The sequence below is a fragment of the Ovis aries genome, chromosome 22 (assembly GCF_016772045.2).
Source record: "Ovis aries strain OAR_USU_Benz2616 breed Rambouillet chromosome 22, ARS-UI_Ramb_v3.0, whole genome shotgun sequence".
Lineage (NCBI taxonomy): Eukaryota > Metazoa > Chordata > Mammalia > Artiodactyla > Bovidae > Ovis > Ovis aries.
In genome coordinates this window covers 12,192,216-12,319,483 of record NC_056075.1, presented here as the reverse complement: position 1 = coordinate 12,319,483, position 127,268 = coordinate 12,192,216, and the positions used below count along the sequence as shown (strand labels likewise).

Here is a 127,268-nt window from a genome sequence, read left to right as displayed (position 1 = left end):
CCACCAGATGGCAGGGTTCTTTCTAGGATGAGAGGTTAGCTCCATCACTGGTTCAGCCAAAAGCTGGTTAGACAAGAGAGGGGCGTAATTAAAATAAGAAGAAATGTACAATCAAATTCCACACAATTGATATTTCCACATTTTTGAACTCGTGTAAGTGAACTCTTCTTAAATATTGATCAATGATCCGAGAACATAAAACTGTGAAACTGTAGTTGACATCAGATGACATCATGTGGTTGGATGGCATCACCGACTCAATGGGCATGAATTTGAGCAAACGCTGCAAGACACTGGAGGACAGAGAAGCCTGGCGTGCTGTAGTCCATGGGGTCACAAAGAGTTGGACATGGCTTAACAACTCAACAACAACAATAATAGTTAACATCAGTGCTTTTTCAAACGATCTGTGATGAAGGGCCTGGTTACTGCCCTCCCCACCCACCCACCCAGTTGTTCTAGGACCCATTCCTGTTTCCTCCTGCATGACCAATAGACAAATCTGGCCTCAAAAGTTTGGTCTAACATCTGAATTGCTCTGTACTCGACTGAATAAGAAGAGTCCAATAGCTAGGGACTTGGGTATACAGATAAGGCCTAATGGGTGTGAAAGTTTCTAAACAGTTCTAATTTCTGTGCTAACTTATCACAGATAGTACACAGACAATCTCTAGCCTGAGGCCACATCTTGACTTGTATTCGTCTCATGACTTTTCCCCTTGGTCTCAGAAGGGAATTTTAAGAGGGATCTGCCCCATGTTATCGTTGTTCAGTCGCTAAGTCATGTCCGATTCTTTGCCACACCATGGACTGCAGCACACCAGGATCCCCTGTCCTTCACTATCTCTTGAAAGTGAAAGTGTAAGTTGCTCAATCCTGTCTGACTCTTTGAGACTCCATGGACTGTAGCCCACCAGGCTCCTCTGTCCATGGAATTCTCTAGGCAAGAATACTGGAGTGGGTTGCCATTTCCTCCTCCAGGGGATCTTCCCAACTCAAGGATGGAACTCAAGTCTCCTGCACAGCAGGCAGACTCAAATTCATGTTCATTGAGTGACTGATGCTATCTAACCATCTCATCCTCTGCTGCCCTCTTCTTTTGCCTTCAATCCTGTCCCTAGAATTGCTTGTAGCAGTAAGCAGTTCTCCTTTTGGCTATGTTTGGTGAAGAAGAAATCTTTTGCTTTCCCAACACTTGATATATCCTGCTACTGCTGCTGCTAAGTCACTTCAGTCGTGTCCAACTCTGTGCGACCCCAGAGACGGCAGCCCACCAGGCTCACCCCATCCCTGGGATTCTCCAGGCAAGAATACTGGAGTGGGTTGCCATTTCCTTCTCCAATGCATGAAAGAGAAAAGTGAAAGTGAAGTCGCTCAGTCATGTCCGACTCTTAGCGACCCCATGGACTGCAGCCTACCAGGCTCCTGCATCCATGGGATTTTCCATGCAAGAGTACTGGAGTGGGGTGCCATTGCCTTCTCCTGATATATCCCAAGTAAGAATAAAAATTTACTTCTGCAAAGAGAATGAAGTCATATAAAGCAAGCCCTTTGCTTTTCATCAGAAAATCTGGTGTTAATTTTATAGGATCTTCACCAGTTTTTACAGAAACTCAAGTCCCTGAGCCTGATACACAGTGAGGCTAAACAATACCAAAATGTTGGAGTTTAGAACAGAGAAGGCTTTATCAAGTGCCATCTGAGATGGGTGGCTTATGCTTAAAAACCACCAGCAACCCAAAAGTTTTCAGCAAAGCCCTTTTCTAGGAAAGGTGAGGGAGGCGCGTAGTTAGCTGTTGCAACTTCTTGGGGTCAGATCCTTTGTTCTTGAGGTCAGGTCATGGTGAGGTAATGATGTTCCTGTAAACTTCCACAAAATGAATGTTATTCTCCGTCCTGACAAGAAAGAGCAAGGTCCCAACCCACAACTTTCACCCTCTGAGGTTCAGGTCCTGGCTAAGAGGAAGCAGAGCTCAGCTGGAGGCGTCTTCAGAGCCAGGTTCCCAGATGCTGTCTAGCTGTCATCGTTGAGGGAGCCAGGTGCCCAGGACTCACCTGACCCTCAGGCTCCTCAGGCCACCCAAATGGCAGGGGCCAGGTCCCCCAGACTGGATCTTATGCAGAAGGCTGCTATTGGGTCACAGAGCTGGGGTGGGGGAGCAGTTCACTGCCGCTTAAGGCCTGGGTCTGGCCAGTGGGTGGCCTTGGGACAGGCTCTGGAGCCCTCCAGGACACTGCCCCATGCCTGTTTCCTGGGCCCCTCCAGTTCACCGGGCCTTGGGCCAGGAAGTGAGTTTGAGGGCCATGGGAAAAAAGCTGGGATCCACCTCTTACCTTTCTCTCTGCCTGACAGCCACCACTCTGCCTGACTGGAGTTGGCTGAGGGGGCTCACTAAGGGTCACTCTGACGGCTGCTTGTGGGCGGGGCCCACTGCAGTGCTGACCAATGGCTGAGCAGGACCCCTAATGATCCTCTGGTAACCTTTCCCTGGTAACAGGGTAGGGGGTAATGGCACACAGCAACGGCCGGAGTGCTAAGGGCTGCACTCAGTCATACTCTATCACACTATTGTAATAGAGTGCAGCCGAGTGCAGCCCTTGGCACACCGCCATTGCTGTGTGGCATTATCCCTGCACCCTGTTACCAGGGAAAGTTTACCACAGACCATTAGGGGTCCTGCTCAGCCATTGGTCAGCACGGCAGTGGGCCCCGCCCACAGCAACCAGCTATCAAGGAGTGCCCCTTAGTGGGCTCATTCAGCCAACTCCAGTCAGGCAGAGTGGTGGTTTTCAGGTGGAAAATCAGGTAAGAGGTGGATTCCCTGCCTTCTCCCCAGGCTCCTCCAGCTCACCCGGTCCCGGGCCAGTGAGTAAGCTGGGGAGCCCAGTGAACAGACTGGGGGTTCTGTCCTGTAGGACTCCAGAACCCTTATCATGGCCACCCACTGGCCTTGCCCAGGCTGTGAGGCAGCAGTGAACCTCTCCCCCAAGCACATCTCGGGGACCTGATAGCAGTTACTGACCATCTGCCTGGACTGCAGTCTGTGCGACCCTCTCTTCCCTCCCATTTAGGTAACCTGAGGAACCTGAGGGCCAGTTGGGTCCTGGGCATCTGGCTCCCTCAGCAGTGACAGCTAGGCAGGGAGCTGGCTCTGAGGGAGCTGCCAGCTGAGCTCTACCTCCTCTTAGCCAGGACCTTGACCTCAGAGGGAAAAAGTTGTGCCTTGAGACCTTGCCCTTTCTTGTCAGAACAGAGAGTAACATTCCTTTGGTGGAGATTTACAGAAACATCGTTACCTGGCCATGACCTGACCTCAAAAACAAAGGATCTGACCCAAGAAGTTTGCAGTGACTAACTACACCTCTGCTTCACCTTTCCTAGAAAAGGGCTTTGCCGAAAGGTTTCAGGGAATTTGGGGTTTTAAAGGCTTGAGCCTCCCATCCGCTTGCATGGCCCTGTAATAAAATTTCTCTGTTTCAAACTATGACATTTTGGTATTGTTTGGCCTCACTGTGTGTCAGGCACATGAGCTTACGTTTTGGTAATACTATGACCACAAGATCTAGATTGGTCAGAAATATGACCAATGTGTGGTGAAGGTGAATAAGATGACTCATTATTTGATGCCAGCATTAGACAACCGAGAACTTCTCTCTTTGAAAGTCATGGTGCTGTTGCTGTGAACTATACCCTTTAGAATTCATTCTTCATCTTCACCCTGGGCTTAGATAACAAGGAAGAAAAAAAGGGCAAGAAGGAAAATGAGCAGATGACAATCATTGATCACTTTACTGAGGGCAAGCCTATTTGCTAAGTAATTACCTATATATCTTATTTACTTTTAAAAACAGCTATGAGTTAGGTCCTGCTTTTTAGTAACATCTACATTTTATGTCTGAGTCATCTAAGACTTAGTTCATCATGGTAGACCTACATGTGGATCCCAGCATCTTCATCCTGGGCTTTGGTGCATTATCTCCCAGGCAAAGCTTGGCGTACTGTCTCCTGGGCAAAGCACGCAGAAGGAGAGCTGGAGGATGGGAAGGGAGGGGGGAGAGAAGAAGAAGGAAAGGGAAAGTGGAGGGCTGGAGAGAGAGGAAAGAAGAAGTAGGGAGGGAGAGGGTCGGGGAGGAAGGAGGTGGAAGAGGGGAGGAGGAATGGGAAGAAGAAAAAGAGAAGATGGCATTGGGAGGGGAGCAGAGAAGAGGGGCCAGAATTTGGCCTGGGGTGAGGTGGGTTGGTGTAGCTACAGCAGAAAGGATAGAAGACCTTGGAAACTTCGGACTGGAAAACAATAGTACTATATGATTACGTTTTTCCTATCTACAGTTTGATTTAATCCTCGCAACCAGCCAGGTATTGTTATTCCTATCATATCAAGGAGGAGTCCTGAACTCAAAAAGGATGACTCTTCAGTTATTTCCTCTTCCTTAGGCAGCTGTGAAAGAGAGAACTGGCTTTAGCATCCAAAGCAAACTTCCAGCCCATCTGGGTCTCCCTGCAGACCTCTTTCTTGGGCTGGCCCCTCAATGTCAGTGCATGCCCTGTTGGTCTCTGCCCTTGTACTCTTCTCACTTGGCTCACCCTTCCTGACTGAGCTCAGAAACACTCCTCCACCCACCCTGTCCTCTGTCAGCTTAGGGTGAGGTTGGGCAAGGCAAGAAAGCAATACTACAACATGACTTGTGCAGGTGTGTCCAGAACATCTGGCAGAGTCTTCTCTTCCAGACTGAGGGGGAGGTTTGAGAGATTTGGAGAGGACATACAGTTTACTAGAGGAGGTGATGCTTGAATTAAATTTTGACCCATGAAATTGAGGAACAAGACACAGAGGTCTGAGGTGTATCCAGAACTGGCATAAAGTAGGTGGTACTGAGTCAAAAGTTGCAAATTTAATAAAGCAACCCATGGCTTTGTGTTTATCTTCATAGCCACATCAACCCAATTGTAGCGCTGATGAAGGTGAAAGTCACTCAGTTGTGTCCGACTCTTCGAGACCCCATGGGCTGTATAGTCCAAGGAATTCTCCAGGCCAGAATACTGGAGTGGGTAGCCTTTCCCTTCTCCAGGGGATCTTCCCAACCCAGGGATTGAACCCAGGTCTCCTGCACTGCAGGCAGATTCTTTACCAGTTGAGCCACAAAGGAAGCCCAAGAATACTGGAGTGGGTAGCCTGTCCCTTCACCAGTGGATCTTTCTGACCCAGGAATCGAACCAGGGTCTCCTGCACTGCAGGTGGATTCTATACCAACTGAGCTATCAGGGAAGCCCTGTAGCACTACTGGATGTATTCAGTTACCTAAATACAGAAATTAACTGAACTATGCAATGGCACCCCACTCCAGTACTCTTGCCTGGAAAATCCCATGGATGGAGGAGCCTGGTAGGCTGCAGTTCATGGTGTCGCTAAGAGTTGGACACAACTGAGCGACTTCACTTTCACTTTCCACTTTCATGCACTGGAGAAGGAAATGGCAACCCATTCCAGTGTTCTTACCTGGAGAATCCCAGGGACAGGGAGCCTGGTGGGCTGCACTCTATGGGGTCACACAGAGTTGGACACGCCTGAAGTGACTTAGCAGCAGCAGCAGCATGCATATGGTAGACAGGTAGGGTACACTAGTAACTCAAATAGAAGCCCCTCTCTTGTTCCCAGTGATGGTGCTCCTGTGCAGATCAGAAAAAGATGCCCTTCCTCCAGGCAGATTCACATTTGCCCCTATTCACCGCATGGGTGGTAGGTTTGCTCAGTGAACCACCTGCCCAACTTTTCCTAGGGACCCTGGTAAAGCTTACAGTGTGTGTGTTCATTCTCTCCAGTCGTGTCCAGCTCTTTGTGACTCCTTAGACTATACCCCACCAGCCTCTTCTGTCCATCCATGAGATATTCCCAGCAAGGATACTAGAGGGGGTTGCCATTCCCGTCTCCCGAAGATCTTCCCAATCCAGGGATTGAACCCGTGTCTTCCATGTCTCCTGCATTGCGGGTGGATTCTTTACCGCTGATCCACCAGGGAAGGCCTTAGAAGCGTCAGTCCTATTGTTCAATTCAGGTCTTCAACAGACTGGAATGAAGTCCACCTACATTATGGAGGTTAATCTGTTTTACTCTGTCTACTGATTCAAGTGCTAATCTCATTCAGAAAAAACTCAAACACACAGCCAGAATGTTTGACACTGATCTGGGCACCCAGTGGCCCAGTCAAGTTGATAGAATCGTTGTAGGAATGATGCCTTGAAATCATCCCATAAGTGAAGAAAAACTGCTCAGGCAACTACATTTTTTTTTTTTTTTAACTGAAGACTAGTTTGCAAAGAATATTTATTGAAGGCACAAGAAAGAGCAGGTCCTAAACAGAAACTAGTATTCACAAACAATACAACTAAAAGTCTATTTTCAGTATGTTGGAAATATAGCTTAGAACTTTCAGGGTAAATTGCAAGAAAAAGCTAGGTTATTTCTGGCATATTCTATTACAGCTGATAAGTAAGTAGATGTATAAAAGCTATTGGTGTGGTTTGAGAATTTTGATATGACCAAACATCTTTTGAAAACGCTGCCCAAACAAGGGACATCATTAGGAAGTGGCTTATTTTTGTGTATGGAGAAAAATTTTGACCATTTTAAAGTAGATGTGTCAGAACTGGTAACCATGACTACAGATGGGACTCCTGCAGGGGTCAGTGTTAACATCAGACTCATGAAACATAAGCACAATGTGACAAGATTTTGTCAAGCCAGAATTTTAGCCAATTTATTGTCCTGTAGATCAGAACCACTTTGAGCTTTAAACTTAAAAACTACACAAGTAATAGCCATAGTAATTAACTATAACCCACACAATCTGTGTTCCAAAAAGCTGCAGCGCATATAGTGGATGCTGAGGAAATTTTGAACTGCTGAAAGAAATTTACTTTACTGATGCTGTCAAGGAAAAAAATCTCCGTCTTGGTTTACCAGTGGAGGCTGGGCCAGATGTGGTTCTTTTGGTCCATGCTATAACCCCTTTAAATACTCTTTCTCCCCACCTTTTGAAAAATCATATAAACTGATTTATGTATAGCAAAATTTTGTTTTGGGGAAACTCATCTGACTAGGAATAATTAAGCTCATTTTTGGCCTAGAAATTGGTTTCCAAATATGAAAATTATGGTCTAATCTCATAGTGCAGCACTAAATTGTGGAGCTGAAGACTGATCCAAAAAGGGTGCTCTGATTTAAACCTTGAAACTTTATGCTAATACTTCTTAATTTGCCCTCTTCAATTAATGTCACTAATGTAGTTTTAAATTACAAAAGGAAGTTTTGCTATTTAAACACTTACATAATAGCCTCAATTCTGCATCTTGGCCCGGAAAACCCAAAATATTTACTATCTGACATAAATTATGGAAAATGTCTGCTGAACCCTTTGATATTTTTTCAAATTATTTTATTCAAGTATGGTTGATTTACAACGTTGTGTTAATTTCTGCTGTGTAATAAAGTGATTCAGTTTTATATACATGCATTCCTTTCATATTCTTTTCACAAGATAGTGAATGTAGTTTCCTGTTCTGTCCAAGAGGACCTTGTTTTCATCTGATAAACAGTTTTTATTTATTTTTTTAAGTTTAAATTTATTTATTTTAATTGGAGGCTAATCACTTTATTTTTTTAAAATATTTATTTATTTATTTGGCTACACCAGGTCTTAGTTGCAGCATGTGGGATCTAGTTCCCTGACCAGGGATCGAACCTGGGCCCCCTGCATTGGGAGCTGAGAGTCTTAACCACAGGACCAGCAGGGAAATCCCATAATTACTTTACAATATTGTATTGCTTTTCCATACATCAACATGAATCTGCCACAGTTATACATGTGTTCCCCAGCCTGAACCCCCCTCCCTCCTCCCTCCCCGTACCATCCCTCTGGGTCGTCTCAGTGCACCAGCCCCAAGCATCCAGTATCATGCCTCGAACCTGGACTGGCTATTTGTTTCATATATGATATTATACATGTTTCAATGCCATTCTCCCAAATCATCCCACCCTCTCCCTCTCCCACAGAGTCCAAAAGACTGTTCTATACATCTGTGTCTTTTTTGCTGTCTCGCATACAGGGTTATCATTACCATCTTTCTAAATTCCATATATATGCGTTAGTGTACTGTATTGGTGTTTTTCTTTCTGGCTTACTTCACTCTGTATGATAGGCTCCAGTTTCATCCACCTCATTAGAACTGATTCAAATGTATTCTTTTTAATGGCTGAGTAATATTCCATTGTGTATATGTACCACAGCTTTATTCTTAACCATTCATCTGCTGATGGACATCTACATTGCTTTCATGTCCTGGCTATTATAAACAGTGCTGCGATGAACATTGGGGTACACGTGTCTCTTTCAATTCTGGTGTCCTCGGTGTGTATGCCCAACAGTGGGATTGCTGGGTCATAAGGCAGTTCTAGTTCCTGTTTTTTAAGGAATCTCCACACTGTTCTCCATAGTGGGTGTACTAGTTTGCATTCCCACCAACAGTGTAAGAAGGTTCCCTTTTCTCCACACCCTCTCCAGCATTTATTGCTTGTAGACTTTTGGATCGCAGCCATTCCGACTGGCGTGAAACGGTACCTCATTGTGGTTTTGATTTGCATTTCTCTGATAATGAGTGATGTTGAGCATCTTTTCATGTGTTTGTTAGCCATCTGTATGTCTTCTTTGGAGAAATGTCTATTTAGTTCTTTGGCCCATTTTTTGATTGGGTCATTTATTTTTCTGGAGTTGAGCTGCAGGAGTTGCTTGTATTTTTCTTTTTTTTTAGATTTTTAAGGACCCTCCATACTGTTCTCCATAGTGGCTGTACCAATTTACATTTGCACCAACAGCATATAAACGTTCCTTTCTCGCCACACCTTCTCCAGCATTGATTGTTTGGACACACATGATTTGTTGTGATTGACTCCCAACAAGTCTACCCTTGCTGTTTCCAATGCATTTTACATGACACATTATGGGCAAGTCTTCCATATAGTTATGAACACCTGTCAGCATTGCACCCCCTTGTCCTTCAGTCTACTGATGAAACTTCTGCTTGAACTGAAATGTTAGCTCTGTGAATTCTTTGGTTCCCGCAAGAACAGCTCTTTTCCTCTGGGCTCCATCCTTGTTTCATACCCATGAGGCTTTTCATGCTGCACTGTGTCTAGTCTGTCTCTCTCACCAGGTAGTGAACACCTGCAGAATAGAGAATTTGTCTTAATTATTCATCCTTAGCACTGAACACAATATACAGTTGGTACATGTTTATTGAATGACTGAAAGAATGGATCAAGGATAATTTTGCCTGGAAATGGGGACATGAACATGATGGAAATTTTCATTTCACATATTATTTTGAAGACTATAGAAGAATTGCTAAAATTATACAGAAGATTAGAAAATGTGGAATAAGGTGCATCCTATCAATTTTTAAAAGAAGGACTTTCCTATTTTTCTTTTCTGATTTTCTTTAAATATCACATGTCCCTCTAGCTTCTGCCCAATTCCCTGTTACTCTTTTGAATGAAACTACTACAAAAGTTGCCTGCCCTCCCAGTTGCCATTTTCTCTCTTCTCATGATGAACCCATTCTACTCCACTTTTATTCCAGCTATTCCACTGGACTAGTTCTTTCCTTACTTGGCATTCTGTCCAGTTCATCAGTTTATTTTCCTTGACACATCTTCTTCCTCTGACTTGGAGCATCCAGTCTCTTGTGGTTTCCCTCCTAACTCAAGGGTCTCTCCTCAGGTTTTGTTGGTCCTTCATCCTCTCCCTGACCTCAGGATGTTGGAGCAGCCATCCTAGGGTAAATTCATCAGGCTTCTTCTCTATCTACTCTTCTTCTTGAGAAATTATCTCCTGAACTTGTATCTTATTATCTGATATCTCTACCTGGATGTCCAACAGGATCTCCAGCTTACTGTGTCCTTTTTAAAAAAGAACTCCTAAAACAGTATCTGGGATTAGACAGTCGATAAATGTTGACTCAATCAATGAGTGAATATTCATATTATCTGTTTTTCTTTAAGTTAAGGAACTTAATTTTGCTTTTCATTAATCCTTCCGGTTTGGACCGTGGAAGCTGACGCTTTCCATTGAAGTTCCGTGTGGAATTTGTATGAGGAATGAATTCACCACTAGAGGGTGTGCACGTACCACTTATATTTCAAGATGGTCCTGGTAAGAAAAAGTTTGAGTAATTAGGAAAATAAATGAGCGTTTTTGGATTTATCTGTTCTCTGATTTTATTGAGCACCTAGTGTGTGGAGGGAATAAGGAAATGTCTTTATCTTTGGGGTGTTCTCACTTGGACAGAAAATCCAGTCACCTAAACATAAAAGCATAATGCAGCAGTGAGTGCTATAATAAAGATGTGAAAAAAAGTGCCATAAGAGGCTTCAGCGCTTGGAAAGGATGAGACTAGTCCCGGTGAGGGGGCCTGTCACAGAGAAGAGGACACTCTTATGTACCAGACTAACTGCTTCTATTCCAACTGGGCCTCCCAATATCTGCGTTGACAGTTGCTAGGATGTATGTTCTTTCTCTGTGCTACTGCTTTACAGCCTGACTGGTCCACAGGGTAGGATTTGATTATTTATATATACTAATCTTAGCACAATACCCATCTAAGCATTGTTTTCCTAGCCTTCTCTTGTCTAATTCTGGGGACAACACCCAGACATTAGTTCAGCTGAATAAGCCAATTGGATGTACAAGTAAGCAGCTGAGAAGCTTTGGGGATGTGCAAGAGTAACCCTGTAGGAAGACAGCTGCATTGGGCATTGGAAATTACTGGAGCCTCAGTCACCATGACGTTAGTATGCTTAACAACTAGTATGTTGCCAATGAATCCTATGGCACACAAAGCCTTATTTTTACTTGTGTTTCTTAAAGTAAATCTAGACTATCAGAGTATGCTGGCTTATGGGAAAATAAACTCTCCTAAGCTTATGTTCTCCAGATGGATATGTGTGGGTCTGCAAAGATGTGATTAAGCACACGCATTTAGATGAGCCAGATGAGTACCTACAGGAAGAAGATCTTATAAAAAGATGATAATTCCTATTGTAGGATGCGGCTGCTCTTCTGTCCTCCCCCAGAGCAGTTTTGAGAGCAGGAGATTGCCAGTTGGAAGCCTCAGAAAGCTGTCATTTCAGGTGCCCTCATTGACAATTTTAGGAAAATGCTGTTATAGGAGATGAGAGTCTAGACAAGGACTGGTACTTTTTAAAGTTAGCAGAGTTATATTTTTTTAATGCAAGAAATACAAGGGATAAAAACTAAAGACATGATTTGATTTAAATGCCAACACTTCTCTTATTATCTCTAAAATAACAGCCAGAGTAGGCTTGCAGGAGGAAAGGAAAGGCAGCAACACCCTGATATGGATTTTTAAACCCCAGGAAACCAAGGGCAAAAGAATCCATTTAGGTGAGTGTTAGGTATTTTAATGAACATTTTGTGAAGCTGTATCTTTAGCATTTTTTTTGTGAGAAAACTATGGAAAAGAATAAATGAGATTTTAGCATTTTTATTAAGATATGGTTATTTTTTAGTCAAGGTTAGAGGCAAACTGAAAGAATTCCAGGTTGCTCTGTCTGGATTTTGGAATGATACAATGATAGATGAAATTCAAACTCAACATAAGCGATGCTGCAGAGGCTGAGATTTTCAATAAATGTGTTTATGCATTGTGACAGCTTATAAATTAGAAACCTAGCAACTGTTAGGAAATACACTCAGCCATCACCAGGGATAATATAATAGAGGTGACTTCTCTATAAAAAGGGGAGTTTGGAGCTAATGCTATATTGAAAGTGGAAGAGGAAGTAAATTTGAAAGTACTATTTTACCGATTATTTGGTGCATTTATATGTCTACAATGAAAAAAACAAAAGCAAAAAACATCAGAAGCTGCTATGAAACCTAAGTGGGCTGGGTAAGGGCTGGCCAGAGTATAGGCGGCAAATTATACTGACTGTAGATTCAAATCTAGAATATTGCTTTTCAGATTCTTTGTGTAATTAATTAATATAGAATATTACTTAAGAGAGCCAAGATAGAAAGTAAGGTGACCCTGATTAGAGTTCCCAAGAAGGAAAAAGTAAGAAAAGCCAAAATGAGTTAAAATGAGTTAAAGTCAAAATGAGAAAAGCTGAGAACATCGTGTGAAATTTACCACATTAAGGAATTTTTATGAGGCCTTGAGACAATTCTAAACCACAAAACCAAAAACCTGATCCGTTTCATTGTAGTCACGAATGATCTTGGACAAGTCACTTGTCCCAGCCTCTACTTCCCTCTCTGCATTGAAGAGAATGATTTTTCAGCTGCCTTCCAACTGCAGACTACTTTTCTTTTGTCTGAAATTACGTTTAATACTAATTTACGTAAGGTTGAAGACAATTCTTCACCCATCCTCTTAACTATGAAACAGTGCTGCTCTGTGGTCTATATGTTACCTTCCACTCTTCCTCTGAATATACTGATCTGCCTACCCCAAACAGAGGAGAGCCCCATGACACATTCACAGTAGTGAAAGAGCTGTCAATATTGGCCCAAGATTTAGGGATTTAGTTTTTTCCACTTAAAAATATTTTTGTGAATGTTTAGAGGGAAGAATATGAACATAGTAATCAGAATAACCTGGGTTGGAAACCTATTACCAGCTGACTGAAATAGCAACTGTTCCCTTATCTGGAAAAACAGGACAAATGAAAACCCTTGAAGAATGAAGTGTTACCCAACCCAGCACTCACATCAATACATTCTGAGGTTTCTGTTCCCTTTCTTCTTATTTATGATACGCTAGGGCCTAACTGGAGAAGGCGATGGCACCCCACTCCAGTACTCTTGCCTGGAGAATCCCATGGACAGAGGAGCCTGGTGGGCTGCTGTCCATGGTGTTGCAAGGAGTTGGATATGACTGAACGACTTCCCTTTCATTTTTCACTTTCATGCACTGGAGAAGGAAATGGCAACCCACTCCAGTGCTCTTGCCTGGAGAATCCCAGGGACCGGGGAGCCTGGTGGGCTGCCGTCTATGGGGTCACACAGAGTCGGACACAACTGAAGTGACTTAGCAGTAGCAGTAGGGCCTAACTAGAAAACAGATTTGCTTATTTTTAAGGGTCTTTAAAGAAATCACTGCTAGCTTCCGATAAAATATTTGAACAAAATGGAATGAAATAAGTCTCACAAATAAAAAAACCAGCTCCACCCTGACTGGGTTTCAATACCAAGGGGATTTTAGGCAATAGGGATTAAATCAACATACATCTCCAGGATTCTTCTGCAGAACATTATAAGTGGTCATTTCCTATGTGCAAGATTTCCAGAACGCCGTGGAGAATTAGCCCTCATTTCAAAATATTAGGCTGTAAATACTTCAATATATTAGGCTCTGAAGTCTGAACATAGGCTATGAAGTCTGAATACAGCCAAGGTCTATATTCAGATGGAGAAGGCAATGGCACCCCACTCCAGTACTCTTGCCTGGAAAATCCCATGGGCGGAGGAGCCTGGAAGGGTGCAATCCATGGGGTCACGAAGAGTCGGACACGACTAAGTGACTTCACTTTCACTTTTCACTGTAATGCATTGGAGAAGGAAATGGCAACCCACTCCAATGTTCTTGCCTGGAGAATCCCAGCGACGCGGGAGCCTGGTGGGCTGCTGTCTTATGGGGTCGCACAGAGTCGGACACGACTGAAGAGACTCAGCAGCAGCAGCAGCAGCAGCAGCTATATTCAGAGGGGAAAGGCCGGTTTCTAGACGCCTGGGCGGGGGGCGGGGTTGTCACAATGGGTTTTTTAAAGCTCTTTGAAGGTCCTTTTCCAGAGCCTTCTCCAGAGCCCCTAGCTCCTCCTAGGTGCCAGGACCCTAAGACGTCCCTCGCTGTCCCTTTACTCCATCTGAGCTCTCACCCCCGCCCCATCCAGCTGCTTCTCTTTTTTCATCTTCGCTTTCTCCCATCAGTGGTCAAAATAAGAATAGGAAATTATCTGTTGCTTGGTATAGTGCTCAGAAAGGGTTTTGTTTTTTTTTTGGTCTTTTTAAAAATTAAGATTGAAAAAAAAAAAATTCCTCCCCAGATTCTTCATTTTGCAATGAGTCCGGACATCCGCTGGCTCCCTAGTCCTCCCCCACCAAACTATCTTTACTACTGCAAGGGGATTCGGGTCTGTCGGAGGGCTTGTGAGCCTCCAGCGGAAAGAAAGATGCCCCGGGCGAGGCGGCTCGGGATCCCGGGAGGCGCCAGGAGCACCACCCCGCCGCCCAGTGGGTGAGGGGAGGCGCGGGAGAGGCGGCGGCCCAGGCCCAGCGGGGGAAGCCCGTCCGGGATCCCGGGGCGCGCGGTCAGCGGCCGGACGCGGCGGCGGCGACGGGGACGCGGCGTGGCTGCCGCAGGGGAGCGGCGGCGGCGGCGGCGGCGGCGGCGGGCGCGAGGGGCGGGGCGCACTCCGCAACTTCTGCCGCTGCCTCCCGGGCGCTCTCGGCCGAGCGGCGCGGCGGCTGCGGGCTGCGGACTGCGGTGTGGCCGGCCGAGCCGGGCCCGCCGGCTTGCGAACCCGCGCGTCCCAGGCGTCCGTCGGGTGCTGGAGACGCGTCCTGCAAGTAGTCCCCGGGGCGGCCGCGCTCCCGTGCTGTCCGCTGCGGCTGCGGGACCGGGACGTGCGGAGCCGCGAGGCCGAGCCGGGGCGCCCCCCTGCGGTCGGCGCGGGCCTCATGGCTGGGCCGAGCGGAGCGGAACCGGCGAGGTGAAGCCCCCGGGCCGGCAGCCGCAGCGCTTGGCGGGGGGCGCCGGCTCCATGGGCAGCGGCGCACAGCGGCACGATGATGGACGTTAATAGCAGCGGCCGCCCGGACCTCTACGGGCACCTCCGCTCTTTCTTCCTGCCGGAGGTGGGGCGCGGGCTGCCCGACCTGAGCCCCGACGGCGCCGGCCCGGTCGCGGGCTCCTGGGCGCCGCACCTGCTGCACGGGGTCGTGGAGGTGACGGCTAGCCCCGGGCCCATCCGGGACGCGCCGCGGGACAATACCTCCGGCTGTTGGGAGCAGATCAACTACGGCCGAGCCGAGAAAGTTGTGATCGGCTCCATCCTGACGCTCATCACGCTGCTGACGATCGCCGGCAACTGCCTGGTGGTGATTTCGGTGTGCTTCGTCAAAAAGCTCCGGCAGCCCTCCAACTACCTGATCGTGTCCCTGGCGCTGGCCGACCTTTCGGTGGCCGTGGCGGTCATGCCCTTCGTCAGCGTCACCGACCTTATTGGGGGCGAGTGGATCTTTGGCCGTTTCTTCTGTAACGTCTTTATCGCCATGGACGTCATGTGCTGCACGGCCTCGATCATGACCCTGTGCGTGATCAGCATCGACAGGTAAGGGCCGGCAGCCCTGTGACGGGGTCCGGCAGGGGGTGTGCTGTCAGCTTAGCCCCGCGCGCTCGCCTTTCCTGGTCAGATAAACCAGACTTCACGGCGGGATGAAGGGCTGCGCTTAAACCATCAACCCCCACACGTCAACCTTACACCAACCAAACTACTTCAGTTACAGCTTAGCCTGTATATACCTTTAAAAGAAGAGCTTGAAATGCCCTGGTTTATTGCAGTGAGAATTTTAAGACCAAAGTTAGGAGTATTTTAAGCATTAGCAATTCCACCAGGGGGTCCCTTGGCTTGGTTTTCAGAAGGAAGAAATTTGATCCTCTCTGAGCCTAACAAACCCTTGCTGTGAGCCTGAAAGAATCAGTTCCTTAAGAAACCAGCAGGAGAAAAGCCACCTTGCTTCCCAGATTGTAGGCGCTACGTCCCAAGCCAATAAAAAGACCTAGGGTGGTCCCAGGATTGGGGAGTCTACATGTCTTAACGTTGCTGATTCTGAATCACTTTCTTTTGGAAGTCTGGTTTTGGTGTCTGGCAACGCTGTCTGTATCTACAGGCTTATTGGAGCTGTACTCCCTGTCTGAATGGTTGATTCTAGCATTTCATCATATCCCTTGGGAATCTTCTCTTGAGAACTCCCCCACTGGAGTAATTGAAACAGAGACTGACCATCTGTCAGGGATGCTGAGGAAAAAATCCCTGTCTTGGGTGTCAGATTGGAGTAGGAGAAAGGAATAGGAGACCTGCAAGGTTTCTTCAGACTCTAGCATTGTAAGATTCTGCGATGGAGCTAGCCTTCAGTGCTAGAGATATTGTGCAATTGACAATTTGGAGTATGGGTCTAATGCTCTTTGGAGACAAAATAACTCTTTGCTTCTCTTGAAACTGAAATGTTAAATCCTAATATTCACAGAATTTTGTTAGTGTTCTAAAATCGGCACAGGACTGGTATCCTGTTGTGTTTGATGATACAGAGAAACAGTTGCTTATTTTCTTAGTGGACCTACGGAACCTTTAAATGTGTAGACCTTCCAGCAAAGGAGAAATAATTGGTGCCTCCACATTTTAAAAAAATGTCTCAAAGGATAGTTAGCACAAAACTGAGATTTTCCTTCTTTTCCTCGCTGTAAACACGGCTGTTTTCTCTGTGTGTTTTGTATATATTTGATACGTTCTGCTGTTTTACTGCTTCACCAGGGTTTATAGTTACTGAACGAAGGGGATATTTTTTCAGGGAAAAAAGTGCATTTAGTTAAAGATATAGATTATTAAAAAAATTGATACTGCTATTTTGTGTATTATATTAGGAGTTTCTGATAGCAAATAAGGAATTATTTTTAAGAGTAGAACATGAACTGCCTACGTGAGAATATTAGCTCCAAACTTGACAGTTGAAGTTCTGAATTACTGTAGTTAAGCATGACCACAAATACACATTTATAGTCTGACTGCGGTAACAGGAACTAGGAGAGTGCACTCAATATACGTAGTAAGTATATGCTTGAATTATAAGTGTAAAAATCTGACTGTTCATCCAGCCAAAACTGTGCTTCTTGTATGAATGGAGCCCTTTTCAATGGAGCTTAATGTAATAAAAATAATTTCGACTGCAGGTAATGCATTTATAATCTTTTTTTTCAATTTCACAATTGATAAATCATAAACAAATAGCACAATGTGCTTATTGTTTCCTGGGGTCACCCTGAGATTCCTGTATGCAAGCTAAAGGCTTTCTTTACTCATGATGCATGTGCAACTTAGCAGCAGCAGGAACATCTCCAGTACAGAGACAGGTTAATCCTTCTTGGCAAGAGCTTCTAATTTCTTCTTCAACTATACATATTCTTATGAATGTCACAAGTTGTGTTAATATAGGGATGTAGAGTTTATCTCTTAGGGTTTTTTTTTTTTTTAATGAAAATTGCCCCATTGATGAATTCTGCTGAACAGTTGTTTTAGAGGATGCACATGTCATTTTTTGATAAAATGAGGAGTTTGTAACATTGGAAGACACAGATTGTTTTTCTTCCAAGAACAAACAGAACTAAAACTGAGGAAAAGGAAAATGCATTTGATAGCGATTGATTGATAAGGTACATTATTTCTATTTTTTCTTCAGTTCCCTTGTAGAATATGGGCAACAATATAAAAAGGTACTAAGAAAATATGAAAAGATTTAATCTTCATTCATTCATTCTTTCATGTACCTAATATTTGTTACACTGTGCTTCATGAAGCATAAGCAAAGATGAATAATAATATTCCTGTTTTTGATTTGGATACCTGTTGGACATTTAACCTTGCAAAATAGAACCTTAGATTTTTTTCTTAACCTTTCCCCACCATGTTGGGATGCTTTCCCAGCCTTTTCCAATGGAATTTCATGCCCCTTTTCATAAGCTTCAACACTCCAGTCTCCACCCTTTATAGGTAATGACCCATGATCATTGAAGAAGTAGCAGCCATTGAATGGAAACTCCTTTGTCTTTCTATCACCAAACAATTTTTCCTGATCTGTACCTTTACTTCCTTCTAGTTAAAAGCAAGAAGGCATTGTGTCCCAGCAGAGACCAGACCATCCCACCCCCTCTCACCTTCTGGAGGATTCAGCCCGTAACCCCTCATCTCTCCTTTGTCTTCCGTGTTGCCTCTCAATAGGGTCAGGCTTAAGCTTCCGTTTTTGAGAACTTCTTTTTGGCCTCATCCCTCCCTCCAGTCACTGCTTCACTTCACAGTGGGAAGGGGAGGGATTATTGCTAAGTTGTCTCTGATTCTTTGTGACCCCATGGACTGTAGCCCACCAGACTCTTTCTCCATGGGATTCTTCAGGCAAGAATACTGGAGTGGGCTGCCATTCCCTTTGCCGTGGGATCTTCCTTACCCAGGGATTGAATCCGGGTCTCCTGCCTTGCAGGCGGGGTCTTTACCGTCTGAGCCACCTGGGAAGCCCTTCACTTCACAGTTAAGCTGTTCAAAGAACTATGACCACAACCTGACTTTAGTTCCTTACTTCTCAGAGAGATGAGTCTGGTCCTCACCAGGTCTACTGTAATGTTTTAACTGGCCTTCCTGATTTCACTTCTCATCCATTGCCTATGAAAATGCTAGAATGATTTGTTTTTTAAACAGTGGTTTTAAGTGAGGTAACATTTACCTGTAGTGAAATGCACAGATATTAAATGTACATTTCGATGTGCTTTGACAAATGTTTTTACACATTTAACCAACACTCCAAATAATATATAGAATATTTTGTCATACTAGGAAGTTTCCTTGTGCCATCTTTAGAATGATCTTTTAAAAACAGAAATCAAATTATCTTTTATATATAGTTTAAAAACATGCAAAACAATTCTATATATTATTTAGGGGAACTTATATATAAGGAGTCAAAATATAAGATAGTGCAGAAGAATGGTGAGCACCAAATTTATGAGAGTAGTTATCTCTAGTTGGTTGGGGGTAATTAGGGAGTAACGTGTATTAATGATACTAGTCAAGCTATATTGTAATGGTGGATATAGTCTTGTTATCCTGTGTATAACTTTCTGGTTTTTTTTGGAAATACATATAGAAAAATGAACAATCCTAAATATGAAGCTTGATCCCTTTCCGTGAAGTGAATCCGTGAATGTAACTGGATCAAGAAGTGGAACATTACTAACCAGCCAGAGGCCCCTTCTTACTTGTTCCCAGGTTATATTACTTCCAAAGATAACAGTTATCCCAATTGTTAGCATCATAAACTAGTTTCTCTTGGTCAAAAGCTCACAAAATGGAGTAGTATACTGTGTACTTCTAAACCTGGCCTCTTTTGCTCACTCTAAACCTGTATATGTGATTCATCAATGGTTTTTAGTGTGTCGGTATTTTGTTCCTTTTTTTCCTGAGTGGTATTCCGTTTAATTTGATTATCAGTTCACCTGCAGATGCACATTTGAGTTGTTTTCAGTTTCTGCCTGTCACTAACCATGGATACTAGGAATTAGGTGTCTGCGTGCTCAGCCCGGTCTGAATCTTTACGGCCCCATGGACTGTAGCCTTTCAGGCTCCTCTGTCCATGGAATTTTCCAGGCAAGATTACTGGACTGGGTTGCCATTTCCTACTCCAGGGATCATTCCCAACCCACAGATCGAATCCCTGTCTCTTGCATCTCCTGCATTGACAAGTGGATTATTTACCACTAGCGCCACCTGGGAAGCCTTTCACTAACAGTGCTTCTATCAATATATAACGTATAAATCATTTTTGTGTACATATTTTTGTTTCTTTTGGGTAAATGTAATACTAGATAATAGGATACTTTATTGCATTTTAATTTTATATACCCTCTCACATCTTTCATTTTATAGACGCATTTTAATCTACAATACACATTTTAAAAATGTATTAGAATTTTTATTGTTACTTTAAACAATCACTATTCATTCTTACATATTGCTCTTTATTTTTTTTCCTACATGACCATGCCTTCATCCGGGATCATTTTCTTATGCCCATTAGACTTTTATTAGCATTTTTTCAAAGTGAGGGTTTACTGCTGACAGATCCTCTCAGTTTCTACTTATCTGAAAATATCTTTATTTTATTGTCATTTTGAATGATATTTTCTCTAAGTATGTCATTCTATTAACATATTGAAGGTTTTTTTCGAGCATTTAAAAAATCTTATTCCATTGTCTTCAGGCTTCCATCCTTTCTGTTGAAAAGTCAGTCATTAACCAACATTATTAATACTCTTTTGAAGCTATTGTGTTTTTTTTAACCTCTGGTTACTTTTAGGATTTTCTTTTTGCCTTTAGTTTTTATCCACCTTTTTATGATGTCCCTAGGTTTGGCATTATTGATTATTTTCTGTTGTATATTTACTGTCAACCCTGATGAGGTCCTTAGTAACTTTTGTGTTTGTGCGTTGCTATCTCTAACTTGGTTGTATCTCTTTAAGTACTTTGGTTGCCCCTTCTTTCTCTCTCCTCCTGTGTCTTCAAACTTACATAATTTAGGTCTTTTTCCTTTATCACACATGTATCTTACACTCTTCTCTCTTTTCCATTTTAGCTTTTCTTTGTGCTTCAGCTTTGAAGAATTTTGACCTACCTCCTTATTTATTAATCATCTCTTCTGCTATGTCTAATATGTTGCTCAGTAGTTTTAATTTTACAGTACTAGAAATTATTTTTGATCCTAGTTTTTGCATTTGATTCTTTTTACTGATTCTAACTCTGTGATGAAATTCATCGCCTTTTATGAATTTTCCCACCTTCTTATTATATTTCTGAATATATTAATCATAGTTAGACTCTTTTCCTACTAACTCGAATACCTGAATCACTTGTGGTTTCTTTGTCAGTGATCTGTGTTTTGTTCCCCTCTGGGTTTGTGCTTTGTGTCTTGGCATGTTTAATTAACTTTGATTGTATACTCAACATTTTGTATGGAAAATTGTGAATGTTGTATGTGATTTTATCTCCAGAGAAACAACTTCCAGGCACGCACATTGGGGGACTGATTATTATAATCCAGCTAGGGACTTAGCTGACCATAGGCATTGTTTGAGTTTTGATAAAGCTGTGTCTGCCACTTGCCGATGCCTCTTTCTAGGTTGTAGCCTTCTTGGAACTGCAGCTAAGAGCATAGGGTGTTCTCAGTGACTTCTACCCCTGGCTAGTCCAGAAGTCTTTTCTCTCCTCAGCAGTGCGAGACTATCAAAATTCTCGCTGAAAGTGTTTTGGGGAGCCTTCTCCTTGGCTTCTTAGCCTCCTGCCCTGCACAGCTTTAGAGCTGAGCAGATGTCTAGAGGGGAATACCAGCCAAATGCTGGGCTTAGTTTTCTGCTTCGTTTTTATTTGGATCTTGGCATCTCAAGGCTCTTAAGTTTTGTCTTTCTTTCCTCAAGAGATTGCTGAAATATCTTCTGGTATTTTAGCCTCTTAATAGCAACTGTGTTGAGGCTGTTTGCCTGGATCCTCAGCCCTTTACCCCTCCCCTGCTTTAGGCATATGTCCCAAGGGAAAGAATGACTGCAGAATTTTGGCTCATCTCTTTGCGGTTCCCTTATCGCTAGGATTTGTCCCCTCAATTTCTGGTTGTCTCAAAAACTCTGTTATGCCTTTAAGCAGGTGTGTGTATGTATTTGTGCTTTATCCAGCTATTCTAGTTGTTTTTAGCAGAAGCATAGTCTGAAGCATTAAGCAACTCCATTATAGGGAGAATTGGATGTGTGCCTGAAAGATTTTAAATATACAGATGTAGAAATACAGCCATGTAAATTTCCTGCTTAAAAACTTCATTGGCTTTTGATTTCACTAGGAATATAATTCAAAGTCTTTAGCATGCTTGCAGGGTCCCTGATTTGTTCCTTTCTTACCTCCAACAACACTTTGTACTGGATTTCACCTTGCTTTTCGTAGTATAATAATATTGGCCTTTTTCAGTTTCTCTATCATGCCCAATTCTTTCTGTGTCAGGCTTGTTCCATGCAGATCCACCAGCTAATATAGTTGCAATACTGTGATTTCATGTTGGGAGTTCTATTCCCTAATACATGTTTTTTGATCCCAATTTGGAAAGCTTAAACGTGCTTAACCCTCTAAAATGGCAGCAATGAAAATATCTGAAAAATACCAAATATTGGCAAGTATGTATAGCAGAGAGACCTTTGTACATTACTAGTGGGACTGTGAATTGGTGAACCACTTTGAAAATAGTTGGCATTATCAGGTAATATTAATAGGTATACCTTACGATTCTGTTATTGTAGCAGTAGGTATATGTCAGGGAGACTCTTGTCACCAAAAGTCTTGTACAAACTACTTATAATATGCACAAAGTTGAAACCCCTAAATTTGAAATGTATTCATATACAAATGTATCAATAGTAAAATGGATAAGCTGTGGAGCATTTACATAATAGAATACTATTCAGTAATGATTATCAAACTTGAGTGTCATCAGAACTATCTGGAGGGTTTATTAACACACAGGTTACTGGGGCCCATTCCAAGAGCTTCTGATTCAGTAAGTCTGGGGTGGAACCCAGTGATTTGCGTTTCAAACAAATTCTCAGATGATTCTGATGCTCTTGATTTTGAGACCTTACTTAGCAAACTGTTGCTATACAGCAATGAAAATTGCTGTAGTAAAAGGAATCTCACAAAGTAATTTAAGTGAATTTTTATTATAAAAATTTTGAAACTTAAAATGTAAGAGCTAAGAGTAGTATAAAGAGCCTAATCTATCCATCACAAAGTATTTAATGTTTACTTTGCAACCCCTTCCTCACAGTATTTTAACTCAAATTTTAGACACTGTGGCCTTTCACCCATGAATATAATGCTTTGAAACCACAACCATGATGCTGAGCAGAAGAAACAGTAAAAAGAACACATATACTGTAATTCCATTCATGTGAAAGTAGAAACAAGCAACATTGTTTGGAGATACAGAGAAATGGAAATACAAAGAAAAGGAAGGAAATATACATCATGAGAACAAGGGTCGTGATTAATTACTTCTAGGTGGGGAGAAACATGATGATCAGAGGGGCATGCTTGACTCTGATGCTGGGAGGGATTGGGGGCAGGAGGAGAAGGGGACAACAGAGGATGAGATGGCTGGACGGCATCACCGACTCGATGAACGTGAATCTGAGTGAACTCCGGGAGTTGGTGATGGACAGGGAGGCCTGGCGTGCTGCGATTCATGGGGTCGCAAAGGGTCAGACATGACTGAGGGACTGAACTGAACTGAACTGAATGTTTTATCTCGGAGAAGGCAGTGGCACCCCACTCCAGTACTCTTGCCTGGAAACTCCCATGGATGGAGGAGCCTGGTGGGCTGCAGTCCATGGGGTCATGAAGAGTCGGACACGACTAAGCGACTTCACTTTCACTTTTCACTTTCATGCATTGGAGAAGGAAATGGCAACCCACTCCAGCATTCTTGCCTGGAGAATCCCAAGGACAGAGGAGCCTGGTGGGCTGCCGTTTATGGAGTCGCACAGAGTCGGACACGACTGAAGCCACTTAGCAGCAGCAGCAGCAGCAGCAATGTTTTATCTCTTGCCTGTAGAGGTGTATACAGGCAAGGTATCTTGAGGGTTCTCTAAAAGTTACTATGAAAATATCCATGTATATTTTAGGCAACTTCCTACATCTATACTTTAAAGGGACAGAAGTATTTATTTGATGACATCTTGTGAGGTGTTTAGGATTCACATCAGATGTATGGTTAATCTGGGCAGATGCAGTCACTGTTTTCACGCAGTCAGCATCTGGTGGTTTTCAGCCTCATGTGTGAGGGCAGGGCTCGTCTTCGGATTGTCCGCAGTTACAGGAACTCCTCTGGCTAATTTGCAAGAGCCATAGTCTTGAATTCTGCCTGGTGTCTGGCTGAAGCCTTGCTCCTTCGCCAGGCGCCGTGACTCATTCGCCTCAGCGATCTGAGCTCTGCTCTTGGCCTTAATTCTGCTGCAGTCAGCAGTGCAGGCTGCCGTCTGGCTTCTCTGGATCCCCTTTCCCTTTGAAGGAAGTCATCCTTGATCATCTCTAAAATTAATTTTCAGCATGTATATATTCTTTAAGAGTTGACAGAATCTTTTTCTTTCTGTTGTTTTTCCCTCCATCTTGTCGACTGGATAGTGAGTACAGCGGCTAGAGGGACACCCAGGGCCACGCTCGAGAAGGAGGAGAACTGTGCTGGGAGGGTAGCGGGGGCCCTGAAGGGTTATGGACTCTACTGATTACATGTCCCTGACTTCTTGCTAGTGGTTGAACAGATATTGTTATGTTGTCTATCACAGCTTCTAAATCTTACTGCCCGTTTCCTATGCCGTGTGTGGATCCTTGACACGAATGTTCTTCCTAAAGCATCATTGTAAGGTGTCCCTGTGTCATTCTCCTTTGGGAATAATGACTACTGTCTTTAAAAATTCTTTTCCATTCTGCCTTGTCTTAGAATATTGGATATAGTTCCCTGTGCTGTGCAGTAGCCCCTTGTTGTTTATCCATTCTGTGTATAATAGTTTGCATCTGCTTATCCCAGACTCCCACTCCATCCCTCCCCAACTCTCCCTCCCCCTTGGCCACCCCAAGTCTGTTGTGAGCCTGTTTCTGTGCATAGATAAGTTAATTTGTGTCTTATTTTAGATTCCACATATAAGTAATATCTTATGGTGTGTGTCTTTCTCTTTCTGACTTACTTCACTTGGTATGGTAATCTCCAGACCCATCCATGTTGCTGCAGATGGCATTATTTTATTCTGTTTTATGGCCAGGTGGTAGCTCAGCTGGTAAAGAATCTGCCTGCAATGCAGGAGACCCCCATTTGATTCCTGGGTCAGGCAGTTCCCCTGGAGAAGGGATAGGCTACCCACTCCAGTAGTTTTGGGTTTCCCTGGTGGCTCAGATGAATGCGCCTGCAATGCTGGAGACCTGGGTTCGATCCCTGGATTGGGAACATCCCCTGGAGGAGGGCATGGCAACGCACTCCAGTATTCTTGCCTGGAGAATCCTCATGGACAGAGGAGCTGGTGGGCTACAGTCCATGGGGTCGCAAAGAGTTGAATATGACTGAGTCTACTAAGCACAACACGGCATTGTATTGTATCTGTGTACCATGTCTTCTTTATCCATTCATCTTGGAATGGACATTTAGGAACAAGGGCCTTCTGTGCTACATAAATTCATAGAGACTTTACACATAATATCTTATTTAATCTTCATAACACCTTTGTAAGGGTGTTTACGAGGCCTCTGCTGTCATTGAGGTCTGCTGGCCAAAGGTGGAGGAGACGGAGTATGAACATTTCAAATCCCATTTTGTAGATGAGGAAGCTGAGGAAACATACACACTGTATAGGGCAAGAACACCAACTGAATCAAAAGCCCTTATGTGTTCCTTTACTGCATTGTAGCCATTGCTTGCCGAACGAGGAGGATATTGTGAGTTTAGTATTCAAGGCCTTTTGTAATATGACCCCAGCCTCCTTTATAGCCTCAGTCTGACTTAACTCCATCATAGGTATCCTCTCTTTCAACAAGATGTCAGAATAATAGAACTAATGTTCTTAGCCCCTAAACTTGTTCCTCTTACAAGGTTCCCATCCCAGTAAATGGCAGTAGGCTGCACCCATTTTCTTTGCTAGACATTTAGGTATCACCTTTGAAACTTCCCATCCAACTGCTCACTGTCACCAGCCCATCACCAGATCCTACTGACTGTCCTTTCACTTTTCTTCTCCCTACTCCCAGGACCAGAAACTCAACCTAAGTCTCTGTCATCTTTAACTTGGACCCCTTGAAGTAGCCTCCCAGGACTCTCCCTGTATCTACTCTTGCCACACATTGATAACAAAGTGTGTAACCCTGGCTGTATGTTAGAATCATCAGGGCAATTAAAATATATCAGTGTTTGGAGCCCGTCTCTACAGATCCTGATGTGGAGTGGGCCTGGGCATCAGTGTGTTTGAAAATATCCCTCAGGTGATTCTAATGTGTATACAGCCAGAGGGAGAAGCCCTGAGTTAGGGTGATCTTATAAAAAGGTAGATGTGATTTTATCCATGGTTCCCAAAGTTACCTGCACATCAGAGTGGAATCTTGGAATCTTCCAAAAATTCCAAAACCCATACCGAGGCCATACACAAACCCAGCTGATGTACAACACTGGGGGCAAAACTTACGCATTATATTTTGGAAGCTTCCTAGGTTAGTCCAGTGTGCAGACAGGTTTGGGCACTACTGAATTATGCTGTTCTCCTCTTTAAACTCTTTAGTGGGTTCATGAGTTCCCCTGCTTTGGGGATAAGATGCTAAATTTTTAATATAATTGAAAAAGATTTTGTAATCTGATTTCTGAGTATCTTACTAGATTAGGGCTTGGCATTTTTTTTTTTTTTTCAGTAAAGGGCTAGATAGTAAATATTTTGGGCTTGTGTACCATATGGTCTCTGTTACAACTACCCAGCTCTGCTTCTGTAGCATCAAAGCAGCTGTAGACTGTATGTAAATGAGCAGGCATGGCTGTGTTCCAATAAAACTTTATTTATGGCTCCTGCAATTAGAATTTCATATGATTTTCAGAATGTTATTAAATATTATCCTTTTTATTTTTTCAACTATTAAAACATATGAAAGCATTCTTAGCTGATGGGGGCTGGTATACAAAAACAGGCGGGGACCAGATTTAATGCTGCTGGAGGTTGCTGACTTCTACCCAATATTTGGTTTGATTCAATTCAATTCTCTGTCTTATAGATCATCTCTCTCCTTCCCCCTGTCTCTCTTCCCCCCATATTCTGGCAACTCTGAGCTTCTTTTGCTTCCTTGATATTTTGCTGTTCAGGGACTTCACAAGTCTTTTTATTGCCTATTCCCCACCCCACACCCTGACACTCTTATGTGCCTCTTGGGTGAGTTAATTCTTATCACTCTTCAGACAGGTCCTTGACTAGATGTTATTGCCTCGTGGAAGCATTCTGAGAATCCCCAGACTATCTTAGTCTTATAACTCCCTGCAGTTTTTCTTCCTTGCACTCACCTTGGTCTGTAATTACCAGTTTTAAATTAACTGTAGTGGATTCATGATTTGTGGGATTGTCCATACAGCAGACATGTCAGGACCAAGGTCTCTCTTATTGGAGACTGTGCGCCCCGCCCCTAGCATAATACTTTGCACATAGTAGGTGTTCAGTTAATCCATATGGATTGACTGAGGGAGGAAGGAAGGAGGAGAGGGAAGGTGGGTACCTCTGATTCCCAAATGTCTGGCCTTGCCTTCTTATTCTCCAGCTTCTTATGAAATATTCCTCTTGGGGCAGTTTTTTTGAAAACCAAATTAGGGTTGGGAGATTGTGTGATGAAACAGAAGCAGTGTGGAGGCAATTGGACAGTCCTGAGGGGTCATGCCATTAAGGCATAGTAAACTGGTGAGTCACTTTCTGCTCTCCACGCATGTGCAGAACACTGACATAAACAAAGCCCTAGTGATGCAAAAAAAATTGAGCAGTTTAGAGCCCAGGAGTCAGCTTTTTATTATCACCATTGCTGAGCCATGAAGCAGGGTGAAAAGGCAGGCACAAGGAAACAAAAACCCCAGACTCTTTCTATTTCAATGAATAAAACATATTTTGACTGAGCTAATGCAACCCGGAGGGAAAGCTATAGGTGTCAGGCATGAAGGTGGTACCCAAGGCGGGGAGCACAATAACTGATGGCTATAGAATCATTTATTGAGCGCATACTATGTGCCAGACCCAGTGCCAAGAGCTTAATGTGGTACAACTCATTTCATTCCCATGACCACTCTGTGGACACTCTCATGCCCACTGTTCCTGCCGGATGAGGAAAGGGAAGCTGAGAGAGGTGAAGTAACTCACCCAAGAGCATATAGGAGGAAAGCAGTGAATCCCATTCGACTAGGGGTGAGTCCCCCTCTTTTGAGGCGCAGAGGGGTATTGGCTTTCTGAACATCATTTCTGAGCATGCCAAGTGATAGAAGGTATTTTCTCCTGCTGCTCAGACAGGGACAGTGACCAGGTGGGTTCTGGCACGTTTTCCTCTAGCATTGATCCAGGACATTCCCCCACTCCAGTGCATCCATTAGCTTTTGGGTTACAGTTAAGGTGAGGTCACTGTGGCGTATTATGGAATATTAAGATCTATTTTGTGGCTCAGATGGTAAAGAACCTGCCTGCAATGCAGGAGACCTGGGTTTTATCCCTAAATCAGGAAGATCCCCTGGAGAAGGGAATGGCAGCCCACTCCAATATTCTTTCCTGGAGAATCCCATGGACAGAAGAGCCTGGTGGACTATAGTCCATGGGGTCACAAAGAGTCAGACACTGTTGAAGCGACTAGCACTTTCCTTCAAAGATTTAAGTTGGAATCTGAGCAAGAGGCCCTAACAAACAGGCCAAGTATGTATGTGTGTGTGTGTAAAGGGGGAGGGTAAAAAAGGGGGTAGGTAAGTGGGGGTTGATATGGATGGAGAGAGAGAAGAAGAGAGGGAGGGGAGGTGACAGGTAGAGGGTACATGGGCAAGCAGGATAGAGGAGATGGTGGGGGTGATGTTTATTTACTAAGCAACTGATTCTATAGCCATCAGTTATTGTGCTCCCCGCCTTGAGTACCACCTTCATGCCTGTCACCTATGGCTTTCCCTCTGGGTTGCATTAACTCAGTCAAAATATGTTGTTGTTTGCCTACTGGGTATTTAAGTACTATCGGATACAAAGGTATATAAAGACACAGCCTCGTCCTCAAGAGGTTATCTAGTTGAGCATAAGTTATTTTTTTCACATACCAGAACATTTGTACCTTTAAAAAGTTAGGTTGTACATATTGCTTTTCAGTCAATCCCTGTGTGCTATGGTGAATCACATAGCTTCTGGTTGCAAACAATTGGGTGGTTTGAGCACTTCCATCGATAAAACCCCCAGCACTCTGTGGTCTGTTTTGAGCATCCTCTCTGTGCCTGAAGAATTCTTGTCAAGACTGCTGCAAAACGAGGGCTGTGAGGTCAGACCTACGTGCTCATGCTTCTGATGTTGCCTATTGAAGTACAGGATGCCAGCCCCTGGGGGCTGAGCAGCTGTGGGCCTTCGGGGGAGCATCCAGTGCATCTATTTGGGGAGCTTTATTTTTGCCTGTTTAGCCAGTTTGTATTCTCACTTTCATCCTGGCCTCTGTTCTGATTCAAATTCTGTATTTCTGGGCATTCTGATAATATTTCCCACTCTGTCAAAGGGAGGCAGCTGGAAAGTTTTCTTCCTTCCAAATGGTTCTTTTATCTGGAACGTCAGGCAGAACCATCCACCTCACGGGGGCTATCAATATTTATAGTCAGATATGCGGAGATTTAAATGGCATGCTTTAAGCCATCTATCATCAATCCGGCCCAGCTGCCTGAATATTTCAGAATTTTATTTTGGGGAAATGTATATTCTATACATTTGGTTTGAAGATGTCTCTGATAGTCTCAAGAGAAGTCTTTGCAGAATCTCCTATTTTGAAAAATAGATTGCCTCACAGTTTCATAGTTGACAGTTTTCTGAATACTGCAGGCTTCTACCACTCTGGCTTCCTTTCGGGGTCACAACGGGGATAGTCTTCTGATAGCAATTTCTTAACATGGAAAAATTGCCCTTTTTTTAAGTTAAGGGAATCCTAGGGGATTCATCTATTCATCTATTCTAATCTTCAGTATTTATTGATTACTTAGTCTTCATTGGTTACTCTTGTTTATCCTAAATAAAGCAGATGAGGCCTTTGCTGTCTTGAATTTTATATTTGAGTAATAATAAATAGATAAGGAACAGATAAACTAAAAAAAGCCTCATACACACATGCACACGGATTCATTAGTGATAAGTGCCAGATGAAAAATTAAAACAGAATGATGTTTTAGAGTGGGTCATCCTGAGGAGGCGGCATACACATTGAGGTGTAAAGTAATGTGATGGATCTGGCTGTGAGGTCAGGAGGCAGAACATTTTAGGCAAAGGCAGCAGCTGGTGCAAAGGCCCTGGGCCAGTGTGACTGGAGTAGAGTTCAAGGGAAAGCCCAGAAGGAGATGACAGTAGAGCAGTGGTCACAGTCGTATTGAGGCTTGGGACAGGTAAAGAGAGTGGATTTTATTCTAAATAAAGTAGAGCCTTGAAGAGTTTGAAATCTTGGGTGACATGATCTGCTTTATAGTCTTAATAGTTCCTTGTGGTTACTTTGTGGAGAATGAAATGGAGAGGAGTGAGAGAGAAAGTTGGAAGACCATTGGGAAAGCTTCTGTAATTGTTAAGATAAAAGAAGATTAGAAGAGCGAAGTTGGAGAAAAGTGGAAGGATTTGAGATACATCTGGGCTGTACATTGACAGGACTAACTGAGGGATCACTTTGCCAACAAAGGTCCTTGTAGTCAAAGCTATGATTTTTCCAGTAGTCATGTATAGATGTGAGAGTCTGACCATAAAGAAGGCTGAGTGCCGAAGAATCCATGCTTTTGAATGGTGGTGCTGGAGAAGACTCTTGAGAGTCCCTTGGACAGCAAAGAGATCATACCAGTCAATCCTAAAGGAAACCAATCCTGAATATTCATTGGAAGGACTGGAAGGACTGATGCTGAAGCTGAAGCTACAATACTTTGGCCACCTGCTGCAAAGAGATGGCTCATTGGAAAAGACCTTGATGCTGTGAAAGATTGAGAGCAGGAAGAGAAGAGGGCAACAGAGGATGAGATAGTCAGATGGCATCAATGGACATGGGTTTGAGCAAACTCCAGGAAATAGTGAAGGACAGAGAAGCCTGGCGTGCTGAGTCCATGGGGTTGCAAAGAGTTGGACATGAATAACCCAACAGACTGAGGGATTAGATGATAGAGAGGGATAAAGGATGACCTTGTGCTTTGGGCTCAAGCAGCTCAGTTGATGGTTATGCTGTTGGCCAAATAAGAGCATTGCAGAACTGGTGGTAAAAATCAAGAATTCTATTATTTATTTATTTGTTTCATTTTATATAGGTGTGATGCATGTTATTTTATTGATGTATAGTTGATTTACAATGTTGTATTAATTTCTGCTGTGCAGTAAAGTGATTTGGTTACACACACACACACACACACACACACACACGCGCGTGCTTCTTCATATTCTTTTCCATTATGCTTTATCACAGGATGTTAAATATAGTTCCCCATGCTGTACACAAGGACCGTGTTTATCCATTCTAAATACACTAGTTTGTATCTAGCTAACCCTAAACCCCTAGTCCTTCTCTCCTCCTACACTTGGCAGCCATAGGTCTCTTCTTCATGTCTGTTTCATAGCTAAGTTCATTTGTGCCATATTTTAGGTTACTCATGTAAGTGATGTCTTTTGGTGTTTGTCTTTCTGGCTTCACTTAGTGGGATAATCTCTAGGTCCATCCATGTTGCTGTGGGCGGCATTACTTCCTTCTTTTTCATGGCTGAGTATCATCCCATTGTCTGTGTGCACCACATCTTTACCCATTCACCTGCTGATGGACATTCAGGTTGTTCCCATGCCTTGGCTATTGTGAACAGTATTGTTTTTGTATTATAATTTTGTATTGTTTTATATTGTAATTTTGTATTATAATGTTTTTTTTTGTATTATAATTTTGCCCAGATATGTACCCTGGAGTGGGATTACTGGATCATATGGCAACTTTATTTTTAGTTTTTTTGAGGAATCTCTATATGTATGTTATCCATAGTAGGTGCACCAATTTACATTCCAAATCAGCAGGGAAGAGGGTTCGCGTTTCTCCACACCCTTTCCAGCATTTGTTATTTGTAGACTTTTTAATGATGGCCATTCTGACTGGTGTGAAGTGGTATGTCACTGTAGTTTTGATTTGCATTTCCAAGAGTTCTGTTTTGAGTGGTAAGTTTGGTATCAATAGACATTTGGATACAAGAGTCTAGGATTCCAGAGAGAAGTAGGACTGAAGATACAAATTTGGGCATCATTGGAAATGACGTATAAAGCCATAGGGTGGGGTCCAGCTGCTAGTTCTTAGGGAAGTAAAACATTTAGAGGTAAAGAGAAGAGAAAGAGCCAGCGCAGTTTAAGACATGGACGTGGTCAGTGAAATAGGAACATCTGGAGAGTGCCATCATGGAAATTAAGGGAAACATGTTTTGACAAAGATAGAATATCAATTGTGTCAAAAACAGTTGCAAGATAAGGCTAGGAAAATGGCCAGTCAATCGGGTGACCTTGAAGTCACTGGTGATCCTAAGAAGAGGGGCTTCAGTGAAAAAGTGGTATGGAAGCCCATAGGGAGCAGAGTGAAGAGAGATTGAGAAGAAGGAAGTAGAGGCAATGACTAGAATCAGCTCTTTGAAGAAGGTTAGCTTTTAGTCAGGAAACCTACATTTCAACTCTGTATCTGCTACAGTGACCCTTATGATAATTATTTGTGTGCATGTCTTAAATTCTGTTTTTCTCAGTGCTTACAGAGTTTCTGGCACACAGTGGGTGCTTAGTCATATTAATTGAATGAATGGATCAATGGATTTAATGAATATCCTACTAGAGTAGAAACACTTTAGGCTCGAGACTGTGTCTGATTCATCTTCTGCAGGCTCACGTACACTAGTGGGAATGCAAAAATAGCCTTGAGTGAATAAATGAGTCTGCTAAACTTGGGAGGAGAGTAGGGGAGCTTGGGTTAGGAAAGGTCAGCGATGCTGGTTGGTTAGACCAGGATTTCCATAGGACTGGGGAAGGGGCAGAGTCAGAAGCCACATTCCATTTCTGTAACTCCTAACTGTGACCTTGCCAACAGAGGTCTTAACTGTGACCTTGCCAAGAAAGATCCATCTAGTCAAAGCTCTGGTTTTTCCAGTCGTCATGTATGGATGTGAGAGTTGGACTATGAGAAAGCTGAGCACTGAAGAACTGATGCTTTTGAACTGTGGTGCTGGAGAAGACTCTTGAGATTCCCTTGGACAGCAAGGAGATCCAACCAGTTCATTCTAAAGGAAATCAGTCCTGAATATTCATTGGAAGGACTGATGTTGAAGCTGAAAGTCCAATACTTTGGCCACCTGATGCAAAGAACTGACTTGTTGGAAAAGACCCTGATGCTGGGAAAGATTGAAGGCAGGAGGAGAAGGGGACGACAAAGGATTCAATGGTTACATGGCATCACCAACTCAATGGCCATAAGTTAGAGCAAGCTTTAGGAGTTGGTACTGGATAGGGAGGCCTGGCGTGCTGCAGTCCATGGGGTCACAGAGAGTCAGACACGACTGAACAACTGAAGTGAATTGAACTGTGAGTTGCTAGACCTTATTTCTAAACCTGATTTCTCATGTATGATAGAAATATCTCCATGGAGTTAATGTGAGGTATAAATGAGATTATATACATGAAGGTTTAGCCAAGGGCTTGACTTACATAAAATACCCACTGATTGAGAGCAGTTATTATTATTAATATTAGTAATGTTAATATTAATCATATTAATGTGCTAGAGAATTGAGTTCTATGAGCCACTCAGGGCAGCTCTCTGAGATTGGAGAGTTGTTTGAATGGGAAGGTTCACTGCTGACTTTTCTGACTCTCCTCTTTCATCCTAAAATGAAAAAGTAAATCAACTTCCAGAATAGCCTATATGGGATCTTGATGAGGCTTCAGGGAATGCCAGCCTGCCTGCGCACCTGTCCAAGGATGACGGAAATTGGGGCCAAAGTCAGTTCCATGATTTAGTTCAGGTGCTGCTTGAGGCAAGTCAGGGACTTGAATTCAGTCATGCTAAGTTGTGCTCAGTGGGTCATCAGGAAGGATAATAACTGGTACCTTATATAAGGTTTTAGATAATGGGGAGGGGAGTGTTTGTGACGCACCATCTCTCCTCGGATAACATCCTAGCTGCTTTTGCCCTTTCTCTTTGTACCTCCTATGTATCACAGGAAGCCTTGGGGCTGCTTCCGTTTTCTCCAGTATTCATGTCTTCCTCTGTTTTGATGTCTCAGTGCATTCTATTTCCTCTGCCTGGAATGCCCTCCTCTTTTCTGCTTATTTCCCAAGTATTCTTCATGACGAAGCTAACATGGCCTGGTTTCTAGGAGGCTGTCCCTGACACCTTGGTCTGGCTTAGATGCCCCTCCCAGACTCTCCCTTACCACTCTGAGCTTCCTTCTCTATGATCACCAGGCTGAAATGCAGTTGATTGTATTTCTCTGTCCACCACACACCAAATGTTACATTCTTGAAGACAGAGACATCTTTTTTTTTTTTTTTTTTAAATCTCTGTCTGCTCCCAGCTTCTGTTGATATGTGAAAGGTCTTAATGAATATTTGCTGGATAAGTGAATCGATAAATGAATGAAGCCGGGGAAAATTGAATATTTGTGTCATTTAAGACACACACATTGAGACTATCTGTGACTATTTAAGACATTAAACATGAAACAGGGAAGGAAAATGAAAGAGGGACATAGAAGCCACATGATTTGTGAGTCAGTTCTGCTTTGGCGGGTCTTGTTTCCTTACTCCCTTGAGTGGGGACCTCATTATAGCTACCAGGAGCATTTTTTCTATGTCTTTGAAGGCACAGTTCTGCTTCTCGTGACTTACAAAGATGCTGTGGATTTCTTTTCCAGGTTGTTTTTTCTTTAAGGTATCCCTGTAAGGATTGTCAGGTAGTGGGGTTTTTGCCTGCAGAGTATATTGTATAAACATCCCCAGCAGCCTTAGTGGGTTAGCTACCAAGCCCCAGGGACAAGACTAGACACTGGAGACAGTACGATGGGATCCACTACCGCCATGAATATTTCAAATAAACTTCCTCAGAAAAGAAATCAAGTGATGAAGTCTAACCTTGCCTTCAGAACCTCTCTTACTCCATTTTTGGTGGGTCTGTGGCTCATTTTTCCGTTTCCATGCTGGTTCCTGTTTTGATTCTTCTTCCAGGGAATGGCTCCTCCCCTGGTGAATTCCTTGGAGACTGTTACATTCCCCTCAAATGTCGCTGTGGGTAGCCTTGGGATAGATTATAGAAATGGCTCCCAGTTCTTCCCAATGCTCTGTGCCTTTCAAGCCTGTCTGTACAGCCCTTCCCACACTTACTCTTGGCTTGATCTTCTTTCTTGCTTTGGCTGATGGGACTTCAGCAAACATGATGTGCACAGAGACTTGGAATTTGCCTTTTTTTTTTGCTGCTTTTGGGAACCTATGTGAAGGAGCCCCGTCTGGGTGATGAGAGACCCATGGCTTAGGCCTCCGAGTTCCCTGGCTGCCAGTTACCAGTCAGGTGAATGAAGTCATGCAAAACTATTCAGGCACCTGCAGACCCATCACCTGAACACAGACATAAGATAACCCACTTGAGATGAACCGAGCTTGCTTGGCCCAGAGCAGGCCCATTGACCCACCAAATATTTAGCTGGATGAATGGCTAGTGTTTAAACCATAGCGTTTTAGATTAGTTTGTTACGCAGCCAAAGCGAACTTACAGAAAGCCATTAGTACTTTGACTCTCCTTCCCTCTGGATTGATGTTCCCATGTTGATTTGTGCTATGGCAGCATGTCCATCATGTTTTCTGGATGGTTGTTTATGAGTCTACCTCCCCAGTAGACCTTGGATACTCCAAAACCAGAAAGCAGTATCTGGAAGACTAATAGGATTTGCTCACCCTCAGCCTCTTCCAGTGCCCAGGACTAAGAACACAGCCTGGAAGTGTGGATGGGCCAGATGAGCATGTACAGCTCAATTGTAATGTCTTTGAATCTTGGCTTCTGTGTCAGGAATATTCTCTTTAGTTATTTCTTATCTACACCCCAGCTAGATATCTAAAACCTGATGCTTGCTGTACTCGTGATATTTTGTACTGTCACATTCTGTTGTACAGTGATCTTTTATCCATCCTTATGTTATCTTTGTGTTTCTATAGATAATTGCCCGAGTCCCCCAAGGTTTTCAAAAATAGGATTATATAGTCATTAAAGGCACTGGACAAAATGAATCCCTTTGATGGAATCCAAGTTTCCTTTTTCTAAATTATATTTTTCCATGGTATTATGTGATGATTGATTTATATCTTCTTTGGGTTTGATTTTATTTTCAATGTGTAAGATTTATGATTTCAAAATGAACAATTTTTCCTCTGAACGCTATTCATTTTGTCTTGTCTGAGGTGATAACTCTTCAAACAAATTCGTTTAATGTGTAGCCTCAGTAAAAACCTGTGATTGATTGTTGGCATTTTGGGAACCTTAGAAAGTCATTTGAAGGAGTCCTTCAGAGTCAGAAGGAAGGAGGAGGAAAATAACTCAGGTAATAGTCATTAACAACTCCCCAAGAAACGCTGTTAGATAAATACCCAGTGAAGGATTAAAGGTTGCCTTGTATCACTCAGGCCCTGTGCTACAGGCTGACCATCTCCGAATCTTCCCAATCACATGATAGGTTCTGTTATCCCCATTTTACAAACAAGGAGAAGCTTAGAGAGTTTAATCGAGTTACGCAGAATCAGAACCTGAAATCAAACTTGGGTTTGATTTGATGTGATTTCACCGTTGGTATCTTAACTCATGCCATCTTAAGTAGATGGCAAATATGGCCTATTCCTTTTAGATTATGTATTCTCTTCTAAAGATGAAAATCAAATAACGTGTCTGGACCTTCAGGGTTCACCTAGGAGCATGATATCAGGACCTGGAAATATTCTGTACAGGGACAGGATCGGGGCTGATCTTGTTGGGAATGTTGCTCTGTACCCATTCCTGACTGCCCAGAAGGTCCAGGTTTGGCATGTCAGTGGTCAAACGAGGTCAAGTTGTCCCCTCAAAGTGCCAGACAAACAGAATCAGCTAGTGGTAAAACTTCAAAGAGCCTGTGCTGGTTCCCATCTCCAGGTCTTACTCTCTGTCCTCCTCCAGCCTGTTCCTCCATCCGTTCCAGAAAACGGATCTGCTCTTTGGCTCCTGGTTGGGTTCAGCCAACAGCAAGTCCAGTGAAGGACAGGAAAGGGAGATCCAGCCCTTTCTGCAGGGTGGTCACCTGGCACTGACTGTACCCTGTGATGGGGAGTTGCTGCTCATCTCATGGTGGCCCTTGCTACCGACTCCTTCCTTCTGTCCTGTAACTGGCTCCTTCTTCCTGCCTTTTCCTGAGATGGCGATTGTTCTCCTATGGCTTCTCTGTCCTTTGTACTTTCCCTACCTCCTGCCCATTCCTCTGTAAATAGTCTCCTTGAATTATCCTAATTTGAGTGTACAGTCTGTAGCTTGCTGATTAGTGATTGACAGAGGATTCTAGAGATGATGTAGTTAAACCATTACATTCTATAAAGAGAAAACTGAAGCGCGGAGAAAGTGTCTGTTGAAGAAACCGACTAAGTGGCAGAAGCAGAACTTGGAAGGCACACTGGGCTGACTTCTTGTCTAGTGACTCCAGTGACAAAAGACAGTGACTGGCAGAACATAAGTTGAGGAAGTTATTTATTTATTTTCTTTGTTAATAGGGCGGTTTTGCTGGCTCACATCTTCCTGTGATGACTTTGACCCACGTCATTGCTCAGCTGTACTTGGGCAACTTCTCAGCTATGACTCTTGTCTTACCTTGGGTGCTCTAGAATGAAACAAGTCACGAATGGGCTTCTGTGTTTATCTGGTTACAAATTTACAAGCAGTGTAGGCAGACGGTTTGTGTTCAGCGTAATTAATGTCTTTCAGGGTAAACACTCTTTGTTCTTTTAAGAAAGGCATCAGCTTATAACATCCACAAAGCACTATGGCAGGGAATCAGGTTCTTACCATCAAGGGAAGTGAAGTGAAAGTTGCTCAGTCGTGTCTGGCTCTTTGTGACCCTACGAACTACACAGTGCATGGAATTCTCAAGTCCGGAATACTGGAGTGGTTAGCCGTTCTCTTCTCCAGGGGATCTTCCCAACCCAGGATCAAACTCAGGTCTCCCACATTGCAGGCAGATTTTTAACCAGCTGAGACGCCAGGGAAGGCAGGAAGACAGTATAGTCCATGGGGTCTCGAAGAGTCAGACACAACTGAGCAACTTTCACTCCACTTCACCATCAAGGGAAGAATATCATTACACCATTTATTGATAACAATTATTGAACAGTGTTCCAGTTATAATTACTGAAACTTCGCTTTTGTCAGTGCACTGGCATAAGATAAAAAGTCAATAAGTATTTGTTTAATTATTAAATTAATGAATATTCATATTGTTGAGTGGGGAGTGGTTTAAAGTTGGCAGTAGCATCTAATGTGTCTGGAGCAGTGCTTCATTCTTTGACCTCTCAGGTTTTTTGTATTGGCTACTGAAACCTGATAAAATTAATTAGAATTTTATTGATGCCCTTTTATTTTCTCACTCCTTTTCCATACCTGTGTGGATGTAGAAAGAGCACTGCTTTTGGAATGCAAAGGCTTTTCGTTTAGTTCTCATTCCGTGGCTTCCTTATTAGCTATAAGTATCATTTCATTCTCTTTGAGCCTCAATTTCCCCATTATAGAGTTGAGTTGGTAATACCTTTCTCATAGGATATTTTGGTGGTGAAAATAAAAATGTTTATGCAAGAGTGCTTTTTTGTAAGGTGTGGAAATCGTTGCTTTTACTATAATGTTAGAATGTTACAACTGTCCTTTGAAACAACAGCCTTGGCAGGACTGTGGGGCCTATGTTGACTTTTGATCCTTGCGTCTCCTGGTGTAGATGCTTGGGATCCTCGCCCAGTATCTGTAAAATCACTTGTAGTTCTTATGATTCTAAAGAAATAACTCAAGAAAATGGTCAGGAACTGCATGCCCTTTTGTTGGTCGAGTTGTTCTATCAGCCTCCAGGTTCTTGCTCCAAATAAGAGTGGTCTGAATTCAAGCTCATTTCCTCTTCTCATCAACTTTTTTCCCCCCAACATCTCTTTCAATGTGTTGGGAGTCTTTCCTTCCCTATTTGCCCACACCCCCAACAACAAAAACAAAATTGAAAGTCTATCACTCTCTTAAGCTACCTAGGAACAGCTTAAAATAGCTGTATTATTTTATTAGGTAGAACAATTTATTTTTCTTTAGCTTCTCTCTCATCAGTTTAGCCTAGAGCCTTCCCTTTCATGACCTAGGGGCTCTGTCATTCTAAGCAGTGACGTTTTCCCCCAGAAGTGAATTCTTCCTTTTCTCAGAATGCAGAACTAGCTGGAGTGCTTCCCTATTTTTTAAAATAGCAAATTTTCCTTCCCGGTTAATGTAGATGTCGTTATGATTAATAAATGCAAATTTACTTAAGTGCATTTAAGCTATCATACGTTTGTGTCATTCTGAATTTTTTCAGTCAACTGATACTAGAAGTACAATGACTACTAAATCTGGGTTTGAAAAATGTTTTGACATTTATATAAAAGGGGTTTTTTGAAGGAGGATTTCCTGGAATATTCCTTTTAGCTTGTGAGATACTGCCTGAACTCTGCTCCTCCCCAGAAGTAGTGGGAAACTAGCTGGTGGTGATCTAAAGGAGGATTTTTACCCAGGATCTGGGATGGAGTGGAGGGTTCTTGTTTCAGGTGTATGCTTTGAGGAATAAGGCTAAACCAAAGCTAGCATCCAGGACGAAAGTGAGCATGGGAACCAAGAGGACAATTCAAAGTGGGTTGACTGCAGAAGTAGAAACCAGATATCAGGTTAAGCTTTAATGGTGCAATTTAGGGTTGTGATTCAAAATTATCAACAAATCATTGGCTATTTGGGAGAATTTATGGGGGAACGGGATATACTGTTCAAAGACAAGGTCCCAAACCCAGCAGATCCCTATTGACTTGGGTCTGCAGCCCTAGGCATGTCTCATTGCCGTAGTGGAGAGAGAAGCAGTGTTAATGAAAAGGGAGTAGGAGAGATCTTCTGGGAGGGAATGGAAGGAACATGTATTTCCGTGGTGGTTTTCATTTCGTCTTGTCATGTTATTGTTTAACAGCTTTAGGGAAGGACACTTTACATACTGTAAAATTTACCCGATGTAAGTACACAGATCAGTGATTTTAAGCGAATGTATGGAGTTGTGAATATATCCCCTCAATCCAGTTCTGGAAAATTTTCAGTGCATCTCCAAATTCCATATGCCCTTATTTCCCGTTTGCCACTCCTAGACAACTAGTCTTCCGCTTTCAGAATCCATAGATTTGCCTTTTTTTTAAAAAAAATTTCATGTAAATAGAATCATACAATATGTGGTCTTCTGTACCTTGCTTCTTTCACTTGGCATAATATATTTTTGAGGTTCGTTTATACTGTAGTTTGTATCTGTAGCTCATTCCTTTTATACACACACACATACACACGTATTTGCAGAACAGTATTCTATTTTATGTATATACTGTGTTTTGTTTATTCACTCAACAGTGAAGGACATCTGGAATATTTCTACTTTTTTTTTTTCTGCTACTATAAATAGTGGTAAGTCCTTATGTGGACATTGATTTTATTTTTCTTGGGTAGATAACTATGAGTGGAATTACAGTCAGAGTTAAACATATTTAACTTTCTAAGAAACTATTGAGGCCTGGCGTGCTGTGATTCATGGGGTCACAAAGAGTCGGACATGACTGAGCGACTGAACTGAACTGAACCGAAGAAACTATTGAACTAAGATGTTTCCTGTAACTCCCAAAAGCAATGAATGGGAGTTCAGTTTCTTTATGTTCATACCAGTCGTTTTATCGCGACTTCTACCTGGGCCCCAACCCAGGCCAATCAGATCAGAATATCTGCCTGCAGGTGCCGTGTAAGCAGCACACCTTTTACAAGCCCCCAGGTGATTCTAATGGTATCTGCATTGAGAAGCCCTATGAAGAACCCATTTTGCTTTGAGCAGGATTGTACTCAGGTCCTGAAGCTGCTGCAGAAAATGAAGATGTCCATTAGCAAATATTCCTTCTTGCGCTGCTTAAGGAAAAGTGGGGAGACACAGCAAGAGCACGTCCCATTTTTTGAGCACTTGTTAAAGCACGTGACTTCATGTCATACACTCGCTATTATCCTGGGTAAACTTTATTTCTTTTTTTTTATGTCTGTGCTCAGATGCTCAGTCTTGTCTAACTCCCTGTGATCCCATTGACTGAAGCCTGTCCAGCTCCTCTGTCCATGGGATTTTCTTGGCAAGAATACTGGAGTGGGTTGCTATTTCCTCTTCTGTGTTCCCTTTATACATGTGAGCAAACCAAGGCTCAGAATAATTTTCAAGTCCACACAGTTCATAAGGGGAAGAAGTCCTCCTTTTCAGAGGATGAGCATTCATCATTTGACAGTCCTGGAAACTTTCAGTTTCATATTGTAAACAGATTCACCAAACCTGAAGAATAGAAAAGAGGCCTCCATGTTCCCACAATGTATGGCCCAGGAGAACAATGGTAAAAGTCAGACTTTGTGTTCTTAGAATATTTTTTTCCATTTCGATTATGGCTATTTTTGGTATCATTCTAATAAAGTTGCTTATCTGGTTTCCCAGTTGTCAGAGGCAGAAAAATCAGAAAAGGGAGAGGTGTCGATCACAGCAGGAGCATTAAAATGTCACCAAGTTGGAGACAGAACTTTAGAGTGAAGGAGGGAACAGTTTCCTCTTGTGAGATGAGTGGGTTAAACTGGTTAGTCTCTGAGTTCCCTTCCAGCTCTAAAATTCAATGTATTTAAGATAAAAGCTATAAAAAGCTGCTGGAAACAACACATACAAGAAGGAGAAAACCCTAGTAATCTGGACCCAGTATGGAGGAAATAATCCTAGAGAACCCAGTAGCGTCTGAGGGCATAGCTGTGTCATACGCAGCGTAATACTTGATTCTTTTCATGGTGACATTGAGTCATCAGGAAAACATTTGATTTTGTTCTGCAGATGCTCTTTCAGGATGCAAAAAATCATACACATTATTTTTGAAAGATTTCATTCAAAAATACTTATCAAAATGTTAGCTGCCTGAACATGCACTGTTGGGACAGTTTGCTTAGGGGCACATCTTTCTTGATACATTCTCCAGGTTCTATGGGGCTTTTTTTTCCTCAGTGAAATAATTCAGATAGTTATGACAGAATCTCACATCTATTGATTTATACTAATTCCCAGCATTTTTCCATCCTAGCTTCCAGTTGGTACTTTGACAAGATTTCTAGTTCTTTTTACAGTTTATCCTTCGTATGCAGCATTTGTCCAGTTCTTCTCTGCCTTCATGGTGAACTGACCGTAGGTAAAAACTGACTGTAAAAACTGGCGGCATGAGGGCAAGCGCTGAATCTTCTTCATTTTGGTGTCCTTTGAATCTTGATAAATACGTATGAGAAGAGTGAATCAGAAAATGAATGAACTGCAAAAAAGATAAAGTTCCTCAGTGGGCCTAGCCCTAATCCTGTAGGTTTGTCTTTCACACAGCAGTGTCTCTCGCTTAAGCTTTCTTTCATACTCATCACTTCTCCCTTTTTTTTTTTTTTACTGTACTCCAAACAACCCTGAAAAATAACTCCCCCCATACTGTTTGTAGAAAGTTTAGAAAATACATAAGTGAATCCATATGAACAAGAAGAAAAACCGCAAGGAGTTCTGCCATCCAGAAATAACCATCATGGACAGTTAGGAGGTATCCTTCCAGTCTTTTTTCTTAGACATTTCTTATATAACCCAGATGTCAGCTGCCACTCAGCCTCTTCTCTGAGCTTTCCTAGAAGAAGCCACTTGCACAAAGTATTTAGAAGCCATTTATAACATATTGTAAATTCTCTTTGGTAATGGAGTTTTCAGTTCAGTTCAGTCACTCAGTCATGTCCGACTCTTTGTGACCCCATGGACTGCAGCATGCCAGGCCTCCTTGTCCATCACCAACTCCCGAAGCTTACTCAAACTCACGTCCATCAAGTCAGTGATGCCATCTAACCATCTCATCCTGTGTCGCCGCCTTGTCCTCCTGCCTTCAGTCTTTCCCAGCATCAGGGTCTTGTCCAGTGAATCAGTTCTTTGCATCAGGCAACCAAAGTATTGGAGCTTCAGCTTCAGATTCAGCATCAGTCCCTCCAATGAATACTCAGGACTGATTTCCTTTAGGATTGAGTGGTTTGATCTTGCAAGGGGCACTCAAGAATTTTCTCCAACACCACAGTTCAAAAGCATCAATTCTTCAGTGCTTAGCCTTCTTTATGGTCCAGCTCTCACATCTGTACGTGACCACTGGAAAAACCATAGTCTTGACTATATTGGTATTTGTTGGCAAAGTGATGGTTTCACTTTTTAATACGCTATCTAGGTTTGCCATAGCTTTCCTTCCAAGGAGCAAGCATCTTTTAATTTCATGGCTGCAGTCACTATCCGCAGTGATTTTGGACCCCAAGAAAATAAAATCTGTCACTGTTTCCACTTTTTCCCTTTCTATTTGCCATGAATTTATGGGACCAGATGCCATGATCTTAGTTTTTTTGAATGTTGAGTTTTAAGCCAACATTTTAACTCTGCTCTTTCACCTTCATCAAGAAGCTCTTTAGTTCCTCTTCATTTTCTGCCATTAGAGTGGTATCATCTGCATATCTGAGGTTGTTGATATTTCACCCAGCAATCTTGATTTCAGCTTGTGATTCATGCAGCCCAGCATTTTGCATGATGTACTCTGCATATAAGTTAAATAAGGTAACAATATAGAGCCTTGTTGTACTCCTTTCCCAATTTTGAACCAGTCACTTGTTCCATGTAAGGTTCTAACAGTTGCTTCTTGACTCACATACAGCTTTCTCAGGCGACAGGAAACAGGGTCTGGCATTCCCATTTCTTTAAAAATTTTCCACAGTTTGTTGTGATCTACACAGTCAAAGGCTTTTGCATAGTCAGTGAAGCAGAAGTAGGTGTTTTCTTTTGAATTCCCTTGCTTTCTCTATGATCCAGTGAATGTTGAAAATTTGATCTCTGGTTCCTTTGCCTTTTCTAAATCCAGCTTGCACCTCTGCAAGTTGTCAGTTCATGTACTGTGGAAGCCTAGCTTGAAGGATTTTGAGTATAACCTTACTACCATGAAAAATGAATGCAGTTGTCTGGTAGTATGAACATTCTTTGGCACTGCCTGTCTTTGGTATTGGAATGAAAACTTTTCCAGTCCTGTGACCACTGCTGAATATTCCAAATTTGCTGACATATTGAGTGCAGCTCTTTAACAGTATCATCTTTTAAGATTTGGAATAGCTCAGCTGGAATTCCATCACCTCCACTAGCTTTGTTTGTGTTAATGGTTCCTGAGGCCCACTTGACTTCATGTGCCAGGATGTCTTGCTCTAGATAAGTGACCACACCATCGTGGTTATCCCAGTCACTAAAACCTATTGAATAGTTTTTCTGTATTTTTGCCACCTCTTAATATTTTCTGCCTCTGTTAAGTCCTTGCCTTTTCTGTCCTTTATCATGCCCATCCTTACAAGAAATGTTCCCTTGATATCTCCAATTTTTGAAGAGATCTCTAGTCTTTCCCATTCTGTTGTTTATCTCTCCTTCATTGCATTGTTCATTTAAGAAAGTCTTCTCTCTCCTGCTATTGTCTGGAACTCTGCATTCAGGTGGGTATATCTTTTCCTTTCTCTCTTGCTTTTTGCTTCATTTCCCAAACTTCTAGTATCTTATGGAGGGTATTATTTTATTAGTAATATTTATTGCTCAGAGAACTTTTAATCTTTTGTGTTTATACCATCAGTCTCCTTAGAAAACAGTGGTGGTAGAGATGGTCGAGGGTGGTGATAATTTTCTCTTTCTCTTACATATCAATGTTTTTCAAAAGTGGGTTCATGCTTAGTTTTTTCCCCCATTTAAAAAATTGCAGTACAATGCACATACATAAAATTTAGTCTTAACCATTACTAAACTGTACAGTTCTTTTCATCTTGCAAAAGTGAACTTCTGTACCCAGTAAATAGCTCTCTATTCCTCTCTCCGCTCATGCCCTGGTAACCACCATTCTTGTCTTCTGTCTCTATGAATGTAACTACTCTCGGTACCACGTATTAATGGAAATCAGACAGCGTTAGTCTTTTTGTGACTGTCTTATCTCGCTCAGCATTATGTCTTTAAGGTTCCTCCATACTGTAGCTTGTGTCAGAATATCCTTCTTTAAGCCTGAATAGTATTCTGTTGTACAGATATATCATATCTTGCCGATCCATTCTCTGTTGGGTAGCGTCCACCTTTCAACTACTGTGAATAATGCTGCTTTGAACATGAATGTACACATGTCTCTTTAAGACCCTGCTTTCTGTTTTTTGGGGATGTATATCCAGAAGTGAAATTTATGGGTTATATGCTAATTCTGTTATTTATTTATTTATTTTTTTGCTAATTCTGTTTTTAATTTCTTTTTTTTCAGTGTCTCTTTTTAATTTTTTAATATAATTTATTTATTTTAATTGGAGGCTAATTACTTTACAATATTGTAGTAGTTTTGCCATACATAGACATGAATCTTCCACAGGTGTACATGTGTTCCCCATCCTGAACCCCCCTCCCACCTCCTTCTCCATACCATCCTTCTGGGTCATCCCAGTGCACCAGCCCTGAGCTTCCTGTATCATGCATCGAACCTGGACTGGCAATTCATTTCACATATGATAATTTACATGTTTCAATGCCATTCTCCCAAATCATCCCACCCTCGCCCTCTCCCACAGAGTCCAAAAGACTGTTCTATACATCTGTGTCTCTTTTGCTGTCTCTCATACAGGGTTATCGTTATCATCATTCTAAATTCCATATATATGCGTTAGTATACTGTATTGGTGTTTTTCTTTCTGGCTTACTTCACTCTGTATTATAGGCTCCAGTTTCATCCATCTCATCAGAACTGATTCAAATGTATTCTTTTTAATGGCTGAGTAATACTCCATTGTATATATGTACCACAGCTTTCTCATCCATTCGTCTGCTAATTTCTTTTCTTTTTTTTTTTTTACAAACTACCTACTATTTTCCATAGCTACTGTACCATTTTAAATTCTCCCTGTAGATAGAATTTTATGTTTTGTTGTTTTCTTTTAACATTGTTTTGAGTGTAGTTACCCCACAATTAAGTCCTTTTTCAAAACTGTATCGTTTGGAGACTGCATAATTGTGTACCACAAGTTATTTTGTTATATATATGTGTTGATATATTTCAGGTTATTTGTCATTTTTGACCATTATTAAAGAGTGTGATGAAAATACCAGTTTGCTACTCTGATTATTTTCTCAGGCTAATTTCCTGTAAGTAGAAATTATGAGTCTGTACATTTTTAATATTTATGGCATATATTGCCACATCCTTCAGAAAGATTATACCAGTCTGGTTTTCACCACCAAGAGTATGTGAAGTATGTGTTTCATTGCATTCTTGCCAACATTTGCTAGTATCAGTTTTAAAAAAACTTAAAAAAAAAAGTTTGACATTTTAAGAAACAAACATAGCATCTCATTCTGTTTTGCATTTTTGATTAGTAATGTCCAATTTTATTGCATCTTAACTGGCCTTCTGTTGTTCTTTTGTGAGTTGTCTTTGCCTTTATGTTCTTCATTTTACTGATTTAGAAATAACTTTTATTTCTAATTATTTCTGATTATAAAATTGTGCATTGTAGAAAATTTGGCGTATACAAAAAAGTAGAAAGAAAATAAAATTCTTACTTTTGCAATTAGAGATATGTATCATTAAGATGGTGAATATTCAAATAATCCTTTTTTTTTTGTATCTCAATATCTATACTAATTAAAATTTAACTCATAGGAGCATTCTACATTTGGAGGATAGTCTTTTTTTTGTCATATGTGTTGTAGATATATTTTTCTGAGTTATCATTTGCTTTTTATTTTTGGTGATATTTTTAGTACAGTTAAATCTATCTTCTTTTATTTCTTCAGTTTCACTTTTGCTTAAGATGTCTTTATGTATCCTTTGATAATTTAAATATTTGTGATTTATTTTAGCTATTTCGTGGATTTTTTTAACATTCCATTCTTTTGTTATTTTCATTGTTATAGAAAGCTTTAATACATATTGAGGACTGTTTCTGGGCCATTATTCTATCTGATTGATTATCAGTTCTTATGCCAGTATCTTGCTATTTTAATTTTTTATTATTTGGTGAGACCACTATTTCCTTGGCTAATATCAGCTAAGTATTATTCTAGATGAGCTTAGAATTACTTAACTCATTTTGAGAAAACAAATCTCCTGTTACATTTCTAAGGTATAATTTCTATACGAACTTTTACTTTTTATTGACTAATATCTTGTGTGATCATTTTGGGATTATTGATTATGTTTTTAAAAATTATACCTCTTTTCAAGTCTCTCCCTGTTTGTTCTAATAATTCCTCCTCTGTTAGGTCTTGTTTAGTTTGGTGCTTCACTTTGCTGATTTGGGTTCTCCCCTAAACTATTTTGTGGTTCTTGGTTGTGGGCTCATCTTGCTTATCTGCCAATGGTGCCTCTTTCACTGCAGCGCCCGAGTAATGATGAGGGAGGGAGGATGCATTTCCAGGAGGGCTGTCCTACTAGTTAGCATTTGGGGAACAGGTGTGAGTGGGGAGTGGCAAATTTGCCTGTCTGTTTGTACTGTGATAACTGTCCCCACTCAAACCACACTATCGGTTGCTCTGGATCCCCATCCTATATCCATTCTGCTTCCTAGCTTAGAGCAGTCCCAGAAGCTTCCCTTTGTATTTTAGCAGTCATTTTTCTCAGCGTATTTTGAGCTGTGGTTCCTCTTTTAATTTGATCCAGTCTACTTGGCTCAGTGTTAAGAATCAGCCTGCCAATACAGGAGCCTCAGGAGACGCAGGTTTGATCCCTGAGTTGGGAAGATTCCCTGGAGGAGGAAATGGCAAACCACTCCAGTATTCTTGCCTGGGAAATCCCATAGACAGAGGAACCTGGTGGGCTGCAGTCCATGGGGTCACAGAGAGTTGGAAATTACTTAGTATGCATGCATGTACTTTTTGTCTTTAAGGGATTCCATGTGAGTTTTGGTTCACTGAAGGTACCCTCTTGTTGCTTTCCAACTCTGTTTTTAAAAAACATTATACATCAAGGAATCGGTGAATAAGTGTAGAAGCTATAGTATACACTGATCTGTAGTTATGAGCTGATACTATTCTTTGTTTTTAAAGAGTTTTTAAAAATTGCTTTTTAATGTAAATTTCTTGTATATATGCTAATATATATTAGATATGTTGATACACAACCATGTAAATAAATTTCTGAACATTATACTTGCATTCCTGGTATTAACCTCCACTGTGGTCATTATGAGTGGCTCTTTTAGTTTATTTCAAAATGTTTGTCAGTATTTTTTGTAATTTTTATATATCTTATATCTACCCCGTAACACTAATAACTACTTGTTTACTGGCTAGACTATAAGTGTTAGGAATATAGAGACTGTATTTTTTTCTTGTGTTTTAGCATAGTGCCTGTTAGATAACAGACTGTATGTAACACCTATTAAAATTAAAGACATGAAACTGGTCTGTAGTTAATATCAACAATTTGTTCTTAAATGGAGCTAGGTTTTTTTTTTTCAGATATTAGAATTATATTAGATTTATAAAGTGAATTAGATAGGTTTATATCTTTTTGTCCATATTAGAACATCTGGTTTTGGAGCCTCTTTTTCCCCTTTAATTTCTTTCACTACTATCTAGTCTATTTAGTAGGTTACTAACTAGTCTATTTAGTAGACTATTAACTGACTAGTCTACTTCTTCAGGGGGTTAATCTGTGAAATTTATATTTTCCTGCAGACATTTAAGGTCAGCTGAATTGTATACTTCATCTGAAATTAATATGGCCATCTGCTTTTTTTAAAATTAGTATTTGCCTCTGTTTATCCTTTAACTCTCTGTACTTTTAAATAGATGTGTTTATTTTAAGCTATGTCTTGTTGAATATTTCAAAAGATAGTCTGAGGGTTCTTGTTAATAGTTTGATTATTCACATAAGTAATTTTATAAGTCATATCTATTTTTCACGAGGAGTGGGTATTTTTATGGGAAACGGAGAACGGCTGCTATTGGAATGTTGGCCAGTGATCATTACTGTGAGATTTCCTTGCACAATTCTGAACTTTCTGACTTTGGTTTCCTTCCCTTCAGTCTATTTTGCTTTTATCTATCCTGCCAACTTTCCCCAAACACTACTTTGATCATTCATTTTCCCTTTGAAAATCTCTCCACTGTCTTCAGGAGAAGCTTAAGACCCCTGAGGTGGCATTTAGAGCTCGCTACCCACAGATGCATTTTCTCTTCAGTCCTTCCGCAAATTGTTATTTCAGCTGCATAGGTCTTTGTTTCCCTCTACTGCCTCCTAGTTCTAGTTTTTTGTGTATCTGCACTTTGTTCAAGATTTTATTCATATTTGTGTATTATTTTCCATCTATCCAAATGCTACTGATCATCCTTGATTCAAGTCTGACCATTGAGTCTTCCCTTGGAAGGCAGAGAAAGAAATAGGAAGATGTCCATGGATAGATATGATAGTCTGCATCGTGGTTCTTGAGATGGATGGTGTATTCATGGTGTTCCCTGTGTTTTTAAAGATAAATAAATGAAAAAGAGAGTCATACACGGAGCAATGTTGATAATGTGTTGTAAACCAAGAATTATAATTATTTCCATCTGGTATGGCTGTAGCTAATTTGATGCAGAGATCAAATTGCCAACATCCATTGGATCATAGAAAAAGCAAGAGAATTCCAGAAAAACATCTACTTCTTCTTTACTGACTACACTAAATCCTTTGACTGTGTGGATAACAACAAACTGGAAAATTCTTAAAGAGATGGGAATACCAGACCACCTTACCTTCCCTGGGCTTCTCTGGTGGCTCAGCTGGTAAAGAATCTGCCTGCAATGTGGGAGACCTGGGTTCGATCCCTGGGTTGGGAAGATCCCCTGGAGAAGGGAAAGGCTACCCACTCCAGTATTCTGGCCTAGAGAATTCCACGGACTGTATAGTCCCTGGGGTCGCAAAGAGTTGGACACTACTGAGAGACTTTCTCTTCACTTCACTTTAACTGCCTCCTGAGAAATCTGTATGCAGGTCAAGAAGCAGCAGTTAGAACCAGACATGGAATAACAGGCTGGTTCCAAACTGGGAAGGGAGTTCATCAAGACTGTATATTGTCACCCTGCTTATTTAACTTCTATGCAGAGTACCTCATGAGAAACGCTGGGCTGAATGAAGCACAAGCTGGAATCAAGATTGCTGGGAGAAATATCAATAACCTCAGATATGCAGATGACACCACCGTTATGGCAGAAAGTGAAGAGGAACTAAAAGCCTCTTGATGAAAGTGAAAGAGGAGAGTGAAAAAACTGGCTTAAAACTCAACATTTAGAAAACGAAGATCATGGCATCTGGTCCAATTAGTTTATGGGAAATAGATGGGGAAACAATGGAAACAGTGACAAACTTTATTTTCTTGGGCTCCAAAATCACTGCAGATGGTGACTGCAGCCATGAAATTTAAAGACACTTACTCTTTGGAAGAAAAGTTATGACCAACCTAGACAGCATATTCAAAAGCAGAGACATTACTTTGCTGACAAAGGTCCGTCTAGTCAAAGCTGTGGTTTTTCCATTAGTCATGTATGGATTTGAGAGTTGGACCATAAACAATTGATGCTTTTGAACTATGGTGTTGGAGAAGACTCTTGAGAGTCTCTTGGACTGCAAGGAGATCCAACCAGTCCATCCTAAAGGAAATCAGTCCTGAATATTCATTGGAAGGACTGATGCTGAAGCTGAAACTCCAATATTTTGGCCATGTGTTGCTAAGGGCTGACTCATTGGAAAAGACCTTGATGCTGGGAATGATTGAAGGCAGGAGGAGAAGGGGACAACAGAGGATGAGATGGCTGGATGGCATCACTGACTCAGTGGACATGAGTTTGAGCAAGTTCCTGAAGTTGGTGATGGATAGGAAGCCTGGTGTGCTGCAGTGCGTGGCATTGCAAAGAGTTGGACATGACCAAGAGACTGAACTGAGCTGAGAACTTGTGTGGTTAACTTGCATGAATGACACTTAAAAAAATATTTTTTAGTGGTTTTTGTATTTAAAAAAATTGTTTCACCTTCTGTTTCATTTCATCCTTTCAACAGCATCATCTAACTTTTATGGGTTATAGATGCCTTTGAAAATGAGAAACTTGAGTTACTTGATCTTATGGTTCCTTCTTTTTTCAAAGTTCTTTAATTTCATGATGTATTTTTTAGACTATACGAAAGACAGCCTTGGAGATTTCTCAGGTAACTACCAAAGAACTATATGGAGCAGCTATAAACAGATGCTTAAAATTTGAAGAAATAAAACTCTTGTCAAAACCTGGAATAATTTTTATGTTTGTGAGAAATTGTTAGGAAAGATCAAGAAACAGGATTTTCAAGCTTTAACTTACTGGGAATTAAATGGTATCTTGGCTGAAAGGAAAAACTGGAAGGCAATATCAGCAGTTCAGTTTAAACATTTTCTCTTTTGGCTCATTAGATGTATGCTAAATACCAAACGTACATCTTTATTCTAGGTGCAGTTTCAGGGGCTGTGACATATTTTAATTTAAGCTCGCCTTGTCTCAGAATGTTCTGTCTCCCCCCCTCCTCCCTTCAGTGGACGTGAACAAAAGTGTATATATACACACTGGATCATGCATTTTTTTCCATTTAATCTTTGTGTTGAATTCTAATCAATATTCAATGTGCAACTTAAATACTCATTAAATACTAATTCCTTTAACTTTCCAGTTGAAATTGATCATCCCCCAATCTGCGTCCTCACTCCTTCAGGTATTGTATATAATTTCACACATACTTTGTTGGCATGTCCCACATACTGCCTTATTGTAAATGTCAATATGTCTGTCTCTTCTAGATTTAAACCTTGTGGACAGGTACTCGGTAATATTTTTCTTTGTGTCTCACCAAGGAACATAATAGTTACTGGCCTATGATAATGACTCACTAAAGAGAATAGCTTGGAACAGTTTTCTGAACCTCTCTTAAAAGAAATATCATCTAGGGTTCAAATATGTAGAAGAGATTAAAGGGGCATTTTGTTAGTATAAGCTGTTAGTTTGAATTTGTGACATTTGATTATTATAAAGTCATCCAAAAGATCAATGCGGCTGATTTATCAATAATAAACTTCCAATGAAATTTGTTCTAGTCGCATAAATAAAAGCATCCAATTTAATTTCCCCTCTCTTTTTATTCGGTGTCTCTCTTTCTGTCTCATGAACATGCACACTCTCTTTCTCTTTGCATGGTATTAAGCAAATTGGGGCTCACACAGATGAATAACTGCCAATGGTAGTATTTTTTAATAGCTTGCTCTTCAATTTAACTATTATAGTAACTCAAAAGAGTGGGAAGTACTCGTTTCAAGTTAATATCATAGTAGGTAACAAGTCCATGCAAGTAATTGTTAAGTTTCAGTTTAGAGTCAATTAATGGGTTCCTTGGTTATTTTAATTTGTCATCATTTGGCAAAAGATTCCTATGAATATATCATGTTGTTTAATTGAACAGAACACACATATGTTGTGCTGTGTTGGTTTGTATGGTTTTCTGTGAGTAGATGTGGGCAGGTCTGAATTTTAGCAAATCAAAACAAGAAAAGATTTCTTAATCAGCATCACATTCCCACAAAGTTCAAATGTATCCATGAGGAAACTTTATCATGAAGTTTCCAGAAAAAAGCAGAGATAACAAGGCAGCTCAAATTAAGTCACTTGGGATCTGCTTTGTGGTAAAGTTTAATACAGAACACAAGTATGGGTGATGCTTTATAGCACAGTTCCCAGAGATGATTGATATATTTTTATCATTTATATTGTCACAATGAAATTTAAATCAGATATTTGCAGAACCCTGAAGCCATGTTTTATTACTCACATGACTAGAATGAAAGATATTGGAATCAAAAAGTTTCATAGTATAAAATCTTTTCATTTTTCCAGGTGGGAATTGCCATGATGTACGAATGTCTCCAGCACAATATTTAATGTTGGCACTAAATGTTTATTTTTTTAAACTAATGAATAAATAAATGAGATAAGATAAAGGATGATAACTTTTAAATATTTATTGAATGTTTATCATGTGTCAGACTCTCTGCAACGTGCTCATAACAAACCCAGGATTGTATTATTATTCTTCCCATTTTACAGATAAGAAAACTGAGGCATAAAGAGATCAAGTAACATGTTCAGTGTTGTCTGTTTTATACATGGTGGAGCATGGATTTAAATTCTGGCTCTGGATCTCTCCAAATCCAAGCATTTAACCATCACAGTATGCCAGTAAGATGCATTTAGCAAGCACACTGCTTTCCCTAGTGGCTTATTTTTGTTTAATTGTAGCTGATTTTATGTAACCATGCAAGGCTGATCATTCTGTTTTATTTATCATTTTCATGGAACTAGAGAGATTCTTAATTGTCTATTAACCTTCAGTCGTACATTTGCCAAGAACATTTAAAGAGACAGACCATGTCTGGGCGCTTGGATTTATGAAGTGGATTTGATGCTCCTAGTGAGCCTTTCCACATTCTTTGCAGTTCAGGCAGATGCACTGATGTGTGTGGGGTGTCCTTCCTGACACAGTTTTATCGTGGGCAGAACAGACAAAAATAGCGTTGAAAACCAAAGTCCTTGGTTATTTCTTCTACTTTACATTTTCAGTGATTGTTGATTTTGTCAGCAGGATGAGTTTTGAAAACCACATAAGGGAAAAAACCCACAAACAGAGAGTCAGAGTAAAGGCCTTGAGAATTGCTGTATCTTTATGCTATTTTCAAGAGCTTTTTTGTTGTGTAATAATACAAAGAATAGCTTAGGAAGAAAGAAATAATATTTGTTTCAAATGATCATTATTTACTCCTGGGTTCAGTAGTTATAGCGCTGGTGGATGTGCTGAGAAACTTCATGAGGAAGGTAGGAGAGGGATGTCCAGGCGCAGTGATAATATGATGTGATATGAATCATATGATAGTGTTATTTCTCAGGTGCTATAGGATCTTAGTAATGAGGGTGTGCAGCTGTCGGTGGGACACAGAAGGGAAGAATGTCACAGTGAATGTGACATTTGAGCAAGGTCTTGAAGGATGAATAGGAGTTTTCCTGGTTAGGAAGTGGGGGTTAGCAGTTTACAGACTCTTTCTGACTTTTGCATTTTGGCCTATAACAATGTTTCCCTGCATTTTTCATTGACTTCTTTTGTTCTTTTTTTGTTTTAACTTTTTGTCAAAGGGGAAAAACAAATGAAGATTAAAATAAAATATTCTTACTTTTTTGATTGTTTTTGATAAGAGGTCTTAAGAAGTAAATACAATTTGCTTGATTTATATAGAGGCTTCATTCTTACTTTATACAATAAATTGATAGCACAATTAGCTAATATTTAGTAAAAGAATATACAGTGGGTTCCTGAGGAGTAGAGGTCAGAAACAGTCATAGTCCTTTTGGGCTTTATGTTGCTGCTGCTTAGTCAGTCAGTCATGTCCAATTCTTGGTAGCCCCATGGACTGTAGGCTACCAGGCTCCTCTCTCCATCAGATTTCCCAGGCAAGAATACTGAAGTGGGTTGTCATTTCCTTCTCCAGGGGCTCTTCCTGAACCAGGGATGGAACATGTGTCTCGTGCATTGACTGGCAGATTCTTTACCACCAAGCCACCTGGGAAGCCCTTTAGGGCTTTATATCTGTATCCAATTGAATTTTTGGTCTCCAAATGATTGGCGTCATCTGCTTTTCACAATATTAGTACTGTATATTGTAGATACGTGTTTGCAGGTCTTTCCTATAAGAATTTGAGATCTTCCCTATTATATTGTGTCCACGGTCATGGGTTTTTCAGAAGAATTCTGCTGAAAATGTTCTGCTTTGTTGATCCTTTAAAAATGCTACGGCTTGATCTGATTTGGGTTTGGAATGTTAAGTTTATATACTAGGCAACTAGCATTAGTTATCATATCAAGTGCCAGTGGTGGCACCTACATGAAGACATTTTCCTGTGTCATCCAGATAATTGCTGTAACCTTTGGCTCCCTTTGACTGTGGGTGTCAACCACTCCATGATATTATAGTAGTCTTTCCTGTGCCAGGCCTCTTTCCACTAGATGGCACTAATATTTGCTGTTATAGCTCCAGGATAATTTAGTAGTAATAGAAGATTTGCTTATTCATAAATATTTATTGAGTATCCATAAGGTTTCCTGGGTGGTGCTGTGTGCTGTGTGTAGTTACTCAGTTGTGTCCAACTCTTTGCGACCCCATGGACTGTAGCCCACCAGGCTGCTCTGTCCATGGATTCTCCAGGCAAGAACACTGGAGTGGCGCTAGTGGTAAAGAATCGCCCTACCAATGCAGGAGACATAAGAGACGCAGGTTCGACCTCTGGGTCAGGAAGATCCCCTGGAGTATTCTTGCCTGGAGAATTCCACGGACAGAGGAGCCTGCCAGGCTACAGTCCTTGGAGTTGCAGAGTCGTACGCGACTGATATGACTTAGCATGCATGCAACCCAAACTATACATGGGTTGTGAGTGGTGGGTTCCCAAGATAACTAGGGTGTGGACCCTGTCATTGGGAGGGTTCACACTTTATTGTAGACAAGCAGCAAGTGGAGGAGGCCTTTGTTGTTGTTTAGTCCCTAAGTGGTGTCCGACTCTTTTGTGGCCCCATGGATTGTAGTCTACCAGGCTCCTCTGTCCAGGATTCTCCAGGCAAGAATATTGGAGTGAGTTGCCATTTCCTTCTCCAGGGGATCTTCCTGACCCGGGGATCAAACCTGTATCTCCTGCACTGGCGAGTGGATTCTTTACCACCGAGTCACCTGGAAAGCCCGGACAAGGCTATAGAGAAAGGTAATCTAATGAAGTGGATAAGCATGCTGATTCTTGGTCCAGGGTACAGGGGTTCACATCCCAGCTCATCTGCTTACTAGTTCACGAGATAAATACCTTCTCTGTGCCTCAGTTTCCCAGGGATTGGGTGGTCTCCTGTGTAAAACACTTAGCACTGCAGCTGATGAAGTGTTGGTTCTTCATCCCCATCCCCGGTCAGTGAGCTTGGTCTGTGCTGTTTGCTGATGAATCCTAAGTGTTCCAGGCCCATAGCAGGTACTCCTCCTAAAGAAATATGTTGAATGCTAAGGGAAGAAAAGTTATGGCCAACCTAGATAGCATATTCAAAAGCAGAGACATTACTTTGCCAACAAAGGTCCGTCTATTCAAGGTCCGTCTATTTCCAGTGGTCATGTATGGATGTGAGAGTTGGACTGTGAAGAAAGCTGAGTGCCGAAGAATTGATGCTTTTGAACTGTGGTGTTGGAGAAGACTCTTGAGAGTCCCTTGGACTGCAAGGAGATCCAACCAGTCCATTGTAAAGGATATCAGCCCTGGGTATTCTTTGGAAGGAATGATGCTAAAGCTGAAACTCTAGTACTTTGGCCACCTCATGTGAAGAGTTGACTCATTGGAAAAGACTCTGATGCTGGGAGGGATTGGGGGCAGGAGGAGAAGGTGACGACAGAGGATGAGATGGCTGGATGGCATCACTGACTCGATGGACATGAGTCTGAGTGAACTCTGGGAGTTGGTGATGGACAGGGAGGCCTGGCGTGCTGCGATTCATGGGGTCGCAAAGAGTTGGACACGACTGAGCGACTAAACTGAACTGAAGGGAAGGTTTGAGAATGGGCTTTGTGAGTGTAGGTGAGTGAACAAAGTGTGGAGTTATGGGTCCAACAGGGACTCATAAGTTTTCCAGTTTAGTTATTTTCGAGATTTTGGTCCTACTCATTCTGAGGACGGATTGTTATGAAAGAATGCTGTTTTTAGGAGAAGGTTTTCTTGGCAAAGTGTGACGATGCAGAAGACGGTTTTTCCCTTGCTCTCTGCTAGGGGCAAAGGAGGGTCTCAGGGAGACCTTTCAGCCCTTGAGGGCATCTTATGGAGGCTGGCCTCCTTGGGGGGCTGTTGTGGCCATTCCTATCATCCGCTTCTTGCTTGCTCTTTCTCTTTGCATAGAACAAACATCTTGAAGGTAAATGTCAAGACTAGGAATAAGAGGAGCTTAATTTGTCACATTGAGTACAGCTGTGTGTGGAACTGCAATTTGCATTTTAATGTCCTGGTTATTCCAGAAAAGTGGCATTTTACGGATTTCCTGTATTATTCATGAATTTCAAGGCTTTGTGGTTTAAAAATAAAAGTTCAGGTAATAATCGACAATAAGGGAAGCTAGACCCTGTCACAGTTTCTCAGTCTTCCCCTTCTCATCGCTTTTCCATCTTTTTAATCGTGTCTTAGCTTGTTCCTGTGTCGTGCGTCGGGGACAGACACACATGGGAATGTTAACCCAGGTGCCACAGCTGGCCTCCTCATTAGCTTCAGAGTTCCCAAGAGGAAAGTATATGGGAAGAAGAAGATCACTGACCTGCGCAGAGAAATATGAACAGGTACCTAGCAGCAGGCAAGTTTCACCAGTCTTTTCCTATGGTTGAAGCAGATCAGTCTTCCTTAGCCAAGGCGGGGCAATCATCCTTGGCCATTTGGCATTGACAGAGTGTGCAGGCCCCCATGGCAGTTATCCTGCTTGTTGGGTGTGTGGGTAGATGCCAAGCAAAGATCAGATGGTCCCTCCAGGTGTTCTTCTAAATTATGTGTTCTTAATGAAAACACAGGTTGTTCAGATCAGAGATAAACCTGTGCAGAAAGTGCTGAGGAATTTTCTCCCCAGAAAGGCCGAGAATGAGCAGTAGTTTAGCTGGAAGCCAGGTGGTAGTAATATTCAATATCATGATAATCCAAGGCTATGCCCCGACCAGTAACGCTGAAGAAGCTGAAGTTGAACGGTTCTATGAGACCTACAAGACCTTCTAGAACTAACACCCAAAAAAGATGTCTTTTTCATTATAGGGGACTGGAATGCAAAAGTGGGAAGTCAAGACATACCTGGAGTAACAGGCAAATTTGGCCTTAGAGTACAGAATGAAGCAGGGCAAAGGCTAATAGAATTCTACCAAGAGAATGCACTGGTCATAGCAAAACCCTCTTTGAACAACACAAGAGCAGACTCTACACATGGACATCACCAGATGGCCAACACCAAAATCAGATTGATTATATTCTTTGCAGCCAAAGATGGAGAAGCTCTATACAGTCAGAAAAGCAAGACTGGGAGCTGACTGTGGCTCAGATCATGAACTCCTTATTGCCAAATTCAGACTGAAATTGAAGAAAGTAGGGAAAACCACTAGACCATTCAGGTATGACCTAAATCAAATCCATTATGACTATACAGTGGAAGTGAGAAATAGATTTAAGGGACTAGATCTGATAGAGTGCCTGATGAACTATGGATGGAGGTTTGTGATATTGTACAGGAGACAGGAATCGAGACCATCCCCAAGAAAAAGAAATGGGAAAAAGCAAAATGACTGTCTGGGGAGGCCTTACAAATAGCTGTGAAAAGAAGAGAAGTGAAAAGCAAAGGAGAAAAGGAAAGATATACCCATTTGAATGCAGAGTTCCAAAGAATAACAAGGAGAGATAATAAAGCCTTCCTCAGCAATCAATGCAAAGAAATAGAGGAAAACAACAGAATGGGAAAGACTAGAGATCTCTTCAAGAAAATTAGAGATACTAAGGGAACATTTCATGCAAAGATGGGCTCAATAAAGGACAGATATGGTAGGAACCTAACAGAAGGAGAAGATATTAAGAAGAGGTGGCAAGAACACACAGAACTGTACAAAAAGATCTTCACAACCCAGATAATCATGATGGTATGATCACTCACCTAGAGCCAGACTGTGAAGTCAAGTGGGCCTTAGGAAGCATCACTACGAACAAAGCTAATGGAGGTGATGGAATTCCAGTTGAGCTATTTCAAATCCTGAAAGATGATGCTTTCAAAGTGCTGCACTCAATATGTCAGCAAATCTAGAAAACTCAGCAATGGCCACAGGACTGGAAAAGGTCAGTTTTCATTACAATCCCAAAGAAAGGCGATGCCAAAGAATGCTCAAACTACCACACAATTGCACTCATCTCACATGCTAGTAAAGTAATGCTCAAAATTCTCCAGGCCAGGCTTCAGCAATGCACGAGCCTTGAACTTCCTGATGTTTAAGCTGGTTTTAGAAAAGGCAGAGGAACCAGAGATCAAATTGCCAGCATCCACTGGATCATCCAAAAGGCAAGAGAATTCCAGAAAAACCATCTATTTCTGCTTTATTGACTATGCCAAAGCCTTTGTGTGGATCACAAGAAACTGTGGAAAATTCTGAAAGAGATGGGAATACCAGACCACCTGACCTGCCTCTTGAGAGACCTGTATGCAGGTTAGGAAACAACAGTTAGAACTGGACATGAAACAACAGACTGGTTCCAAATAGGAAAAGGAGTACGTCAAGGCTGTATATTGTCACCCTGCTTATTTAACTTATATGCAGAGTGCATCATGTGAAATGCTGGGCCAGAGGAAGCACAAGCTGAAATCAAGATTGCTGGGAGAATTATCAATAACCTCAGATATGCAGATGACACCACCCTTATGGCAGAAAGTGAAGAAGAACTAAAGAGCCTCTTGTTGAAAGTGAAAGAGGAGAGTGGAAAAAGTTGGCTTAAAGCTCTACATTCAGAAAACTAAGATCATGGCATCTGGTCCCATCACTTGACGGGAAATAGATGGGGAAACAGTGGAAACAGTCGCTGACTATTTTTCTGGGCTCCAAAGTCACTGCAGATGGTGACTGCAGCCATAAAATTAAAAGACGCTTAGTCCTTGGAAGGAAAGTTATGACCAACCTAGACAGCATATTCAAAAGCAGAGACATTACTTTGCTAACAAAGGTCCATCTACTCAAGGCTATGGTTTTTCCAGTGGTGATGTATGGATCTGAGAGTTGGAGTATAAAGAAAGTTGAACAGCAAAGAATTGATGCTTTTGAATTGTGGTGTTGGAGAAGACACCTGAGAATCCCTTGGATTGCAAGAAGATCCAACCAGTCCATCCTAGAGATCAGTCCTTGGTGTTCACTGGAAGGACTGATGTTGAAGCTGAAACTCCCATACTTTCGCCATCTGATGTGAAGAGCTGACTCATTGGAAAAGACCCTGATGCTGGGAAAGATTGAGGGCAGGAGGAGAAGGGGACGACAGTGGATAAGATTGTTGGATGGCATCACCAACTCTATGAACATGGGTTTGGGTGGACTCCGGGAGTTGTTGATGGATAGGGAGGCCTATTGTGCTGCGGTTCATGGGGTCAGAAAGAGTCGGACATTACTGAGTGAATGAACTGAACTGAGGTGGTGTTTAAGCTGCTCACAGAAACGCCGCATCAGTGGTCACGGGAAACTCAGTGAGGAAGCCCATGCCCGGTGGAAATGTACCATTCCCATGCTGGGTGCTTAGCATGTCACCCAGCAACTGTTTCTTGGAGGACTTTGTGGGGCTTTGTATTCAGAGCTCAGTCCTTACCATCAAGCATTACAGTGTACTTTGAGGAGCAGTAAGAAATGTTGGGGGAAAAAAACCACCTGATTTTAAGACAGAGTAAAGAATCAGCTGTGCTTCCCAGGTGATGCTAGTGATAAAGAACCTGCCTGCCAGTGCAGGGGACGTAAGAGTCAAGGGTTCAATGCCTGGGTCAAGATCATCCCCCAGAGAAGGTAACCCACTCCAATATCCTTGCTGGGAGAATCCCATGGACAGAGGAACCTGGTGGGGTATGGTCCATATAAAAATGTCACAAGCAACAAATGCTAGAGAGGGTGTAGAGGAAAGGGGACCTGCCTACACTGTTGGTGGGAATGTAAATTGGTGCAGCTTCTTTGGAGAGTTATCTGTTCTATAAATAATAGTTTGCATCTGCTAATCCCAAACTTTCAGTCCATCCCTCCCCACAACCCTTGGCAACCACAAGTTTGTTCTTTATATCTGTGAGTCTGTTTCTGTTTCATAAATAAGTTCACTTGTGAAAACAGTATGTCAGTTCCCACAAAAATGAAAAATCAAATTGCCATATAACCCAGCAATCCCTCTCGTATATATCCAGAAAAATCTGTAACTCCAAAAGGTATATTCACCTGTGTGTTCATAGCAGCACTATTTATAATAGCCAAGACATGGAAACAACCTAAATGCCCACTGACAGATGAATGGATAAAGAAGAGGTAGGTATACACACACATATGTATGTATGTTGTTGTTTAGTTGCTAAGTCATGTCTGACTCTTTTGCAATCCTATGGACTGAAGCCCATCAGGCTCCTCTGTCCATGGGGATTCCCAGGCAAGAATACTGGAGTGGGTTGCCATTTCCTTCTCCAGGGGATCTTCCTGATCCAGGGATCAAACCTGCATCTCCTGCTTTGGCAGGTGGGTTCTTTACCACTGAGCCACCAGGAAAGCCCATATTTGTGTGCGTGCGTGTGTATATATATGTGTGTGTGTGTAAAAAAGTGTTAGTAGCTTAGTCGTGTCCAGCTCTTTGCAACCTATGGACTGTAGCCTGCCAGGCTCCTCTGTCCGTGGGATTCTCTAGGCAAGAATACTAGAGTGAGTAGCCATTCCCTTCTCCAAGGAATCATCCTGACCCAAGGATCTGATCATGGCATCCGGCCCCATCGCTTCATGGCAAATAGATGGGGAAACAGTGGCTGACTTTATTTTTCTGGGCTCCAAAATCACTGCAGGTGGTGATTGCAGCCATGAAATTAAAAGACGCTTACTCCTTAGAAGAAAAGTTATGACCAACCTAGACAGCATATTAAAGAGCAGAGACATTACTTTGTCAACAAAGGTCTGTCTAGTCAAGGCTATGGTTTTTCCAGTGGTCATGTATGGATGTGAGAGTTAGACTATAAAGAAAGCTGAGTGCTGAAGAATTGATGCTTTTGAACTGTGGTGTTGGAGAAGACTCTTGAGAGTCCCTTGGACTGCAAGGAGATCCAACCAGTCCATCCTAAAGGAGATCAGTCCTGGGTGTTCTTTGGAAGGACTGATGTTGAAGCTGAAACTCCAATACTTTGGCCACCTCATGCAAAGAGCTGACTCATTGGAAAAGACCCTGATGCTGGGGAAGATTGGGGGCAGGAGGAGAAGGGGACGACAGAGGATGAGATGGTTGGATGGCATCACCGACTCAATGGACATGAGTTTTGGCAGACTGCCGCCATTGGTGATGGACAGGGAGGCCTGGCGCACTGCGGTTCGTGGGGTTGCAGCGAGTCGGACACGACTGAGCTACTGAACTCAGCTGACATGTGGAATCTAAAATATGACAAAATGAATTTATCTATGAAACAGAAACAGAATCACAGACCTGGGAAACAAACTCATGGTTACCAAAGAGGAAAGTTAGGAGTTTGGGATTAGCAGATACAAACTACTATACATAAAATAGATGAACAACAGAGTCCTACTGTATAGCTCAGGAAGTATATTCAGTTTCTTGTAATAACCTATATTGGAAAAAAAATGTATAACGGAATCACTTTGTTGTACACCAGAAACAACACAGCATTGTGAGTCAACTATATTTCAATAAAAACAAATAATTAAAAAGCCCTCATCCCAAAATTAATGAGAAGAAAAGCACCTGTCCACATACTAGTAAAATATTAGTGATCACCTGGTATATATTTGTTTATTGATTGATTTTGTCTTTTGTCCGCACCGCATGGCATGTGAAACTTCCTGACCCAGGGATCAAACCATGCCCCCTGCAGTGGAACTGTGGAGTTTTAACCACTGGACCATCGCATTATTTTTGAAAGCTCCTAAATGAAATTAATAGAATACCATACATATTCACTGAAAAAAAGAGAAGGATCAACTATAGTATTATTTAAAGTATGTCCCCAAAATGAAGGCTGGAGGCGGATTGCTGAAAGTTAACTATTTAACCATAGGCAAAGTGTTGAGGTTGATGGGTGAAAAATGCAAGGGGGCCATTCAGTTATTCAGATAATGTTTATTTCGTGACTCTGTACCTCATAGTGGCTCAGTGATAAAGAATGTGCCCGCCAATGCAGGAGACGCAGGTTCAGTCCCTGGGTGGGGAAGATCCCCAGGTGAAGTATTCTTGCCTTTAGGCTCTACTTGGCTTTCACCAAGAAGATAGTGTTTTGAGTGTATGTCTGTGCCATTTCTTCAGTTTGATTACCTCTTAGATATTTAGATCTAATGATCACTGCCTGAGTGATCAAACACCTTTGATATTTCTAATACCTCTAAATGATGTCTGTGGAAAAAAAAAGCCTTTAGTATAATTTGTCAAGTTTCACTCATTCATTCATCCTACCAGTATTTAATGCCTGTCAGCCATTGTACTAGTGTTTGGATTTAGTTCTGATCAAGGAAAAACATGATTCCTATCCTAATGTATCTTACCTTACTAAGGATCCAAACACATGAGCATTTAATCATAGTCCAGGGTAGTTAATGCTGTGATGAGGAAATGCTCTAGGAACTCTGAGCAGGGCACTTAGTAACTCTGGAGAATCTGGAGGAAGTGGCATCCAACCTGGTATCTGGAGAATAAGTAGGACTTAGCCCAAGGAACAGGGAAGGCAATGGCAACCCACTCCAGTATTCTTGCCTGGAGAATCCCAGGGATGGCGGAGCCTGGTGGGCTGCCGTCTATGGGTCACACAGAGTCAGACACGACTGAAGCAACTTAGCAGCAGCAGCAGCAGCCCAAGGAAGACCGCAGAATATTCCAGGCCAAGGACAAGAGCAGGAACAGCTGATAAATGAACCAGGCAATAGCATAGAACTGTAGGTACTTGTGCTAATGATACCAAGCCACACAACCAGCTATTACAGATCCTGAATTTAGGCTTTCTCCTGACTGACCATCTTGGAGAGTGGGTTGGCTCCACAGAGTGAAGAGTGATCAGGCCAGCACACATTAATCTCCAGTCCTTAAACAAATCTCTTGGCTTCCTTACGCTTTACTGATGTTGGTCCAGTTGTGCTTCCTACTCCATTTATAAGAATGCTGGGTATTTTTAAAAAACTAGGTAGTAATAGAATTCATTCTTTTAGCTGTTTTTTATTGAAGGCAACCTATGTACCAGGAACTGTACCAAGGCTTTTATAAACGCTCTTATTTAAACCCTGATGTGGTTCTGTAAAGGAGGAGCTGTTATCTCTGTTGTGTAAGTGAGGACTGGAGGCTCATAAAGACGAAGTGACCTGCTGTTGGCTCTCACCTCTAAGGATCAGAGTAAGGACTCAGACCCAGGCTGTTTATCTCAGAGGCTAGGCTTGAAATCCCAATACTTGAGCTGCAGAGAAAGAACAATATGGGGGTATTTAGTATGTTTTGCAGGGGCTATTAGAGAATCTTTTCAGAGTCTTTTGTGATTAATTTTAAGATAATGAAGGCATTATAGGATATAGACAGTTATATCCCTGAGGTGGTTGGAAACATAATTAGATAGTTTTTTGTGTGTGGTGTATTTTATGACAGATAATGTATGAAGTGCCATACTATTCCATATCATCTCTTTAGTAGGACTTGTCTTAATGAGAATGTAATTAATCCCCATCTTTCTTTGTGTAATTTTATTGTACCTGTCAAGAACTAAATTTCCTAGAAATCTTGCTTGAAGTCACAGAATAAAATAATAGTTATGCAGTAACCTTTCTCCTGTGGGCAGACCTGGTTGGGAAAATTCGTGGTGAAGAGCCAGAGCTTAATGGAAAATGAGAGGAGGTAATAAGAGGCAACTCAGACAGGTGAGTTCATGGGGCCTTCACAGTATAGCAGGAACATCATGATCATTGAAGCAGATGACAAGGAGAGGCAGACAAGTCATTCTAATCCCTGGAAACAAAATACTGAGTAAATTTTAACATCAGATTAAAATCCAGGCTATTCCTGGTTGTATCATGGATGGACTAGCTATTTTGTAAAACTTATCTAGTGTAAAACCCTAGAAATACTGGATAAAAATGTGAAAAATATTTGTCATTTAAATCACGAGGCTGATCTGGCTAAAAAGTGAGACAAATCCGTATAATCCTGAAATGTAGAGAAAGCAGAGAGGAAAACCTGCATGGAAGCTGGTAGCCTCCCTTGGCATAGTTGCTGATTTTTGGTGACCTAGAACCTGGTCTATAAAGACTGCATTCTGGAGGCAAGAAATAAACCCAGGGGTTTTACAGAATGGGGGAGTGAGCTTGAAGCTACCACTGGAATTTAGGACCTTAAAAAAGTGACCTGTGGGGCCTTGCAAGGGATTTAGCAGGGAAATTTGCCTTTCTTAACCCTGGCACTGTGTGGTGTAAAGTCTCTCTTAAGAATTTGTAACCAGACTGGGGACTACTCCTGAGGTGTAAGGAAAAACAAACCAAAAAACCCAAACTGGAATTTAATGTAAAGGGATCCTGGATTGACAATGCTGCCTGACCTGGCAGAAATGGATGCAGATGGCCCCTGGAGAAACACATCTTCATTACAGGCGTCACAGAATCCTCACAGTTAAAGTCCCAGTAAACACATCATCACAGTCAACACATCATCAAATCCTTAGGAAGCCAGGCACTACTAACAGACACTGCACACAGCCCAATTTGGCCTGTAGACTTTCGATGTAATTATCAAATACTGAACCTCAGATACCCAAGTTTACTGTGTTTAAAGAGGTTAAATATGGAATCAAAAGTATGAGCAAGGAACGAAAGTAATACAAAATGACTGGGCAGGTTTGTGGGAAGAGGAAAAATGGCTCCAGGACGAGTGATAGAAAATTGTACAAGCCTCAGAGGAACTCTTGGAAGCCTCAAGAGCATGGAAAGTGGCAAGGCTTTACCTTGTGGTTTTGGAGGATTCTGGGTAAGTGTAGTTGGCCATTTCAGGGCACTGTCATAGCTTTGTCAGAGTGCCTTTCCTCTGGAAGGATCCAGGCATCTCATTCCTTGATATCTAGGAAAGTTAATGGGGCATGATTCTAGGGAGTTAATTACTTGTGGTTGTTCAGCTGCTAAGTCATTCCCTACCCTTTGAGACGCCACGACACCAGGCTTCCCTGTCCCTCACTTTCTCTTGGAGTTTTCTCAAACTCACGTCTATTGAGTTGGTGATGCCATCTAACCATCTTACCTTCTGTCACCCCCCTTCTCCTCCTGCCTTCAATCTTGCCCAGCATCAGGGTCTTTTACAATGAGTTGGCTCTTTGTAGCTGGTGGCCAAAGTATTGGAGCTTCAGCTTCAGCATCAGTCCTTCCAATGAATATTCTGGGTTGATTTCCTTTAGGACTGACTAGTTTCATCTCCTTGCAGTTCAAGGGATTCTCAAGAGTCTTCTCCAGCACCACAACTCAAAAGCATCAGTTCTTTGGCACTCACCCTTCTTTATGGTCCAACTCTCACATCTGTACATGGCTACTGGAAAAACCATAGCTTTGACTATATGGACCTTTGTCAGCAAAGTGATGTCTCTGTTTTTTAATATGCTGTCTAGGTTTGTCATAGCTTTTCTTCAAAGGAGCATCTTTTAATTTCATGGCTGCAGTCACAGTCCGAGGGCTTCCCTGTAGCTCAGACGGTAAAGCATCTGCCTTGCAATGTGGGAGACCTGGGTTCGATCCCTGGGTCGGGAAGATCCCCTGGAGAAGGAAATGGCAACCCACTCCAGTACTCTTGCCTGGAAAATTCCATGGATGGAGGAGTCTGGTGGGCCACAGTCCATGGTGTCGCAAAGAGATGGACACGACTGAGCAACTTCACTTTCACTTTCAGTGACAGTCCGAAGTGATTTTGGAGCCCAAGAAAACTAAGTCAGACACTGTTTCCACTTTTTCCCCATCTGTTTGCCATGAAGTGAGGGAACTGGGTGCCATGATCTTAGTTTCTTGAATGTTCAGTTTTAAGCCAGCTTTTTCACACCATTTTCACTCTCCTCTTTTACCTTCATCAAAAGGCTCTTTAGTTCCTCTTTGCTTTCTACCATTGGAGTGGTATCGTCTGCATATCTGAGGTTGTTAATATTTCTGCTGGCAACCTAGATTCTAGGTTCATTCAGCCTGGCATTTCGCATGTACTCTGCATGTAAGTTAAATAAGCAGAATAACAATATATAGCCTTGATGTATTCCTTTCCCAATTTTAAACCAGTCCATTGTTCCACGTCTGATTCTAACTGTGGCTTCTTGACCTACGTTCAGGTTTCTCAGGAGACAGGTAAGGTGGTCTGGTATTCCCATGTCTTTAAGAATTTTCCAGGTTGTTGTGATCCACACCGTCAAAGGCTTTAGTGTAGTCAATGAAGCAGAAGTAGATGTTTTTCTGGAACTCTCTTGCTTTTTCTTTGGTCCAGTGGATGTTGACAATTTGATCTCTGGTTCCTCTGCCTTTTCTAAATCCAGCTTGAACATCTGGAAGTTCTCGGTTCACGTACTGTTGAGGCTCAGCTCGAAGGAATTTGAACATCACCTTGCTAGCATGTGACGTGAGTGCAATAATCTGGTAGTTTGAACCTTGTTTGGCACTACCCTTCTTGGGATTGGAATGAAAACTCACCTTTTCCAGTCCTGTGGCCATTGCTGAGTTTTCCAAATTTGCTGATATTTGAGTGCAGCACTTTAACAGCATCATCCTTTAGGATTTGAAATAGTTCAACTGGAATTCCATCACCTCCACTAGCTTTGTTTGTAGTGATGCTTCCTAAGGCCCACCTGACCTCACACTCCAGGATGTCTGGCTCTAGGTGAGTGCCCACACCATCGTGGTTATCTGGGTCATAAGACCTTCTTTGTGTAGTTCTCCTGTATATTCTTCCCATCTCTTAATCTCTTCTTATTCTGTTAGATCCTTGCTGTTTCTATCCTTTATTGTGCCCATCTTTGCATGAAATGTTCCCTTGGTAGCTCTAATTTTCTTGAAGAGATCTCTAGTCTTTCCTATTCTGTTGTTTTCCTCTATTTCTTTGCACTGTTCATTTAAGAAGGCTTTTTTTAATCTCTTCTTGCTCTTCGTGTTCATTATTTAGGAAGCCAGTAGTTCTGAAGTCTTTTGGCGAGGTCTAGCATCATCATTGTCATCATCGTTTTCATCATTATCACCATCACCACTGTCATTTCCACTAATACTTATTAAGCATATACTAAGCTTCATGCATTGTGCTGAGCACAATAATAGTGTTATTACCTAACTGAACTTTACCGAGCACAATAAATAATAGGGATTATTTAATCTTATTAAATAAGATTTTACTTAACCGTATTATGAAAGTGCTGTCATTAACCCAATGTTATCAGTGAGTTAATGAAGTCTTGGGTTAAATGGCCCACTCTAGGGACCTTCCTCATGGTCTGGTGGTTGATTTGCACTCCGAACATAGGGGGCCAGAGGTTGATCCTGGGTCAGGAAACTAGATCCTGCATACCACAACTAAGAACCAGCGCAGCCAAATAAATAACTAAATATTTCTAAAAATGGCTCACTCTAGCTTACGAATTAGAAGTTGGATGTGACCCTAGTCAGCCTGACCTTTGCGCTTACATTGCTGACTTGGCTTCTCTGGAAACTTTTCTGTGTCCTTGTGGAGAAGCAGAGCAGCAGTGTGGTACCCGAGGAGGTGGGGCGTGGGTGCATTGTCTTCTGCTCATAAGTATGGAATTGGAGGTGCTGTGGATCTGCCAGTGCCCGTATCCAGGAGCCTCTCCAGGTTGTGGGAGGAAGCCATCCTTGCTGTATTTGTGATGTTTCGTGAATGGCAGGAATCAACCTTCCAAGGGGAAACCAGAGCAGAGCCAGAGGTCAGTCCTGGAATGCAGTCTAATCCAACCCAGACAGAAGAGGGAGAGAGCTGAGGTCTGGCACCAAAGAAAAACATGCCCAAAGCAGGGAGCTGGGCTGGGGGAACAATCCTTGAGTGAGGTGCAGGCTGCGGCTTGACTGCTGTCTGTGCTCCCTACGGCTACAGGCAGTGTTCTGCCAGGAACCTTACAGCGGGCAAAGAACTGCTGAGAGAGTTTTCCCCGCAAAATACTGGTTTGATGTGTGAAGTCTGATGCATGAATATTGCTTTTAAGTGATGGGGAAAGTGAAAGTGAAGTCGCTCAGTCGTGTCTGACTCTTTGCGACCCTATGGACTGTAGCCTACTAGGATCCTCCATCCGTGGGATTTTCCAGGCAAGATTACTGGAGTGGGTCGCCATTTCCTTCTCCAGGGGATCCTCCCAACCTAGGGATCGAACCTGGGTTTCCCACATTGTAGGCAGATGCTTTGCCGTCTGAGCCACCACCAGGGAAGTGATGGGGAGGGACTTTAACTCTGATTCTCTGCTTATGAGAAAATAAAAGAAGAGGCCTTGTAACGAAACTGTGTTTGAAATAAGGACTCTTGAAATAATTCTTTTTTTCCCCCGGTAGAATCACACACACTTTTTAGGGAAAGTAAAATACTTACTTTCTCAGATTCTTAGTTTCAGTTAAAAGGTGAATGGTTGCATTGTATTGACCATATATTACCCTTCTGAGGTCTTCTGATTTTTCTGTGAAATATGAGCTCAGTTTTCTCATTGTTTCTGCAAGAGAATGTCTTAAACTCTTTTTCTCTTTGAAAGATATATTTAAGAGTGAAATTCCAGAAAGTTTTGGCTCATTGATTTGGCTTAAATTCCTTATTCTCACTATTCAGCTTTAAAATGAAGGAAGTATATTTATATTTACTGACAGAGACATGTCCATTGTATGTGTTGGAGGGGAAAAAGCAAGTTGTAGAATATGTAGAGTATAATCTCATTTTTATGAAAAGATTACATATAAACATGTATGAATATAGTATACGTAGATAATTTTAAGAAGAATATATTGTTACAGCAATTTTTTTGGAGAGTAGTGTTAGAAATTTAGGTTACGAATGGACAAGGAGAATTTTACTTTTGAATTGACACCTTTTCATATTATTTCAATGATGTGTGTCTCATATTCCAATATGAAAAATGAAAATAAACTGTATACTATCATGTAAGAATCGAATCGCCAGTCTATGTCTGATGCAGGATACAGCATGCTTGGGGCTGGTGCACGGTGATGACCCAGAGGGATGTTGTGGGGAGGGAGGTGGGAGGGGAGTTCATGTTTGGAATCGCATGTACACCCGTGGTGGATTCATGTCAATGTATGGCAAAACCAATACAGTATTGTAAAGTAAAATAAAGTAAAAATAAAAATTAAAAAAAAAGAAAATAAAATTTTGTAAAATAAAAATTTTAAAATTTGAAATCTGATATGTCATAGATGTAAATATTTATTCCTTGCAAAGAAGTTTTGATTGTCCTGTTTTTTTCCTCAAACCAATGGTACTCTTAGGAGAGAAAGTAAGACATATGGAATCCTATAATGTTCTGGGCTCTGGGCTATGCCTCTTTCTTGCTGGGACAAACAACCACAAAACCACCTAAAAAACAAATCCAAAATCAGATAACTTCCCATAATCTCATTAGATTTTACTCCTTAGATTTACAAATGCAGGGAACTTGATTTTGTCACTCTTGGTGATGGTTGATCTTCACACTGAATGGGAGTCTGTTCCATTTCCCAAGGCATTGAGCCTCCCACTGTTCCTGGTACCTTCTGAGCTGCTCTGTGTTTATTCACTTAATCCATTATCTCACACAGATCATCCCCAACTATGTGCCACTTCTGTACCATGTACTGAATACCATACTCGAATTTTTAAAAGACTAGTAATGCATTACGATGGTATGATCACTCACCTAGAGCCAGACATCCTGGAATGTGAAGTCAAGTGGGCCTTAGAAAGCATCACTATGAACAAAGCTAGTGGAGGTGATGGAATTCCAGTTGAGCTGTTTCAAATCCTGAAAGATGATTCTGTGAAAGTGCTACACTCAATATGCCAGCAAATTTGGAAAACTCAGCAGTGGCCACAGGACTGGAAAAGGTCAGTTTTCATTCCAATCCCAAAGAAAGTCAATGCCAAAGAATGCTCAAACTACCGCACAATTGCACTCATCTCACACGGGAGTCAGACTCGACTGAAACGACTTAGCAGCAGCAGCAGCAGCAGCAGCAGCAGCACACGCTAATAAAGTAATGCTCAAAATTCTCCAAGCCAGGCTTCAGCAATACGTGAACCGTGAACTTCCAGATGGTCAAGCTGGTTTTAGAAAAGGCAGAGGAACCAGAGATCAAATTGCCAACATCCGCTGGATCATGGAAAAAGCAAGAGAGTTCCAGGAAAACATCTATTTCTGCTTTACTGACTATGCCAAAGCCTTTGACTGTGTGGATCACAAGAAACTGTGGAAAATTCTGAAAGAGATGGGAATACCAGACCACCTAACCTGCCTCTTGAGAAACCTATATGCAGGTCAGGAAGCAACAGTTAGAACTGGACATGGAACAACAGACTGGTTTCAAATAGGAAAAGGAGTACATCAAGGCTGCATATTGTCACCCTGTTTATTTAACTTCTATGCAGAGTACATCATGAGAAATGCTGGGCTGGAAGATGCACAAGCTGGAATCAAGATTGCCGGGAGAAATATCAATAACCTCAGATATGCAGATGACACCACCGTTATGGCAGAAAGTGAAGAGGAGCTAAAAAGCCTCTTGATGAAAGTGAAAGAGGAGAGTGAAAAAGTTGGCTTAAAGCTCAACATTCAGAAAATGAAGATCATGGCATCTGGTCCCATCACTTCATGGGAAATAGATGGGGAAACAGTGGAAACAGTGTCAGACTTTATTTTCTTGGGCTCCAAAATCAGTGCAGATGGTGACTGCAGCCATGAAATTAAAAGATGCTTACTCCTTGGAAGAAAAGTTATGACCAACCTAGATAGCATATTGAAAAGCAGAGACATTACTTTGCCAACAAAGGTCCATCTAGTCAAGGCTATGGCTTTTCCTGTGGTCATGTATGGATGTGAGAGTTGGACTGTGAAGAAAGCTGAGTCCCGAAGAATTGATGGTTTTGAACTGTGGTGTTGGAGAAGACTCTTGAGAGTCCCTTGGACTGCAAGGAGATCCAACCAATCCATTCTAAAGGAGATCAGCCCTGGGATTTCTTTGGAAGGAATGATGCTAAAGCTGAAACTCCAGTGCTTTGGCCATGTCATGTGAAGAGTTGACTCATTGGAAAAGACTCTGATGCTGGGAGGGATTGGGGGCAGGAGGAAAAGAGGATGACAGGATGCTGGATGGCATCACTGATTTGATGGACGTAAGTTTGAGTGAACGCTGGGAGATGGTGATAGACAGGGAGGCCTGGCATGCTGCGATTCATGGGGTCACAAAGATTTGGACACGACTGAGTGACTGAACTGAACTGAACTGAGCTGAATGCATTTTTGGAAGCATGCACTTTTGTGATGTGTGAGGATGTTAACATAGTTCTGACATATACTTAAAGAAAAGGTAAATCAGATTTACATCTTTTCTAAGGTTAATAAAATTTATCCAGTTAAGTAAAGGATGGATGGCATCATCAACTCAATGCAGATAAATTGAGCAAACTCCAGGTGATAGTGAAGGACAGGTAAGCCTGGCGTGCTGCAGTCTGTGGAGTCACAGAGAGTCAGACACAACTGAGCAGCTGAACAAAACAGAACAGAAAGGATATAAAGACTGTCAGTATTCATTCTGCCTTTTTCAGGTGAATATCGTGAACTATTCCTAGCCTGCAGTCAACTGTATAGGTGCGTTTTTGAATCAAAATATTTGAAAATAAAAAGTTAATCTAAAGAGACAATAGAATGAGACAAGATCCACCCAACATATCTGACTGATACAGGTATTAAAGTTAGCTGGACCTTTTACAGTTTAAATATTCATGAAATTAAGTCCACGGATATTAAAGGTATGATATAGCATAAGGGATACATTAAAAGGAATACAGAACAAGTAGAAACTATTGTCCCAAACGTCCACGTCCAATATGGTGAGCAGTGACCACACGTGGTTAGTGAGAATTGTGCTGTGCTGTCTACATAAAATATAATTAGATGTCAAAGACTTTATACAAGGAAAAGCTTTTAAAATATTTCATTAAAATTTTTGTATTAGTTGATTGTGGAAATTTTATTTAGGAAATATGGGTTAAATAAAATATTAGATTCAAGCTCATCTGTTTTTTCTTTTACTTCATTTCTTTTTACTACACGCTTTAAATCTGTGGCTCTCATCATATATTTCTGTTGGCCAGGTATGGTCTAAAACAGAAAATTGAAAGAGACTGTCAGAGATACAGGAGAAAGCTAGTGAGTGGACAGCATTGTTCTTGTAAATCAGGGGAAGAGAGACATTAAAAAGCTGGCAGACATTCGTGAAAACAGTCTACTTCCTAGAAGTTTGTGTCCACAGTCTCTTCTACAAAGAGCAGCCTGAGTAAACATCACAAAATGCAAGTCAGTCCACGCCTCCCCCACTCAGGTCTCCAAGGCTTTCTCATCTCACCAAGAATAAAACCAAAGGCCTCAAAAGGGCCTTTCAGGCTCCGTAAGCTCTGATTCCTGACCAGATGTATCACTTACATCTCCCCTACTCACCCACCTGATGATGGGGCCACTGTGGTCCTTTTGGACATGGCGAGTGCTCGTGGACAGAGGTCTCAGGACCTCTGCATCAAGGCTTCCCCTTCTTTGGACCCTCATGTGACTCACTGTCACCTCTCTCAGAACTCTGCTCAGATAGTCCTGCCCGCACCTTACCGTCTCTCTTTGCCCACTGCACCCTCCTCGCTCTTTATCCCCTTTTAATTAACGTACATGGCACCTAACACTGTCCGAGAAGCAGTATCCAATTGTTTCCGTGCCTCTATCACCACCATATCTCCAATGCCTAGAACACTAGTGGGAAGTAGAAGATTTTCAATAAATATTTGTCAAGCAAATGAATGAATGAAAACCTTTTAAGAGAAGCAACGAAAGTAGAAAAAAGTTTGGAAGCAAATACACCACAGTGTTAATCAGACCTATTCCTGGGGTGATGAGAGTATGATTGATTTTAACTTTTTTCTGCTACCTCTCAGAGTTCATCCCCTCTTCTTCCTTGTTAAAAGAACCTTATTTTGTTCAGGCACCCCCTCTTCTACATGTGGTCATGTTTCACTCAACCGCTCGTGGCTGTCTCATATTGTTGTATGTGATTGCTTTAGGGATAAATACATGATATAGTTTACAGCTGGCAAGCCATGAGCAGAAGGAGGTGAAGAAGGCCATCTGGGAAGGCTTTATTTCTTAAAAAGAGATGCTTATGAAGAAACAGTTTGTCAGAGTCCTACTGATTTTGGTTTGTGGGTGATGCTTGAGTGGCAGTTGCCATACCCTGGCCATTGGAACTGCTGAGTCGAACACTGAGGATGGCAGACTGAAAAGATGGAAGGAAACCCAGTCCCCACTGATGTCATCAGGCTGGCAAATTAAGTATCTCCGAGTCGGCCAACTTCAGGACTTCTTGTTTGGGGAGATAATAAATCGTTCTCATTGCTTAGGCCATTTTGAGCTGATTATTCTGAAAAAAATTTCTCTGCAGCCAAATGTATCTAACTGGTCTTATGTTATAATAAAATTCAAGTGAAGCGGCCTCCAAATTATAAACCTGTCAGATGAAGGTACAGAAGTCATAATAAGTGGCAATAAGTAGACTCTCTCTAAGGAGTAGGCTAGAGACACAGTTAGCACAAAATGAGTACTCAGGACTTGAGGGACAAAAAACTCCAACAAAGGAAAAATACCTTCAATTACCATTATATAAGTTTGAATTATAAATATAACACAGAAATGTGAAACAATGATTCCGCTTTTCATGTAATCTATGCTAGTTCATAAAACTGTTCAACTTCTTCAGCATTACTGGTTGGGGCATAGACTTGGATAACTGTGATATTGAATGGTTTGCCTTGGAAACGAACAGAGATCATTCTGTCATTTTTGAGATTGCATCCAAGTACTGCATTTCGGACTCTTTCGTTGATCATGATGGCTACTCCATTTCTTCTGAGGGATTCCTGCCTGCAGTAGTAGATATAATGGTCATCTGAGTTAAATTCATCCATCCCAGTCCATTTTAGTTTTCTGATTCCTAGAATGTCGACGTTCGTTCTTGCCATCTCTTGTTTGACTACTTCTAATTTGCCTTGATTCATGGACCTGACATTCCAGGTTCCTATGCAATATTGCTCTTTGCAGCATCAGACCTTGCTTCTATCATCAGTTACATCCACAGCTGGGTGTTGTTTTTGCTTTGGTTCCATCCCTTCATTCTTTCTGGAGTTATTTCTCCACTGATCTCCAGTAGCATATTGGGCACCTACTGACCTGGGGAGTTCCTCTTTCAGTATCCTATCATTTTGCCTTTTCATACTGTTTATGGGGTTCTCAAGGCAAGAATACTGAAGTGGTTTGCCATTCCCTTCTCCAGTGGACCACATTCTGTCAGAAACATCGATTTCTGCTTTATTGACTATGCCAAAGCCTTTGACTGTGTGGACCACAATAAACTGTGGAAAATTCTGAAAGAGATGGGAATACCAGACCAGGACCTGCCTCTTGAGAAATCTGTATGCAGGTCAGGAAGCAACAGTTAGAACTGGACATGGAACAACAGACTGGTTCCAAATAGGAAAAGGAGTACGTCAAGGCTGTATATTGTCACCCTGCTTATTTAACTTCTATGCAGAGTACATCATGAGAAATGCTGGACTGGAAGAAACACAAGCTGGAATCAAGATTGCTGGGAGGAATATCAATCACCTCAGATATGCAGATGACACCACCCTTATGGCAGAAAGTGAAGAGGAGCTAAAAAACCTCTTGATGAAAGTGAAAGTGAAAAAGTTGGCTTAAAGCTCAACATTCAGAAAACGAAGATTGTGGCATCCGGTCCCATCACTTCATAGGAAATAGATGGGGAAACAGTGCAAACAGTGTCAGACTTTATTTTTTGGGGCTCCAAAATCACTGCAGGTGGTGACTGCAGCCATGAAGTTAAAAGACGCTTACTCCTTGGAAAAAAGTTATGACCAACCTAGATAGCATATTCAAAAGCAGAGACATTACTTTGCTGACTAAGGTCCATCTAGTCAAGGCTATAGTTTTTCCTGTGGTCATGTATGGATGTGACAGCTGGACTGTGAAGAAAGCTGAACGCTGAAGAATTGATGCTTTTGAACTGTGATGTTGGAGAAGACTCTTGAGAGCCCCTTGGACTGCAAGGAGATCCAACCAGTCCATTCTGAAGATCAGCCCTGGGATTTCTTTGGAAGGAATAATGCTAAAGCTGAAACTCCAATACTTTGGCCACCTCATTCGAAGAGTTGACTCATTGGAAAAGACTCTGATGCTGGGAGGGATTGAGGGCAGGAGGAAAAGGGGACAGAGGATGAGATGGCTGGATGGCATCACTGACTCGATGGACGTGAGCTTGAGTGAACTCCGGGAGTTGGTGATGGACAGGGAGGCCTGGCGTGCTGCGATTCATGAGGTCGCAAAGAGTCGGACACGACTGAGCGACTGAACTGGACTGAACTGAATGCTAGTTCATGTACTTTTGAAGTCCTGAGTTCATTTCTGTAGTCATGTTATAACTGACATATTCCACTTAAAACAAGGATGATACCTGGAACAGCTATTATTTTTGTCCAGGAAGCTACCCCTACCCCTATTCTTATTCCATGTGTTTTGGGTAGAGTGGATGCCCCAGTGTGGAGGGTGGGGTGTTTTTCCTGGCCTGCGTGATTTGTTTGGGGTGGACATGTAAACTGATCTGGGACAGAAAAACACAGTCAGACATTTTCTGGGTGTACTGGGGGAGAGCACATCCTTTTGAATCAGATTGATCCTTGCAAAATATAACCCTGGGGCTGCTGAAATGCCATATCCATAACTGAACTTGAGAATGAAACCATCTTGATGGATACAGAGATGAGAGTTGGAGAGAACCCAGATTCTGGTGACATCATTTGAGCCTCTGGATTGAGGCATGCCTGAAGCATAACCTCAACATGAGCCTTCTTGCTTACTCTTGATTTTTGCTTGGGGTTCTGTCATTTCCAAAGGAAAGGACCTAACTGAATGAAAAGTGTGAAAAGATCACAAATGGCTACAGTACTTTGAATAAGTGTCATATGGAAAAGATTAAGAATTAGTCTTAGTTGCTCTGAAAGAATGACACCCATGGAGGGGACGGAAATCCATTAAATGGTGTGTTTGTCCTGAACTTAATAGGACTTTTTAAACACTTGTGACCATCCAGCAGTGTAGATGTTTGCTTCAAGCAGCTATGACTTCTCTGTCAGTATATGAGTTTAACTAAAAGCTAGGGATGCTCAAAGTGGGAATTTCTATACTGAGTCAGAGTCAGGTCTTCTAAATTCTTGCCAACAAGACTTGCATTGATTCTCCAGAATAAACAGGAAACAGGGATTATACTAGACCAGGTATATGGATGTGGTTTGTAAGTGACTCAGTAGAAAAGTATATATTGATTAAGAGGAGGATCTGGAGAAAAATCCATGTTTGAAACCCAGTTTTGAACTTTATTAAATAATTATGTGACATTGGGAGAGTAAGTTAACCTCTTTGAACCTCAATTTCCTCATTTGTAAAATGGAGATAATACCTACCATTTAGGGCCGTAAGAACTGAATCCAATACTCTGTATAAGCACTTATCACAGAGCCTGGGATGTTGTATGCTCAGTAAATATCAGCCAGTTTTATTCAAATGCTGTGAAAACATGAGGCAGAATTATTTTTGCTCTTCTTATTCTTTCAGCATAATCATTCTGGGGAGAAAAGAAAAAAAATATGCCGTATTTCATTAACCTTACATAATGCAGAGTGGGTTTCTGGGTAGACACATGTATAAAATGAACATAATTCTTTCCCCATACAAGTAGAAAGTAAGTTTGTCAGTTATAATATTTAATTGGGAAGGTTTTTGCTTTAGTGTAAAGAGACATGTTGAGGAGGGCATGGCAATCCACTCCAGTATTCTTGCATGGAGAATCCCATGGACAGAGGAGCCTGATAGGCTACGGTTGCAAAGTGTCAGACATGACTGAAGCGACGCACGCATGCATGCAAACAGACTTGTCATGTAAAATGGGACCAAAGGGAAGAAGAGAAGAATAAAAATAGCCTCTGGACTAAAGTTGTGGTGGGTTTTTAGTGGTCAGTGTGCTAAAGGAGAAGGGAAGAGGAGGGGAAGCGTCTCTTTTACTGCTGTGTATTGTGTATCCTAGGACAAGACACCAGCTAAGCAATTAGACTCTGTGATGACTCATACAGATTATAGCACTGAATGTTATTTCAAACTATTGAATAATGCCATTTTAAGAGAAACTATTTAAAAAATATGAGAATAAAGGATTAAGACAATAAACAACCAAACACCTGATGCCTATTTGCTATTGTATAGTATCCAGTGGATATGAATAAAGTTGTGCTGTTATGATGTGAGAGTATTGTTTTTAGGAATTTGTTTTAATATTCTCTGAATTTAGGAGGTTGTTGAATTATTTTATAGTAATTTTACCATCAGTTTTCAATTGAGATTTCTTCTAAATACTGTTTTTAAAGATATAATGATTTATGGTTCTCACCAAGGGGCTTTTCTTCATTTTTTGCTTTCTGTTTTAATTTACTTAGAAAATTATTGACCTTTCCATATAATATTTCCTCTCTTTTCATTTCTTTCTTACTTCACAGTCCACAAAGGGGATTTTCAGTTTTATTCATTTTGCTCAAAGCACTGGTGGCTGGTTCTGATCTTACTCTTTTATTTTTGCTTTGGCTTTTAGACTTTAATTTTTAAAATTACTTTCTGAGTTGGAATATATCATTGATTTTATAATTCTAAAACATCTTTTGTTCATTGTCCTCATAATTATTTTAAGGTATGTATTTGGTTATAGTTCTAACGTATGAAGCTGATTTATGTTTAAAACTTTAAACTAGAAAATGCATTTTGGTACATGCTGATTTATATTCTACTCTATTTCAGTGGAAATATATGAACATTTGTGATAGGCCTAGATCAGATAAGCAATTTAGTTCAGAAAGAAAACACACTGAAATTACGCATTCATATGCATACATAATGTGCTTTTGAAGATTAAATATACTTGCTAGCTGATTGCTTTGGGGGAAGATTAATGGAAATGGGCAAATTAATTAACAATTATCAACAATAATGAATAGAAAAGAGAGTATAGAATAAATTTAATTTGTAACTTTCCATACAATTCACTTAAGGGGAAATGGTGTTTTCGAAGTATTAAATAGAGAGCCATATGTCTTCCCCAAAGCTGTAGGTGCCATATTTTTATATGCTTTTTAAAAACTTGAATATTGATGGATTTAGGTTGCTATGTGTGATATTCTTAACACAGGAGTAAAGCGATGTTCATATTCAAATAGTGCAGCAACTTTGAGTTCATTAAGGAAACTTGTTTTCTTGTCTTTTCTACAAGGATGCCTCAGGGACACATACCCTCAGCCTTTGCAGGGTTGTTGTCAAGTGGGCCCTAGGCTCCAGATAATGGGGCTGTTCTTGGCTAGTAGGAAGGAATGTTAGTTCTATGCCACGTGAGTGGCTGAACACTAGCCTTTGTCATCAGCATCCTTTCTTTTCTTCAAAGGTGAGCTGAAGGACTGGTGGCCATTAAATTTTAGGGTTCGTATCACCAAGATGTTATAATTGCTTTATCCTTTATATGCCTGGGTGTTCACCTCCGGAGTGTGGATATCAGGTAGAAAGTGGGTAAGACTGTTGTTGATACCGTCAGAATTTGTTCATCCTATTGTTTATTGATTTGTGCTCAGTTGCTCAGTGGTGTCTGACTCTTTGCAACCCCATGGTCCATAGCTCACCAGGCTCCTCTGTCCATGGAATTTCCCAGGCAAGAATACTGGAGTGGGCTGCCATTTCCTTCTCCAGGGGATCTTCCCAACCCAGGAATCGAACCTGTATCTCCTACATTGGCAGGTGGATTCTTTACCACTGAGCCACCAGGGAAGCCCATTATTTATTGTTTACTGGATAAGTAAGCAATTACAGAGCCATACAATGGAATGCTGTGCAGCTCTGAAAAAACATGAGGGCGCTCACAATGCACCCATGTGAAAATATCCTCAAGAGATATTTTAAAGTGAAAAAATGCAAAATATTGTATCCAGTATGCTGTCTTACATGTAAGAACACATATTTCTATTTGCTTGCGTTTGTACAAAGAAAAGCTGGAGGAGTGCCCAGGATTCTAATCAAAGTGGTTCATATATGAGATGAGGGTGAGGAGGATGGAAATAGGATTTGAAGTGAGACTCCTTAATGTACACCTGATTTAAAATGTTGAGGTATGTGAAGATGTTACTTAATCAATGAAATAAATTAACATTAAAAAATTTAAAAAGAAGAGTGCCCTGGATGCATGAAGAGATGTGGAGGGCAAATTTAGAGGTCGTTGCAGTAATCAGTGGAGAGAGAGTGATTCAAGAGTGGGGGCAGTGGAGACAGAAGTGGATAGGTTTTAGAGGTACTGAGGAGGTAAAATAGGGCAGGATGTGTTAATAACTGGGAGCAGAATGATGAAAGAGGAGGAGTCCAGGATCATCCCCAGGTTTCTGGACTGCACCCTTAGATGGAGTCATGAAGTTGAGGAAACAGAAGGAGGCTCAGTTTGTGGAGATGCTAATGTGTTTGGACCTGTCTAGATGGGGCCAGACCCGTATAGAGTATTTAATAACAGTCTGTTGAACAAAGACGTGAGTATGATATTTTAGAGATAGTAAAACAGAGACATGAAGGAGGCAGTTGCATTTGTGGGTTTGGAGCTCCATGGGAAGTCTGGGCTGAGGATTTGAATTGGGGGATCATCAGCCAGTAGAGATTTTTGAAGAACTGGTAATTGTTGAAGACAACTAGGAAATTAGAACTAGAAGAAAAGTAGAGCTGGGACCCAGTCTCGTGGAATTTTGAAACATAAAGGTGTGCGAGGGGAGGACAGGGAGGTAGAGAGGAGAGGGCAAGAGGTTGCAGAGGGCTGGGGAAACTGGGACCGTGCGGTAATACTGAACCAAGGAAAAGTTTCAAGAAGGAGGCTGTGAGTGCACCCTGAGGGCTGCAGAGCTGTTGGGGATGACGAGAGAGGAGAAATGTCCTTGCAATCCAGAGAGAGCCTCAATGATCCCAGCAAGATCCATCTCAGAGGCTTCTTGGATGGATCACAGTGGATTGAGATCTGCTTACCTCAGATACTGGCTAACCATTTTGCTTGTTATCTTGGCAGGAAAATCGGTGAGCTTCTTTAGTTCCTCCTTTATCTTATTCCTGGATAATCCCATGGACAGAGGAGCCTAGCAGGCTGTAGTCAGCCCATGGGGTCACAGACAGTCAGATACGACTGAGCGCACACAGCATCCCACATCCTTACCAAACCATTTTCAAGTTCTAGTTGCTCTGTTTCAACATTCTCTCTTGCTTCTGTCTTCTTCTCACCACTAATAGCACCATTTCACCAATTCAGATGCAGCCACCGATCACACCAGTGAATTCCACATATACCTGCTCTGTGCTTGCACGCTCTGTTGTATGTAGAAACAACCACTTTCTAGTCCGACTTCCTTTCTCAGATGTTTGTATTGTAATCCTCTTATTCTCTTACCGGATCACCTTATTTGCCCATTCCTTTCTTTAAAAGGGCGTTTGGAGGAAAGGAAGTCAGCTATATATTACGAATGTCTGTTAGGTAGGAGGTGGGGTGAAAGCTTTAATTACATGCCTGTTCTCATGTAATTGTCATAGTGAATCACAAGATACTCTTTTCCTCTTCCTTATGCATGAGGCAGAGAAAGCTCAGGAAGGCTGAGTTGCTTTTTTGGAGTATTTTAGCGGATTAAAAGGACAGAGCCAAAATTCAAACCAGATCTCTCCAATGCAAGGTTTAGATTGGTTTCATTTTCTCTTTAGACTGAATATCATCTAGCTACTATGTAGAGATGGTACCTGTCCATGCAGGCTAAGAAAAAGAAGTGGGGAAGACAATGCCACAGAAGTTGAGAGTGGATAAAGACTGGGCAGTCTGCAGCCACAGTTCAGGGAGGAGATGATGACAGTGGAGAAATGTCCTTGGAATCCAGAGAGAGCATCAGTGATCCCAGCAAGATCCATCTCAGGTGGTACAGTGGTAAGAATACACCTGCCAATGAAGGAGATGCAACAGACAAAGGTTAGATCCCTGGGTTGGGAAGATCCCCTGGAGGAGGGCACGGCAACCCATTCCAGTGTTCTTGCTTGGAAAATCCTATGGACAGAGGAGCCTGGCAGGTTGCAGTCCATGGGGTCACAATGAGTCAGGCATGGCTGACTGACTACACATACGCATGATTAATATATATACACAGCATATGCACATGTGCCTGCCCATCCATTTATACCTGTAGGTGGAACAGAATAAACCTATAGTCTTGAAGTTAGAGGGGGAGAGAAATAATTTAAATGCCAGTCCTTAGAGGAGGGAAGAAAGCTTAGGCCCACAGTCAGTCTTCTTTAAGTTCGTCCTTGCAAGGGAGAGTTTAGATTCTGTTGAATGAAACTTGCATAGGAAACTCCTGCTTGAGATAATGGTGATCTTCATCCTAAAGGGACACACCAATCTCATGTTTCAAGGAAAAGCTGAGGTCTAGATATCCACCTTGGGACACAGAGGTGAAAGGGCTTCAAGGCTGTGATTACAATGCAAGTCTGTGTTGCAGCTTACCCCCAATCCCACCCTGTTCCCCTCCTCTGCTTCATTTTTCTCCATTGCACTCATAATTATCTGACTCTGCGTTTTTACTTATTTCGGAGTTGTCTCCTCACCCCCTTGCTAGATTGTCAGCTTCATATTTAACAGATTTTTGTCTGTTTCATTCACTACTGTATCCCTAGTCCTTAAAATAGTACCTGGTGTACTGCAGACACTTAGGATATAGTTTTTGAATGAATAAATGAATCAGTCAAGATGGAGTCAAAATTCCAAAGTAAGCATGGAATGAATTTTAGAGTTGCTTCAAATACTGGTGTTTGTGGCTCACTTTAGGGGCTGCAGATGTCAAGTCAAAGTGGTTGGATAGACTCATTCCTAGTATTGGGGTGAAGTGCTTACCAGCCAATCCAATTTCTAAGGTCATGTGTTAGGAGAATATGGCATTGTTATGTTGTCTCAATTATCTGTGCTGAGTGCTAAGTTGCTTCAGTCGTGCCCTACTCTTTGCAGCCCCATAGACTGTAGCCCACCAGGCTCCTCTGTCCATGGGATTCTCTAGGCAAGAATATAGGGTTGCCATGCCCTTCTCCAGGGGATCTTCCCAACCCAGGGATCAAACTTGTGCCTCTTATGTCTCTTGCACTGGTAGGTGCAATCTTTACCACCAGCACCACCTGGGGGGGTGGGGCATCTACTGTTGCCTTATAAACTACCCTGTAACCTTATTTTCATTTATTATTCCTAATTTCCTGTTTCAGGAACGTGGGTACTTATTGACTCCCAATGGCATCATGTGGGATTATTCACTTGGCTGCACTCAGCTGCTATCTAGGCTGGAATGAAAGGTCCAGGAAGGCTTCGCTTAGATGTCTGACTCCCCAGTGCTCCCCAACATGGCACTGATTTTCTTAACAGGGGTAGCTTTGGCCTCCTTGCAACATAGTGGACTCCCAAGACGGAGTTTTCCAAGCAGTGAAGGTGGAAGCTGCAGATCTCTTAAGGCTCAGCCTCAGGAGTTACACATTATCACTTGGCCGACTCTCTTTTTTTTTTTTTTTTTTTACTTTTTTTTTGCACAGTCGTGTCTGACTCCTAGCGACCACGTGGACTGCAGCCTACCAGGCTCCTCCGTCCATGGGATTTTCCAGGCAAGAGTACTGGAGTGGGGTGCCATTGCCTTCTCCATTGGCCGACTCTCTGATGGTAAAGAGAAGTCACAGGGAGAGCTCAGAATAAAGGAGAGGGGAAGAGCTTACCTCTCAAAGAGAGAGGGGCGAAGAATACGTAGCCGTCTGTAGTCCACCACGGCTCATTAGGAGATTAGTGTTAGGATGCTTAGAACTGGCTTCCTCGTCGATTTACTTCACAGTCCAAGAAGTTAGTGAGAATTCAAAGAGAACAGATAATTTGCCAAAATTTCTCAGAAAGTGAATCTGGTTAAATTAGCCATTAATTCCAAACTTGCCAAGTTCCTGGAGGGATTCTTAAGAGACCAACTGGTGGGTGAATGAAACGACTGGTTGAAATCATTATTTTTTAAAAGGCTTTGCTATATTTTAGGGAAATAATTTAATTTTGTGAAAATTAAATGTGCTCATTATAAAAATTTCAAGCAGCTGTAAAACATACAAATAAAAAATGCAAATAAAGCAACAGATCATCTGAACTCTCTCTCTGCAGAGGTTGAAAAAAAACACCTTTGTTAACATTTGGTGAGCATCATTTTAGATGTCTCTCTTTTTTCAAATTTTATTTTTTAAAATTTATTTATTTTTAATTGGAGGATGATTGCTTTAAAATATTGTGTTGATTTCTGCTATACATCAACATGAATCAGCCATAGGTATACATATGTCCCCTCCTCTTGAACCTTCCTCCCACCTCCCACACCATTACACACCTCTAGGTTGTCACAGAGCTCTGGGTTTGAGCTTTCTGTGTCATACAGCAAATTCCAACTGGCTGTCTCGTTTTACATATAGCAGCGTATATATTTCAATGCTGCTGTATCAATTCGTCCTACCCTCTCATCTGCCACCCTCTCGTCCCCTACGCCTCATGTCCGCAAGGCTGTTCTTTGTGTCTGCGTCTTTAGGTTGTCTATTCTTATATCCACTTAGAAGAATGGCTGGCTCTCTGATTGGCTGACTCCACAGGCAGCTAGATAGAAAGTTGATAGATAAAAACTTTTAAGAATGAAATCATATTATACGTTTTTTCACAAAATATTAAAACTGAGTTTACTTGAATTTAAAAGAGAAGAAAAAAGACCTTTAAGACCTTAATTAATTTCAGACCTTTAAGACCTTTATTAATTTCAGAGCTGCTGCTGCTGCTGCTGCTAAGTCACTTCAGTCGTGTCCGACTCTGTGCGACCCCATAGACGGAAGCCCACCAGGCTCCGCCATCCCTGGCATTCTCCAGGCAAGAACACCGGAATGGGTTGCCATTTCCTTCTCCAATTCATGAAAGTGAAAAGTGAAAGTGAAGTCGCTCAGTTGTGTCCGACTCTTATCGACCCCATGGACTGCAGCCCATCAGGCTCCTCCGTCCATGGGATTTTCCAGGCAAGAGTACTGGAGTGGGGTGCCATTGCCTTCTCCTAGTTCCTAAAAGATTGTATGAAGAGTATGAGGGAAAATATGAAAACTGTCAAGAAACTGGATTTATATAGACTCTATGTTAAAATTTTAGACAATGTTAGTTGTGCCCTACTGTGAGAGTGGACATTATTAGAACTCTAAAACTATATCATATGCCATTTCCCTCAGCTCCTGGTTCTTGTGATTTATTTTTACTTTGTAAAATTTATATTCTGTTTTTCTAATATAATTCCCACAGGTGTTAGTTTCTACATTTAAACAGGCTCAGTGATAACCATGGTTTAGAATCATGGTTCTAAATTCTTTTGATTGGATGAATTTTGGTTTTCCTCCCCAAAGGGAACTATTTCCACCGCGTGCTCCCCCCGCCCCCACCATTATTTTCATGTTTGAGAAAGTATCCTTGTTGATTTCATAACCTTTAATAGCAGGTAGAATATTATTGTACATTCATATCTTTCTGGATATTTTTGAGTATGTCCTGTTATGGGATGGTGCTGTTGAGAATCAGCTCGATTATTTTCCCCTTGCGTATTTTTCAGTTTCTTTTTTCACTTCAGATGCCTGCATACGTCTTCCCATGTTTTGAAGTTTAGTGACTTTACTTGGATAGGTCTTCTTGATAATAATTGTCACTTCTTCCAACTTTATTCTGTGTTGCTTAGATCATAACATTCAGCTCTTGCATTAAGGAAGATATCCTGTATCTTTGTATACTTTTTACATATTACACCTCTGTTTACATTTGGTTGGTTACATTTGTTGTGTTCTTTTCTTTGGGAGCATAAGTGATCTTTATGTTATATTCTCTTTGTATGTTGGTTATCATCTCTTTAATTGCTTGAATAAAAATTTCCCCCTGTGTTTTATTATCATTATTACCTCAAGCCTTTATTTCATGCCACTGATTAGCTTTTCAAGCCTGTCTATTCTGTTCCCAGTTGCTTCTAATTTATGTATTAGATCTACAGTGGTGGTGTTTTGACCTCAATTTATTTCCTTACCTTACGGTCCCCTTTTGTGTCGTGTTCTGTTTTAAAATCTCACCTTTGAGCCTCTGCTTTAGTGATAACATATACTTGTTAAGGTCTTTCACAGCGAAAAGTATTTGTAGGAAAACAGCTTATATTCTGAGAGTTGTGTTTTCTTTTTGAACTTTGTGTTTCAACAGTCTTGGGCATATTCAGTTGCTTCTTTCACTGGGGTTATTTTCGTCGCATGTTTATATAGTCACTATAGTGTTTTCTTTTTTTCCTCATCTTGCTCATTCATGAGTTACTTAAAACTTGATGTTTCTTCTGACACGATGTGGTTGAACTCTTCTTGATATTCATTCCTATTTGATTTAGTTAATTTTATCCTTTAGGCTACTGTTTACTGTATCTACTTCTCTGTAGCCTGAAAAAGGTGTCGAGTTGGGGGAAGTGAAGGGAGTGGACTTCACTGCAGTCAAGTGTGGCCTTTACTAGAGGACTGTTCTTTATTCTGACCTCTCTTCCATGTCCGGTACCAGAGCACTTTCCAGTTAGCTAAGGGTTACCCCTTCCAAACCTTGGTGTGTCCCAGTTCATCCCAGTGTCCTAAAAGAGAGCAAATTATGGTGGCCCCTCAAATCTTTGCTGAAATTGTGTACAATTGGTACATGATAGTTTTTCATTACTTTTTTTTTAATGCTAGTTTATCACCCCAATTTGCTTCTCTCCAAAGAGGATGGTAATAGTCAGAATTTTGGGCTTCCCTGGTAGCTCAACTGGTAAAGAATCCACCTGCAATGCAAGGAGACTCCAGTTTGATTCCTAGGTCAGGAAGATCCTCTAGAGAAGGGATAGGCTACTCACTTTAGTATTCTTGGGTTTCCCTGATAGCTCAGATGGTAAAGAATCTGCCTGCAGTACGGGAGACCTGGGTTCCATCCCTGGGTTGGCAAGATCCCCTGGAGGAGGGCAAGGAAACCTACACCAACAGTCTTGCTTGGAGAATCCCCATGGAGAGAGGAGCCTGGCAGGCTACGGTGCATGGGGTCGTAAAGAGTTGGACATGACTAAGTACAGCACAGTCAGAGTTTTGGGCTTCTCAGATGGCGCTAGCGGCAAAGAACCTGCCTGCCAACGCGGGAGACATGAGACACTGGTTTGATCCTTGGGTCGGGAAGATCCCCTGGAGGAGGGCACAGCAACCCTCTCCAGTACTCTTGCTTGAGGAATCCTGTGGACAGAGGAGTCTGGTGGTCTGCAGTCCTTGGGGTCACACAGAGTCGGACACAACTGAAGCAACTTAGCACGCAGTATGCACAGACAGAATTTTAAGGATTTGATTCACTTACCTTCTTTCTTCAGTACTGCTTCTTGGTGTGAGGTGGGATTAGAAGCCCCTTAAGACAGCATATTAGAAAGCAGAGACATTACTTTGTCAACAAAGGTCTGTCTAGTCAAAGCTATGGTTTTTATAGTAGTTATGTATGGATGTGAGAGTTGGACTAGAAAGAAAGCTGAGCACTGAAGAATTGATGCTTTTGAACTGTGGTGTTGGAGAAGACTCTTGAGAGTCCCTTGGACTGCAAGGAGATCCAATCAGTCCACCCTAAAGGAGATCAATCTTGGGTGTTCATTGGAAGGACTGATGTTGAAGCTGAAACTCCAGTACTTTGGCCACCTGATGCAAAGAGCTGACTCATTGGAAAAGACCCTGATGCTGGGGAAGATTGGGGGCAGGAGGAGAAGGGGATGACAGAGAATGAGATGGTTGGATGGCATCACTGACTCAATGGACATGAGTTCGGGTAAAGTCCAGGAGTTGGTGATGGACAGGGAGGCCTGGCATGCTGCAGTTCTCGGGGTTGCAAAGAGTCGGACATGACTGAGTTACTGAACTGAACTGAACTGAGTACAGTCACATAACTCTCTCTCTCTATATATTTTTCCTTCCTGTAATCTTCATACTTCTAAGGTTTTATGCCATTCTTTCCTTTATTGTTGTTAGTAAATTTGGGCTCCCTCTTTGCCTTGCCATTTCTCTTTCTCTGAGTGGGAAGATTCTTTGGTGGGAACATTCAGAGTTTATCGTATAATATATAATAGATAAACTGTGTGAAATTCTGAAAGAGATGGGAATACCAGACCACCTGACCTGTCTCTTGAGAAACCTGTATGCAGGTCAGGAAGCAACAGTTAGAACTGGACATGGAACAACAGACTGGTTCCAAATAGGAAAAGGAGTACGTCAAGGCTGTATATTGTCACCCTGCTTATTTAACTTCTATGCAGAGTACATCATGAGAAACGCTGGGCTGGAGGAAGCACAAGCTGGAATCAAGACTGCTGGGAGAATAACGATAACCTCAGATATGCAGATGACACGACCCTTATGGCAGAAAGTGAAGAGGAACTAAAGAGCCTCTTGATGAAAGTGAAAGAGGAGAGTGAAAAAGTTGACCTAAAGCCCAACATTCAGAAAATGAAGATCATGGCATCTGGTCCCATCACTTCATGGCAAATAGATGGGGAAACAGTGGAAACAGTGTCAGACTTTATTTTTGGGGCTCCAGAATCACTGTAGATGGTGACTGCAGCCATGAAATTAAAAGATGCTTACTCCTTGGAAGGAAAGTTGTGACCAACCTAGATAGCATATTCAAAAGCAGAGGCATTACTTTGCCAACAAAGGTCCATCTAGTCAAGGCTATGGTTTTTCCAGTGGTCATGTATGGATGTGAGAGTTGGACTGTGAAGAAAGCTGAGCGCTGAAGAATTGATTCTTTTGAACTGTGGTGTTGGAGAAGACTCTTGAGAGTCCCTTGGACTGCAAGGAGATCCAACCAGTCCATTTTAAAGAAGATCAGTCCTGGGTGTTCATTGGAAGAACTGATGCTAAAGCTGAAACTCCAATACTTTGGCCATGTCATGCGAAGAGTTGACTCATTGGAAAAGACCCTGATGCTGGGAGGGATTGGGGGCGGAAGGAGAAGGGGACGACAGAGGATGAGATGGCTGAATGGCATCACTGACTCGATGGACATGAGTTTGAGTAAACTCCAGGAGTTGGTGATGGACAGGGAGGCCTAGCGAGCTGCGATTCATGGGGTCGCAAAGTTTCGGACACAACTGAGCAACTTAACTGAACTGATTATATAATAAAGTTCAGATACAACTGCAGTGATTAGCAGTAGGCGTAATGTAGGGACCACTATTGATCTCCTGTATTGTTCATTTTCATGACTTTCTGTAATTGTTTAAAAATCTCCTTTGATAGTTTTTAATAGATGACATAGAGAGTTTTATATAACAGGTGGCTAAATAAATGAGTTGACAATAAGATAACATATTTTTGCGCTGAATGACAGAAACATTCAGTAGAAAACCACTGCCTTATGATAGAGTACAGACAACATTAGTCTCACTGGAAGGCTTGTCTCAACTTGAGCAGGTAGGAAATAGGTCTTTGTTGAATTCCTGCAGAGTTTTGTGTCCTACAGAAAATGGTAGGACATTTTCTGTATCTTTAGCTTCTGTTATGACCAAGCATCTGTTTAGGCAGAGTTCTAAGACGGCTTCCAGTGTGCACACCCCGTATATTCCTTCCCCTTGAATTTCAGTGGGCCTGATCTAATCAGGTCAGCCCTTTTCACAGTGGGTCTAAAGATCAAACAGGTTGAGACCTGCAGCCAGTGCTCTCCTGGTATGCTTGAAGGTGGAAACCTCTGTGAGTTCTACAGCTACTGGGAAATGAATTCTACCAACAACCACATGTGTTTGAAAGAGTACCCTCAGCTTCATATGACACCTCAGCCCCAGCCAACATCTTGACTTCAGCCTGATGAAACCATGAGTAGACAACCCAGTTGAACTGTGTCCAGACTTTTGACCTACAGAACTGTGAGAACTGCAGAATTGGTGTTAAGTTACTGAATTGTGGTAAGTAATTATGTAGCAATAATATATGAATATTTTAAAAGTGCTTCTAAGTGATTTGCTTTAATTCTCTGATTCTCTCCTTAAAGGGAAACTTGTATCTTGTTTTATGATTTACTTTTTCAAAGAAGAAAAAGCTTTTGTTGTGGTTTCTAAATATTGTTGAATTTTGTCACTTTTTTGTCCCTGCTTGTCCGCTCACATTTTTTCTTCAGTGCTAAGGTCAGAATAGGGAATTTAGATTGTTTACTGGTTTTAACTATAATTACAGCTTGGACACACTAATGAAAATGGTTTAAAAGTATAGTAGAACCCCATTTTAAAGATAGTTTTATCCCACTTGATCATGGTATATGATCCTTTTAATGTATTGTTGGATCCAGTTTGCTAGTATTTTTTTTAAATGTTTACTTTGGAGAAATGTCTATTTAGTTCCTTGGCCCATTTTTTGATTGGGTCGTTTGTTTTTCTGGAATTGAGCTGCAGGAGTTGCTTGTATATTTTTGAGATTAGTTGTTTGTCAGTTGCTTCATTTGCTATTATTTTCTCCCATTCTGAAGGCTGTCTTTTTGCCTTGCTTATAGTTTCCTTTGTTTTGCAGAAAATTTTAAGTTTAATTAGGTCCTATTTGTTTAGTTTTGGTTTTATTTCCAATATTCTAGGAGGTGGGTCATAGAGGATACTGCTGTGATGTATGTCAGAAAGTGTTTTGCCTATGTTCTCCTTTAGGAGTTTTATAGTTTCTGGTCTTACATTTAGATCTTTAATCCATTTTGAGTTTATTTTTGTGTATGGTGTTGAAAGTGTTCTAGTTTCATTCTTTTACAAGGGGTTGACCAGTTTTCCCAGGACCACTTGTTAAAGACATTGTCTTTAATCCATTGTGTATTCTTGCCTCCTTTGTCAAAGATAAGGTGTCCATAGGTGTACGAATTTATCTCTGGGCTGTCTATTTTGTTCCATTGATCTATATTTCTGTCTTTGTGCCAGTACCATACTGTCTTGATGACTGTGGCTTTGTAGTAGAGCCTGAAGTCAGGCAGGTTGATTCCTTCAGTTCCATTCTTCTTTCTCAAGATTGCTTTGGCTATTCGAGGTTTTTTGTATTTCCATACAAATTGTGAAATAATTTGTTCTAGCTCTGTGAAAAATACTGTTGGTAGCTTGATAGGGATTCCACTGAATCTATAAATTGCTTTGGGTAGTATACTCATTTTCACTATATTGATTCTTCCGATCCATGAACATGACATATTTCTCCATCTATTAGTGTCCTCTTTGATTTCTTTCACCAGTGTTTTATAGTTTTCTATAGATATTTCTCCAAAGAAGACATACAGATGGCTAACAAACACATGAAAAGTTGCTCAACATCACTCATTATCAGAGAAATGCAAATCAAAACCACAATGAGGTACCATTTCACACCAGTCAGAATGGCTGCGATCCAAAAGTCTACAAGCAATAAATGCTGGAGAGGGTGTGGAGAAAAGGGAACCCTCTTACACTGTTGATGGGAATACAAACTAGTACAGCCACTATGGAAAACAGTGTGGAGATTCCTTAAAAAATGCAAATAGAACTGCCTTATGACCCAGCAATCCCACTGCTGGGCATACACACCAAGGAAACCAGAACTGAAAGAGACACGTGTACCACAATGTTCATTGCAGCACTGTTTATAATAGCCAGGACATGGAAGCAACCTAGATGTCCATCAGCAGATGAATGGATAAGAAAGCTGTGGTACATATACACAATGGGGTACTACTCAGCCATTAAAAAGAATACATTTGAATCAGTTCTAATGAGGTGGATGAAACTGGAGCCTATCATACACAGTGAAGTAAGCCAGGAAAAAAACCACCAATATAGTATACTAACACATATATATGGAATTTAGAACGATGGTAACGATAACCCTGTATGCGAGACAACAAAAGAGACACAGATGTACAGAACAGTCTTTTGGACTCTGTGGGAGAAGGCGAGGGTGGGATGATTTGGGAGAATGGCATTGCAACATGTATAATATCGTATATGAAACGAATAGCCAGTCCAGGTTCGATGCATGATACTGGATGCTTGGGGCTGGTGCACTGAGACGACCCAGAGGGATGGTATGGGGAGGGAGGAGGGAGGGGGTTCAGGATGGGAACACGTGTATACCTGTGGTGGATTCATGTTGATGTATGGCAAAACCAATACGATATTGTAAATTAACCTCCAATTAAATACATTTATATTTTTAAAAAATGTTTATTTATTTTTGGCTGTGCTGAGTTTTCTTGGCAGTGCCTGTGCTCTTCATTGCTTCATGGACTTTCTCTAGTTGTGGTGAGTGGGGGCTACTCTCTAGCTGTGGTGCATGGGCTTCTCATTGCAGTGGCTTCTCTTGTTGTGGACCATGGGCTCTAGGGCTGTCTGGCTCAGTAGTTATGGCACATGGGCTTAGTTGCCCCCAAACATGTGGGATCTTGGGGCTTCCCTGGTGGCTCAGTGGTAACTGCTTGCCAATGCAAGAGATATGGATTCAGTCGCTGGATCAGTAAGACCTCTGAAGAAGTAAATGGCACCCCACTCCAGTATTCTTGCCTGAGAAATCCCATGGACAGAGAAGCCTGGCAGGCTGTAGTCCATTGGGTTGCAAAAGAGTCAGACACAATTTAGTGGCAAAGCAACTGCAACAACATGTGGGATCTTAGTTCCTGGACCAGGGATTGAACCTGTGTCCCGCATTGGCAGGTGGATTCTTAACCACCAGGAAGTACCCAGTTTGCTAGTGTTTTGTTGAGGAATTTTGTCTCTGTGTTTGTAAGTGACATTGGCCTGTAATTTTCTTTTTCTATGATATCTTTGTCTGATTTTGGTATCAGGGTGACGAAATAGATAACTTAGAAGGACCTACCATATAGCATAGGGAACTCTACTCAATACTCTGTAATGACCCATATGGGAAAAGAATGTAAAAAAAGAGTGGCTAAAAATGAATGGATCTATGCACACACACACAGATAAAATATACTACCAAGCTACAGTCATCAAGATATTATGGTACTGACACAAAAACAGAAATATAGACCAATGGAATAAGATAGAGAGCCCAGAAATAAACCCATGTAACCATGGAAACCTTATTTTTGACAAAGGAGGCAAGAATATACAGTGGGGCAAAGATAGCCTCTTCAATAAGTGGTGCTGGAAAAAATGAACAGCTACATGTAAACAAATGAAGTTAGAACACTTCCTAACACCATACACAAAGATGAACTCAAAATGGATTAAAGACCTAAATGTAAGGCCAGAAATTATAAAATTCGTAGAGGCAAACATAGTCAGAATACTTGATGACATGAATCAAAGCAAGATCTTCTCTGATCCATCTCCTAGAGTAATGGAAATAAAAGCAAAAATAAGCAAGTGGGACCTAATTAAACTTAATAGCTTTTGCAAAGGAAAGCAAAGGAAACTATAAACAAAGTGAAAAGACCACCTTCAGAGTGGGAGAAAGTAATAGCAAATGAAACAACTGACAAAAGATTAATTTCCAAAATATACAAGTAACTCACACAAGTCAATACCAGAAAAACAAACAACCCAATCAAAAAGTGGGAAAAAGACCTAAACAGACAGCAAAGAAGACATACAGATGGCTAACAAACACATGAAAAGATGCTCAACATCGCTCATTATCAGAGAAACGCAAATCAAAACTACAATGAGATATCACTTCACACAGGTCAGAACGGCCATCATCAAAAAGTCTGGAGACAATAAATGCTGGAGAGGATGTAGAGAAAAGGAAACCGTCTTGCACTGTTGGGAGAATGTAAAGAAACAACATTTCCAGAGCATGTCCTCTCCCCTCAAGGCAGTGACACTTCTGGCTCCTGTCACCATAGATTCGTTTTCACTATTTTTGAACCTTGTGTTCTCTTTTGAGTTTGGCTTCTTTAGCTCAGTTATGTTTGTGAGAATCATCCATGTTGATACAGTAGTTGGTTCATTCTTGTTTCATAGAATTCACTGTGTAAATGTACCACAGTTTATGTACCCTTCCTACTGCTGTAGCACTGTACTTACTTTATTCATGTAGAGTGGGTTGGTTTTATTTGGGTTTATTACCATTACTACTGCTTTGAGCATTCTTATATGTGTATTTTGATGCATGTTCATTGTATACTTAGAAGAATTGTTGGGTCATAGAGAAAGAAATGTATATATATATTTATTTCAGCTTTAGAAGATGTTAAGAAATGGTTTCCCGAAGTAACTACATCTATTTATATTCCCACCAGCAATGCATGACAATTAGAGTTGTACTATATCTTCACAAAACACTTGGCATCATAATTTATTATTCTTATTGTCATCATCATTTTTAATTATAACTGTTCTGATACATGCTGGTGTAGATCAGTGTGTTTTTACTTTGCATTTCCCTCATGACTCATAATATTTAACACCTTTCCATATGGTTATTGGAGGTCAGTAATTTTCAAACTTCTCAAAAGGGAATGGCAATCCACTCCAGTATTCTTGACTGGAGAATTCCATGGACAGAGGAGCCCGGCAGGCTATAGTTCATGGAGTTGCAAAAGAGTCAGACACGACTGAGCAACTAACACACAATTTTCAAATTTGGGACATGCTTCATTATTGGGTCGTGAAATCAATTTAGTACATTAAGACCAGATTCAATATCACAGTAATCCAAGTCTATGCCCCAACCAGTAATGCTGAAGAAGGTGAACGGTTCTATGACAACCTACAAGACCTTTCAGAACTAACACCCCCAAAAGATATCCTTTTCATTATAGGGGACTGGAATGCAAATGTAGGAAGTCAAGAAACACCTGGAGTAACAGGAAAATTTGGCCTTGGAATATGGAATGAAGCAGGGCAAAGACTAATAGAGTTTTGCCAAGAAAATGCACTGGTCATAGCAAACACCTTCTTCCAACAACACAAGAGAAGGCTCTACACATGGGCATCACCAGATGGTCAACACCAAAATCAGATTGATTATATTCTTTGCAGCCAAAGATGGAGAAGCTCTATAAAGTCAACAAACACAAGACCGGGAGCTGACTGTGGCTCAGATCATGAACTCCTTATTGCCAAATTCAGACTGAAATTGAAGAAAGTAGGGAAAACCACTAGACCCTTCAGGTATGACCTAAATCAACTCCCTTATGACTATACAGTGGAAGTGAGAAATAGATTTAAGGGCCTAGATCTGATAGAGTGCCTGATGAACTATGGACGGAGGTTTGTGACATTGTACAGGAGACAGGGATCAAGACCATCCCCATGGAAAAGAAATGCAAAAAGCAAAATGGCTGTCTGAGGAGACCTTAAATAGCTGTGAAAAGAAGAGAAGCAAAAAGCAAAGGAGAAAAGGAAAGACATAAGCATCTGAATGCAGAGTTCCAAAGAATAGCAAGAAGAGATAAGAAAGCCTTCCTCAGTGATCAATGCAAAGAAATAGAGGAAAACAACAGAATGGGAAAGACTAGAGATCTCTTCAAGAAAATTAGAGATACCAAGGGAACATTTCATGCAAAGATGGGCACAATAAAGGACAGAAATGGTATGGACCTAACAGAAGCAGAAGATATTAGGAAGAGGTGGCAAGAATACACAGAAGAACTATACAAAAAAGATCTTCACGACCCAGATAATCACGATGGTGTGATCACTCACCTAGAGCCAGACATCCTGGAATGTGAAGTCAAGTGGGCCTTAGAAAGCATCACTACAAACAAAGCTAGTGGAGGTGACGGAATTCCAGTGGAGCTATTTCAAATCCTGAAAGATGATGCTGTGAAAGTGCTACATTTAATATGCCAGCAAATTTGGAAAACTCAGCAGTGGCCACAGGACTGGAAAAGGTCAGTTTTCATTCCAATCCCAAAGAAAGGCAATGCCAAAGAATGCTCAAACTACTGCACAATTGCACTCATCTCACATGCTAGTAAAGTAATGCTCAAAATTCTCCAAGCCAGGCTTCAGCAATACGTGAACTGTGAACTTCCAGATGTTCAAGCTTGTTTTAGAAAAGGCAGAGGAACCAGAGATCAAATTGCCAACATCCGCTGGATCATGGAAAAGCAAGAGTTCCAGAAAAACATCTATTTCTGCTTTATCGACTATGCCAAAGCCTTTGACTGTGTGGATCCCAACAAACTGTGGAAAATTCTGAAAGAGATGGGCATACCAGACCACCTGACCTGCCTCTTGAGAAACCTACATGCAGGTCAGGAAGCAACAGTTAGAACTGGACATGGAACAACAGACTGGTTCCAAATAGGAAAAGGAGTACGTCAAGGAGTACGCATATTGTCACCCAGCTTATTTAACTTATATGCAGAGGACATAATGAGAAACGCTGGGCTAAGGGAAGCACAAGCTGGAATCAAGATTGCGGGGAGAAATATCAATCACCTCAGATATGCAGATGATACCACCCTTATGGCAGAAAGTGAAGAGGAACTAAAAAGCCTCTTGATGAAAGTGAAAGTGGAGAGTGAAAAAGCTGGCTTAAAGCTCAACATTCAGAAAATGAAGATCATGGCATCTGGTCCCATCACTTCATGGGAAGTAGATGGGGAAACAGTGGAAACAGTGTCAGACTTTATTTTTCTGGGCTCCAAAATCAGTGCAGATGGTGACTGCAGCCATGAAATTAAGACGCTTACTCCTTGGAAGGAAAGTTATGACCAACCTAGGTTGCATATTCAAAAGCAGAGATATTACTTTGCCAACAAAGGTCTGTCTAGTCAAGGCTATGGTTTTTCCAGAGGTCATGTATGGATGTGAGAGCTGGACTGTGAAGAAAGCTGAGCACCGAAGAATCGATGCTTTTGATCTGTGGTGTTGGAGAAGACTCTTGAGAGTCCCTTGGACTGCAAGGAGATCCAACCAGTCCATTCTGAAGGAGATCAGCCCTGGGATTTCTTTGGAAGGAATGATGCTGAAGCTGAAACTGCAGTACTTTGGCCATGTCATGCGAAGTGTTGACTCATTGGGAAAGACTCTGATAGTTGGGGGTAGGAGGAGAAGGGGATGACCAAGGATGAGATGGCTGGATGGCATCACTGACTCGATGGACGTGAGTCTGAGTAAACTCCGGGAGTTGGTGATGGACAGGGAGGCCTGGCGTCCTGTGATTCATGGGGTTGCAAAGAGCCGGACACAACTGAGCGACTGAACTGAACTGAACTGAAGACCGGATATAAAATATCTGAAATTGGATAGCATACAGTAGAAGAGATTGATTTGCAAGGTGTAATGGTAAGTATGGTATAGTAAGACTTTTGTTTGAATTTCATATATATAAATATATGCATCTGTATCTACATACCTTCATAGATGTACATACGTGTGTGTTTTAAATTTGCATAAATAAATATTGGGTTGGCCCTAAAGTTCTTTAATGTTTTTTCGTAAATGTTAAGGAAAAAATTCAAATGAACTTTTTGGCCAACTCAGTATATGTATTTGTACTGAGTGATGGTGGATAATGTATTTCTTATTGTAAAAAAATATTTATTTTTAATTCATGTCAGAAAGATTTTACAGAACTCTGCTGTGTATTATACATTAAAAAAATCTACAACTTTATTAAGACATAAAAACCGTTCTTATCTTATTTTCATTTAGCACAGTTCTGAAAGAACTAATGGCTGAGATACTGGAAATGTGATTCATGATGATTTTGTTAGACCTGAGGGGGTGCATACCATTAAGATGAGATATAAAGTAACAAAAAAGCCCTTCATGCCATAAGTGTAGTCTTTGTGACTGAATGAGGGACAATGACTCTAAAAGTACACGGGATAAAGAACAAGAAACATCAGTCCCAAAAAGTGCCCAGGGTCTCTAGACCTTGAAAGGGAGTCTTTGGGTGGTGGCCTGGGAGTCTGTGTTTCAACAGCTTCTTGGTGATTCTGATAATCTGATAATTCAGGGAACCATTGATGTAGGCTGGAGATTGCCATGAATTTCACTTACGGTAAGGTAGGAGGTCTCACAGAAGAGGTCTTCTAAATGTACGGACCTTTTTAAAGCCTAACATTCAAAAAAAAAAAAAAAAAACAACCAGTGTATTTCAGAGTAATTCTACCCAGTTTCCTTACCCCATAAATGATTATTCTATATTAACAAAACTCAGGAGAAGCCATTTAATTAAAGAGCCATTATCTATAATTTCTATACAGTTTGAATGGAAGACAGGCAGCAGAGTTAATTTGCATTCTAATCCCTCTCCATGTATATAATAATTCTCTAATCCTCTTTTTCTCTAAACCCCATTTTAATGGAACCCCTAATGTGAATTGCATACATTTCTCAATTATATAATACTTCGCTGCCTTTGTCTTTAAGATTTACTGTACTTTCACATTTGTATGCATTTAAAAATAAAATTCTGAAGGCTTTATAAGCACCTGCTTTCTAATTAACAGCGAACATAAAATGTTAGTTTGACAAATGTTAGCCACGCATATAAGGGAATATTTAGAATCAATCTAGGCTGCTCCCCCACCAATGGTAAGATTTGTATTATACAAGATTGTGGGGATCAATTTATAATTTGGACAAACACTTTCCTGAATACCAGTATTACTTTATATAGTAATTATAGGATTTTAAATGCCAGTAAGTTCTGTGCTCTTTGTGTGAACTTATGAATGTAATAAAACACTTTTGAAAAGCTAATCAAACAAAACTATCTAAGATTTAATTGTCAGACTTTTAAACCAGATTATCTCTGTTGCCAAAATCACTTATGTGACTTAGGAATCATAGAATCCTCTTAAATCTTTTATTTTGTTCTTAGAATTAAAATGACTTAAAAAATTATATAAAGTTAAAACTTAGGCATAAAAAACAAAGAGAAAAAATTTTAAACCTCCAAAACTCAGTTAAAATTCTTGCTGCTATCTTGGTAGATATTTTTCTAGACATCTCAGTATATACACATGCACACCCACTCATGAAAACACCTAGTTTTATGTAAACAGATTAATACAACATATGATATTCTATTATTTGTCTTTTAGGGCTAGTCATCATTTTCTAACCACTTCTGGTTGGGTTTTTAAATATTTAATAAATAGATATGTACCTCATAATTTTTAATGGTAACATGATATATATACATACACATTTTGTGTCTGTAGCTGCACACACAAAAATATCTATTGATAGATATTTAGATTGCATCTTTTTTCTCCTCTCTTTCTTATATGTTTAGTTAATATCCTTGCACAGTAATCATTTTGCATCTGTACAATTATATTTGTAAGTCAGATTCCCAGAAGTCTTGATTGCTGAGCTAAAAGACAAATGCTGATGTATATTAATTACCAAACTGCCCTCCCAAACTTTTATCTCAGTTGAAACTCCCACTGGCAAAAAGATAGCACACTTGTTTTTTACATTTTCCCAATATTGGGTTTTGTCTTTCTTAAAAATTGACAAATGATTCCAAATTCTAACATTATTTTAAAATTTGCATACCTTTAATTACTAATGAAGTTATACATATTTCCGAGCGCTTATAGAATATTCTTTTTTGTTTTATTGCTTCACTATTTTTATCAAGATGGTTGTATTTTTCTTACCGACCTGTAAGAGATCTGTGAATATTGATATATTGTTCTTGTCATTTGACTTTTAATTCTGTGCATAGTGATTTTTGAATTAAATAAAATGTTTCTTATTTATTTGTATTTTTGTGTAAAATTTTTGTCAAAAGTTTATCAATAGTTTCAAGCTTATATATCATTTTATAATATCAAGCTTTTGTATCCAAAGGTTAATGATGACCTCTGGCAGGATTTGCAGAAATATCTGTATTTCCTTGTAGCAGTCTTAGGGTTTAATTTTTTTACGTGATAATCTTTAATCCACTGGGATTTATTTTTGAATAAGAAGGAAGATAATTCAGATTTATTTTTTACCTCAACTGCTAGCCAGTTGTTAGACTTCATGAATATCTAATCTTATACTCTGATTTAAAATGACTTATTTTTCTGATATTAAATTCTCTTATACTTTTGAATATGCTTCTGGGGCTCTATCTTGTTCTATTGATTTATTTATTTCTGAACAGTTACTATTCAGTTTTTATGTCTGTGGATTTATGCTATTTTTTATAAACATCTCTTCATTTTTCATTGTTTCCGGATTTTGTCTACTTTTGTATATTTACTTGATGAACTTGAATCATTTGGTCAAGCTAACGAAAGATTTGCTAGGGTTTTCAACTAGACTTGTATGCTATTTTTACATTAATTGAAGGGACGGTGGCACTTTTATAGTACCAGATTTTTAAATCTTTTTTTTTTCTCGTGGATTCAGGCATTCTCTTAGGTCTCTCAGTAGCATTTCATGTTTTCTTTTATATGGGCCCTGATCATTTAAAAAGACTTTTCTGGACATTTTAATTTTTTGATTGTTGTTAATGAAATTATTTTCTTCCATGAAATTTTCTGATTGTTAATCCTTTTTTAGAAAGCTATTGGCTTTTTATTTATTTCCAGACACTTTAATGAGCACTCATATTTTTTCCCTAATCATCTTTTGGTTGATTTTAGCTTTCAGAAGTCTTCGATGGTACCCAGGAGACGAAAGAAGAAAATGTAATCCCCCTATTGTAGAACATTACTTGAGGTGATTATAGAATAGAGCCTAAAACAGGCAAGTTTATGGAATATAATTTGTATATCCAGGAAGGACTGAGTCCTCATCACTGAAATGTAATATGTCAGACTAAATATATTAGAATGAGTAAGTATGCTGTTATTATGAGATTATTTAATATTCTGAGATGTCCTTTGATACTCAATTAATTAACCTCTCAGGATTAATCTTTGTGGATTTGATATTACTTAACGTGAGTAAGAGAGAAGCTAGATTTAATTAAGCCTTAAGGTATAAGTTCCTTTTTAAGTACTGAAAATGCGAAGGATGGAAGGGAAAACTGAACTGACTTCCTCATGAATTAGAGTTCACCAGGTTGTGAGTTCCAGGCTTGCTAATTTTTTATATGACCCCACAAATACAGTATACTTTCTCATCTTGTCATGAGTAATCCTCCTTCCAGCACTTAACTGCTCTAACTACCCACCATCCCAACCTCCAGTAAGATGGTCTGACAGTGCCATCTGGTGGCCACCTAAGAACCTATATGAACTAATCTCTCTTTGGACCTGCAGCCTGGGTTGATACAATAATCCTGGAAGCCAGTTCCAGGCTTGGGAAAAAAGCATTTTATGCCTGTGGCTACAGTCAAAGGGAGATGATCAAAGTCCAAGTCCTAGCCAAGGCTGCCTAGGGAAGCTTGGAAAGAGCTCAGGCTCCATCCACAGGAGTTGGTAGAGGGCAAAAACTAGGTCCGAAAAGAGAGGTCTGCAAAAGAATTTTAGCGGGAAAAAACCTGGAGAGAGCCCCTGAACCAAAGCAAAGACAGAGAGAGGTTTTTTTTTTGTTTTTTTTTTTTTTGTTGTTGTTTTCAGTGAAACCTCTGCATTCAGCCTTAGGGCACAGATGAGCTTGATTGTAAGCTGCCCGTCAATTCTAACATCTTTCTTCAGGGGTTTCCTTATGTACCTTTTTCTTTTTGTTTTTTTTTTAATAATTTTTTTCCCCATAGCTTAAAACTCAGATAATTTCAGACATTTCCACATAAGTTCAAAGCTGCTGCTGCTGCTAAGTCGCTTCAGTCATGTCCGACTCTGTGTGACCCCATAGACGGCAGCCCACCAGGCTCCCCCGTCCCTGGGATTCTCCAGGCAAGAACACTGGAGTGGGTTGCCATTTCCTTCTCCAATGCATGAAAGTGAAAAGTGAAAGTGAAGTTTCTCAGTTGTGTCTGACTCGTAGCGACCCCATGGACTGCAGCCCACCAGGCTCCTCCGTCCATGGGCTTTTCCAGGCAAGAGTACTGGAGTAGGGTGCCAGTGCCTTCTCCGGACTAAAGCTGCTTCACACTAACCTTCTCTTGATCGTCCTCCTTTCCTCCTCCTTTCTCTTTTCCGTCCCTTTTCAGCTCTTAACTCTTGATTTCTCAGGAAAACCCCCTTCCTTCTCATGCTGCATTCTATCTGGGAGCCAAAATATAATCCTAGTTACAGCTGAAAACCCTAGAGATTGTGCTTGTGGGCCAGCTTTATTGTGGACAAAGGAAGGCAGAAGTGAGGATGAAGAACTGGTACCGCTGACACCTGCATGCTTGGGAGGAGGGGTCAGGGGTCACTTTAACATGACCACAAGCTCAGTTGTCCTGTTCACCCCGGCAGGATTGCCCCATGTGCCCGCCTTCAAGGTTTGTGTCTCTTTCATCAGTTTCATATTTCCAGCATTTAAAATGGTACCTGGCATATAGAAGGAACTCTGTTGATATTTGTTAAAGGAATGAATGAATCTTGTCACTGAATAAGCAAATCTGGCTGCTGCTTTTTTTTTTTTTTTTCTATAGGTCAATTTTTGCCTTACTGTAAGTATTGCATTGATGCTAATTGTCATTATGAAAGTGACTTTTGTGAGATAATTCAAGCATAACGTGTGAGGGTATTTCTAGCACAAAAATAATTATGTATTAAACTCCAACCCATCAAGTGACAGACTTTCAGAAAATAACGTGTTGGTAAGTTGGTCATTCTCTGTACCTTTCCTTTTGATGTTTCAAGAATATGTCATATATATATATAAATGAAAAAACCGACAGAATGGCCAGGTTTTACCTATCTTGGCTTCTCAAGTGCTCTTTGAATCCCTTCTCAAATAGAAGCTAAGACCATTAAATATAGAGAAGAAAACAGATTTGGAAAGCTGAAAACTACCAAGCATTTGGCAGAACATCTTGCTGACTATGTTTTCACTGTTTGCTGAGTCTCTCTTGCATTATAAATCCTTGATAACAGACACAGAGAAATATTTATTCTCTGTATAGAACTAAGCACAGAGGATATGTTGGGTTTGTCTAATATTTTTCAGAATTATGCTTTTCCTTGTGATCCTCCTTAGAATTGGAAAGACAAGGCAGGCTGTTTTTATTTTCTAATGATTGCTTCTAGGACATTACTCTTGTGTGAGAATTTTCTGGGGATTAAAAAAAAAAATGATCACTTGCTACTTTCCATTCCAAAACCCTAGGATTTCCTAAATATCTCACAGATGTCTGTGATCTTAGAGAACTGCTTTCATTTCAGTGCAAAGGGGAAGTAAAAATGAATTCAGAACTGGTCTGAATTCAGACGGCGGAGATCAGTGGGTTGAATACTCTCTGAGTGTAGTAGACCTTGGCCAGCCCGTGAGGGTATATCACAACATCCCACCAGGCTTGACATTTTGTTCCTGACTGATTTCAGGGGCAGCAGTCATGGGGTGAAGGCAGATGTTGAGTCTTTGGTTCCTTGACCACACAGACTGTGAGAGGCTGCAAGGTATGAAAAGAGCATGGCCCAGCATTACAGGCAGAGGGCTCAGGCTGAGTGCTCGCAGTGCCTTTGGCTGGCTATGTGACCTGGAATAAAATGCACAGCCTCTCAGAGCCTTAGTTTACCTTTCTGTGAAATGGGAAGACAGATGCCTGCCTAGAAGGGTCTGTAAGGAAGGGAGCTACTAGGTTCATAGCCTAGTGGTGCTCCCCAGTTGATCAGTTGTGATCATGGCAGTCATGTGTTCTCTTCCCACTTCTCTCCCAGGTACCTTGGTATCACGAGGCCGCTGACTTACCCTGTGAGGCAGAACGGGAAGTGCATGGCCAAGATGATCCTCTCCGTCTGGCTTCTGTCCGCCTCCATCACTTTACCGCCGCTCTTTGGCTGGGCTCAGAACGTCAATGACGGCAAGGTGTGCTTGATCAGCCAGGACTTTGGCTACACGATTTACTCCACTGCAGTGGCATTTTATATCCCCATGTCCGTCATGCTTTTCATGTACTACCAGATTTACAAAGCCGCCAGGAAGAGCGCCGCCAAACACAAGTTCCCTGGCTTCCCCCGGCCAGAGGAGCCCGACAGCGTCATCTCCCTCAATGGCATGGTGAAGCTCCAGAAGGAGGTAGAGGAGTGTGCAAACCTTTCGAGGCTCCTCAAACACGAAAGGAAAAACATCTCCATCTTTAAGAGGGAGCAGAAAGCAGCCACCACCCTGGGCATCATCGTCGGGGCCTTCACCGTGTGCTGGCTGCCATTTTTCCTCCTCTCGACTGCCAGGCCCTTCATCTGCGGCATCGCCTGCAGCTGCATCCCGCTGTGGGTGGAGAGGACATGTCTGTGGCTGGGCTATGCAAACTCTCTCATCAACCCCTTTATATATGCCTTCTTCAACCGGGACCTGAGGACCACCTACCGCAGCCTGCTCCAGTGCCAGTACCGGAACATCAACCGGAAACTCTCGGCAGCAGGCATGCACGAGGCCCTGAAGCTCGCCGAGAGGCCGGAGAGGCCTGAGCTCGTGCCGTAAGGTCCTTTATCACTGTTTCCTTCTATTTCCCCAACCCTTTCATGGACCTCCTTTCTGAAGCACATGGCAGAAAGCTTCCAGAACCAGTAGCAAGCTTATTTTCTCCCAAGTGTATCAGATTTGAGTCCAGAATACTGTACTCTAGTGTTCCACCCCATAGAGTTCCAAAAGCCAAAGATAGGTATTCAGTTGGATTGGAAGAAGAGAGTGATTTGCTGATGAATCGCAGCTGATGCCATGGCTGACAAGGAAGGTGATGTGTTTTCTCCTTTCTCTGAAAATAATATTCACCTTAGGTCCTTATAGCTCTAATTCTTGTAACATTACCATTTTAGTTGTTATTACTCTTACATCTAGTAAAGAGAAAAGAAGTTGTCTGAGGCAGTAGGGAGTGGTTAGTGTGGGGAAATGCCAGGGTGGAGCAAAGCCTTGATAGGTACAGAGTTTTCAGAAAGTGCTACCCAGCTTTAGGAGTTGGGAACTGATAAGAGAGTCGTTGAGTTTGTCTAGGAAGCGATTAGTGACTTTTCAAGAAGCAATTATAATAGGACGTTGGAGTCTGGAAAAGGACCACAAAGAGCCTGTGGTGATAAGGAAATATAACACACATGTGGATTAATTTGGTATTGTGAAGAAGGAAGGAGACATCATAGCAAAGTCATCAGGTCCAATGAAGATTTTGTTTTAAATTTGAGGTAGAGGAGACATTTTCATACTTGAAAAGTGAGGGGAAATAAGCTAGATTGAGGAAATAGAAGGTGCTGGTTAGAGAATAGATCAGTGTTGAAGGTGAGACAAGAGGTGTCCCTCTTCACTGAACCTTGTTCTTTGGAATTGGCCGGAGAATCCTGGACCACTGTAGCTGAGAAGGACCTTCCCAGTCATCGTGTCCAGTCCCTTCCTTTGACAGAAGACATAACTGGGTCATGGCGAGTGAGCTATCATGCAGTGATTAGTGGTACCTCTGGGTCTAGATCCCACATCATGTGAATCTTACCTCCAGATGCTGTCCATATACTAGACTGCTTTTATGTGTAATCAAGGTGGCCAAGGAGACTTCGGTGCTCTCAGCTATCTCGGGGGAATAGGGTCCCAAAGTGCCCTCATGGGTTATGGTAGACTCCAGAGCTCCCAACTAGGATACACACCAAACGACTCCGAAAACCTCAAGGAACTCAGCTTGTTCTCTAACTCATCACCAGGATGAAGGAGGCAGAAACATCTCCCTAATATGGATAAGGGAAACCAGAGATCATCATTTCCTGTCCTAGGAACTCAAAGTTGTAAGACTACAGATATGCTAATTCTTGAGCTGTGAAATAGCTTCACAGGTATTTATTTTTACTTCTATTCTATACCCTGTTTTGTACATAAGAACTTGTTCATAATAAAAAATTAGATTTTTTTTTTGAAAGAATACAAGGACTTCCCTGATGGTCCAGTGGTTAAGACTCTGAACTTCCGTTGGCGGGGACACAAGTTTGATTCCTGGTTGGGGAAATTCCCCATGTTGCATCAAAAAATAAATAAAATTTCATTATAAAAGAATACAGTCTTGGTTTCAGAATATATGCAATGAGCGACCTATATTGCCAAGGATCTTTCCAGGTTTATAAGATTCTTACTGAATCAACCACTAGTGTGTATCCACCAGGTCCAGGTTCTAAATTCCTTCAGGGAAAGAGCCATGTCTTAGCCAAATTTCTGTTTGTAGAATCTAGTAATAATTTCTAGCAATTGTTGAATACCTACCAGATGCTATCATGGTGTTTATCATTCCACCTGTAAACTAGTTGCTTCTGGCACCCCCAGTTTTCAGAAGAATAACAGGCTTGGAACATAAAAGTAACGGCCTAAGATTACATAGTCCCGAGTGGTAGATATGGTATGAATCAGCCCAGTGCATGTGCTCTTAACTATTGTGTAGCACTACCTGTCAGATGACTTCAGTCTATAGTAGCAATGAGCTTGTGGATGTTTTGAGCTGGGGATTTTAACCATTAGTTCACTAAGAAGATGTTTAGAAAAACCCATTAATAGGAGGAAGTTAAGTTTACTAGACTTATGCAGTTTGAGAGGACACCTCCTTGACAGAGTCTTGGTCATTTCTCTGATGAGGAAATAAACAAATGTTGTTGATAGAGTTTGGGAGCTTGGGCCGGGTAGTGCTAGGGCAGAGAAGTGAGGACTGGGCAGAGTTTATGATGTGATAACTTTGCATTGGTGGGTATAGCTGAGTGAGGACCTTGAAACCACTTTTCATGAGCAAACTGTCAGTCTTGAGGAGTAAGCTAGTTCAGTTGGTGTGCAGTCTTATCTTTTAGGAGCAACTATTTCCTGTAACAAGTACTGGGTTCTTTTGCCTGGCTCCAGAATTGTTCAGCACAGGAGCAGGAAAGCGTGTTGGTTTCAGTTCCCAGGAGTAACATGCTGAAAGAGGTGTTTGAAGAAAGTCTCTCTGGCAGTAGTGAGAAGAACAGATAAAATAAGAAGACTGATGGCAGGGGGTCCAGTTAAGCAGCCAGTGCAGAAACTAGGAAAGAACCACTGAGGTGCTGAACTAGAAAACACCACTGTGTTAAGTTTTCCTTATACACAGTCAAAGAACTCGGGGATAATTTTATCAATTACTTTAGCTAATAATTCACACATAATTCAAAAAATGCTAATTTTTCAAACATCGTACAAATAGGTTTTCCAGTTTAAAATAATAGTTACCCACATTTATTGATGATTCACTCTCAGATATTCTTCTAAGCATTCCATGTGAATTATGTGATTTAAATTCTTAAAACCTTATGGGAGATTGGTTTCCTTTATCTTCCTTCTGTTGGGGAGGTCAAATAATTTTTCAGAGTCTTGCATGGGGAGCTGAATTTGAGCTCTGGACATCTGTGTTCAAATGTATTTTTAACTTCCATGCTGCTATGACTTTTATAAAAGTGTTTTAGCTAACATAACATCAAAAGATATTTGCCTCTGCATCTTTAGCTAGTGTGGAGTCTTAGGTATTAGTTTTCCTGTTAATCTAACACAAGGATCAGCCAACTTTCACTGTGAAGGGCCAGATGGTAAATATTTTAAGTTTTTCTAGCCATATGGTCTCCACTGAAAATACTTATTTCTGTCGTTGTAGTGAGCAACAAGTCCTAGACACAAGTGACCAAATGAATATGGTGATATACAAATAAAACTTTATTTGTAAAAACAGGTGGCAATCTGGATTTGGCCTACAAGTCATAGTTTGCTCTTCCCTGGTCTCAGAAAATGATTGTGTCCTCATTACATCTCTTTCTGTCTAAATGTTTAATTATTGATGTTTATTTAGAATTATGGAATGTTAAAATCATTTGGGATGATGGATCTAAGTATTCATTAACTCTAGGAGATTTCTAATTAGTTGCAATAGCTGCTATTGAAAAAATTCTATGGCAGGCAGTTTTCTTTTCAGTTCCAATGTGGGAGGACTCATTTTTAAATTCTTGTTTATAACTGTGTCAAGCATGAAGGAGGATACAGAAAACATACGATGTCTTTCTTGCCATAGTGCATGTATTTCTATTGCACAGACTATACGTAAACACACGCACAAGCTCATTTACTCTTTTTGTATTGAGAACACAAGGAAATTGGAGACAGGAAAAGCTATAAGATTCAAAGGAGAGGAAAATAGCTCAGTGATATCCTTACCTCTGACCAGGGAATACTTCCTAAATGGGCTCAAATATGACTATCAGGGTCAAAGCATTTACGACTACGGGAGACTAGAGATGCATTCCTCATGAAGGGGACATTTCCTATAGAGGTGTCGACGTGAGACTTTATGCAAGGGACAGGCTGACTGAAGCATTGTTGTAGGGGAGATTTAGAGATCATAATGGAAAGATCAAATAAATTAAATCATTAAATTCCATTCCAGTCCCAGAAATTTTAGGGATTTTTCGTGTAGGCAAATGGTTCTTAACCAGGGTTAATTTGCACTCCAGGGACATTTGACAATGTCTGAAGATGTTTCTGGTTGTCTCAGATAGGGAAGGGGAAGACCTCCTAGCATCTGGTGGGTAGAGGCTGAGGATGCTGCTAAACATCCTGTCTTACTCAGGCAGCCCCCACAGCAAATAATTACCCAGCCCAAAATGTCCATAATGCTAAGGTTCAAAAATCCTCCTGTGGGCAGAAGGAAGCCATTGACCAAATCTCTGCAAGTATGGAAAACGAAGTCACCAAAACCATGAGACTGATTTGGTGGTATCATGTGGAATGAATTAGAAGGTAGAGGTTGGAATTAAGGCATCTCTTCATTGGCTTGTTTTCTCCAGAAATATTTGAGAGCCTGTTGTGTACAAGGCATGGCACCAGGCATGGCAGTGATAGAAAGACAACCAAGTGGCAGCCCTTGCCTCTGGAAGCTCACGGATCCAGTGGGCTGGGGTGGCTGTAGACGTGGAGGGAGTGGTGGCTGGTAAATGACTAGCAACCAGAACCCCTGCTGTGGTCCACGCTCTGCACAGCTGCATTCAAGTAAACACCAGCTGGATAACCCAAGTCAATCCTAACTCTGCTCGAGTCTCTGGAGTAATGATCTGGCATCCAGTCCATAGCTCACAGCAAATCTTACAAGCCTTTGTTCCCCCTCCCTGTCTTTCTAGCACACACATTTCTTGGCCAACCTAGAGACTCTGGGCTGCTCCTTACAATCTCTCCAGGCCTCTTTCCATCCCGCCTCCTCTGGCTGCTTAGATTCTAGTCTCTTTTACTTTTGCCCCAACTCCATCTTCTTGGCTTTATTTTTTCCTCCTATATAATAGTTTTCCTCCTTTCCTGTATAAACAATCTACTAGCTTGTGTATTGCTGCTTCCAAATATTTCCCCATTTTTTTGATCTGCATAATGGGAGGCTCAGGAGTCTGGCAGGCACTCGGGAGTCTTCCTTGGCTAGGGAGTGAATAGAGGGAAAAGGCTATAAATACTTCACTGGTAATTATAATGTACTACCCTAAATTATAGCCTTTGTCACCTTTTCACAAGTATCCAGATACGGATAATATAAAACCAAATGTGATAATGTGATAGAAGCAGGGACTTTTTTTTTTTTTTAAATTTGATGACTTTATTTATGGATTTGCTTTGAATTGCCAAAAAGCTAAATGGCTTTTAAGTGTCACATTTGGATGACTTTTGTTCTTCAACACCATTACTGTGAACAGTATTGAACAGCAATTTCTAAAATACTTCCGTGTAAAAAAATGTCATGATATTGTTTTCAAGAAGCTCTGCCTTCCCTTCTCCCTTCTTCCCAGCAAAAAGACTCTTACAGTCCCTGCCCATTGCAGTTGTAGCGGAGGCCTCTTGAGTTCTTGTCCTGAATGCTGCTCCATGGTGAGTACTGAAGCTTAGGAATTCAGACTGAATCTGCCTTGTCTTTATGGGCAAGGGATCACTTACTAGTGATTAAAAAAAAAAAAGATGAAATGGGTCCTGTTGAAAATTGCGAAGATACATCACGGCTCTTGAAACCCTGGATGTCTGTGGTAGGATGTTGTCTTAAAGACAAAGCCAAACAAAAAGTTGGTTGTTTCATTAATTTTCTTTCCCCTGAGTAGTATTTTCCTCATCATTGGAGCTGAAATTCAGCTCTTTATTTTTATTAAATCATCAATTAGTACTAATAATAACTTGTTCACTTCCTGCTTTGTATTTGCCTACATTTTAACTTTGTAGCGTCTCTTTAAAGTAAGAAAGGGAGGCAATTGACCTCACTTGCTTCTTTCTAATATTTTTGTTTGTTTTCTTAGTAGACAGTTAAATACACACAGCACAAGATAAAATCAAGCAGTATAAACATGTCTACAAGAAAAATAAGCCTCAGGGGGATGTCTTAGGAAGAAAATATCCATGATGAAGGAAATATCATCATGAAGGAGATGATCTTTGGGGTGGGTCTTGAATAAAGAGTAGGATTAAGGGATGGCAGAGGTGGAGGTGGGTTGGGGGCTACTCCAAGAAGAGGGGACAGTATGGACAGAGGGACTTAGAAGTGGACAGAGACACAATAAGACCCTTGGCTGTGTCTTCAGTAGGACCTGGAAGCTGGGTAGATTGGGGTCAACTTGGAGGGCATGTGGGCAAAATGGGTGGGGAGAGGAATGAAGGTTTTTGAGCTGGAGTGAGAAAAGATCTACTGGATAAATAGGAGTTCACAGTAGGAGAAGGGAAACAGGTAGGAGACCAACATAAAAGTGATGAGGCCTGCCCGAGGAAGGTGGGCATCCAGACTGGGAAAGAGACCCAGGATGTCTGGACATTTGGAAACTAACAGGTAGGTTGTGAGGAAAGGGGAGCTTCAGAGATGGTGCTGGAGCCTGAGGGATTCAGTAAAGCTCATGAGCCGCTGTGAGCCTCAGAGGAACTGCAGTCTCCCCTGTACGGAGAAGAGGCAGAGGCCCTGGGGCAAGAGTAAGTGTAGAGCCCTGGGGGAGGGGGACACAGCCTCTTCTCAGTGCCTTTTCCTAGCTACCCAGCAGCCTGGATCCGTGGGTCAAAGCCAGAGCATGGTGCTTCCCCTCAGGCACCGTGGTGGGGGTGAGGAACAAATTGAGAGTTGGTGTCTTATGGAGAAACTGATCCTGTCACCAGGGAGACTCCTCAAGTCTTGACAGCCACGTGGGGAGGTACTTTCAATGGGATGGGGAGGCAGAGGCCCCAAACCCTCTGAGACCCAGCTCTCAAGCACAGAGATGTAGTTTGGTAAGTTGAGACGTCCTGTGAAGGTACTGAGTTAGAGGCGTTTAGAGGGATTTGCCTCTGCACTAAGGAGAAAGGGACTTTTCTGCAGCTGTTGGCTAAGACTTCTCCTGACTCATGCCATTTCTGTGAATCTGGGAGGAAGGAAGCTAGGAAGGAGGGGCTTCTGAGTCTCTGCACAGATGGTTTACTGTAATGCACCCTTCTAAGTTTGAAGAGGAGGACACTTCCCATTGTAGATATCGTTATTCTTTTCAGGCACAGCAAGTGCAGTAGTATTTTGAAAGGATTATTGAGAATAGAGCCATTTGGGGCTATATTATAAAAGTGAACTTCTAAATGGGTTATCTGGAGCTGATTTGCAAATATATTAAGGCCTCTGCAACTTGCAGATGTTACGAAATATATGACAAGAGTCATAGCAATTTTTCTTCCCCCTTAGAAGCTCATATCCCCTTAGAAACCACAAATAATTCAAATTATCAAATGCTGTAAGAATTAAATCCACCCACCACAAAACTCACAATTACAGTTCTGCTAAATCATTTTCTTGCATCCTCTTTCTCTCTCTCTCTCTCTCTCTCTCTGTAGACAAAACTGTGACTACTGTAGAAAAAAAGTCATGATTCATGATCAAAAGCAGAATAATGGAGATGAAATAAACAAGGCAAGACAGAGGTGGAAACAGAATGCGATCATTTGCCGAGACTTCGGAATGGAATGCGGCGTCTGTCCTTTCTTGGGATGGCTAAGACATGACCAGCAGAGTATGTCCACTGTTGAGAGTATGTCGTGAGAGGGATGGTAGCCTCTCCTTGTTTTCTGTGGATCCGTGCTACTGTATGCACGTGAAAATGGCCTGATCGGCTCAGCTGCAAGTGCACACACAGAACTGAGTTCCAGAAAGAACACAGTTTCTGGTGCTTTGCTTCTGTTCAAGTCTGTGCAAGTGAAGAAGTTCCAGTGCACACTTCCCATGCTTTTGAGTCTAGGCCTTGTGGTGAATATTCAGGAATCATTCATGAGACAGATGTATTTTGCTGTGGGACAGAGGGTGTTTTCCTCGGCCCACTGCGGTAAGCCTAGTGATGAATACATTGCATGTCCACATTAGAAAACAGAACCCAGTCATCAGCTACTACAAATGATCTCCCAGAGCAGTGTCCGTTCAAAGCTTCTGTCAAACAGTTTGGCTTTTTTGCAGGGTCCTTGTGATGTCCCCACCAGCCTCCTTTCTTTTTTAACTCGCTTCTCGTTCTGGAGTAACTCAGGAACAGAGCTCAGGATGGAGAGAATTTTAAAACCTGAATAAAGCTTTTTTTTTTTTTTTTTTTATCACGCTCGCTCACTCTTCTCCTGGGGGCTTCTGAGAGGGGAGGGGCATTCCTCCTGTGAGGAGTTTTCCCTGGATGGAGAGCGAGGGCTGCCTTCCTGCCCTGGACATGAACATGATGGTTGGCACAGAACTTGTGACTGTTCTTTACACCTGGGTGCTGTGGGCCTGCGGGCTGGCTCCTAATTCTGAGGTTTGGGGGGGAAAGGATGGTAACAATGGGGTTTCCATGCCAGGCTGTGATGCTTTTGGAGATGGAGTGTCCTTGTGCTAATTCTCATTGAGCAGCGTTGTATGTGTGCCCCAGCGGTCACCTGGGGCAGTGCTGGGAAGCCTCTGTAGTACCATTCTGTTCCTTCTAGAGGGTTGGTATTTGTGTTCTCTGTATCTGAAATCACATGTGTGCCTGGTCAATTCTGTTCTTCTCCCGTGTCCCTCCCTAAAGTGGGTAGATATTCAGGGCAGGTCAGGACATGGAAAAGTTCACTTTGTACTTGGTATTTTTTTTTTTAATGGTTCTATGTAATAATGAGTTAGGGAGACAGAAAATAGATCAGAGAAGAGTACCTCTAAGGGGACAAAATGAATGGAAACCTTCATTTGACAAGAGAGAATGGAAAGAGAATATTGTTTCCCTGCAATACGTGTAGCTGTTTTCTCACAGGATAATGTGGAATTCCAGCACGGATGGCAGATTTCTCCCAACTTTCACTGACTTCGCTTCTTATCACACACAAGGAAAGGTCTGCCTCTCTGAAAGGGGAGGTGGGCACTGTCCTTTCTGATAAAGCTTGTACCAATTCCTGAACCGCGGATTTGCTGAAGTAACTGTATATACTTATATCCATAATTTAAATGATTCGTTCTGGTCAGGTAAATGTTGTTAAATTTGAAAATGTTTTATTACATTACATCAAATAAAGTTTATTTGTAGCTGTAATAAAGCAACTTAAATAATGACTTTTAATTGATGGTCTGATGTTACAAATGTCACTTTGCATAGACTAACAATGGCAAACTTTATATATTTGCTGCAGTCCTCACAGGTAGCTAAGAGAGTTCTGTAATTAATTGCATCCATTTTGTAACTTTTTAAAAATAGTGACTGTTCATTCCTTGATTTGATTAATAAGCATTTGTTAGGTTCTTGCTGCATTCAGCACTGTGGACACTGAGGGAACCGGGATGGTAAAGCAAGTCCTCACTTTTGAGGAATTTACATCAGAAGGGACACTTTTCTCAGCCTGTCACCATATAGTATAGTAAGCACAGTAGAGATTTTTAAGGAGTGACATGTTTCTTCCCTGTAGTTTAAGGCAGGGCCTTATGGTTAGTTGGATTGATTCAGGTTTTCATATGTGTGTGTGTGTGTTTTTTTTTATTAGGACCTTAGTTATTAAAGTTGGTTCTTTATCATGCCTGACTTGAACCCCTTGACCCTTGAACTCTCTGCCTCATTCTGGTTAGAGTGGCTGGCACTGGATACTGTACTTTCCATGCCTAGCAGCCAAAGGAAAAGAAAAAGTAGAAGCTGGGAGAGAATGAGAAAAAATGTCAAACAATTTATACTATTTCACCTATGATGTAATTTGTACCAAAGGTACAGCTTTTAACTAAGAATTGGGAAAATCACTTAAAAATTTTATATGTATTTTTGGACTATTCAGCAACAGTGACCATTATAACTAATCTATCTTCTGACTCTAGGTTATCAGTTATTTTCTGGTAAGACCGAATATTGGGAAATGATACTTGAGAAGTAGCGTACTTGTGAGAGCTAACTTGGTGACTGTTGCCTTAGTGTTTAATTTTATTTTGTAAATATTAAACAGGAGGCACTCATAGAACCTAGGTTTTCTGGAAACTGTTTCATAAATTCTTAAAGCATTTACCATGGTGTCATGTGCCTGAGATGCCTGTAAATATTTTTGATGATCATATTTTCATGTAATTTTATTAGATTCATCGATTATAGACATTACCTCAGCAAGACAAATAGAAAGTTCAGGCAATTTTACAAATAGTTTACGCTATTGTGGTAATAATAAGTTTTCCTGGTGGCTCAGTGGTGAAGAATCTGCCTACCAACGTAACAGATGCAAGTTCAATCTCTGTGGGAGACGCAGGTTTGATCCCTGGTTGGGAACATCCTCTGGAAAAGGAAATGTCAACCCACTCAAGTATTCTTGCCTGGAGAATGTCATGGATGGAGAACTACAGAGAACCACAGCGGGCTACAGACCACGGGGTCACAAGAGAGTCTGACATGACTTAGTGACTAAACAACAATAACAACAAATATAATAATGTCTGAATGGCATCTGGGGATGATGAGAATTTTCCTTTTAGTGTTTCCGTGGTCCTGTGAGTTCTCAGTTCAATGGATAGAAATGTTTACAAATCTATTGATTTTTAAAAAACAGTCCATGCTCCTCCCTATCTGAGTTTCTTCACACGTGTTTTCCTCCTCTGCCTGGAATTTTTTCTTTCTCTTCTCAATTATTGATTTTATGTATGTTTTCTCATTGTTTAGTAGTTCTTCAAGGGCATGAACCGTGTCTTTTTTTTTTTTTAACCAATATTCTCAGCACCAAGCACCATACTTAGAACTTGTATAGAAGGCAAAAAATTTTTCTTTTTTAAATTGAAGTATAGTTGATTTATAATTTTATGTTAGTTTCACATTTACAATAATGTGATTCAGTTATATATATATTTTCAATGTATTTCCATTATAACTTATTATATAAGATATTAAATATTCCTTATAAAATACATTAAATCGTTGTTGCTTGTTTATCTTATATATAGTGGTATTTATCTGTTTATCTCATACTCCTCTAATTTATTCATCTCCCCTGTCCCTTTCCCTTTTGATAACTGTAAATTTCTTTTCTATGTCTGTTTTTTTTTTAATTTTAATTTTAATTTTATTTTACTTTACAATACTGTATTGGTTTTGCCATACATTGACATGAATCCACCATGGGTGTACATGCGATCTATAAATGGATTCATTTGTAATATTTCTTAGATTAACATGTAAGTGGTATCATATAAAATTTGTCTTTCTTTGATTTATTTCACTTGGTATGATACTCTCTCAGTTCACCCAGGTTACTGAAAATTCTTTTTATGGCTGAGTGATAATGTAGTGTGTGTGTATTAAGTTGGTACAAAAGTAATTGCAGTTTCAGACCATGAATTTTAAATTATTATAACTAGGCTCAGTCACCTCTTTATTAATCAAAACAGGAACCATTACAATCAACATATTTTTGCTGACAAGAAATGTTTGTTTATTCCTGTAATGTAAAAATCCATGCTTTGTGATTTCATGAACTCTTGGAAAGTATTTTCTGCCTCCTGCTGGTTGTGGACACATTTTCCCTGCAAACAGTTGTGAGATGCTTGAAGGAGCTGTAGTCGGTTGGTGAGAGGTCAGGTGAGTATGGCGGATGAGGCAAAACTTTGTAGCCCAGTTCATTCAACTTTTGAAGCATTGGTTGTGTGATGTGCAATTGGGCATTGTTGTGGAGAAGAACTGAGCCCTTTCTGTTGACCAATGCTGGCTGCAGGCTTTGCAGTTTTCAGTGCATCTCATTGATTTGCTGAGCATACTTCTCAGATGAAATGGTTTTGCTGGGATTCAGAAAGGTGTAGTGGATAAGACCAGCAGCAGACAACCAAACAGTGACTATGAGCTATGTTTTGGTGGAAGTTTGGCTTTGGGAAGCACTTTGGAGCTTCTTCTCAGTCTTACCACTGAGCTGGTCACGGCTGGTTGTCATATAAAATTGACTTTTTGTTGCATGTCACAGTCCCATTGAGAAATGGTTCATTGTTGTGGCACAGAATAAAAGAAGATGGTATTTCAAAACAACAATTTTTAAAAATTTCCTGTCATCTCATGAGACACCTGCTTAATCGAGTTTGTCCCCTTTCCAATTTGCTTCAAATGCTGAATGACTGTAGAATGGTCAATGTTGGGTTCTTTGACAACTTCTTGTGTGGTTGTAAGAGGATCAGCTTTGATGATTGCTCCTAGTTGGTCTTTGTCAGCTTCTGATGGCTGACCGCTATGCTCCACATCTTCAAGGCTCTTGTCTCCTTTACAAAACTTCTTAAACTACTGCACTGTCATCCATTAGCAGTTCCTGGGCCAAATGCATTGTTGATGCTGCAAGTTGTCTCTGCTGTTTTACGACCCATTTTGAACTGAAATTAAAAAATCACTCGAATTTGCTCTTTGTCTAATATCATTTCTATAGTCTAAGATAAATATAAAATGAACAGCAAGTAATTAGTCATTAGCAAAAAAACAAAGTGAGAAATGCTCATGGAAATAATGTATAACATAATGACATTTATTTAAGAATATATTCCAATATCAAACAGCAAAGTTCAACAATGTACAACCAGTTACTTTTGCACCAAGCTAATGTGTGGGTGTGTATGTGTGTGTGTTTGTGTATCAAATCTTTATCCATTAATCTGTTGATGGATGCAAGTTCCATGCTTTGGCTATTATAAACAGCACTGCAATGAACACTGGCTACATGTTTCCTTATTGCTGGGTCATATAATAGAGCTTTTTAAAGTTCTTTAAGGAATCTCCATACTGTTCTCCACAGAGGCTGTACCAATTTACATTCCCACCAACAGTGTAGGAATTCCCTTTTCTCTATACTCTCTCTAGCATTTATTATTTGTACACTTTTTGATGATGGCCATTCTGACTGGTGTGAGATGATACTTCATTGTGGTTTTGCTTTGCATTTCTCTGATAATTAGCAATGTTACGCATCTTTGGGTTTTCCTGGTGGCTCAGGTGGTAAAGAATCTGCCTGCAATGCAAGAGACTCAGGTTCAATCCCTAGGTTGGAAAGATCCCTTGAAGAAGGGAATAGCTACCTATTCCAGTATTCTTGCCTGGGAAGTTCCATGGACAGGGGCGCCTGGAGGGCTACAGTTGATGGGGTTGTAAAGAGCCAGACATGACTGAGTGACTGACATGTACACACACAGCATCTTTTCATGTGCTTTAAGTCATGGTCATCTGCGTATCTTTTTTGGAGAAATGTCTCTTTAGGTTTGTCGCCTATTTTTTGATTGGGTTGTTTGTTTGTTTGCTTGTTTTAAATTGTTTAAGTTGTTAGTATGTTTTGGAAATTAACCCCTTGTCAGTTTGCATCATTTGCAAATATTTTCTCCCACTCTGTAGGTTGTTTTCTTCTTTTCGTTGATGGTTTTCTTTGCTTTGCAAAAGCTTTCAAGTGTGATTAGGCCCTGTTTGTTTACTTTTGTTTTTATTTATTTTGCCTTGGGAGACTAAGAAAATATTGCATTGATTTATATACAAGAATGTTTTCCCTATGTTCTCTTTTAGGAGTTTTATGGTGTCATGTATTACTTTGTGTATGGTGTGAGGGTGTGTTCTAACTTCGTTGATTTACATGCAGCTGTCCAGCTTTCCCAAACTACTTGCTGAAAAGACAGTCTTTCCTCCATTGTATACTCTTGCCTCTAAGATTAATTGGCCATGGGTATATCGATTTGTTTGTGAGTGTATGCTCAGTCATTCAGTCATGTCTGACTGTGATCCCATGGTCTGTAGCCAGCCAGGCTCCTCTGTCTATGGAACTTTCCAGGCAAGAAAATTCCACTGGAGGGGGTTGTGATTCCTCCTCTAGGGGATCTTCCTGACCCAGGGATCCACCTGGCATCTTGCATTTCCTGCTTTGGCAGGCGGATTCTTTACCATAGCACCACCTGCAAAGCCCATGGGTGTCTTTATGGGCTCTCTGTTCTGCTCCATCTATCTCTATGGTTTTAGTGCCAGGACCACACTTTTTTTTTTTGGCTGTGCAGGGTCTTCGTTGCTATGTGGTCTCTTCTCTAGTCTCAGTGGATGGGGGCTTCTCTCTAGTTGTGGTGCATGGGCTTCTTGTTGCAATGGCTTCTTTTTTTGTGAAGCACAGGCTGTAGGGCACGTGGGCGTCAGCAGTTTTGGCACATGGACTCCGTAGTTGCCACTCGCAGATTCTAGAGTGCAGGCTCAATAGTTGTGGCACATGGGCTTAGCTGCTCTGTGGCACGTGGGATACTCGCAGATCAGAGACTGAACCTGTGTTTTATGCATCGGCGGGCAGATTCTTTACCACTGAGCTACCAGGGAAGCCCTGATACCACACTGTTTTGATTACTATAACTTTGAAGAATTGTCTGAAGTCTAGGAGGGTTATGCCTCTAGCTTCCCTCCATCCCCCCCCCGCCCCAGAATGCTTTGGCAATTCTGAGTCTTTGTGGTTCTGAATAAATTTTAGGGATTATTTGTTCTAGTTTTGTGAAAAGTGTCTTGGGTGACTTGATAGGGATCACATTCAAGTGACAGATTGCTTTGCATAGTATGGTCATTTTAACAATATTAGTTTTTCCAATCCAAGAGAATGGGATATCCTTCCATTTCTTTGAATCATCTTCAGTATCATTTATTAGTGTTTCCTTTTCAATGGAAGAACTTACACTTAATCCTTCTTAAACTATTTCAAAAGACTGAAGTGGAGGAAACACTTCCAAAGTCATTCTAAAAGCCACCATCACCCTGATACCAAAACCATACAGACAGTACAAAAGAGAAAATTAGAATAGGTTTGGTGAATTTAGATGTAAAAATCCTCAACAAAATTTTAGCAAACTGAATCCAACAATACAGAAAAAGGATTGTACACCATAATCAAGTTGGATTCATTCCAGGGGTTGCAAGAATGGTTCAGCCTACAAACGGATCAATGTGATACATCCCATTAACAAAAGACAAGACAGAAGCACATGATCATCTCCATAGATATGCAAAAAACATTTGATAAAATTTAACATCTATTCATGATAAAAACTCTCACCAAAGTGGGTATAGAGGGAACACGTCTCAACATAACAAAAGCTATTAATGATAAACTCACAAGCAATGTAATACTCAACAGTGAAAAGCTGAAAGCCTTCCTGCTAAAACCTGGAACAAGACAAGGATGCCCATTCTCACCACTTCTATTCACCGAAGTATTGGAAGTCCTAGTGACAGTAATCAGACAAGAAAAAGAACAGGTATCCGAATTGGAAGGGAAGAGCTACAGCTGTCATTGTGTGCAGATGATAAGATAATCTATGTAGAAAACACTGAAGACTCCAGACAAAAACCATGAGAAATAATAAATGAATTCAGCAAGGTAGTGGGATAAAAGAATAATATAGAGAAATCTGTTGTTCTTTTATATACTAATAATGAAGGTAATGGCACCCCGCTCCAGTACTCTTGCCTGGAAAATCCCATGGATGGAGGAGCCTGGTAGGCTGCAGTCCATGGGGTGGTGAAGAGTCAGACACAACTGAGCGACTTCACTTTCACTTCTTGCTTTCATGCATTGGAGAAGGAAATGGCAACCCACTCCAGTGTTCTTGCCTGGAGAATCCCAGGGATGGGGGAGCTTGGTGGGCTGCCATCTATGGGGTCGCACAGAGTTGGATACAACTGAAATGACTCAGCAGCAGTTGCAGCAGCAATGAAATATCAGAGAAATTTAAAAAAACAATCCTGTTTAAAATAACTTCAGAAACAATACCTAGAAGGAAACCTAAAGAAGGAGATTAAATGCCTTTTTGCTGAGAACTTTAAATCAAATACTAATAAATATTCCTTCATAGGGAGGAAGAACTAAAAACAGAGACAGGGAAAGATCTAAGGGAAGGGAAGGAGTAAAGACAGTGTTGACTTGGTCCTCTTTAGCTTTCAGGTGAGGAACTCCAGGCGACGTGGTGTGATTGAGTGCCACGTGCAGTGAGCGGGCAGAAAGGGCCTGGAATTAAGGTCTCCTGTGTGCAGCTTAGGGCAGGACCTCCACCACATGGTGCTGCTGCGTTAGCATGAGTTTGTCATATCAAGAGAGTGACCTTTGGTTAATTTTCTGCACTAGTGAAGCAGTGCTGTGTATGTGTTAGGGCCCATATGTTGAAACTTGTTTATCTCCAGCTAGCCAGATGGTCCCTAACAGCGTACAGAGAAGCCATTTGGAAACTTTCAGCATCTCAGTGCATTTTGAAAGCACTGGGAGTAATGCGTATCGTGATGTCATTCCTTACTCTAAGGAGTGTAAATCCAGAAAAGCAGGCCTTGTTAGTATTATGTGTGAGGCACGCAGACCTTGGGATTTTGTGTCCAGAGACAGAAGTTTATTTAATTGGGTCTCTCTTTCAACTTGCTTTGTCTACACTTTCTCTGGAGAAGAAAAATAATTTCTTAAACACTTTGCTATTTAAACTCCTGCTGGCTAAATACATTAAAAAAAAAAAATCCCCAAACCCTGCTTATGCAGTGCAAGCAACAGAGATGTGATATGATCATCAATAAAAACGTGAAAGCAAAATTTATGATGGGTAATCCAAAACAAATGAGAGAGGCTGATAACTTACCAGAAATACATGTAACAGATGACAGTTATGTTGGGCATTTGGCACTTTACGAAAAGCTGAGAAAGAACTGAGACATCTTGTAATTATGGTTCCCTCAACAGACGTATGATACCTTAGATTCTATTCAAACTATATAATTTGTGCTCAGAGATTATGGATCAAAAGGAAGGTAATGGACAAGAAATACTCAGAAGACTTTAAAAAAATGAAAGACTAATCCATGTTTATTCTTCTGAGAAATTCATTCATTCATCCACTCATCAAATAGATATTTATTAATATGTCCAAAGTCTGTCTAAACACTAGAACCCAGGGGTAAGACAGAAATGAATCCTGTTCTTGTGAAGGTAAATGTTTAGCAAGGAAGCTGAATGGTACACAAATGATTATAATAATAAAATGTGATGTCTATTATAATAAGGTACATACAGGAAAGTTCAAAAAGAAATGCATACTTCAGTATATTGATATAAATATTTAAACTTCAGTGGGGGAGAGAAGTGGTAATTCGAAATAGGAGACAGCAAGAATTATCTAGAATTTATCTTTGATATGTAGTATGTGATATTTTTGGTGCCAATTACCTTTCTTAATTACATTTTGATTGTGCTATTATTAAAGTGTTCTTTATTCTCTCGACCCACACAGTCTCACAGTGGGAGAGGTGGGGAAGAACTATGAGGAGAGGAAGCAAAAAGTCTGTTAGATGTAAAAGTTTGTCATGGATAATTGACAAATAATCTACCTGTAGGAAAATGAAATGTAACTGTATTCACAGAGAATTATAGACCTAGAGAATCTCATGGCTGTCTGTGATTAGTCGCTCAGTTGTGTCCAGTTCTTTGGGACCCTTTGAACTGTAGCCTAGGCTCCTCTCCAGGGGATCTTCTTGAGGCAGGGATCGAACTTGGGTCTCCTGCATTACAGGCAAATTCTTTACCTGCTGAGCCATCAGGGAAGCCCTCAGATGAAAGCAAAAGAGTCAGGAAGACCCCACAGAGATACAAACCCCTCGCAGTCAGCAAGTGAGAACACGGTAAATTAGAACTGTGTTTTGTCTGAAGTTGTTGACAAGATGTGATACAGGGGAGCATCTTGCAAACCGTCTTGCAAACTGTCTTAGGTAAAGGGGTGTTTTTTAAATTCGTGACATAGCTATGTATTTGAAAAAGTAATAAAAATGATTATTATAAGAAAAGTGAAGTGAAAAAAATACACAATGTTAAGTTCCATTTTTTACTCTAAGTTCAGTAAAGGTAAAACTGCATTTCTATAAATATGGTCATAGCAAACATCACAGAGAAAAAGAATCACCAAAAATTGACTGTCGTCAGCTGAAAGTGTGCAGTTACTCAATTAAGGAAATCCTAGCACTTCCCCACAGAGAAGGCAATGGCACCCCATTCCAGTACTCTTGCCTGGAAAATCCCATGGATGGAGGAGCCTGGTAGGCTGCAGTCCATGGGATTGCGATGAGTCGGACACGACTGAGCGACTTCATTTTCACTTTTCACTCTCATGCATTGGAGAAGGAAATGGCAACCCACTCTCATGTTCTTGCCTGGAGAATCCCAGGGACAGAGGAGCACGGTGGGCTGCTGTCTATGGAGTCGCACAGAGTCGGACACGACTGAAGCGATTCAGCAGCAGCAGCAGCAGCACTTCCCCAACTGAGAAGTGACAAGTGCAGGACACCAAGCATGCAAGATGTGTGCAAGGCAGTACAGAGCACGTGTGATGATCCTTACATTGGGAGGGTATACTGTGGGGAAGGTGGGGAGCAGCTCATGTCTGAGAACTACCCCTGGGGTAGCAGAAACATGCAGAGAAGTTACCTGTAGTCACAAATCCGAGCCTTTACGCAACTGAACGTCCCCCCTCTGTGTTTCTGCTCTTCAACTGTCTACAGTTAAATTGAATCCAGAATGCTGACCTGAAGCCACAGAAAAGAGTTTAATGTTTTGAATGATTCTATTAACTAAATTTTTCTTATGTAAGGCAAAGAAAGGGACTGGATTTTGATAGCATGTCAGCCACAGAGTTTGAAGGTGAAAAGTTGTGATATGAGAATGTTAATTCTAACATTAGCCGTACCACCTTATATCTTATACCCAGTGTTTTTCTAAATTTCACTCTGAACAAGAGGTATCTAGAGAGTTTGTTAAACATAAAGATTCTTGGGCTCCATTTACAGAAACTCTGATTCATTGTGTCCTGGGATGCCCTGGAGGATGCCTACCAGGTGAGATTGGGCTCCAGATTATACTGATTGATCCGGGTTCCAGATGTTGAGAATTGCTCTTCCCAAAGATGCTGGAAAACCAATTCATCTGACTGAATCTGTGTGAAGTTAGTATGGAAAGCATGATTAATGTGAAATAATATCTAAATCATTTGTATATGGTTATAGAATCTTGTCAGAGGAATGCACAAGATGCTCACAAACCCTCTCTTAAGTGCCCTGTAGGACTCCATGCTACTATTGGTACCAAAAATCCAGCAAGCTTGTGGAAGGAAATAACCCATAGGTCCCCGTAGACAGTTTTCAGTTATATTTAGACATAGGAGTATTAAGTGCAGACTGGGCTAATTCCTACATTATTGAGTAACTACTGGCTTAACTAATGTTGGCACTTTGCACAAAGTTGGCTAAGAATCAGTGCATCAGATTTCTGTCCCCATGGCCAAGTAGCTGACCAGAATGTTTGTCAACAAAACAAAGAGTTGATCTTTGTCAAATATGTTATCTCACTCCTTGAGAGTGACCTGCTGACCTTGGCCAAGGTCTACACTTTTGCCAGTGTGTGTGTGTGTGTGTGTGTGTGTGTGTGTGTGTGATTATGGCAGCTATTTATACAGCTCACATTAATTGATTATTTATTATTCACTAGTCATTCTGCTGCTGCTGCTGCTGCTGCTAAGTCGCTTCAGTCGTGTCCGACTCTGCGACCCCATAGACGGCAGCCCACCAGGCTCCCCCGTCCCTGGGATTCTCCAGGCAAGAACACTGGAGTGGGTTTCCATTTCCTTCTCCAATGCATGAAAGTGAAAAGTGAAAGTGAAGTCGCTCAGTTGTGTCTGACCCTCAGCGACCCCATGGACTGCAGCCTTACCAGGCTCCTCCGTCCCTGGGATTTTCCAGGCAAGAGTACTGGAGTGGGGCGCCATTGCCTTCTCCGACTAGTCATTCTGCTAATCCTCAAAAACAAATCTAAAAGTCTGTTAAATCTATCTTTTGGGGGAAAATGGGCTGAGGTTTGCGGAGCTCCAGGACATTGTATGTCACTCAGTCATAGCCAACTGTTTGCAGCCCCATGGACTGTAGCCTGCCAGGCTAGTCTGTCCATGGGATTTTCCAGGCAAGAATTCTGGAGTGGTTGCCACTTCCTACTCCAGGGGATCTTCCTTACCCAGAGATTGAACCTGTGTCTCCTGCATCTGTTGCGTTGGCAGATGGATTCTTTACCACTAGAGCCACCTGGGAAGGCCCTCCAGGACATTAACTTGTAAGTAAAAGATGTCAGCTCTCCAGCTGTCATGTACTTTCCCTGTTATTCTCCCTGTCACAGAATGCATCTCACTGGTTACTGACTGTTTTTGTGGGCTTGAAAATAGGCATCTGTACTCAGAGTAGACTCACTCTTATTTCTTGCCTCCTCTTTCACTGAGTACCCCAAAGCAGTTGCTCAAGGTTAAATCCCAGATCACTGTGAAGGGAACAAAGGATGTGATTCCTGCTTCCTAATCTTTTTCTTGGATTCCTGCATTTACAGGTACCCAGTATCTCAGTTGCTTTTTCCTGGTTATCCCTTTCTATTGCAGCCTGCCTATGATGGTTAATTTTATGTATCAATTTGAGTGGATCACAGGGTGTCCATATATTTTGGCTAAACATTTTTTCTGGTTGTGTCTATACAGATGTTTCTGAATGGGATCTGAAGCTATAGACTGAGTAAAGCAGATTGCCCTCCCTAATGTAGGTGGGTTTCATCCAATGTATCGAGGGCCTTGCATGGAACTAAAAGATGGCAGGTGGGAGAATTCACTCTGCACCCAACTCTTTGAGCTGAGACATCAGTCTTCTCCCATGCTTGGACCGGAATCACCCATCAGCCCTTTGGTTTCAGGTCCTTGGACTCAAACTGAACTGCATCACCAGCTCTTCTGGGTCTTCAGCTTGCAGGTGGCAGATCATGGGGCTTCTCAACCGCCATAATCATGTGAGCAATTCCTTATAATAATTTTTATATGCATGTGTTTGTGCTTAGTAACTTCAGTTGTGTCTGACTTTTTGTGATACCATGGACCATAACCCACCAGGCTCCTCTGTCTATGGAATTTTTCTGGCAAGAATACTGGAATGGGTTGCCATGCCCTCCTCCAGGGAATCTTCCTGACTCAGGGGTTGAATCCGTGTCTCCTGTATCTCCTGGACTGCAGGCAGATTCTTTACTGCACCAGGGAAGCCCTCTTGGACACAGAGTTGTATATATATGTAAGTAGATATACAACTCTCTGTCTCTATATATGTGTACATGTAGACATGGATATTTATGTATACACACGCATATATCTGAATAGAATACTGGTTGATGCGTGTGTAAAGATATATCTCTCTACATATATGATGTAGGTACGGGGTTCTCTAGTGGCTCAGATGGTAAAGAATCTGGCTGCAATACTGGAGATGCAGGTTCCATCCCTGAGTGGGGAAGATCCCTTGAAGTAGAAAATGGTTTCCCACTCCAGTATTCTTGCCTGGAAAATTCCGTGGACAGAGGAGCCTAGTGGCCTATAGTCCAGGGGGTTACAAAGAGTCAGGCGTGACTGAGTGATTACTACTTTCACTTTCATGTGTATTAATAACCCATGTGTCATATATATAAAATAATACTGGTTCTGTTTCTCTGAAGACCCTGCTGATCTTGCCCTAACCGATCTTGCCTTTCATGTGTGCCTTTCTTTCTATTTTTAACATTTTCATTTTGTCAGTTCAGCCATGTTCTGGGTAGTCACAGTTTATTCATTTTCAGTGCCTTGTATACCAATACATGTTTTTTCTGAAAGGTTTGCTTACTTATTTATTTAGCCATGGTCCGAGGGATTTACCATTAGGCCTGAGGGATCCTAGTTCCCTGCCCAGGGATGGAGCCTGCCCCCCTTGCAATGCAAGTGCAGAGTCTCGGCCATTGGACCACCAGGGAAGTCCCAGTGTTTGCCTTTCTATAGTCTCTTCATTAAAGCCTATCCTGTGTCTCATCCTCTCATCTCTCTCTCTCTCTCGACTGTCAGCCAGTTCAAATACCCTAATCGAATACCTTCACCCATTTTTCAGAGGCAATGACCCTTTTTTACAAGGTACAAAGGTACATTGAGGCAGACAATTCCTTTGATCACTGTCTGAAACTGAGTGAGTATTGATAGAAATTTCAGATCATGTGACAAGTTGGTGTTGGTGACAGCAGCTCAAACCAAGCCTGGTCCAGTTACTTGCAGACCCCCAGGGTCCTCGGCATCTAAAAGCACGCTGTTAACCAAACCCATCACACCAGGTCTCTCTCCTGCTCCACTGCAGCTGAGAACTGAGGGAATTCCCTAGCTTTTAAAAGCAAAGATGAATGAGGGTCATTAGGTAACAGCTGAGGTTTGTCAGGAAGATTTGGCCAGTTGCCCTGGACCCTGGTCTGTGGGAGATCTGCTCCTGTGAGATAGCTTTCGCTGCTTTTCTGGCTCAAGACAGCAATTCCTGTGAGGAGCGTTGCCTGTCATCCCCGTTACTCCATCAACTTCCTCATCAGTGGCTCTGTCCGCAATATTAGAATATATTTTAGATGTGGAGATGAAATTAACACCTGAAACTATTTCCGGGTGCATTTCAAATTCTAGTCTTTATGCTTGTTTGCTTGGCTCTTAGCAATTTAATCGTAGCACGCTTTTCAATATTGGCTTTTAACTTATCTGCAAAAATAAAAGATTTAGTAAATTAAATCAATTAAGGGAGAATTTGGCCTAATTCCCACTCATCGATTTGGATCATGCACAGCATAGAGTTTGGGATGTAAACCATCTCTGCAATATTATAACA

At 41.3% G+C, this 127,268-nt stretch overlaps 1 protein-coding gene across 3 annotated transcripts; it reads left to right on the top strand.

The window, feature by feature from the left end:
- Positions 1-14,398: 14,398 nt before the first annotated feature.
- HTR7 (5-hydroxytryptamine receptor 7) lies at positions 14,399-115,779 on the top strand. Of its 3 annotated transcripts, XR_009598031.1 has the most exons (5): positions 14,399-15,407; positions 103,878-104,641; positions 105,843-105,971; positions 109,941-110,019; positions 111,976-115,779. XR_009598031.1 is itself a non-coding variant. In XM_060404611.1 (3 exons), the coding sequence occupies exons 1-2, from the start codon at positions 14,863-14,865 to the stop codon at positions 104,638-104,640; spliced, it is 1,308 nt and encodes a 435-aa protein (XP_060260594.1). In that variant the 5' UTR covers positions 14,399-14,862; the 3' UTR covers position 104,641; positions 111,976-115,779. The 3 variants fall into 3 exon arrangements, 2 of the variants coding, with proteins under 2 accessions (XP_060260594.1, XP_042094420.1); XM_060404611.1 differs by lacking the exons at positions 105,843-105,971; positions 109,941-110,019; XM_042238486.2 differs by lacking the exons at positions 109,941-110,019; positions 111,976-115,779 and having other exon boundaries at positions 105,843-106,188.
- The last annotated feature ends 11,489 nt before the right edge of the window (positions 115,780-127,268 follow it).

Bases quoted from the DNA above. Each gene is read 5' to 3' on its own strand.
- HTR7 (XM_060404611.1), top strand. From the start codon at position 14,863: ATGATGGACGTTAATAGCAGCGGCCGCCCGGACCTCTACGGGCACCTC. The intron at 15,408-103,877 runs GTAAGGGCCGGC...CTTCTCTCCCAG, and splicing joins TGCGTGATCAGCATCGACAG to GTACCTTGGTATCACGAGGC.